General features: G+C 39.0%; 12 protein-coding genes and 1 long non-coding RNA gene across 20 annotated transcripts; 4 read left to right on the top strand and 9 right to left on the bottom strand.

Annotated features, from left to right (window-relative positions):
• Nucleotides 1–408: 408 nt before the first annotated feature.
• On the bottom strand, nt 409–3,624 carry LOC116615683. The gene is made up of 2 exons (XM_032377525.2): nt 3,287–3,624; nt 409–2,911 (listed from the first exon to the last, which is right to left on the bottom strand). Exons 1-2 carry the CDS (start codon nt 3,350–3,352, stop codon nt 503–505), a joined length of 2,475 nt encoding a protein of 824 aa, XP_032233416.2. The 5' UTR covers nt 3,353–3,624; the 3' UTR covers nt 409–502.
• Nucleotides 3,625–3,933: 309 nt separating this feature from the next.
• On the bottom strand, nt 3,934–5,890 carry LOC5516907 (androgen-induced gene 1 protein). Its single transcript, XM_001636861.3, has one exon. The coding sequence runs from the start codon at nt 5,010–5,012 to the stop codon at nt 4,308–4,310; it is 705 nt and encodes a 234-aa protein (XP_001636911.3). The 5' UTR covers nt 5,013–5,890; the 3' UTR covers nt 3,934–4,307.
• Nucleotides 5,891–9,211: 3,321 nt separating this feature from the next.
• LOC5516869 (matrilysin) lies at nt 9,212–14,365 on the bottom strand. The gene is made up of 6 exons (XM_001636860.3): nt 14,180–14,365; nt 13,903–14,096; nt 13,017–13,196; nt 10,236–10,531; nt 9,919–9,939; nt 9,212–9,373 (listed from the first exon to the last, which is right to left on the bottom strand). The coding sequence occupies exons 1-6, from the start codon at nt 14,276–14,278 to the stop codon at nt 9,270–9,272; spliced, it is 894 nt and encodes a 297-aa protein (XP_001636910.3). The 5' UTR covers nt 14,279–14,365; the 3' UTR covers nt 9,212–9,269.
• Nucleotides 14,366–32,903: 18,538 nt separating this feature from the next.
• LOC5516868 (ALX homeobox protein 1) lies at nt 32,904–38,247 on the bottom strand. Its single transcript, XM_001636859.3, has 3 exons — nt 37,889–38,247; nt 35,652–35,830; nt 32,904–33,612 (listed from the first exon to the last, which is right to left on the bottom strand). Exons 1-3 carry the CDS (start codon nt 38,121–38,123, stop codon nt 33,199–33,201), a joined length of 828 nt encoding a protein of 275 aa, XP_001636909.3. The 5' UTR covers nt 38,124–38,247; the 3' UTR covers nt 32,904–33,198.
• An 11,695-nt stretch (nt 38,248–49,942) lies between these two features.
• LOC116620874 lies at nt 49,943–51,147 on the bottom strand. The gene is made up of 2 exons (XR_007305283.1): nt 51,032–51,147; nt 49,943–50,021 (listed from the first exon to the last, which is right to left on the bottom strand). It is a non-coding gene; the product is annotated as an uncharacterized LOC116620874 (long non-coding RNA).
• Nucleotides 51,148–51,362: 215 nt separating this feature from the next.
• Nucleotides 51,363–62,769, top strand: LOC5516867 (adenylosuccinate lyase). Its single transcript, XM_048719733.1, has 10 exons — nt 51,363–51,542; nt 55,738–55,941; nt 56,353–56,397; nt 57,206–57,285; nt 57,656–57,827; nt 58,443–58,580; nt 59,438–59,507; nt 61,141–61,379; nt 61,945–62,211; nt 62,569–62,769. Exons 1-10 carry the CDS (start codon nt 51,393–51,395, stop codon nt 62,653–62,655), a joined length of 1,452 nt encoding a protein of 483 aa, XP_048575690.1. The 5' UTR covers nt 51,363–51,392; the 3' UTR covers nt 62,656–62,769.
• Nucleotides 62,770–63,003: 234 nt separating this feature from the next.
• LOC5516866 (calmodulin-A-like) lies at nt 63,004–86,175 on the bottom strand. 4 transcript variants are annotated; one of them, XM_048719735.1, is made up of 7 exons: nt 85,865–86,174; nt 84,915–85,025; nt 82,790–82,859; nt 82,441–82,573; nt 81,707–81,815; nt 81,049–81,189; nt 63,920–64,042 (listed from the first exon to the last, which is right to left on the bottom strand). In XM_048719735.1, the coding sequence occupies exons 1-6, from the start codon at nt 86,000–86,002 to the stop codon at nt 81,067–81,069; spliced, it is 684 nt and encodes a 227-aa protein (XP_048575692.1). In that variant the 5' UTR covers nt 86,003–86,174; the 3' UTR covers nt 63,920–64,042; nt 81,049–81,066. The 4 variants fall into 4 exon arrangements, with proteins under 4 accessions (XP_001636908.3, XP_048575692.1, XP_048575693.1 ...); XM_048719736.1 differs by lacking the exon at nt 63,920–64,042 and adding an exon at nt 64,867–64,951 and having other exon boundaries at nt 85,865–86,175; XM_032386791.2 differs by lacking the exon at nt 63,920–64,042 and adding an exon at nt 73,634–78,094 and having other exon boundaries at nt 85,865–86,175.
• Nucleotides 72,885–80,478, top strand: LOC5516905 (neo-calmodulin). Its single transcript, XM_001636904.3, has 2 exons — nt 72,885–73,492; nt 77,899–80,478. Exons 1-2 carry the CDS (start codon nt 73,200–73,202, stop codon nt 78,140–78,142), a joined length of 537 nt encoding a protein of 178 aa, XP_001636954.2. The 5' UTR covers nt 72,885–73,199; the 3' UTR covers nt 78,143–80,478.
• A 136-nt stretch (nt 86,176–86,311) lies between the features above and the next one.
• Nucleotides 86,312–88,449, top strand: LOC116620873. Its single transcript, XM_032386785.2, has one exon. It carries the CDS (start codon nt 86,608–86,610, stop codon nt 88,294–88,296), a length of 1,689 nt encoding a protein of 562 aa, XP_032242676.2. The 5' UTR covers nt 86,312–86,607; the 3' UTR covers nt 88,297–88,449.
• A 296-nt stretch (nt 88,450–88,745) lies between these two features.
• Nucleotides 88,746–96,323, bottom strand: LOC5516904 (hemicentin-2). 3 transcript variants are annotated; one of them, XM_032386790.2, is made up of 4 exons: nt 95,912–96,194; nt 95,006–95,230; nt 90,072–90,368; nt 88,746–89,603 (listed from the first exon to the last, which is right to left on the bottom strand). In XM_032386790.2, exons 1-4 carry the CDS (start codon nt 95,967–95,969, stop codon nt 89,197–89,199), a joined length of 987 nt encoding a protein of 328 aa, XP_032242681.2. In that variant the 5' UTR covers nt 95,970–96,194; the 3' UTR covers nt 88,746–89,196. The 3 variants fall into 3 exon arrangements, with proteins under 3 accessions (XP_032242681.2, XP_032242680.2, XP_048575691.1); XM_032386789.2 differs by having other exon boundaries at nt 95,006–95,233; nt 95,912–96,186; XM_048719734.1 differs by lacking the exons at nt 88,746–89,603; nt 90,072–90,368 and adding an exon at nt 91,133–94,578 and having other exon boundaries at nt 95,912–96,323.
• Nucleotides 96,324–97,006: 683 nt separating this feature from the next.
• Nucleotides 97,007–117,764, bottom strand: LOC5516903 (glutamate receptor ionotropic, NMDA 1). 3 transcript variants are annotated; one of them, XM_032386884.2, is made up of 14 exons: nt 117,362–117,764; nt 114,672–115,191; nt 109,136–109,565; nt 108,533–108,731; nt 107,585–107,922; nt 106,093–106,227; nt 103,008–103,186; nt 102,354–102,683; nt 101,498–101,652; nt 100,606–100,823; nt 100,039–100,244; nt 99,493–99,585; nt 97,493–97,563; nt 97,007–97,269 (listed from the first exon to the last, which is right to left on the bottom strand). In XM_032386884.2, the coding sequence occupies exons 2-14, from the start codon at nt 115,176–115,178 to the stop codon at nt 97,062–97,064; spliced, it is 3,069 nt and encodes a 1,022-aa protein (XP_032242775.2). In that variant the 5' UTR covers nt 115,179–115,191; nt 117,362–117,764; the 3' UTR covers nt 97,007–97,061. The 3 variants fall into 3 exon arrangements, with proteins under 3 accessions (XP_032242775.2, XP_032242774.2, XP_032242776.2); XM_032386883.2 differs by lacking the exon at nt 117,362–117,764 and adding an exon at nt 117,069–117,327; XM_032386885.2 differs by lacking the exon at nt 117,362–117,764 and adding an exon at nt 115,900–116,366.
• A 1,414-nt stretch (nt 117,765–119,178) lies between these two features.
• Nucleotides 119,179–120,943, top strand: LOC116620912. The gene has a single exon (XM_032386886.2). It carries the CDS (start codon nt 119,368–119,370, stop codon nt 120,301–120,303), a length of 936 nt encoding a protein of 311 aa, XP_032242777.2. The 5' UTR covers nt 119,179–119,367; the 3' UTR covers nt 120,304–120,943.
• Nucleotides 120,944–130,220: 9,277 nt separating this feature from the next.
• On the bottom strand, nt 130,221–132,058 carry LOC5516865 (post-GPI attachment to proteins factor 4). The gene has a single exon (XM_001636854.3). The coding sequence runs from the start codon at nt 131,732–131,734 to the stop codon at nt 130,496–130,498; it is 1,239 nt and encodes a 412-aa protein (XP_001636904.3). The 5' UTR covers nt 131,735–132,058; the 3' UTR covers nt 130,221–130,495.
• Nucleotides 132,059–135,451: the final 3,393 nt, after the last annotated feature.

Genomic DNA, 135,451 nt, shown 5'->3' with positions numbered 1-135,451 from the left:
TTTCTCGTTAGAAGTACGGATACCCTCCCTTTGCCCCTCTCTCTTTCTCGTAGAAGTACGGATACCCTACCTTTGTCCCCTCTCTCTTTCTCGTAGAACTACGGATACCCTACCTTTGTCCCCTCTCTCTTTCTCGTAGAAGTACGGATACCCTACCTTTGTCCCCTCTCTCTTTCTCGTAAAAGTACGGATACCCTCCCTTTGTCCCCTCTCTTTCTCGTAGAAGTACGGATACCCTCCCTTTGTCCCCTCTCTTTCTCGTAGAAGTACGGATACCCTCCCTTTGCCCCTCTCTTTCTCGTAGAAGTACGGATACAGGGTTCCCACTAATCTGAAAAAGTAAAATTCCCTGACTTTTCCCTGACTTTTCCCTGACCATAACCCATTTTTCAATGACCATGCAGCATGTCTTATGAATACTTTTAATGAATAATCTATAATTTCAATAACAGCAACAAAGCAATAGTGTCTCAAGATTGTGAGATTTTGACTTAACGTCTTTTCAAAAGGATTTCAGCTTCTTCTGTAGAAGATCAATATTTTGTTCTTCCTTCTCTATTTCCTTCCTCTTTTCTTTTGATTTTACCCGCAAGGCGTTCGACTTTGCAAGAATGCTAAAGTCTCCCTTCATTTCTGCATTAGTAGCAAGGTCATCGGCTTCTTTCAGAAGAGCAGTAGCTGTAGTTTCAAGCTTTTGTTTTTTCTTTTTTGCTTGCTTGATGTCTTCTTCGACTTTTCTTTTCAATCTTTCTTTATGGGTTTTTGCCTCAATTGATTTCTTCTCTGCTAAAGATTGTCTGTATCTGTTACTAGCATATTTACAAGATGTAAGCAGCTCAGTTGTGATAGAATCTTCAATTGGACATTCCAGACTTTTGACACCACTGTGAGCTCTGCGAAATCCAACAAGCGTGTCTTGGTGCATATTGTTGCTCACGATATCCTTGTTATCAGAGAATCCTCTTTCAACACAGGATTGACCATGGGACAAGATAAGCAGCATCTTTACTGTTTGCCAAAGGTCTGCATACTGTGGTTTCTGGTGAAAGTACTCTGCTAGGAAGACATCAAGTGCTTTGTCTGATGACTGGTAGGACTTGAAGTCCTCCTTACTGTATCTCTCCACATCAGCAAGGAATGCCTTGTACTGCTGTAGAGCAATATCACAACAATGGGTAGATTTCATTTTATGCGATATCAGTTGCTGAAGGACATTGGAGAATCTGGTTGTTGCTGCTTCAGGGTTTGATGCCATGTAAATAGGATTTAAAGACACCAGATTCCTAGCCATCTTGTACTTTAGAGGAGATCTGTCCATTACCTTGCTAGATAATTGTTTCAGAAATTCAAGGCAATTATTCTGGAATTCCAGGATTTGTAGAGGTGTGGCTTGCTTAGTACTTTCCATCTTATGCACTGACATCTTCGCAGCAAAACCTACATCTACCTTCCTTGGTGGTAGAAGATTGTCAGACTTGCTAACATCAATGTTAGCAAGCTTAGCACATGTTGTTGCCTCTTGAAGCACAGACTTCTTAACAAACTTGGAAAGGATTGCTTCAAGTATGGTTTGTACATCTTGTGTAAGAAAGGGGACCATGGGCTGATCGGTTTGGAATTTCTTCAAAAAAGGCCCAAGAATGCGTGCGATACTAATAAAGAACTCAAGTTTGGCAACAATGAGTGGATCTTGTACAAATGCCTGTAGATTTTTGAAAGATTGGCTTGTAGGAATTTTGCTCTTTGGTAGCTTTGACACCTCGTCAACATATTTCTTGATATTTGGCCAGATAGCCACTGCTCGTTCTGCCACTGGCAAATCTTCCAGCCACCTTGTTCCACAAAATCGTAGTGGCCACATGGAACTTCCAGAAATGGCTTCATAATCTTCTCTTTTTGCTGGTGAGTCTGAAAAAGTGTACCAGAGAGACCTCAGAAGTTTATCAAGACGCCAGCCTGTGGCTGTAGCTCCATATTTAAAAGCCCCATGTACCACATGTAACCCACAGGCACCAATATTAATGAGCTTTGGAAGATCTGGATCAGTTTGTTCTCTATCTTCTAATAGGTCTTCAAGAAATTTCCAGTTAACATTAGGACCATCCATCGATACCTGCACAAGGTTTGCAGGATTCAGCTTTTGTAGACCTAGCTTGTAACTTTGAAGTAAATCTGCAGCTCTTGTGTGACCAAGAAACTGGGAATCAATGTATCTTGATACAACTTTATTCTTCTGAACATCCCAAAAGCGCACAATCAAATCCATCTGTTCTTTCTGGATCACTTTATTCAGCGATTCATCAAATGAGATAACATACATTGTTCCTTGCTCTTGAAGTCTTTTCATTAATTCATCATGAAAAAATGGGGCAATGCCAAAACAAATCAAGTATGAACACTTTGTTGCTCCACATTGGAACTGTTTGGCAATTACACTGTCTGGAAACATATTGGAAAATAGCTTGTCAGTGCCTGCACTACTATTACAGGAATAGTGAGACATGAGGACTTTTATAGCCCACAGCACCTCTGCTTTTAGAGTTTCATCTTTGGTAACATACTTTTTAATTGTGCCTTTAGATGAATCAGATGAACTGGCAACTTGAGAAAGATCGACGGGAGGAGGTGGTACAGTCATTGTCCTTTCTGCTGCTGAAGAATTTTGTTCGGATTCTTGCTTTTGCACAGTGACAAAAGAGTTCAAAGAAACTTGTTGTGTCGATGGAGCAACTCTCCTAAGATGTTTTTTGCCTTTAGCATGACTTATCAGTGCTTGTTTTCCCATATTTCCAAGCTCAAATGTAACAGAGCACATTTTACACCTTGCTTTAGTTGATTCCTGAGCTTGTGCAACCCAAGGAAATAGTGGGTCTTGAAGCCATAGATTATTAAATACAGTTCGCTTACTCATCTACAAACCAATACAAAAGTTATAAAAAATAAGTGTTACGACTGTAAATAATTTTGTATAAAGTCATGCTGCAATTAAATGCAATGAGAATGGACAAAAAAAATGTATATCTAACTAAGTTCAGGCGTGGTTTCCTCTTTTTCAAAATGCAAATCAGGATAAACAAAAATAATTTTTAAAGCTTAAGACTAAGACTGAACAGTTACGAAAAAATTCGCTGCATACAAAAATATCTTGAATTAAATGTCGTTAGTTTACCGATTTTGTCATTAAATGATCAATAAATTGTTACATTATGCATCCCCCCACTCTATCACTGCTAAGGTTATGAAATAATGCCCTTAAAATAGCTAAAATACTTAATTCCAGCCCTACCTCCACGTGCTTTCCAATACTGCAACAAGATGGCCGACATAATTCAGACCCAGTCCTCCACTTCATTTTCCTCCACAGGAAAACCACATAGGATAATTCGTTTATACTGATGTATTGCGATTTTTGAAACTTTTAATTAACAGTGAGGTTGCTTGATTATCGCCAACACAATTCATAATAATGATTTTTGAAAAATAAGAATTATTCCCTGACTTTTCCCTGACTTTTTGAGAATTATCAAATTTCCCTGACTTAAATCATAATTCCCTGACCATTCCCTGACCTTGAAAAAAAATCGAATTTCACTGACTTTTCCCTGACTGTGGGAACCCTGGGATACCCTCCCTTTGCCCTCTCTTTCTCGTAGAAGTACGGATACAACCCCCCCCCACCCCCCCTTGTCATTAATAACACTTCTTCCACTTCTTCAAGAAAGAGCTCTTATTAAAGGCAAAAATTTGGTCGACTACCTACCCGGTTTTGGTGAACCATATTTAGTTATATTTGTACTCTGGTTAAAAATAAAGCGCCAGATATAAATGCAATGCATTTGAGAAAAAGTGAGAAAATTTTATCGGCCTGTTTAATCTCAGAAGATGGCTTTGAGATGTTTTAGGGAAACCAGAAAGCTAGACATACAAAATTAATTGAAGTATTTTACGAAATTTTATTTTCTATAAGTAATTCGATCCTCCCTTACTTTTAAATACCCGCAACCCTTATTTTATTTTATTATTTAGTGACCCAAACAAATAACAGCGAATAAATTATTAAAGACCCCCTAGCCCAAAAATTCTCGCATATTTATAAGTACAGCAAATTGTTACAAAAATAACCATGGCAAATTGGAAAGTACATGAATGTTCAACAACACACCAGTAAACTAACGTTTTCGGATAAATAATTAAACAGTGTCGAGTAATCACTAAGGGACTTTATAGATGCAGTTCTAAGTAGAAATTCCAATATTTTGCAAATATGCTTTCTAACAACCACCTCTATTTTCTCGCCGTTTACGCGTTTATTTTGTCTTTGACTCTGGTAATTCTTTTCTTTCCATGAAGTAACAATTATTTGCCATAATCTCTCCGATAACATAATTAACCACCAGCAGAGCACCGGAAGCGGCGAAGAAAACTCCAATCGTCATAATATCCATTCTCTCCAAGAACGGATAAACCCAAAAATGGTGGAAGTAAGCAATGTAAAAAACCCAGGCCATGTAAGCCGTTCCAAATCCTAGTATTGTTACCATTCCTATTATCTTTCGCGGGTAAATATGCTTGAATAAGATCACTTCAGCGAAAACCTCCAGTGCCGGAAGTGTATGCATATAATGATTCAACCATTTCGGTATCAGACCAGAGGCCTCCGGACTTTGACAAGATAAGGGATCAATCAGATATAGTCCCCAGAAAAGCACGGATACGGTGAGTCCAATAGGAAACGCTAGACTGGCGAAGAGGAACTCACATGAATGGGAAGACTTCGTGTTTCTTCTTTTTCCGTCGATCATCGCTTGTATCTCTAAGGCTGCGACCCAAATGAAATAGGTTCCCTGTAAAATCATATTGATGAAGGTTAAGAACTTGAAACGCCCGCCGAAGATTTGGTAGGATTTCAGGTCCATTTTTAAAGTATGGTACAGAAAGCAGGTGATGTTGATCATACAGAAAGCATTGCGGAACACGAAACGGAATTTAGAAGCGTCCGCCATGTTTGCCATTCTCTAGTGACATAATCTCGGATGTGTTACCTGTGGTGCGACTGAGCGTCAGGTACTGGTGCGAATTCGCTTGTCTGGCGCAAGTATAATAATTTTCGCGCGCAAATATTTTCGCTCATTGCCCTTTTTTGCGTGAATTCACGGTGAACAGGTCACGGGGAACAGCAAAGGCCCATTTTAGCCGTCTTAGAATGCTATTTCTGGAAAAATTTTTTTGCAAATTTAAGTTTTTAAACTTAATACAGGTTTTGCAAAACCACAAAACAAACAGTGGTGTTAACATTTACCTTTACCAAGACCTTTAAAATCTGTCAAACAAGAATATTGCAGAAACAAGCAGATGCGGAATCACGTTCAGAGATAGCTAAAAGGGAGCTATAGACAACCGAACACAAAAACGACGATTCCCGAAAGTCTTACAGCATCTCCACGTCGGATCATTTCTCGTTCTAGAGAGAGTAACTGGACCAGAAATAAATTAAACGTACAGATTGACAGAAGGTTATCCCCCGAGTTCGACAGTGAAAACTACCCCGAGTGCTACACAGACAGCGTCATCGCTGAATCAAACAAGCACACAGCGAAAAGCCCCTGTCCAAGGCAATATAACAGAAGAGACCATTCACAGATCCAATCAAGCAAATGCCCGGGGAAATACAAGCTCCAAGAATAAATAACACAAGATTTCAGGCCAAAGCGCCAACACTGATGCTGGGCGCGACTCCATGTTCAATGGGATCAAGGAACGGAAATTTACTTCGGATAGATTTGTAAACAAGACATCAGAGGCGAGTCCGCGGAGCTAGTACAGGACAGTATCATAAGAATGGATGGAGTCTGGATGGAGGAATAACTATCAATCAATCAATCTTTTATTGAATATTTTAAATGTATTTACAATAAGGGAAAAGCCGAAGCCAGGGGCTTATTAGGCTTGGTCAGCAAAGTATGTAGAACATGATAGGTCTTTACAATTTTAGCAAACTTAAACACACAAATATAAACACTTTGAACAAGTTATACTCCATACGTGAACAAACGACATCACGAACATCGACGCGGGAGAGATTATCCGCAATATGGAATTATTTGTAGAGTCAGCGTCGCAAAAATGGCAAAAAAGTAAAATTACAATTTCTGGTATTTTACATGTTTCAGATGACCACGAGAAGAGTGAGATGATCGACGCCGTTAACAATGGGTACATACACCTATGCAGAAGGCGTGGCATAACATACGTGGACAACTAGAGCGTGACCACAGACAGGTATGGAAATATCAACAGAGGAGTTTTCTTTGATCGTGTACATTTGAACAATAACACAGGTACAAAGAGACTAGTAAGTAACCTCAAAATAGCTTTAGGGCTACTAAAGCCGTTTAATGAACAAACTCAATATAACAGTAGTACATAGAAATAGTATTATCTATATTTAATAAGCAGGTATAGTTGAAACTCATGCAAATCAAGAATCAGACCTAGATGTAGAACACTTTGTACATTATTACTGAATGTATAACAGAAAGAAAAGGAAGGGTTAACACATAAGAGATAAATATACAAAAAGGGGTACAGTACATAACTAGCCAAAATAAAAATGTAATTTGGTGCAAACTAGATCAGGCTTTCTTCAATTTAAATCGTGATTTATATTTAGATTGGGTGAGGTAGGGGGGGGGGGGGGCTTGGGGTGCGCAGGCACGATCATATGGCTCTAGTCTCAATCAGGGTCACGTTAAAATCATGTCACGCGTAGGAGCACGATATAACAATGTATTTATATAGACTTTGTATATTTGAATATTCTTATTAAGTATAATTCTAGACTAAGAAGAAAAATAAAGACTATAACATGAAAATAAATTAATTTAACGATACCGTAGACCCAAATGGCTTCATTTCGGGTGAAATTTTTTTATTATGCCATTCGATGACAATAGGCACACTCTAGATGTTAGCAAAAGAAATACCACCAAAATCTTAAATACTCCGCCAGATATTCAAGAAAAACCGAATTCGAACGAGTGTAGCGTTATTCTCGAAGGCGTCAGTAATCCTAAATCCTGTTTACTTAGCTCAAAGTCCCGCGATCAACATCCGGGGAACTTAGTTTTACGGCTTTTCCCCCAAACCGCATACAAGCGCATCAGTATCATTATCGACGTTTTATCCGAGATTTATCCGTATTTATATTAACTTTATAAGTGTTTACTCTAAATTTTGCATAGTTGTAAACTACGCCAAGATTAAGTAAGAATGCTTGGCTTCCTTTGAAGAAGGCTAAGCGAGGAAGAAAGCCCAAAACAGAGTTGTCTCCGTTCGCGGTCTTTATAAGTTTTCCGTGCTCTTCTTTTCTTCGGTGCAAGCTCGCTTTGGTCTAGGCATCTTCCTTCACTTGCACGACTAGCGCTATGACATTTGAGCGCCTAAGAGTTTTCCCGCTGCGTGTAGAGCGTGCGATGTGATTGGTTGCCATACGCGGCTCTATTTGCTCTTCGTCTGTCATTACTGTCACGCTGCCTCTAATGTTTAGACAACTTCAATCCCCTATATATCTCGCAATCAAATTTCACCCCATCTTGCTCTAAATATGTGAATTAAAGGTACACTTCTAACCGCCCGATTCCTGCGCAACTTGGCAAGCGTCTAGTATAGATATTGTTCTGTCACACCGTGCCGCGGATAATCAATAGCTTTTTTTGCTACGGACTTGATTAGCGCGTTGTAGCCAAAGAAGCAAAATTATTCCACGCCTAACTTTGACCCTTGATTATTAATCAACGAGGCTGTGTGACGTAAAATGTAGACACGGTTTGTCAGTTCAGTACATGACGAAAGATATTAAGCAGACCCCGTGAGGTTACGCGCTTTTGGTGTGTACAAATAATTCGCATGTTTAAAAGTGGTCGATTTCGCACTTCGGACCAGGCAAAAGCACTGAAAATTAAGCGCGTATAAAAAATGATTATCTTAGGAGGAAAGTACAATCATTAAGTTTTAAATTGATATATAGTTTGTTGGCATTTGCTTTAATCCGACGCGAGCGCGAGCGAATTTGCCGGGACGATCGGGGTAATTACCGCTTGGGTCTACGGTATCCTTAACACACACACTCGCCGGCAGTCAATCAACAAATCTTGCAACACATCTTGAGTCACTTAACGCGATCTGGGTTACACAATTCAAGTTTGTCTTACTTCAACAGTTCCATGATATTGGCTTCTACCCTCTTCCTCCTTCGGAACTCCATTCGTATTTCGGTAACTCCCTTCCCGTTCTTCACTTTCAGCGACCCATGTGTACCATACTAGCACTCTGCACACACCGACTGACTTAATAAATTAATTAAATCAGAGTCAATTAATTAATTAAATCAGAGTGAAGTATTTATGAAAAGTAAATAAAAGAGTTCACAAGTCCGATTGCATAACTGTTGTTGTTATCTAAAATTCTAAATTGTTCTTGAAAAATGCGCACAACTATTAACCTATATAACCATCACCTTGCATAATCTCAACTATTTAAACTATCTAGACAATGCATCGGGTAACTATCTAAACTGAAATCTAAAGAATGAAGACAATGAAAACATAGGGACAATCAATCCCGTGACAATTAAAGCCTGCGTAGCAAGCATTTCTCGACATTAAGCAAGTCTTCTCACCCTGTATAGTACAAGCCAAAGATTAATTGAATTTGATTTATATTACCGAAATTCCTATGTCGTTTGGTTTTTAAGCTTGGAGGGAGGGTAAGGGGGCGTTAGATAGAAGGGGCGTTCATTACAAACTTGTAAGTGGGCGTTCATTAGATAGGAGGCGTTTTTATAGGAGCGTTTATTAGATCATTTACGTCATTTGAAGATCCCTTTTAAAGAAATGATCCACTTTTTGGCAGCCACTGGCGGGCAACCCCCCCCCCCCCCCCCTAGGCGCCCCTCCCCCCCTAGGCACCCCCCCGTGTGTACTTAGGATTTTGTATTTTGCCAATAGGTGTATTTGGAAAATGTGACAATGACTGACGTTGAGATTAGCAAAACTCTGTTATATAGTAGCCCGAGAAACGCACGTATTAGTACGTCTGGGTCGTTAATTTGGTGGCACAGTTGAGGGTAATGTGAGATTTGACGGCAACACATGCACCTTGGATACCGGAAAATAAATGATGTTTTGGTACTATAGGCGGTGATTAAAAACGCTCAGGTTTCAGATAGCTTTATTTATTCACCAAACATTACAATAAAGTGACGTCATCACTCAGCATTTGCCACAGGTCTTCTTGCATCTGGCGTTGACGTAATCATTTTGCCCGCAATAGCTTTTCCATTGCGGGCAGTTAGAATCATAGTCACGACAGTTTTCTGTATAAAGTATTTAGAATAGATATCGAAATCGGTTAAATATATTACATTATCGTTTTCTGAAGACATTTATTCATGATCGGAAGGCATAGTACATAGGATCCCACTAAAGACAACAATCTTCCCAGGGGGAGAGGGGTGGGGGAAATCATAAAGGGAGATTAATCGCCATTTTACGACGCTCCAGCGAAAACTCGCCCCACTTTAAGAATCCATTTCAAACGACAAATTCAAGGAAATGACTGAGATGCTTACAATAAAATATCTTTAATAAGGTATTAAACTTCGATTATGGGTGGTTAGTTTGAATGTTTCTTGAAAACAAACCGACGTATTTTCAATTGTAAACAATAATTAAGAAGTGGTTGATCGATACATCTTCGCGCTCCGGGGTATGGGAGGGGCTGACTCTGGGGCGCGAGCAATTATCAATAAAGCTTAACATTGATTGATTAACTATAAAAACATGTATTATAGAACAAGTCCGTGTTTTGGCTTATTTCAAACCAAATAAATTTACAGTAATAAAAAAATGTAGTACTTACGAGAGCCAGAGTTTTCACTTCCTGAGGAAATAAATACAACATGTGAATAAGATACGGTTAATGGATAATGCAATGTTTAAACTTAGTCAAAGAGAAAACATAAGATGATTACAAAATATAAGATAAGATTCTGAGATGAGTTTGCAGAACGTGTCAACCCTCATAGGGCCCATCATCAGGTGCGGCACTGGGATTATGTGCCCCCAATATTTTCAAACATTTTAAGGAATTGACCAATATGGGTATGGCTGGGCCCCCACGATTCTGTGTATCGTGCCTCCCCTGATATTTGTATGCCTGCTACAGCGCTGCCTCACCGTAAAGAGATCTTATTCCTTGAATATCGTCTTCATGCAAGTCGAGGTCTGGCCTGTAGCCCCCGTAGTACGGGAACATGATCGCACTTTGCACATTACTATGATCCAGGCCCAGGGAGTGGCCAAACTCGTGCGTCGCCACCCAGAGTAGGTTCGTGCCTTGGGAGGTCCCGTCCGTGAAATTCTCGTCCTCGTCAAAGTGGGCGCGGCCGTCATTGGGGAAGAAAGCGTGGGCCAGTACACCCCCAGGTCCATCAAATGGGGAGGCACATCCACTGTGAGACTTGTATCCAAAACTGATGAGCGAAATAAATAATCTGTTGTTAAGTATGACTTAAAATATTTATTTGTAATGGGTAGGCCCCAACGTGTGCATATAAACAAAAATCAATAGAGATTTGTCAAAGTACTTTGCAAGTATTTTGCTATCAAAATGACTCGGCAATTTTTTCACTTAATATTTATATCATCTAGTTTGTATCGGGCTACCATAGGGAATTCTAAACACCAAAATAACTTGTGAGTCCGATTCCCGAACTCAACAACCAACCAATCGGAATAGTAGATTTAACTTTTAAGTTAAAAACCAAAACTTCATATGGAATTAAAGTCCGCAAAAATTCAGTTCAATTACTGAACGGTTTTTTATCTTGCTGAACTATTCATAACTATTCATAATTGTTTATCATACAGTACGATAATCAGTTCCGTAGCAGTCATAGTTCCGTTTCATCACTCAGCATTTGTTTTTATCTCAAATATTGTAGATTTGAACAATCCAAAACTACCTAAATGATACAAAATTAACCTTTCCTAAGATATATATCCAGCTTATTTTATCCAATGTTTTTTTCAGTAAGTAACGTTATTTCGAAGCGATTTTCAAAATTGTTGCTATAAAAAACAGCGTTTACTTCTTAGTGGGCTGACCCGCGTCACGAAAGTCAGATAAAAACAGTACCTCCTTTAACAAAAATGTTCGATAAAAATTTTCAATACGAATGCTTAGAAAGAAGAAAGTCTGTTATGTGTATGTTTTTTTCTGGCTTGATTGGAACTGGATTCATTGCCTAAAGGCGGAGCTCCAAACGACTAAATCTTTGCTTATTTTCGCTTAATAATTTAATAAATATTTAATATTATTATATTTCTGTTTTTGACAACGTCAACGATTTCACGCGACCAACTTGCTATACCCATATCAATATTTGGGTGACCTTAAAACTCGCTCGGCCAATCTCTTAGAGGCCTGGGTCTAAGGGCTTTTCAAGGCTTGTGTGATAAAGATTTGACCAAGCGATAAAGTTTTTTTTTTACACATTTTTGCCTCGAGTCTCAAATTGACAGGAATCAGCATTTTTCACCATGTTTTCTGGAGATCAGGGAGCGGGAAAACTTTAGCTCTTCTAAATATGGGTATCAATTCCCATATAAGGCAATGCATACGAAGGACACTATGCGTGGGGAATATGTTTTATATGTCTTTCCCCCTCACCCTTGACATCTACATGACACATAACAAGTTTATCACGTAACACTATTTTCGTACCCCTCTTGACAGAAACATGACACCTGCCAAGTTTGGTTGTGAAACAATGTTTCTTTTAATAGATATGGATGTTTTTATGGATGTTTTTTTAATCAATTTTTTTTGCTTTAAGTGAGGTCATCGATGACATCACACAACATGTGACTATATTGCTGCATCACCCTTGACACCTACATGACAACTACTGAGTTGCCATACGATGTTTTCTTCGTGAAATATAAATATTTCTTTATTTTGATGACGTCAGCATATTTTCGCATCTAGTGACATCATTGATGACGTAACAATCACGTGACTATATTTATGCATCCCCCTTGACACATAAATAACACATACCAAGTTTGGTTTTCATATAATGTTTCGTTTAGGAGATATACATATAGATACGACATCGGGATAGTTTTTCTCAAAGTGACGTTATCGATGACGTCACGCCTCACTTGACCATATCTTTGCACCGCCCTTGACACATACATGACACCTACCAAGTTTGGTTGTTATACAATGTTTCTTTCACGAGATATGAATGTTTTTCATTTTTATGACTTAAGCATATTTTGCGTATTGTGACGTCATTGATGACGTCACAAATCACGTGACCACAGTTTTGCACCTCCCTTGACACATACAAAGCTTGCAACCTGCAAAGCTTGGTTGTCATACGATGTTCTTAAGGGACGGACGGAAGGATATGTTATTCAGGATATGTTATTCAGACGCACGGATTTGTTATTCAGTAAATATGTTTATTATTAATTCTCAAAAAAAAAAAAAAAAAACTCGTACCGTACGACATGATTTTTGAGAGATTCGGAACTATAACCGCTGCTACGGAACTACTACCACTATGTGCAATCAGAAAAAAAACATATAAATCAATAAAATTTGAAAATGTGTAGTCTTTTTTGTGCATATTATATAAGTAAATTTGTAGAGAAAAAAAATCATGAGCATTGGGCCCTCCGTAAAAAAAGATAGAGCAATTTTAATATGAAGTGATACAAAACTAGTTATCGTACTGTAGGACTTTCATCGCTACCATTAATAAAAACATTAATAGATACCATTAATAAAACAGTTTTTACAGAAAGGCTTTCCCTTTTAAGTATTTCCAGTCGCCCAAATAGAAGACTTCCCAGTCATCCAAATAGAAGACTTCCCAGTGCAGACTTTGAATAGTGACAAACTATGGTAATTCTACGAAAATCTAGGCGGGCGCTATTTAGCCTTACCTGATTCTAAGGTCAGCGTTCTGAAAGTCCATTGTCCTGGAAAAGCTCATTCCGGATACGCGGGCCCAGTAATCGAGAGCTTTAGCGAAGACCCCATCCTGTACTTTTTCCGGAAGATCGCTGCCGTATGAGATGTGGTATGTAAGATGCTTCTTCATCCAATTGGGTCCGCTTTTATACCTGAAACAAATGTCATATCATTATCAATCATCATCAGTTAATGCGAAATATTATAGGCTGTTTTAAGACATTGAGTTGCAATCTTGACAATTCATATCAGTCAATCTTGTTTTAAAAACTGTCGTTTGTCTATGTCGCTCGGTCATTTCCTTATTAAGCATTACATACCATATTTGGGAGTCCGCTTCAATCATTTTTTCGCTATTTTATCACTTTAGACATTTGCAGGTCGAAAATTTCAACGTTAATTTGCAGGAATTCATGTTTACTACGATTTTGCTGGCAGCCTTCTTGAAAATGGAGCCTAGTCCCTAACGTTTTAGAATATCACAGGTTTCCCGCGCACTCGCCCCGGGCTCTTTTAGACCATTTAGAAAAACGACAGCCATTGATTGATATGTTATTTCTAGTTTTCAGGGTGGGAGGGAGGGGGCACTATGCATAAGCCTCGTTTTGGGGCAAAGCATTGTGCGTCTCGTTTTGGAAACTAAGATAAATAAAAATATTATGAGTATATAAGCGGGAGATATTGATTTATCTTATGTCAAACCCGAAACAGTTGCACAAAACGGTTTACAAAGAAAATGGAATTTGTAAAATACCTAAGCTAGAAGACTTCTGATTAAACAATTTCATAACAGTAGAAGAGCATCGTGATATAAATCAGAGGAACGAAGTAGAAACGAACTTCATGTAAGCTTTTTACCTTCGAATTCTGAGTCCGTTGTCATCCACATCAGGCATGCCACATCTCGGCATCTTCATCTGGGCGATGGTGGAAGCGTCAATCTCCCCCGTCACAGGGAGCCCAGCAAATGACTGGAATTTCTCCAGAGCCGTCTTCACGTCGTGGTTTCCAGATCTTGCCGGTGAGATGTAGTGGAACTGGTTCAAGTATTTCTGTTGAAAAACAAAAGTAAGTTATTGCTAAGAAAGCATGACCAGGAATTAATATCAGGGCCTTTATATCTGAAACACTATACCAATGCCATTGTCTGGTCGTCATCTTTGGCCACTGCAAAGGCACAGCAAAGGAAAGGCACAGCAAAGGAAAGCAATCCGGCTAATAGTAACGTCTTCATCTTCGTCTTTGTTCAAGACAATCGTCTTCGAATGAAGATCTTGTTCTTGCAATAACCTTTTATATAGTTTTTGGATCGTTGAGCTTATCGGCTTCTCGTTGATTCTGGCAAGCGCTGAGCAAACCCAGCTTGTGCAGAGGCAAAGCTTTACGTTTAAAGGATTAGAGCAGGGGGATTTATGTTCAATTACAAAGTTTTAGCCTTACAAAAGAAAATAAGTTTTAATTATTTTTTTAATTATTTAGGGCTTTCCGGACAAACACAGCTTTTCAGAGTATCGTGAAACGAGATTTGGCTATTTATAACTGTCGAGAAACGTGAAGTCGTCCATTTCGACGTCCGTGAAACGTGATTTAACGATTTAAAAGGCCGTTTTTCGGTCCGTGAGACGTGAAAAAGCCATTTTGCACGGTCCGTGAAACGTGGTCCATACCCCCCGCTTTTTGTCAAATAAAAGGACTAAATGCCCGACAGTTTCAATTTATTCAAGTAACCTAGTAAATTGTCGACCTAATAATGAGTTAAAACTGTTCTATGTTAAGAGAGGGCAAACAAATCTGAGTTGGGATTTATTTAACGTTTTCTGTTGTCCTTGTACACTATAAAATCGTAATTTTACTGGTTCTTGGAATTTATTTCTACAATTAATAGCTCCTACTAGCAGCATTTAGTAAATGTCGACAGTTCTCAATTTGCTAACACATATTAAATTCTTAAGTGGGCGTGTCTGGTTATATTTTAACTCTAAAAGATACTAAAGTGGGCGTGGTTAGGCATGAAGTTACCCACTAAAAGATGCCTCAAACAAACGTTAAAAATTTGAAATAAAAACGTGTAGCAACGTTTAGCAAGCGAATCTAAACTGAGCTTTGTTGTCGGAATTGAATGTTTTTTTCTTGCTTGTATACAATATCAACACCTTTCCCGACTGTGTATAGTGTATAGACTAAGAAAGGAAACACATTAAATCCCGATAGCGAAGAGCAATTCTTTCCCAACAAATATGGGATACTTTGAGCAATTTAGGCTGACAATTTACTGGGGTATTTGAATAAATTGTGAATTGCCAAGGAGCACGTGCCACAAAAATGGATTTCATAGTGTATACAGACGACGCAAAACATTCAATACCGACAACAAAGCTCAATTCCGATTTTGTTTTTCTTTAAACAAATATAGGATACTTTGAACTCACTAGGTCGACAATTTACTGGGTTATTTAAATAAATTGAAAACTGTCGGGCAATTAGTCCATTTAGGACCTTTCCCGACTGTCGGGCATTTAGCCACTGCGATTTTTGTCAAACACAACTTAACGTTAACTTTCAAGAATTGCTTTATTCAAAATTTGTATTCTCTGAAAGTCCGATGCTTACACGTTATCCATCTAAGGATATGTCCCGCTATGTTCACCATTTACCTAACAACACGATGATTGTTTTGCCTGATCAAGAACTGCGTCAAAACGAGCCTATTGCTATGTTAACGGGAAACGCAGACCCGTAGCCATGGGGGTTTTGGAAAAACCACTCGACTGGAAGGTCCTGTCTTATGAAGGAAAATTTAGTACCACAGCGGGCTAGGGCGAGCTTTAAGAGAAAAGGTCCGCTAAATGGGTAAACGAACCCCCCCCCCCCCCCCCCCCACCAGCTCAAAATCCTAGCTACGGGCCTGAGACATCTCCCCAACAATCCATGGTCAGGTCCCAGTAATTAGGGTAACCTCTTTGGTAACATATTGAAAATCCCTTTGGAGGAACACATCTCAAAGTAGCAATACGCAAGCTCTCCATTGACGCAGACTCGGCAACAATCTCTGTAGAGTTATTGTTTAAATTTATGTGTTGCATCTCATTTTCGTAAAGTAAGGTCTTCGTGTGTAAACCAATAGTCGACATGTTTTGCTCCAAGACATACATAATATTTTCGCGCGACTCCATTATCTTGTAAAAAAAGAAGAAAAATGGATTAAAACGTCCAGAAGAAAAAATCTACCATTTGGTTTCTGTGGCTTCATGCGAGTAAATTAATTTTTTTCGTGTTGTAAAAAGAGTGACTTTTGTAAACTTAAATGTATTGACACAACGTTCAAGCGTGTTCGTTTGTATATCTCTAGTGTGTATTACTCTAAAGCTCGGGTCTGGCCATGAATAACATAGAACCAAAAAAGTTGGCTTGCTAAAAAAAGTCTTTTTTCAGAATTGTAAGGTTATTTTCTTCTTGTTTTGAATTGTAAGACTATTTTCTGATTGTTTTGAATTGTAAGACTATTTTCTTCTTGTTTTGAATTGTAAGACTATTGTAACAGCTATATTTCATTTTTCATGTTTTTATTTCTTCCCAATTTTACATAAATAGTTACTCAACCCACAAATAGCGAGCTAATCGAGGTGGGTTGAGTTTTAAATATATTGGAATAATTGTTTATTATTTTATATTGAAAGAAAAAGAAAAACTAAAAAGTACTAACACACACACAGAAAAGACTAGACTAAAACAAGAAAAACCAATACAAACACAGAAGGACAAAACGGAGAAGTTTGATAATTCAACAAAAGAAAAGCATAGTATTGGGATAAGAAATTAGTAATGCTGTTTTGCAAGAACACAGTGTTTTGCAGAATGTGGTATTACGAGTTATTTATTTTGGTTGATGATGTTTCTTACTGCTTTGCCTATTTCGGTTCTATCAGACCAGATGTAACCGTTTATTATTATTTTTTTTTGGGGGGGGGGAGGGGGATGTGGGGTTGAGACCAACTATGACCGCCATTACCACTTGGCCGGGTTTTTACTTGTTTGCTGTTACAATCTGAAGGTTTACAAGATCTTTACGAGATGTGTATAAGATGTTTCTCTGTCTGTTTCTCATTCTATGGGTGTCACTGTGTTTCTCCTTATCTTTGTGTTCACATACATTTGTTCTTCATTCTGCAAGTGTGTTCTACAAGATCTGTTTGTGTGAGAGTCGTGCAAGTGAAAGGGGGCACCGATCCACACCCCCTTTAATATGCTCCTTAGACGGCATCCCTTAGGTAATCCGACACTGACACCCATGGAAAGCTTTTAGCTCTGTTTAGATAAGGCTTCAGCCAATAGGCGTCCGAGGGACGAACTACCCCCCCCCCCCCCCATGGGTTTGTCGGTTTGTTACCCTTGGGCTTGTACAGGACCCGAAATAATCCCTGGACTCGAAACGATCCCAGGACCCGAAATGATCCCCAAAAGTCCCCCGACTGATCTCGGGACCCGAAACGATCCCCAGGAGTCCCCGAAATGAACCCTAAGGAATTGCAGTAATGGTCAAACAAAAGGAATATGGAAGGATTGGCTTTCAGTTTTAAAAAACATATGAGACATTTTAGCGTCATTTTTGTTACTATGCAGAAATTTGAATTAACTAAAACCATAGTATTAAGATTTTTATATACGACTGCGCGGGAAATACAGCTTTCGACAGCTTTGAGTCAGCAGTTGGGGTCAAATAACAATTCCCGTGATGGTAATTTGAAGAACCAGGCGTGAATAAATCATTTATACATAACAAACGCCACATCTCTTCTTATTTTTGCAACGGTGTAAAAGGTATGTTCGAGTGCATTACTCAGTGTGCTTTTGTCCATCTTCCATCTTCTCGGCCAAATCGGCTGTCGGTAAATATTCACTCGTGTGAACATGGATTTCGTGGTGAAATACACGTTTGGTCGTCAAATGAATATAGATTTTTAGGGGTGATGTTTACCAGAAACGAGATTTATAGTGTCAGAGTCATGTGTTTGAACTGTAAATGTTTCCCCCTTCGAAGGTTAAAAGTTTGGTTGTTCTGAGCAAGGCTGTGCTTGGCTGTGCTATGTTTATGTTGTACTCCTTTCAGTAGCAATTGTTTTGTATTTGTTTTGGACTCATATGGGTTTACCGCCGTGTCAATGTAATAAATACAAGTATTTATTGGGGCTAAACTGCAGAATACCCGTCCACTTATTTGCATTTTTCTTGTATTTACTGCCTCGTTCTATAGAAATCGAGGTGTGAAGTCTCATTGTTAACTCTTTGTGGACGGGTATTCTGCAGTTGCTTCTTTATTGGAATTTAAGTTTTTAAGGCATGTTATTTAGAAATAGATTCGCTATCAACCCTTAATTTGAAAGTGCTTTCTTCTGCTTTCCCTTTGTCCATTACCGCAATTCCGTGGGGTTGATTTCGGGGACTCCTCGTTATCGTTTCGGGTCCCGGGATCAGTTAGGGTACTTTTGGGGATCATTTCGGGTCCTGGGATCGTTTCGGGTCCTGGGAACATTTCGGGTCCTGTACAGGCTAACGTGACTTACCAAATGTTTACAATGTTGCTACGACTTCCAATGACACACACTAACTTGTTACACTGCTAGTGCGCATGGCAAGCTACACACGTGATTTTAATGATTGACAACACTCCAATAGCACTCAGAATCTTGTAATGTACTAAAACCTAATTCTACCGACGGATAGGTCTGAAGCTTACTTAGGGTAAACCTTGTGCGAACTCAGACTTAACTTTACTTCCTTCGTTAAGTCTCATTACTATTACGCCCTGAGACGCCTGTAAAATATAGGCCCAACTCAAAAACGTCAGAAATGCAAACTAAACATCACCAGACCCGGATACTCATGGATTCCTCCAAGGCATAGACGACCTTTAAAAGCGCTTCGAAGCAATGTAATAGAATTGACTCTATTGTCAAAATATCAACCTTGATTTCTGACCAGTTCCTAAACAAATGCTTAAACTCAGAAACATTTCTTACCAAAAAAGACACAAAATTCCGAACTACAAATAGAGACTAGCAAACACAGATCAAGTCACAAATAGATACCTTTATTGTGCTCCGTCAGGTCCCATTTTACAGCAATCAATCACAATAATCAATGCTAGAACCTCCATTTGAAGCGAGAATATTTAGCCTATTTTGCATGCCTGCACTGCATCATGGGAGTCCTGGAAACACCTTGACAGACAGGCGGGCAATCTCCTTCCCCATAATCATAACAGTTTTTTTTGCCCCGAAGCCAAACAAAACATTTCCAGGTCCAAGGAACCCAGAATAAGCCTGAAAACAATTTTTGACTAAGGTTGGGTAGCAAAGATGGCCCACATTGGAGAGTATGAGGCCATTCACTAGAAAATTCCTTTCTCACTTGGTGAAGCCCAGACAAGGAAATATCCCATTGAATCAACCTCAGCGTGCAAACATCCATAAGCACAGCATTAATTATGCCCAAAAAGGCTTAATGATGTCCTAAGGCACTCTCCAGATGTGAAAAAGCTGTAATTTTTAAGCAAATTACAAGCAAAACTGTTATAAGCAACAGGCTGTAGCAGTGCCTTCGCCAGAAAGAAAAGGCACCGCAGTGCATTGTTGGAAACTTCAAGGCATACCGTCTTTGCTCAGCGGTAGCTTAACTTAACTGGTAGTGTTGGACTTGAAATAGAGGGGGGGGGGGGGGAGGTTTCTGTTTTCAGTCGGTTTTTTTTTACAATTTTGCTCAAAAGTACCCAAAGTACCCAGGAGTGAAAGGGTTAAGAAGTACGAAACGAGAATTGGTGGCCAAATCCCGATTGTCAAATACCACTCGAAAAGGGACGCGGCACGCCTATAAGTTTCCTGACTAAAAAGGTCAATCAGCTGAAAATATGAACTGCTTGGCTAAGCAATTTCTATGCGCGCGTTTTAGATTTTCCTGTCAAACGTGATAGGTTCACTAAACAAAAGGCTTTTAGTTGTTCCGTGGACTTCAATATGCTGACAGCCAATCAGTATATAATATCTAGATGCTGAGTATGTTTTTACTACATGTGTGACTTATTCCTACGTGACACTATTTTCTTGTTTTTGAAAGGGCCGGATCTTTGTTTGTGATCAGAATACCCTACAAATATCTTCGTTTGATTTAAAGCCAACAAATGTCATGTAGGTTATTCGTAATACGATGGACACATATCTTCTTAATGGTATATTAGTGAGTTGTTTTGGATAGAGGATTTGGAAAGCGATCTAAAATCAACGTGTAAAATTTTTAAAGAGAAGATTTTAAATGCTTCGTTTTTTTTTATTGAAAAATGTATAGAAAATCCTTGATTACGTTCATCTTGTTTTTACGAGTTTACGAGTAACTCAAAAGAGTTATGCCCGTAGAAAATCAACGCTTAAGAATATCAATATCTTGAGCTACGAGAGTTGTGGCACGACCTAACTTATACCGCATTCACATCAGCACTTAAACCAGTTTAAAGGTGGTTAAATTAAACTGGTTTAAATTTCAATCTCCCAAAAGTGGACAGAACCAAGAACAAAACTGAATTCAACACAATGAGAAACTTGGCAAGCTATCAGGCAAAGAAAAACCTTGTTTAAAACATGGTTTTGGCTGAATTCAACACAATGAGAAACTTGGCAAGTTATCAGGCAAAGAAAAACCTTGTTTAACTAAACATGGTTTTGGTGTGAATGCAGCTTTAGGCCAAGTTGTCTTAAGGTCAAGGGGGTCCAACAAAATGGACACGTGACATGACGTCATTAATTACGTATCATAATTAGGAAAAATACTATATTGAGCTATGAGAGTTGTAACACCACCAAACTTAGGCCAAGTTGTCAAGGGGGTCCAACAGTTCTGAGGTCTTGATATTCAATAATTGTTGGGGGGTCCAACAAAATGGACAAGGGACATGACGTCATTTTAGACGTCATCATAACTAGTAAAATATCATATTTTGAGATACAAGAGTTATGACAGGTGGTTGTCTTGAGTTCAAATTCTGCCGAAAATCTGTCGTCCCTTAGGGCCCTTAAGAAAATCTGTTGACCGGTAAACTTCCTGTTTAACCTTGCAAGATTTCCTCTTAAATTGAGATTAAGGCGTCTTAGAAGGCCTTTCCTTTTGATTGTCTCTTAAAATAACACTGAACAGACGGGGTTTAACATTCTAAGAGCACTTTGGGGTTTTGTCTTATGCGAGCCTAGTATTTTAAAGGAACACTTGACGATTAATGAGCAGGGGCTCGTTTCTCAAAACACCCGAGAATTTTCGGGCCCGAAAACGATTAAATTTGAAAAGCTGGCTAATTTCTATAAAATTTATGGTATCTAAATGTCTTGAAGTATCGTCAAACATCGTATTTTACCACAAAGATTCATGTAAAGGATGATTCTCTTATAGATTTATAGATTTTGATCTTTCCCGAACTGCTCGGGCCCGAAATTCACATGGCTTAAATACACATGGCTTTCTGGCCTTTCTGGCTTCAGCAAAACTTCGAAAATAGCCCTATAGAGCGTAATCATTTGAAATATGAACCAAGAGGAAGTTTAAACTGTTCTAAAGCATGAAAGCGGTTCTCAAAAAGGAAAACATGCGAAATTTGGGGCAAAAATGCAAAATAAAGTTCTCGGGCCCGAGAATTCTCGGGTGTTTTGAGAAACGGGGGCCAGGAAGTAAAGCTACACCTACATGACATCCACAAACTTTGGTTGTCCGACTGAAATATTGATATCTTAAATATATATGGAATTTTGTAATTAAAGACTTGAACCGAGACCTTGTTCATGATATACAAGCCTACCTAATTAACTAATTAACGGGCGTACATAAACTCACGATATAAAACAAAATGCGAAAATTAAGACTACAACTTTAATCTCGCGAAATTTAATGGATTTAGGAAAGTAATATATTTGTGTTTTCAAAGGCCCTGTAACAAGTTTGTAGCAACGTACTATTTTCATGATGTACAAGCCTTCGTACAAGAAGGCATCATCTTTCAATTTAATGTAATTAGTAAGATTCCCCTTAGGTCCTTCTTCGGCATCATCTGAATAGACATATTCGATAAAATTTCCTTCGATGTCCTTTGTACAGTCCCTGCTCCGTGTAGGATGCAGACGCGTTCCCAGGATTGGCTATGCCTTTTCCACGCAAAGGGGGTGAGTGGAAAAGCATAGTATTTGAAGATTCCTTTAATTCCTTTATAAGAAATTGACTATTTTTGGGCCGCCAGAGGTAGGGGAGAGGGGGGGGGGGGGGGGGGGAGGAAGCTCTTTCCCCTTTCCTACCCTCAGCCCTCACCTAGCTTTTGCCTTTTTGTAATCATATTCAGTTACGTTCGCTGAAAAACACAAGACTAGTCCCAGTTAAACTGTACAGTATGGTTTTAATGCTGTACAGTTAGTCAAAACAGCCTTTCGTACCTTTACTCGGACGATTCAACACTACGATTGTGTTTGTTTTCACCAGAGCTAGCGCATACGTTATTCAGCACAGCACTGCCGCTCGCGCGCGGTCTTTATTCAAAATGGCGGCCATCCTAAGCGAAATCCGGGTTTTCTTCGCGGAAACACCAAAAAACGCCTATCGCCTATGAGATGCAACAACAACAAAATAATAAAAAAAAACGATTGGGCTATCAAATTGACCAAAAGTGGTTTCGGGATGATTTCCCCAATTCGTGCCCAAGCGACGAGACCGCCATTTCCTTTCGTTATACTTTGTGAGCAACCCCGTTCCCAGGATCTTCTGGGTAATTTTCAATATGGCGTCTGGCTATTAATTACCCAGAAATCCCTGGGGACGAGATTGCTTTGTGAGTAGAAATGTGTCCGCGTGACACTGGAGATAGTAAGTACTCGTCTCTGATCGATTGATCAGATTGTTTGCAAAATATAACACGGTACGGTAACGTACCGTACTGAAACAAAGATTACCTCATTGTACATTTCCTGCCACTTGAATTTCGCGATTAATTAGGAAATTAATATATTCCTTATTTGGAAAACCTGCACGATTCTTGTCACTTTTAAGGCTGCCGTACCGCAGGTGCTTCGCAAACTATATGAATTGATTCAGAAGAGAAAAACAGTGACCGTGACCATTTTTAGTGAATGGAGAAAGCCTCTGAAAAGAAACTAAAATTCAAATCTCGCGAAATATGCCTACCCCCTTTTCGCGAAATTAATTGCTTGCCTACTATAGTACCATTAGGTATTCCTTTCCATCAGGTGATCCTCGTTTTTCTCATCCTATTTCTGTCTACATCCCTTTCTTATTTTTTTCTGTAATTTTGTTGGTTAACTTCTCTTCTCCGACTCACATGTTAAATGCATCATATATTACAAGAGAATAGAAAATCTTTTGTTACGGGTTAAAATTGAATTGTGTCCGTTGAAAGTGATAAATTTTAGATACTTTTTCAACATAAATATTGAGTTGGCTTACTCTCGTTTCTTATCCAACTTTTTGCACTGGCGTTACACATAAAAGTTGCACTGCTCTCAGCCAATCAGAATCAAGAAATTTGTGCATGTATATTAGCTAGATTATCATCAATGAAGAAAATAACAAAAAGGGGTTTAATTATCGGTCAAGTTGATCGAAAGACAAATGTTCAAAAACTTCACTAATAGTCAACACAATAGGTTTTAAACAGTGGATTAAGACTGGACATTTAAGAATTTAATCTCACAAACGATATGTTTGCACAAAATATTGAAATTCACCCCCTCAAATCTAACTGAAAACATAACCAACAGGCTGTTCATACATCTCCACGATTTGATTAAAACTACAAAAGGGAGGAAATTTAATAGCTAATCACAATGCAAACAGTGAGTGTCAAAAAAATTCATCGGTGTTGACTTGTCTATGCGTTATGGGTAACTAAACATCGATTAGCAAATCTCCCCCAATTATACTTTTGCCTTCAATAAATAAATTGACATTTTTGCTTAGAGTTTTGTGATAACAGGTGAACAACGCGTTTTGAGATTACCGCTGTTATTAAAAGCAGATTTTGAATTCTATGGACTGGAAAATTATGAGCTTAAAGCGATGACTCCTTCTGAAAGAAAAGAAAATAATAGCGTAGCTAATGCCGTATGCAACAAAGTATCCCTTTTGGCGGAAAATGAGCAATGGAAATTTTGAGTCAAAATAATACAAAGTGCTACACTCTAATTACTTTTTTGTAGACTTTTAAGTAAACATAATAGATAAAGCATACATTAGCGAAAGAAAAGAATTAAAAACAATCTATGATTTTTTGGATATTTGAAAATATTTCGGGGTGCTTTCGTTTTTCTGCAGAAGTACAAATTATGTGAATTGAATGATCGTTTGTACCTTTTATTAAGAAATACAGCTTTCGACAGCTTTGAGTCAGCAGTTGGGGTCAAATAACAATTCCCGTGATGGTATTTGAAGAACCAGGCGTGAATAAATCATTTATACATAACAAGCCATAAAAGAAAGTCTCCACAGATTAGACATGCCTCTGCTTTCCCCTAGGGAAATGTTTGTTTTTGTTCGGTGAATAAAAGACCTATCATAAAGAGAGATAGAGAGAGATCATGCAGTGGTGTAAACGCACTACTACATGAGGAAACTCACATATTGCTTTCAACAAAAGCCACATCTCTTAATATTTTGCAACGGTGTAAAAGGGTTGTTCGAGTGCATTACTCAGTGTGCTTTTGTCATTCCATCTTCTCGGCCAAATCGGCTGTCGGTAAATATTCGCTCGTGTGAACATGGATTTCGTGGTGAAATACACGTTTGGTCGTCAAATGAATATAGATTTTTAGGGGTGATGTTAACCGGAAACGAGATTTATAGTGTCAGAGTCATGTGTTGGAACTGCAAATGTTTCCCCCTTCGAAGGTTAAAAGTTTGGTTGTTCTGAGCAAGGCTGTGCTTGGCTGTGCTATGTTTATGTTCTACTCCTTTCAGTAGCAATTGTTGTGTATTTGTTTTGGACTCATATGGGTTTACCGCCGTGTCAATGTAATAAATACAAGTATTTATTGGGGCTAAACTGCAGAATACCCGTCCACTTATTTGCATTTTCCTTGTATTTACTGCCTCGTTCTATAGAAATCGAGGTGTGAAGTCTCATTGTTAACTCTTTGTGGACGGGTATTCTGCAGTTGCTTCTTTATTGGAATTTAAGTTTTTAAGGCATGTTATTTAGAAATAGATTCGCTGTCAACCCTTAATTTGGAAGTGCTTTCTTCTGCTTTCCCTTTGTCCATTACCACAATTCCGTGGGGTTGATTTCTGGGACTCCTCGTTATCGTTTCGGGTCCCGGGATCAGTTAGGGTACTTTTGGGGATCATTTCGGGTCCTGGGATCGTTTCGGGTCCTGGGATCATTTCGGGTCCTGGGATCATTTCGGGTCCTGGGATCATTTCGGGTCCTGGGATCGTTTTGTCCTGGGATCATTTCGGGTCCTGTACAGGCTAACGTGACCAAATGTTTACAATGTTGCTACGACTTCCAATGACACACACTAACTTGTTACACTGCTAGTGCGCATGACAAGATACACACGTGATTTTAATGATTGACAACACTCCAATAGCACTCAGAATCTTGTAATGTACTAAAACCTAATTCTACCGACGGATAGGTCTGAAGCTTACTTAGGGTAAACCTTGTGCGAACTCAGACTTAACTTTACTTCCTTCGTTAAGTCTCATTACTATTACGCCCTGAGACGCCTGTAAAATATAGGCCCAACTCAAAAACGTCAGAAATGCAAACTAAACATCACCAGACCCGGATACTCATGGATTCCTCCAAGGCATAGACGACCTTTAAAAGCGCTTCGAAGCAATGTAATAGAATTGACTCTATTGTCAAAATATCAACCTTGATTTCTGACCAGTTCGTAAACAAATGCTTAAACTCAGAAACATTTCTTACCAAAAAAGACACAAAATTCCGAACTACAAATAGAGACTAGCAAACACAGATCAAGTCACAAATAGATACCTTTATTGTGCTCCGTCAGGTCCCATTTTACAGCAATCAATCATAATAATCAATGCTAGAACCTCCATTTGAAGCGAGAATATTTAGCCTATTTTGCATGCCTGCACTGCATCATGGAAGTCTTGGAAACACCTTGACAGACAGGCGGGCAATCTCCTTCCTCATAATCATAACAGTTTTTTTGCCCCGAAGCCAAACAAAACATTTTCAGGTCCAAGGAACCCAGAATAAGCCTGAAAACAATTTTTGACTAAGGTTGGGTAGCAAAGATGGCCCACATTGGAGAGTATGAGGCCATTCACTAGAAAATTCCTTTCTCACTTGGTGAAGCCCAGACAAGGAAATATCCCATTGAATCAACCTCAGCGTGCAAACATCCATAAGCACAGCATTAATTATGCCCAAAAAGGCTTAATGATGTCCTAAGGCACTCTCCAGATGTGAAAAAGCTGTAATTTTAAAGCAAATTACAAGCAAAACTGTCGTAAGCAACAGGCCGTAGCAGTGCCCTCGCCAGAAAGAAAAGGCACCGCAGTGCATTGTTGGAAACTTCAAGGCATACCGTCTTTGCTCAGCGGTAGCTTAACTTAACTGGTAGTGTTGGACTTGAAATAGAGGGGGGGGGGGGGGGGAGGTTTCTGTTTTCAGTCGGTTTTTCTTACAATTTTGCTCAAAAGTACCCAAAGTACCCAGGAGTGAAAGGGTTAAGAAGTACGAAACGAGAATTGGTGGCCAAATCCCGATTGTCAAATACCACTCGAAAAGGGACGCGGCACGCCTATAAGTTTCCTGACTAAAAAGGTCAATCAGCTGAAAATATGAACTGCTTGGCTAAGCAATTTCTATGCGCGCGTTTTAGATTTTCCTGTCAAACGTGATAGGTTCACTAAACAAAAGGCTTTTAGTTGTTCCGTGGACTTCAATATGCTGACAGCCAATCAGTATATAATATCTAGATGCTGAGTATGTTTTTACTACATGTGTGACTTATTCCTACGTGACACTATTTTCTTGTTTTTGAAAGGGCCGGATCTTTGTTTGTGATCAGAATACCCTACAAATATCTTCGTTTGATTTAAAGCCAACAAATGTCATGTAGGTTATTCGTAATACGATGGACACATATCTTCTTAATGGTATATTAGTGAGTTGTTTTGGATAGAGGATTTGGAAAGCGATCTAAAATCAACGTGTAAAATTTTTAAAGAGAAGATTTTAAATGCTTCGTTTTTTTTTATTGAAAAATGTATAGAAAATCCTTGATTACGTTCATCTTGTTTTTACGAGTTTACGAGTAACTCAAAAGAGTTATGCCCGTAGAAAATCAACGCTTAAGAATATCAATATCTTGAGCTACGAGAGTTGTGGCACGACCTAACTTATACCGCATTCACATCAGCACTTAAACCAGTTTAAAGGTGGTTAAATTAAACTGGTTTAAATTTCAATCTCCCAAAAGTGGACAGAACCAAGAACAAAACTGAATTCAACACAATGAGAAACTTGGCAAGCTATCAGGCAAAGAAAAACCTTGTTTAAAACATGGTTTTGGCTGAATTCAACACAATGAGAAACTTGGCAAGTTATCAGGCAAAGAAAAACCTTGTTTAACTAAACATGGTTTTGGTGTGAATGCAGCTTTAGGCCAAGTTGTCTTAAGGTCAAGGGGGTCCAACAAAATGGACACGTGACATGACGTCATTAATTACGTATCATAATTAGGAAAAATACTATATTGAGCTATGAGAGTTGTAACACCACCAAACTTAGGCCAAGTTGTCAAGGGGGTCCAACAGTTCTGAGGTCTTGATATTCAATAATTGTTGGGGGGTCCAACAAAATGGACAAGGGACATGACGTCATTTTAGACGTCATCATAACTAGTAAAATATCATATTTTGAGATACAAGAGTTATGACAGGTGGTTGTCTTGAGTTCAAATTCTGCCGAAAATCTGTCGTCCCTTAGGGCCCTTAAGAAAATCTGTTGACCGGTAAACTTCCTGTTTAACCTTGCAAGATTTCCTCTTAAATTGAGATTAAGGCGTCTTAGAAGGCCTTTCCTTTTGATTGTCTCTTAAAATAACACTGAACAGACGGGGTTTAACATTCTAAGAGCACTTTGGGGTTTTGTCTTATGCGAGCCTAGTATTTTAAAGGAACACTTGACGATTAATGAGCAGGGGCTCGTTTCTCAAAACACCCGAGAATTTTCGGGCCCGAAAACGATTAAATTTGAAAAGCTGGCTAATTTCTATAAAATTTATGGTATCTAAATGTCTTGAAGTATCGTCAAACATCGTATTTTACCACAAAGATTCATGTAAAGGATGATTCTCTTATAGATTTATAGATTTTGATCTTTCCCGAACTGCTCGGGCCCGAAATTCACATGGATTAAATACACATGGCTTTCTGGCCTTTCTGGCTTCAGCAAAACTTCGAAAATAGCCCTATAGAGCGTAATCATTTGAAATATGAACCAAGAGGAAGTTTAAACTGTTCTAAAGCATGAAAGCGGTTCTCAAAAAGGAAAACATGCGAAATTTGGGGTAAAAATGCAAAATAAAGTTCTCGGGCCCGAGAATTCTCGGGTGTTTTGAGAAACGGGGGCCAGGAAGTAAAGCTACACCTACATGACATCCTCAAACTTTGGTTGTCCGACTGAAATATTGATATCTTAAATATATATGGAATTTTGTAATTAAAGACTTGAACCGAGACCTTGTTCATGATATACAAGCCTACCTAATTAACTAATTAACGGGCGTACATAAACTCACGATATAAAACAAAATGCGAAAATTAAGACTACAACTTTAATCTCGCGAAATTTAATGGATTTAGTAAGTAAATTAATAAGTAATATATTTGTGTTTTCAAAGGCCCTGTAACAAGTTTGAAGCAACGTAATATTTTCATGATGTACAAGCCTTCGTACAAGAAGGCAACATCTTTCAATTTAATGTAATTAGTAAGATTCCCCTTAGGTCCTTCTTCGGCATCATCTGAATAGACATATTCGATAAAATTTCCTTCGATATGTCCTTTGTACAGTCCCTGCTCCGTGTAGGATGCAGACGCGTTCCCAGGATTGGCTATGCCTTTTCCACGCAAAGGGGGTGAGTGGAAAAGCATAGTATTTGAAGATTCCTTTAATTCCTTTATAAGAAATTGACTATTTTTGGGCCGCCAGAGGTAGGGGAGAGGGGGGGGGGAGGAAGCTCTTTCCCCTTTCCTACCCTCAGCCCTCACCTAGCTTTTGCCTTTTTGTAATCATATTCAGTTACGTTCGCTGAAAAACACAAGACTAGTCCCAGTTATACTGTACAGTATGGTTTTAATGCTGTACAGTTAGTCAAAACAGCCTTTCGTACCTTTAATCGGACGATTCAACACTACGATTGTGTTTGTTTTCACCAGAGCTAGCGCATACGTTATTCAGCACAGCACTGCCGCTCGCGCGCGGTCTTTATTCAAAATGGCGGCCATCCTAAGCGAAATCCGGGTTTTCTTCGCGGAAACACCAAAAAACGCCTATCGCCTATGAGATGCAACAACAACAAAATAATAAAAAAAAACGATTGGGCTATCAAATTGACCAAAAGTGGTTTCGGGATGATTTCCCCAATTCGTGCCCAAGCGACGAGACCGCCATTTCCTTTCGTTATACTTTGTGAGCAACCCCGTTCCCAGGGTCTTCTGGGTAATTTTCAATATGGCGTCTGGCTATTAATTACCCAGAAATCCCTGGGGACGAGATTGCTTTGTGAGTAGAAATGTGTCCGCGTGACACTGGAGATAGTAAGTACTCGTCTCTGATTGATTGATCAGATTGTTTGCAAAATATAACACGGTGAGATTACCTCATTGTACATTTCCGGCCACTTGAATTTCGCGATTTTCACGATTTTTTTTCATATCAAGATAAATTAGCCACAAATTGTCGTTTTTCCCAGACGCGGTCAATTCCATTTAAGGAAATTAATATATTCCTTATTTGGAAAACCTGCACGATTCTTGTCACTTTTAAGGCTGCCGTACCGCAGGTGCTTCGCAAACTATATCAATTGATTCAGAAGAGAAAAACAGTGACCGTGACCATTTTTAGTGAATGGAGAAAGCCTCTGAAAAGAAACTAAAACTCCTCCGTGCCAGACCCCTAAAACGACAACGGTTTCTTCATATGTAAAATTTCGCAAAAATAAATTGCCTCTTTTTTTCAAGTTTTTGAAAAACTGATGACACGATCACGAACTTGCAATTTTTCATTTTTGTTGTAAGTATAAAGTTTGATGTAAATATACTTGAAAATATAGTCAATCACAGAATGGTGCGTTCTCTACAGTCTCATTTGATTGTGTTCAATAAGATTCTCGAGAAAAAAAAAGCAAATCGCAAAATCAAATCTCGCGAAATATGCCTACCCCTTTTCGCGAAATTAGTTGCTTGCCTACTATAGTACCATTAGGTATTCCTTTCCATAAGGTGATCCTCGTTTTTCTCATCCTATTTTTGTCTACATCCCTTTCTTATTTTTTTCTGTAATTTTGTTGGTTAACTTCTCTTCTCCGACTCACATGTTAAATGCATCAGATATTACAAGAGAATAGAAAATCTTTTGTTACGGGTTAAAATTGAATTGTGTCCGTTGAAAGTGATAAATTTTAGATACTTTTTCAACATAAATATTGAGTTGGCTTACTCTCGTTTCTTATCCAACCTTTTGCGCTGGCGTTACACATAAAAGTTGCACTGCTCTCAGCCAATCAGAATCAAGAAATTTGTGCATGTATATTAGCTAGATTATCATCAATGAAGAAAATAACAAAAAGGGGTTTAATTATCGGTCAAGTTGATCGAAAGACAAAGATACAAAAACTTCACTAATAGTCAACACAATAGGTTTTAAACAGTGGATTAAAATTGGACATTCAAGACTTTAATCTCACAAACGATATGTTTGCACAAAATATTGAAATTCACCCCCTCAAAACTAACTGAAAACATAGCCAACAGGCTGTTCATACATCTCCACGATTTGATTAAAACTACAAAAGGGAGGAAATTTAATAGCTAATCACAATGCAAACAGTGAGTGTCAAAAAAATTCATCGGTGTTGACTTGTCTATGCGTTATGGGTAACTAAATATCGATTAGCAAATCTCCCCCAATTATACTCTTGCCTTCAATAAAAAAATTGACATTTTTGCTTAGAGTTTTGTGATAACAGGTGAACAACGCGTTTTGAGATTACCGCTGTTATTAAAAGCAGATTTTGAATTCTATGGGCTGGAAAATTATGAGCTTAAAGCGATGACTCCTTCTGAAAGAAAAGAAAATAATAGCGTAGCTAATGCCGTATGCAACAAAGTATCCCTTTTGGCGGGAAATGAGCAATGGAAATTTTGAGTCAAAATAATACAAAGTGCTACACTCTAATTACGTTTTTGTAGACTTTTAAGTAAACATAATAGATAAAGCATACATTAGCGAAAGAAAAGAATTTGGATATTTTGAAGGATATTTGAAAATATTTCGAGGTGCTTTCGTTTTTCTGCAGAAGTACAAATTATGTGAATTGAATGATCGTTTGTACCTTTTATTAAGAAAGTGGTAATTCTATTTAATGTGATATAGAGTTTAGTTATTGATAACAGCTTGCCCCGTATGAGAACCGTTTAGTTGCGGTAGCTAGCACTAGAGTGAAAAGGCGACAAAAATAGGAGTAAAATTGAGGAGGCATATGCACTATTCTCATACCTATTAAAACAAATTATTGGCATTTACTAACGAATTAGATTAATTTATCCTTCGCCAACATAAAATAGGAATGCCTTAGAAATTTTACGGCGGAAATAAGGTTTATATTTCGATAAACAACTTGGAACGCAAAAACATTTTTATTCAGCATCTTGTTTTATAAAGTGTTATCATATTAACTATGTTGTAGTAATCGGCAATTAACATTATAAATTTGGTGAAATTTGATCAAATTGTGGCATCCAATATTTGCAAACGCCCTGAAGATTTCTCCAGAACGTTATTACAAATCATAAAGTGCCAAAAATGTTCAGTTTTGTAGCATTTTTGTTATTTTTCATTTTATACTTAAAACGCATAAGCTTAAAAAAATTAGAATTTTATCAAGCGAATTGCTACGAAAAAAAAAAACACTTGATAATCCTATTCATTAGACATTCGTTCTATCTTAGCGTTAAATGGAGGGAGAGGTGAGCGGGGGTGAATTTCGTCTACGAAATTCTTCCGCTCAGATCTCCTACAAAATCCCGTAATAGTTTAGTGTGAACTGTCCACATCATAAAGGAAGAAAAATCGTCCCCCTGATATCTTCTCTTATGATGTTTGCATTTATATTTTGATGAAACGGCCCAGGCGAGCCCAATGACTTCCCAAATTGATCCATTTTAAAAAGAGGAATATGGGAGAGGAGTTTACTGATAAGGGGAGTGTAGTTTTGCACTGATGCCTCGCAGTGAGCTTGTAGAGCTCATGGAAAAAAACTACAGAAAACTTAGAATATCTAGTTGGTCTGTGTAGGCGTGGAGGGATCACGGAAAATATATCGACGCAAGGTTGAAATGATAAGCTTCAGTGTATTTCTTGAAAAAGAAATAGATTTATTCTTATAGACGAAAAGTATGTCAAGACTGATTTAAAGCGTTTTGTATAAGTAAGAAAGTCATGCGATTTCTTTAGTGTCTCTTCCTCATAATATGAGTGAAAGATCTTTAAAGGATTCTGAGATTATTATTATTATAAGAGGTTGTGGTTCAGATTCAGAAGGTAAGAAGAATTGACACGCATTAAAACAACGTTTAATTCCATCAACGCTTCTTTTATGCTAGTTGTATAAGTCAAGATAAAATTCCGATTGCCTCAATCCAGATTTCAAAGGCTGGATTTATTTACATTTATACCTTGTTTATATGTACAAATTTGAAGTATATTTCTAGGAAAATGAAAAATCGAACTATTTCTAAAAACGGTTGACATTAGCAGCCAACCTATTTTTATCTACATAAAGAACCAAAAGTTTGTTCAATGGAGCCTCGCAATTTTTTTAACAAAAGAAACAATAAAAAATAAATGTCTTTTTAGAGGATTTTGCTACTTAGGATACATTCCTCGTGCTCCTTTGCTTTTTGTCTAAGTACGGCTATACTTGATGTGCGTCGAGTCTCAAGAAACTCTGAATGTTTGTACTTCGACTCCAACGAGTACGCGGTTCTTCCCAATTGCGCATAACTAGGGATTCCAAACTCGTTGCTTTCCTTAGGAGAACCTAGATGTCCTCTTGAAGAATCATCGGATCTTTCTTCCACTGTGATTCTTTGTTCAGAACTGGGGATATCAACTTTGTAATAAGATTTTTCGTCGTTGTCTTTGAGAGTCGGGGTTTGGTTTGCTGTTTCCTCATCTTTTGGTTCGTTCTCGTCCACGTTTTCGTCGTCGTCGCCTTTGCTTTTCTCCCGTTTGCGCCACTTTGCTCGCCGGTTTTGGAACCAAACCTGAAAAGAAATATAAATTTTAATCCAAATGTCTAAAATAAAACGAAACAAAATAAATTTGAAAAATAAAATAAAATAAACAATACAATGCAATACCTAACCTTGCTATTGCAATTTTTTGCAGACATTTTTTGTGTATTTTAGTATTTAAATGATTTATAATATTTTTTAAATACTACGTTAAATTCAAAATTCAAGGGCACGTCTATCGATTTAAAAAAGTAAATTTGTAGGGAAGCAATGATACAAACACAAAACAAAATTGTTTGTAAATTCGTCAGTTGCGAACATGATGAGCATTAAGCTCTCATGAGCTCGATAGCTGTTCTTTTATTTGTTATCACTAAAATTTTGTTATGGGTCTACAATAATTTCGCATCAAGTATTGATAAGGAAATCAATTGTCACAAAACTAAATAGCGCGTGGCAAAAACAAAGGAAATAATAAAGAAAAAATATCAGGAAAATGAACCAGATACATAATAAATGCATATGTAACGACAGCATTCTTAATTCATTTTCATTTCAGTTTAAAAGAATTGAACTAGTAAAGTCTTTTAACACTCAGATAGTATTCTGATCAGTATTCTGATATACTGTATCAAAAGCTAAGTATAAATCGTCCAATGACCATCAACTAGAAAGATACTCGAAGGCTTTTCGCACATCTGAAAGTCAGACAAAAAAAAAACATATCATCTATAGAAAAAAAATATGAAACATTTCAAATAAAAATAATTTAAAAGTAACAATGAAAATGCCCTAGATGATATTGTAAACGACCTTTTATAGGTCCGAGACTGAAAGTTTACAGTGCGTGTTCACTCTCACGATTCCTGAGGGAAACGCAAGCCTGTTTCTATTTTTTTAAGTAAAGCACTCATTAAGGCTTCGGTGAGTCCCTATATCCTTAATTCCGCTCTCCGCAGCGATCACTAATTAAGTTTTACTTGCGTTCTATTTCATATTGTTAATTTTAACTGGGAGTTTAAAAGCAATTTGGGAGAGAGACAGTTAAAATAGAAGATGACAAATGAGTTGGTGTAGGAAGCAGTGTTAACAAAAAAAAAACACAGAGAACTAACACTCGCACGGAAACGTGGTCGAAGAAAGACCAAAGATCTAAAACATTAAATTGTATAGGTTATGACGGATATGTGGAAGAAACTAGAGAAACCATAACATTATCATGACTGTAGTTTTGGTGTACAAAAAAACCTTTATTCTCCCCACACACACAAATTAAAAATAAATAAAAATAACAAACCAAAAGAAAGAGTCCAATTAAAAAAAAGGAATATCTTAGTATGTAAGTACTGTCATTGCGAATGGTATCACAGGTCCTAGGAATAGAACAGTGTTCCTATGTGTGGTTTTGTGTAAGTTGTGATACCAGGAATGATATCACAAGACCAGCGTTCTCAGAAGTTCTACGAGCCTTTTTTGTAAGTATTAACAATATATTGCTTTCCAGTTTCCATTTCCTCAGTTGTTATATCTGTTTTAGTTTTGTAAGTTCTTCCAATAAAGATTGATACCAGAGAGGAAACATTTGATTGGTTGTTAGCTAGTAATATTGTTATACTGAAGATGGTACCACAGGACTAACGTTCTTACTAGCTCTACAATATTCTCAGTTGTTCTCTTCTGATATTTTGGTTCTCTTGTGATAGTTTGCAAGTGTTGGCCACAGTAGTCGTAGGACCAAGAGTCCTTAAATAAAATAAAACTCACACCAATACCCACCCTGTCTTATACCCCAATAATACGGGAGTTCGAACCCGTGTCACGTCAACTAATAAATTTTCATGTTTAAAACCTGGTTTTCTACATTAGGGACTGTGTCTACGACGTAACGTTGTAGGTTAAACACACTTAACTAACTTTTATATATGGTCAGACTTAAAGGTACCACCGGGGACGTTGACCCGTGGTACCATCTTAGCGCCAACTAACTGCGTGAAGCAGTCTGTACTATATATACTGGCGAGAAAAATGTCCGACGAACGTCAGACTTTACAAAATGCACCATTTCTTACCTGTACTCTGGCCTCTGTGAGATCCAAGCGCATAGCAAGCGCCTCCCTCATGAACACATCAGGGTAATGCGTAGTCTCGAAGGCGCGCTCGAGTTCCTCCAGTTGCCAGGGACTGAAGTTCGTCCTCACTCTCATACGACGGGGCTTGCGTGAGGGCAAGTTGTCAAGGAATCTCTGGCCTTGAAGGAAAAAAGACATACGTGTGAAATAAGGGTTGTTATGAGGAACTCTGGCCTTGAAGAAAAAGGACAAATACGTGTGAATAAAAGGGTTTTATGAGGAACTCTGGCCTTGAAGAAAAAGGACAAATACGTGTGAATAAAAGGGTTGTTATAAGGAACTTTGGCCTTGAAAGAAAAGGACATAAATGTGTAAATAAAGGGGAGGTTTTTTCAGGTGATAGTCAAGGCCAATCTTTTGTCGGATAAAATGACAGAGATGAGTGAACATAACTAAGATAACGGAAGGGGTTAAAAAAATAATCGAGAGCAATGACCAGGAAAATGAAGGCGTTGAGAAGATACAGACACGATTTTACCAAAAAGTTCTAGCATTGAAGTGAGGGCAACGAATGGGACGATTTTAATCTGAAGCCCAGAGTGTATCATTTCTTGTAGAAAATAGAACGATAATAGAATAAAAGCGGGGGTGAATGGTCAAGGAACCTTCAGTCTTCATTGAAGAGAGGTTCGAGAAACTACAAATGTGATATGAAAAGAAAGAGGCGATGTACACAGATTATCAGTTAAGCCCTTGAATAAGAAAAAGCGATAAAGGAAAAAGAAATGAGAAAAAGGATAGCCCCTTCGAATGGAATTAACTAAAATCACATTTAAAGAAATGTTCCTGCAATAAAATAATAGAATGAGGAATATATTTTGCATGTTTACTGCTTAATCTGGCCTTAAAAGGTACTTTAACGGTAACAGAATTATCGCGCTATATTTGATGAAATAATTTTCCGTTTCCGGCTATAAAAAAATCGTTTCAAACTGGCGTTTTACACTTAAAAAACTTATCGTTTTTGATATAGAAAATTAGGTATCAAATATAGCACACATGCTAGTAACACGTATCTCGTATTATATAAATATATGCTGGTAGAAAATTAATACATGTAATCTCAATTGTAATCTCATTTGCCTGAATGTCTCAACAATTATTAGCTGTAACTGCCCGACTTGTGAATTCCTCACCCCAAGTAACGAGATAAACAACTAAATTGAAAGGACATGTCAGGAGGATAGACCCTCTTAAAATAAAAACTAAAGGAACACCGAAATAAAAAAATGGTTATCGAAGGAAAAAAGAATGAACAATAGTCTTTAATGGCACGCAAAATTGATTCAAACTATACACAAAATTTCTAATAAAACTAACAACTTTGCAGACCTAGAAAATTTTGAAGCAGCTATCACACCCAAAGAAAATGACTTAATTAGTGGGGTGAAAACCGCGGTTTTTTTATTTTATCATTTAAACTAAACATTAACATTAGTAAGTTGTAGTGTATTGATCGCAGAGAGGATGAAAAGAACATTCCGAATTCTTTAATGATACCCCCGTAACTAAGTTAAAGTAATCGACCATTTGAAGTCGTTCTCTTATTAATGTTTATGAGTTTTAAATCCAAAGGGAAATAAAACTACATAGGGATAGTCTTGCTAGAATACTAAAAAAATTAAATCGGTATTGAAATCGTGAGAAAGCAAGTGATGATGCTGATAAGTCAAACCATTAGAAGTATTATCCGAAATGTTTATGATTTCAAAAGTGTTTACAATAATAAAACGGTTAGCCATGAAAAAAAAAAAAATGACTTCACCACTTTTGCGCAAATTCTCATATCGAGAATTAAACGATGTGTAGAAAATATTTACCAATTTTAGACTGGGAAATGGTTTAACAATATACGAAGTGATAATCTTCATTTTTTGACGGACATTTTTATGCCACGAATTAAAGTTATCAGTGTGAATACAAAACGTCTTGGCACGCGGTGCAAAAAAAAAAAAAAAAAACTTGTTTAATCGGTAAATCGATCATTAAACAACGGCTAGTTTTAGACTAAGAGATAATTAATCAGTAAGAGATGTGATTATTTTCTGCGGAAATTTCCATTCCGAGGAAATTTATCCGATCTTATCACCCGATCCCTTACACACGCGTTATAACACGCGGTGCGGGAAAAAATGTTTTATCGGTAAATCGGTTAAATCAAGTGTACTCATTCTTACCTTGATAAGAAGGAAAGGCGCTAGAGTTGATGTAGGGGTGGAGGGAATGGCGGTACATGTAGGGCATCTCTAGGGAGCGCGAGGCGTAGGGGTGGTACGACAGAAAACTCGGGACGCAACACGGATCGTATTGCGAACCAGACGCCGCTTGTAGGGCCTGCGCCCTCTGGGCCACAACGCTGTACAGGGGACTTTGATAAAAAGACGGAATACCGGGAGTTCGCGTAGCATCCATGAGAAATATCGCTAGTGGTGTGTTGTCGCCGCGCAAGTGAAGACGCTTTGAGTTGCATAGCAAATAAAAGTCGTATTTAAGCGCAAGTGATTATGCAGAGTAATGGGATTAAACAATGCATTTTAATGTGTGTCCTTTGCTTATTCTGAAGTAAGAAAATCAAATATCCATTCAATAAACTTTGCTAATATGATACAATGGCCCTTAAAAGTGCTTCCATTTTAGTATTCCGCCTTCTGATTGGCTGGTGCTGCCGGGACAATAGCGCAATGTATACATATGATACTTACGGGATATCCAATTAGATGGCACAGGGCGACAAGATTTCCCCATTTAGAGTCGCACCAACTGTGGGGAATTCTGTGCTTTCCCAGCCCTAGAGGCGAGATCGCGCAATTTCCTCGAACGCCTAACGCGATCCCCACGGCTCCAAGGGGAAAGGAAGCAGTGATCGCCTAAAGTTGTTTATGCCTTGTTTCTATCCCCTTTTGGTAAACATTTAGTGGTTGCTATTTGAGATCGGAGCGGCTCTAAAACTTCACCTGTGGGACGTGTGAACAGCTGTCTTCACGGCAGACTTAATATAATCATCAACACGATTTTAAAATGAATTTTTCGTCATCTGATGAAAATGGTATAACTTGTGTAGGCGATGATAACGAAGTACTCTACGCAGTATTGATAATTGCCCTTTTCGTCTAACGTCCTCATGGCTCGGTATTCAGTGTTCTGCTAATGAGCTTTTAATTTCTAAACAAAGTAAGCTGTGTATCATTTAAGCCCTGTGTTCTTAGCCAAACACGGTTGAACATTCGACGAAGCGTTCTCTTTTAAACGCCCCCAAAACGCTATCAATTGAAGTGTGTTATCGAACTGCTAAAAAAAGGCACGAGACCAAACTAAGGGGGTCCAAAACGTGTAGTTTTATGGAAGTTAAATAAATTAAGGCCGAGGCCGGATGAAACCTCGTATTGTGCTTAATTGAAAGACGTATTAAGTGCCAAATCTTCCGTGGACCAATTGTTTGTTCGTCTTTAAGGAAACCAAATTTAAAAGCTCATGATAAACTTGGAAGGAGGTTACTTGGGACGTTGAATCGCGACGAAAAAATATCAGGTCCAATCAAAAAAGGCACTTTCTTTACGAACGATTAGCTCGGTTTAGGTCTCTCGAATTGGCGAACTTATTAAATAAAATAAAAAGGTTATTATATTGAAATGTAAAACGCCAACAGTGAAGTGTGGATGAGTTTTAGCATTAAGATGTTCTGAGATAATGGTGGATGGTTCAAAAGTATTCAAAGGAGGACGGACCGTAGTGACCATGTTATGAATGATCCGAGATGTGTAATCCGCGCTGTCATAACAGGGCCAGGTTTACAGCAAGATAAGCCGACGTACCACAGGTGAATAAATGTGAAGATTAGTCCCGACGAGGTATATGGAAAATATTCAATAAACCATCCCGCATGACTTATCGATTATTTAAACAAAGATAAAAAAATCAAGAAATGTGGATGTCGTTTTAATGATAGGTCGTATTAAACACTGATTATTATAAAATGTGTCGTGTAAAAAGGGCCAGATGGGAAATTACTTGGTAAAAGATGCATGCAAAATAATATCTGTTTGATTACTTTTTGAAAAAAATAAAAAAAATAAATTTCTATTGATACGCGTAGCAAATTTTCCTCACAAACATCGGTTGAACCATCAATTAAAATAAAACACCTTTTAAGCAAAAAGCATTTTTTTTTTTCAAATAAACCCCACTATGGGCAACAACATACAAAATGCTATTGACTATTAGGAATCAACTCGCGGGTTTAAAAGCATACCAACATATTAGGAGCGCGTGGTTGAAACCCTAGAAACGGTAGAATCAGGCTAGGATTTCTGTGTTTTGCTACCTGTATCAACTATGATTTTGTAAAGCGAGAAGCTTGATCCGGCTATCAATCTACCACCTGCTAGCAGTGGTGGGAAAAAACGGCTCCCTGTGTTAAGAACTGTGTCACTTCTTTGATGTAAAAGAACCTTTTGTGTAAACGACTCGACAGTTTTACTGACCGCGTTAACAATGTACCTGTTACTTCTTATTATAGGCGGCTATTCGTTAGGTAGTGTCTTCAAATGATCGCTAAAAGCACGGGATATCTACCGCTGCCACCATAAAGAAGATCATAACTATTTCCTTAAATAAGGCCTACTTAGTTTTTGTTTCAAATCATTTGAAGTCTGGAGTAAAACTATCCACAATAACGGATTGACGTGAAACTGTAACAACAAGGGAACGAAAGGCACACGAGAAAGTCGGTCGCCGTCACCTTAAGACATGCTGTCTTTTTTCAGAACAATTAGGACAATTTTTCAAAAGCGTCGTTCAATTAAAACAAAACAAAAAGCAAGGTTTTTACCTATTTTTTTTTTTTCATTTTGTAGTCCGCGACCTTTGCAAAAAATAAAATAAAATGACCTTGCCACCTTTACAAAAACTAAAAACAAAATCAAATCATTTCAAAGTTCTTTGTAAAATAAGACCATTTACCAGAATAATAAATAGGGTAAATATCTCAAAGACTTGTTTCGCACAGAACGAACGACGAAAGCAAGTTTAGCATAGGATAAAACTGTCCGAATATTTAACAGAGGTTTTTAAAGTCATCAAAACAAAAAGAAGAAAAACCCGACAGAGTCAAATACTTGTGTTTGGTTAATCATATGTCCAGTTTTCCAAACCATTTCATCAAATAAAAAGAAAAAAATTTTTTTTACCTAAATGACATGAATTATACAGTACGTACCTGTACGTTTGTGTTACGAACTTCTCTCGGGCCGAGGGTGCGACGCCTTTTAAACCACGTGACGTAAACCGGCGCCTTCCGCTAAAACCAACAATTTCTTTATTCTGCAAAGAAAAAAGGCAAAAAATCCCAAACTACCGTCAAATTACACAGTGGTGTTCCGCCTAAAGTCTGTTTTCAAAAACACTATTTTCTTCTTTCACTTCTTTTACGCTTCGCAACTTTGAAGAGTAATCTCCATCCGAGTAATTGGGGACTTGCGCTAAGATCACGTGACTGTTTGGCTGGCAAACTCGCGCTAGAAAGATGTGTGAGACGAAGTTTAATTTCTCCTAAAGAGAACTGATACTCCCAAAAAAAGCCATATTTATCTTTTTATTATTTTTTATTAATTTTGGAAATTCCTTTCGTTCTTAATTTCTTCGTTTCTCGACACGTTGAAGAAAGCTACTGACAATCGAGAATTTATGATTAGAAAAGGCGTGTATGAAAATGTTCTTGACTTGAGTTATATTTTGTTGTAAGTTCCAGGTGACACACGTGCATGTGTGTCTCTTCTTAAAACCTGCTGTCTTAGAAACAATGTTGAACTTCAACAGTTGAGCTGTGAGCTTTTTCTCCACGTGAGACACAAACACTGATCAACAAAAAGGCGTGCCTCTTTGCACTGTTTCAATAGGTGAAAATACTGAACATTGTTGTCCATCCACATACAATCATTTTATAAATGAAAAGGCCAACCACGCCGCCATTTGACGCTCCCGCACAATACCGACTCACTCCAGGAATCCTTTCCCATCGGCTATTTCAAGCACATATCTGAGATACTTTCGATAACATATTGTTAATAAGGTATATAGCTTCAATCGTGGGTGGTTATTTTGAGCTTTTCTTCAAATAAACCGATGTATTTTCAAGTGTGAACAATAATAAAGGAGTGGTTGATCGACATTCTTTAATAAACCTGCTTTATAGGGGCAAATAGTAAAATTGCCCTCACCGTCAAACACTTGAGATAGGCTTTGTTTTCTTTCCCATGTGACATACAAAAATTTGATCCATGAAAAAGGCGTGACTTTTTAATTTGCCACCTTACTGTCTGACCTTCAAAATATCAGAACACTCGAGTAACTAGCGCTCCGTGTGAAGAGGCTCTGGTACCCGCGTTTCATACGTACATCACGGATGGGAACATTCCAACTGAGCTTTCCCACCATGATCTTGTTATAAAAGTGCTTTACAAGAGTTACGCCAACAGGTACCATGAAGAGAGAATTCATTAGAACTTCGAGTAGTCCATACTACCCAAAACCGTGTTAGGAAGATAATTTCCATGATTTTACATAGTTTTAGGGCATAGTTTAAATATATGCTAAAATTAAATACATACTGTTTGCACCGCCGTGAAAAAAAACATTTTTGAACTTAAAATGAATGTCTATAGAGTTGAAATTTACATAGAAAGTTATTTAGAAAAATAATGTCTTTTTGAGAATGCAAACTCGATTTGAACAGCTTTCAAAGATATATCATTTGAAACCCTACTCATGATACTTTTGGGCGATGGAGCTTTTTGGTCGCCATTTTGGAAAATACATACGCAGCGGAGTGGGGCTAGTAAATGGCGGCAAAATACCGTTTAATTAGATTAATTCTTGCATCATTTTTTACCGAGGTTGAGTAAAGGTTATCGAAAATGGACCATTCTCATTCAGCGATTGTTTTAAGACCGAGTTAGGATGCGTCAATCCTGCTAATAAGAACAAATTTTTGAGAGACTTTTCGGACGTCAATTATTCGATATGCATGTCTTTTTCCTATATGATTTGATTATATTTCCTCGTTTGATTTACTAATCACATTCACTGCGCAACTATGCAAATTGCGTCACGAAATCTTCGTCAAACCTTAGCTCTGTTTTTAAGAAGGGCTTCTTTCCAAACAGTTTATACAATTTTTGTGCATAATTATTTGTTTTAACTTTAAGGATTGTATGATAAACCACCAACGCTGGCTTCGGTTGTCACTTTCTATTTGTTCGCTAAAAGATACACTTATTTATTTCCCACCCATAGTCTAACGGGCCGTTTATAGAGCTTTACGGTCTTCAGCTTTAATCTGATTTTAACAAATAAGAGATGTGAAGCGATTTGAAATATTATTTACAATACATTTGAAAAGAGAACTTGCGGGCGCTGAGGGCGGCAGGCCGCGTGATGATCTGACCAGTTTCAAGTGTTTATTTGATTTTTGCTGAAACGCGTGCAATGTTGAGAAAGTCTATTAAAAAAAAAAGAAGGCGATACGCACGTGGACCTATGCCAGTCCGAGCTTTGGTTTTTTTTTCCATTTTGATCCAAGTTTCAAGTGCCTTGCACCTGCAATTGCGTCACAGAAAAATAAAAAATACCTGCTGCAGAAATTCTAGTTGTTTCTTTGGAGATCTGATATCATTACGTGGTGCTAAGATAACAAGGGGCTGATGCAGCTTATACTTAAAGCCGCATTGTCACCAGTTTACTTCCGGTCGATTACGACACAATCTCCGATGATTTTTAACGGAAAACGCGAACAATATTTCAAAATATTGAAAGCAGTGTGTCTATTGGAAGTTTCTTTGAGGATGTGATTGATAATTTAGAGCAAATGGCCTGTTAAATATCTCGGATTCTAATAGATTCTTTTGTCTTTTAACGGTCGAGGTTTCCGTCGGACCACCGGAAGTGAACTGGTGATAATGCGGCTTTAACATACTGAATCTAAACAACTTTAAACCTGTTTGCATCTGCGCAGGACAACACCATTTCGCTTGAAAAAGCTACAGTTTAGGGAAGAGCGTAAAAATGTTGCAATTCCAGCGCTCTGCTTTTTTTTAAACGGGCAAATCTTGTGGTTTCAGAAAGATAGAGATAAAGCGGGTACAGTGTTCTTATTTTGTGAAGAGGAAGAGGGTAATTATTGTGCTAATAAACAGTCTTTATGCTCCTAACTTTTGCTTCGAAACCTTCTCTTTCATTTTTGTATTTACGGTACTGAGATGACGGAAAAGGGACATGTTTTCGCTCTAAACAAAAATTATTTTTCCGGTTTTGTATAGATCATTGTTAATGCTCATGTAACTTTTGTTTCAAACTTTTATTTTGTTTTTACTGTACTGGGATAAATCTTGCTTTATTGAAAAAGATAATGGCAGATATCTATAAATGAAAATAACATCAATAAACAAGTAAAACCCAAAAGTAATAAAAATGATTATTAGTTTCCATCAAAGGCATTAAAAATGTTAAACATAGTACACACTAGACAACACAACTTTTTTAATAGAACAAAATAAGACATTAATTTTCGATCAAGTAAAATACGAAACATTTTATAACTTGATTCATTCTACTTTTTCTGCGTGCCAACACAAAAATTAACGACAGCAACTCAATAAAACAGAGCGTATCATGGCGCGAAGCGCAAGGGGAAGGAAATGTTTCAACGCTATTAATTATCACTTGTTTTAGAAGCCTCAGTTTCTAGCTGCGGTGGTTTCGGTTCTCCCGTGGGGATGAACCCTGCTCGGCATAACCACGGCTGGGAACCGAGCATATAGTTTCGGTGTGCTAAAAAAAAATAGTCAATGCTAGTAAAGATGTATTTCTAATTATTGAAAATTAAACTACAAAACAGCCGTAATTTGTGGCGAGTTTATCGCCTTAATAGCTATAAATGTCAACAAATTGGTTTCTATTTGGCGAAATGGGTATTGAATTGGACATGGTTGAGTGTGTACGTCGAATCAAATTGAGGCAATGTTAACTCATTTACGGTTTAAAGACTTTGATCCTACAGCTTTTATTGATTCAGACGCCTCCGCTTAGCCATTAAGCACACAAACGTGTTATATATAGTCTATCAAGTTTATAAACCACGCAATCCAGTGGCCAGCAGATTCTTAAACCATTTGCAAAAAACTAATTCCGTGTAATAGCGATGCTTACATGTTACACAGAAAAAGAGATACAAAAACAAACAAACACATTTTAAAAACTATTTAAGAAAATTATTATGATGCTAAAAAGTTTTGTATTTAAATAACTAAACAAACTCATCCAAAAAAGTCAATCTTAGGCCAAATGAATCTGGTCGCGATCTCTACTTCGGGAGCGTGCGGGCGGCCATTTGTTTATTTTAATTTTCTTCCAATTTCAAAATTAGGCTTTGAAGCTTAATTATAGAGTAAAGACACGAAACCAAGAATTCATCATCGTGCTTGTTTTTTTTTTTTTTTTTTTTTTTTTAGAAATAATGTGAAATATGTCGCGACACTTTTCGCGTGGGGAAAAGGGATTCCTCCAATCACAGGCACTATTGCGACTTTTCACAGTTTAGTCCATTTTCAATGCAGATCCCCGAACAAATCTTTCGAAGAGCGCAAAACTAAAACCCCAATTGATTCTAGGTTTTACAGAGAAAGACTTAAAATAGAAAATAAATAAATTTTCAGGCGGCACAAATGCTGGACACTGGCGGTGACCTGAAAAGACAATATTTATATGTGGGGCTTTATCGGCTGTCTTTTTCCCCAAAAATTAATTACCAGATTAGCACCAACGTCGATATAGGATCAAAATATACAACATAAATGTTTAACTTTTGCAAATGAGTAATCTTTAATAACTTAAGTCGCCTTTAAAATGTTGGTAAACATCCTAGCAGAGTCCAAGGACAGCAAAAGCATGATATAAAAACATTCCCTTTTTTTCATTCACTCACCTAAAAGCAAACACTGACTCAATCTGTTAAAACGTCACTCTTTTAGTAATTATTACCAATGGTAGTGCAGCCTGCACAAACAAGCTGTAAGCGCGGCTTTTAGAGGTAATATTCCGCGCATTTAGTCGTAATGAATGCTGACATGAGCGCAGAGTAAAACAGTAAAAGCGTGTTAAGTGCTGGCGGTGTTAAGCGAGTGTTTTGCAGGTTTGGATTTAAGGCTTGATCAGCTGTTCGGTGTTAATGAGGCCGAGTGTATTACTAAATGCCGGAGTTGCTCATTCGTTTCCATGGTGTTAATACTATTGAGGTGTTTCTATCGCAATTCTGGACGGAGGCGTTCCAATCGCAAACTGGGGCACATCTCGGTTTATAGATTAAGAATGACGCCTGAATTTATGACCCCCCCATCCTCAACCCCCCAAAACACACTATCCTCAACACCCCGCCTTTCCTGAGGAAATTGGAATTTCCCAGTGGTGTGTGTCGCTGAGCACCATTTTAATGTTCAATAAATCACTCTCAACAACACCGGAGCACCTCTATCCTTTCCGACACTACTCTTGGATTCTGGTTCAATATGATTTGCTTTTAAAACCATATTAAAGCCGCATTGTCACCATTTTACTTCCGGTTGATTACGTAACAATATCCGATGATTTTTAACGGAAAACGCGAAAAATATTTCAAAATATTGAAAGCAGTGTGTCTATTGGAAGGTTCTTTGAGGATCTGATTGATAATTTAGAGCGGATGGCCTGTTAAATATCTCGGATTTTAATAGATTCTTTTGTCTTTTAACAGTTGAGGTTTCCGTCGGAAAGGCCAATCATGCCGCCATTTTATGCTCCCGTACAATACCGGGTGTCTCAAAGAATCAATTTCCATCGTCTCAAACCAGTAACAGAGAAACGTACTATCAAATATAATAAACTTTTAAACTTCAATCACGGATGGTTATTTTGAAATTTTATTGCAGATAAACCCTCGTATTTCAATTGTAAACAATAACAAAGGAGTGGTTGAGAGACATTCTTTAAGAAATTACCGAGTCGTTATTTTGTTTCGTGACAAAATGCACGACCTTATGAGCAATCCTTGTTAAACGTTCGCTTTGATTGGTTGTGAGTGGCAGAGTTTACATGTGAATGCAGTACACAAGTCACTTCGGTCCCTAACAAAAAGTCCTTTCAACGCTACGCATATATCACAACATTAAAATGTATAAAAGTAAGTCTAGTAAACCAGACAGCGTCCATTATAGCGAGGGTACAAATGTACAACAAATGGCTACTAGTAACATCCTAAATAAACATGAGACCCCTTTTAGCAGAATCGAGAGAATCTTTGAAGCGAGGGAAAACACGTTTCCACAATTTGGAAAACAATGCAACATGAGACCCCTTAAGGGATAGCAGAATCGAAAGAATCTTTAAAGCGAGGGCAAACACGTTACCGCATTTTGGAAACAATTAACCTGAGACCCCTTAAGGAAGCTGCCTGCAGTTTTCTAGTAGATAACCGCTCATGTTTAAAGGGCTACAGTTTCTGTTTGCGCAAGATTAAGTCCATTTATCAAGTAAGGATTGAATTTTTGGAAAATATATGAGCTGTTGTTATTTGAGTTACCATAGCGACGAAACAATGGAAAATGTGCTTTTAGATTTTTGCAAATACACACTATACGCGGAAAATTATTTTTAAACCATACCCCTTAGACAAAACTTACTACGTTTGCCTCCACATATTTGAAGTTTTAAAAAAATCTGAAAGTCAGATTTTAAGATATTTGCGGTTTTATTTTTTTGTTGCCTTTTTGTTTATCTTCTACTTTCACGGACATGTTTCTTCAAAGAAAAACTCTATTTAAAATCCGAATCTTTTGAATTGTAGCATATCTATTGGACTTCTTTCGTGCTAATTTATAATTTGTTGCGAGCTTCTGATCTCATTTTATGTATAGTTAAACATCCGGCATATTTTAGGTGCGACACTTTCAAAAGCATAATTTTTGCATTCGAGGCTGTAAAAATAAAACTGGTCGATAGAATTTTTTCTTACTTTCACTGATTAAACTTGATTATAATAACATCTCCCTAGCAAAGCACCGTGTAGGTTGATATCTTTGAAGCCATCTAGAATTTACTTCAAACTTGGGTTATTTGCCAGATCCCGCAAACACACTTTCTTTGTTTTGTACTGAGATTAAACAAAGACTGAGTTCATGCTTCGTCGTCGTCGTCTTCTGTCAATACTAGTCTTTTTGCAGTTTGACAACATCTGATTAAGGTAGGATCCTTTTTGTTGTTGGTTCTTTCCGTGGTCCACTTGGCTCTACAGAAGGTCTTCTTTGGGTGGCACACTTATTACACCGACTTGAAAGGGCTGGCTTTGGGTCAAATTGTTGTATTGCACTTCCCTCCTCGGTGATTCTGAGCAGATTTTCAACTCTCCTCTCCCCTAAACAATTTCTCCAGTCAGTGTGAACACGATTCATGGCTGAGAACATTCGTTCAAGAGTGGCATTGCTAATAGGAACAACTAACAGAATCTCAACAAGATGTAGGATATTGCTGCGCGAGTCTTTCTTTGAAGAAGTGAGGAGTTTTGCCCATGCATCTTTAAGCTCTGTTGTTGCAACTAATTCCTTTACATCATCCCATTTACTTTCGATCTTCATTACATTACATCCATTTGCTGTCAGGATTTCCTGGAACCAAGTGCTAAATTTGGCCTGCCATGTGGCAAGCCGCTATTTCGAGCCCTGCAAAGAGAACTAGTTAAACTTACCTCCAATTGTGCACAAAGAGTAACTAGTTAAACTCACCTCTAATTGTGCACAAAGAGTAACTAGTTAAACCCTCCTCTAATTGGGCACAAACAGTAACTAGTAAAACTCACCTCTAATTGGGCACAAATAGTAACTGGTAAAACTCACCTCTAATTGTGCACAAAGAGTAACTGGTAAAACTCACCTCTAATTGTGCACAAAGAGTAACTGCTAAAACTCACCTCTAATTGTGCACAAAGAGTAACTGGTAAAACTCACCTCTAGTTGTGCACAAAGAGACTGGTACAAACTCACCTCTAATTGTGCACAAAGAGTAACTGGTAAAACTCACCTCTAGTTGTGCACAAAGAGTAACTGGTAAAACTCACCTATAATTGTGCATAAAGAGTAACTAGTTAAACTCACCTCTAATTGTGCACAAAGAGTAACAGGTAAAACTCACCTATTGTGCACAAAAAGTAACTAAGTTAAACTTACCTCTAATTGTGCACAAATAGTAACTGATTAAACTCACCTCTAATTGTGCACAAATAGTAACTGATTAAACTTACCTCTAATTGTGCACAAATAGTAACTGATTAAACTCACCTCTAATTGGGCACAAAGAGTAACTGGTTAAACTAACCTCTAATTGTGCATAAAGAGTAACTAGTTAAACTCACCTCTAATTGTGCACAAAGAATTTGAGTCCCATCCAGTTGAAGTACATAAAAATGACGAAGACAGGGATGGAGATGGGTAACACCAGACCCAGGTAGCACGGCGAATACTGCTCAAGACACACGGCTGGGAAATCCTGCACAAAAAATTATTTGAGATATTGAAAAAAAACCCCAAGGGGCAGTCTCGTACCCAGACGCTGCGCATGACGGTCAGGATGCGGTTTCGGGGTTTTTCAAATATCTTGGAAGCAGCGTTTTTATGACAGTTTTTTTTTTACTTTTTTTGTGCACAAGTCCAAGTGCCTAGCTACACACACTCGTTGTAAACCATTTAGTTTTATTTTCGGTTGTTCCCAGTTTAATTAGACAATATTTTCGTTTCGTAAAACCCAAGACGGCGGACGACACTGGTGAGCTAGATACATTATTTCATGAAATGAATTTGGATGGTCTGAATGTTCTGGCACTCATTTGAACTCATACTGCCTTGGTTGGATTGTATTAATCACAAATATATACTTTCAGAGATATAATTCGAACACATACTGTCTTGTACTGTCTTCATGTTCCCTAGAAGAAGCTCTAGAGTGAGGAAGTCATTATTTGCACATGATCTTACGCCGAATTTCAAATTCCAGGAAAGTATTTAGGCTATTTCTGCAGTTGTCATGTGCACATGGAATTTTACAGGCAAGAAATGCAGTATGGATAGGTCCTTCTTCGTCTGTGAAAATTCGTAACATTTTTGCTCGCCAATTTCGCCGCCATCTTGGATCTGTAATCTGCCAGTCGTTATTTTTTCCCCCGTCTTTGCTTTAGGATTCCTGTGGATGTACGCGCAACAGCAAATAACGACTGGGTACAAGTCTGCCCAAGGGGGACTACGATAAAAAAACAGATGGGGGGTGATTGTTAGCAAAATCAATTTTTAAGGGATAGCACTTTGGGTGAGGTCAACAGCATGTATGGAGTGGATTCTTCTTCTCAAGCAAGAGGAAAGCTTGCATTAATCCAGAAGTTCTAATAAGGTGAGGTCGATTTCAGGGATTTCAAGAGACAGGGGTGAGGGGTGGATCTGGCTTTTTGCTGAAGGTGCAGTTTGCCTCGGTGACAAATAGAAAAAAGAAAAAAAACCTTTTTCATTTTATATGCTGGTACTCTAACTTCTTTATTTTCTGTGCAAAAAAAGATGGGTAGGGGAATGTAACTTATAGTTAGGGGTTGAATAGGCTTTCAGATCAGCACATCTAGGCCCCAAATGGTACGCCACGGCAGCCCAGAGGGGTTCAAACCATCTTATCTCTTCCCCTAGATATGCTACTGACTAACAGGGGAAGGCCGGACTTAATTTACTTTTAGAATCTGTACTGAGGATGCTTATAGTTTTTCATATTTTTAAGAAAAATATCTTAAAATAGTGGGGAAGGCCCTTAGCCCACCCTAGAACTGCCTATGAAAACCAGGTTTTTCAATACGCACGGATGGCATATTATTCAGTCTCCAAATCAGCTTATGGAAATGAATTCTTTCTCACACTTGTTACTTTGCCAGGATGACAAAATGGCAGTTGACCGGCGATATTTAAGTCTGCACTTTTGTTTCTCGTTGTATTGACACGTAATTTGGGGCCCTAAAAACGCTGGGGACGGGATGACCAGTGACAGTTATCTCACACCAAATAAAACTATGTATACAATTACGTGGAAAGTATGTATTTCTATTGACGATCCATCAGTCGCGTTCAAGCATTTCTCACGATGTAAATTTGTGATGTAGATAGAAGACCAACATGCATAAGCGCGCGAATCAACGACAAAAAAAATATAAAGGCCGAAGTGGCCTGAAGTATATGTAATCAAGAAAATATGACAAATTTCATATGTTCACTGACCTTACTAGTCAAGTATGAGTAAAATATCCCAAGTAAACACAAGAACGAGAGGACAGGAGACAAAATTAGAAGCCCGTATAGATAGTTCTTCCCTTCGCCGGCTTCCGCCATCTTGAACACGGAATCCGCTGACCATTTTCGCAGACCCATAAATCCTCAACTTTTATTTTCCGGAAGTATTATACTTTCTTTTTTTCTTGAGATGCGGAATATTTTGAAATTACTATTTTGAAGTTTTGAGTGTGTGTGCGTAGATCAAGTATTTATTTTAGCATTTTAATTGTGTTTTTTTTTCATTTGTTTTTGCGCGCTGTGGCGGTAAGCCACTGACCAAGTAGCGTCGGCTCGTGTTCGATCCAGCATGGCGGACGGAAAGGAATCCGTTTACTCGAAATACCGGAGTCCACTGACAAGCCGGTATGCTAGCAAGGAAATGGCTTATTGCTTCTCTGAAGACAAGAAATTCTCAACATGGAGGCGACTATGGCTCTATCTTGCTAAAGCGGAGAAGGTATTTTTTATTCCACCGTCAATCCACATGATCAAATGATGATGTATTCGCATGGGTGCACAAAAGGTTCGGGAGGTTTCCCCTTTAGTCGTGGTGTCCTTAGACAGTGTTGTCTTCGATGGAGAATCTAGTCCACTTGCCATATCTAGAATAAGCGATAGACCTACCTATAAATGGACCGAATATATCTCTCTTGACATTTTTAAAATATAAGCCAGGGGGTGGTCTAGCCCCCCCCCCCCCCCCCCCCTCTTAGCAGCCAAAAATAAGTAAATGTATGAGACATTATCTAAAATACAGGAGAAAATGCCTCGAAAGTCCTTTTTGGCCCCCCTCCTGTTAAAAATCCTGGCTACACTGCTGCTATAATATATGTGAAGGGATTTTAGTAGGAAAGGGAGAGACTGTATTAACGCATTGACCCCTCAACCGGCCTGTACCGGCTTTGAGAAGTACCCACAACCCAAAAAATTCATAAATGCAAAATAAACACAACAAGATGAAGATACTCAGGCATCAGTCTAAGGGATAAATGGTCTTGAAGATATGCATCCAACCAAGGTGTTGGCAACTACTCTTAAGCCAAATAATAGCACAGGTTCTTTGACAAATTTCTAATTGAACAAGGAAAGAAAAGCAGAATCACCCCTCTCAATGAAACGCTCAAAATAGCACACAAGGGAGAGAGATAAGCAAACACAGCTCAAGACACAAATAGATACCTTTATTCTGATCCTCCAGGTTCATTTCCATGGTCTCAAAACACAATGTCCACTCCTTAAAGGCTTGTAAAACCACTTGGATGCCATCATGGATTGCAAAGCATTCTGGGAGATCCAGGGAAAAATTTTTAAGGGGAGGGCCAGTCAACACTCCTCTCCCCAAAGTCAGATGGTTTTTTATAAGTCTTTTCACCCCAAAGCCAAACAAATCAATTCCAGGTCATACAGACCCAGAATAGCAGTGTAAACAATTTTGGAATCAATTTGGTTTCAGAAAAGACAGCATTTAGGAGAGCTGTGGTGATTCATTAGAAAATTATTTTCTCATCCAGGCAAAGCCAAACAAGGAAGAAATAACCATGAATCCACCTTTGCTCGCAAATATCCATAAGCAAAGCACTCAATTAAGCCCCAATAGACTTCATGATGTCCTGAGACACTCTCCTAATATGCTCATAGCTGTATTTTTGGTGAAAAATACAAGCAACCATCAACTTGTGCTCGCTTCAGCACAAGGGCAAGGGATTAAAAGTGGGGACTGCAAAGCACTGACTAGGTGCAGCTGTGTTTGACTTTGACGGGCTGTATAAAACTACGAATAGGGGGGAGGTGTCAGTTTTTTTGTTAATTCAGCTCAAAAATAGCCAGGAGTCAATGGGTTAAATCTTCTATATAGCACTATCAGCATTGGTGCAGTCTGGGTTGGGGGGGGGGGGGGCAGGGGGTCTGTTGCTTCTCAATGATTTGTGTGTATATGGTGGTGGTGGTGGGGGGGGGGGGCAGGGGGTCTGTTGCTTCTCAATGATTTGTGTGTATATGGTGGTGGTGGGGGGGGGGGCAGGAGGTCTGTTGCTTCTCAATGATTTGTGTGTATATGGTGGTGGTGGGGGGGGGCAGGGGGTCTGTTGCTTCTCAATGATTTGTGTGTATATGGTGGTGATGGTGGGGGGGGGCAGGGGGTCTGTTGCTTCTCAATGATTTGTGTGTATATGGTGGTGATGGTGGGGGGGGGCAGGGGGTCTGTTGCTTCTCAATGATTTGTGTGTATATGGTGGTGGTGGTGGGGGGGGGGCAGGAGGTCTGTTGCTTCTCAATGATTTATTTGTGTGTATATGGTGGTGGTGGGGGGGGCAGGGGGTCTGTTGCTTCTCAATGATTTATTTGTGTGTATATGGTGGTGGTGGTGGTGGTGGGGGGGCAGGGGGTCTGTTGCTTTTCAATGATTTGTGTGTATATGGTGATGGTGGGGGGGGGGGGGCAGCGGGTCTGTTGCTTCTCAATGATTTATTTGTGTGTATATGGTGGTGGTGGGGGGGGGGGCAGGGGGTCTGTTGCTTCTCAATGATTTATTTGTGTGTATATGGTGGTGGTGGGGGGGCAGGGGGTCTGTTGCTTCTCAATGATTTGTGTGTATATGGTGGTGGTGGTGGGGGGGCAGGGGGTCTGTTGCTTTTCAATGATTTATTTGTGTGTATATGGTGGTGGTGGGGGGGGGCAGGGGGTCTGTTGCTTCTCAATGATTTATTTGTGTGTATATGGTGGTGGTGGGGGGGGGGGCAGGGGGTCTGTTGCTTCTCAATGATTTGTGTGTAAATGGTGGTGGTGGGGGGGGCAGGGGGTCTGTTGCTTCTCAATGATTTGTGTGTATATGGTGGTGGTGGGGGGGGGGGGCAGGGGGTCTGTTGCTTCTCAATGATTTATTTGTGTGTATATGGTGGTGGTGGGGGGGCAGGGGGTCTGTTGCTTCTCAATGATTTGTGTGTATATGGTGGTGGTGGTGGGGGGGCAGGGGGTCTGTTGCTTTTCAATGATTTATTTGTGTGTATATGGTGGTGGTGGGGGGGGCAGGGGGTCTGTTGCTTCTCAATGATTTATTTGTGTGTATATGGTGGTGGTGGGGGGGGGGCAGGGGGTCTGTTGCTTCTCAATGATTTATTTGTGTGTATATGGTGGTGGTGGGGGGGCAGGGGGTCTGTTGCTTCTCAATGATTTGTGTGTATATGGTGGTGGTGGTGGGGGGGGGGGCAGGGGGTCTGTTGCTTCTCAATGATTTGTGTGTATATGGTGGTGGTGGGGGGGGCAGGGGGTCTGTTGCTTCTCAATGATTTGTGTGTATATGGTGGTGGTGGTGGGGGGCAGGGGGTCTGTTGCTTCTCAATGATTTGTGTGTATATGGTGGTGGTGGTGGGGGGGCAGGGGGTCTGTTGCTTCTCAATGATTTGTGTGTATATGCTGGTGGTAGGGGGGGGCAGGGGGTCTGCTGCTTCTCAATGATTTATGTGTGTATATGGTGGTGAGGGGGGGGGGCAGGGGGTCTGTTGCTTCTCAATGATTTATTTGTGTGTATATGGTGGTGGTGGGGGGGCAGGGGGTCTGTTGCTTCTCAATGATTTATTTGTGTGTATATGGTGGTGGTGGGGGGGGGGCAGGGGGTCTGTTGCTTCTCAATGATTTATTTGTGTGTATATGGTGGTGGTGGTGGGGGGGCAGGGGGTCTGTTGCTTCTCAATGATTTATTTGTGTGTATATGGTGGTGGTGGGGGGGGGGGCAGGGGGTCTGTTGCTTCTCAATGATTTATTTGTGTGTATATGGTGGTGGTGGTGGGGGGGGGGCAGGGGGTCTGTTGCTTCTCAATGATTTGTGTGTATATGCTGGTGGTAGGGGGGGGGCAGGGGGTCTGTTGCTTCTCAATGATTTATGTGTGTATATGGTGGTGATGGTGGGGGGGGGGGCAGGGGGTCTGTTGCTTCTCAATGATTTATTTGTGTGTATATGGTGGTGATGGTGGGGGGGGCAGGGGGTCTGTTGCTTCTCAATGATTTATTTGTGTGTATATGGTGGTGGTGGGGGGGGGGGGGGCAGGGGGTCTGTTGCTTCTCAATGATTTATTTGTGTGTATATGGTGGTGGTGGGGGGGGGCAGGGGGTATGTTGCTTCTCAATGATTTGTGTGTATATGGTGGTGGTGGTGGGGGGGCAGGGGGTCTGTTGCTTCTCAATGATTTGTGTGTATATGGTGGTGGTGGTGGTGGGGGGGAGGGGGTCTGTTGCTTCTCAATGATTTATTTGTGTGTATATGGTGGTGGTGGTGGGGGGGGGGGGCAGGGGGTCTGTTGCTTCTCAATGATTTGTGTGTAAATGGTGGTGATATAACGAAATGTCTGCATCTGTCTACTCTGCACTTTTACAGTATATCTAGCAACTGGGGGAAGAAAGCAAATGATGATGTCAAAATGAGGTTTATAGTCATAACCTATGGCAAATTGTGAAAATAATAAGAATATTATATAAATAGTATAAAGCAATATGTGATGTTAAGCACTTCCTGCTCCCAAGAGTTTAGACTTTCTAGATTAACTTTAATTTAAATGGACCTCCTAGTGTATTTCTGGTGTATTTTTAGAACATTCATACCTTATCTGGCTACAGTCCTTAATATTATTTTCCCTTTGACTTTCCTTTTAACTTTTAAGGAACTGGGACAAAACATATCAGCAGAACAAATAGCTGAGATGGAAGCAAACCTGGAAAACATCGACTATGACCTTGCTGCTGAAGAAGAGAGGAAGCGTAGACATGATGTCATGGCACACGTGCATACGTTTGGCGTGTGCTGTCCGAAGGCTGCACCCATTATTCATTTGGGAGCCACATCTTGTTATGTTGGAGATAACACAGTGAGTCTCACACACTAATGCTTATACAGCATAAACCTCACACACTAATTCATGTGTTTTAGGAGGGCACACACTTAGCGCCAGCATGCACGTGTGTGCTATTTTAAAATTAGATTGTAACAGAAGAAACATTTTTTAAATCGATTAATCTCATCTGGCCTCTAATAGATGCACAGAAGACACCACTGCCTGTCATAAACAACAGTCATGCAACTTGACTGCAAACCATTGCATACTTTTTTGTTCATGACACTTACTTCAGCTGTGTATTTATTAGAAGACAGAAACACACATAAGATCTATTTGTTAAAAATTGAATTATGCTATTTCAGTTTTTTTAATCATATTTGTTCCAAGCGTTGGAATGCTGATCTCAGAGCTGATAGAGTATTTTGATGTGTTTTTATCCAGGATTTAATTGTGATGAGAGATGCATTTGACATCATTTTGCCAAAGGTAAATTATTTAGAAAAAGAATGCTCATGTCCTCTTAATAAGATAAACAACGAGAAGACTTATTGTAATATTGGACTGCACCTTGATTTTCAACACCAAAGTGAGGTTTGTAAGTGCACTTAACCATTTCCTAGGCTAGCCAGGATTCTATTGATGGGTGTGGTGGGTGTGTTTTACCAGGTGTGTAACTAGGGGGTGCGTAGTCTCATTTTTTGGCAGCCAAGTAGGAGTGTGTTTTTTCCCTGTGCCCACCATTGTAGCTATATATGTTTCTAATGGTCTTGACAGCTATTAAATGTGCATGTATCGACATGACGGAAAAACATGACGTGACGCTTCCAATAAGCCCATTTCACATCGAATAAGGCGAATAATTTCTCTAAGTACTTAGTAACTTATAGCAAACAAAATATCAAGTGCAACTTTTTTTAAATTGATGTGACTTTTTGTAAAGTGATATTCGAGCTTTTCGTCCCTGAGCTGATACACAGGGCAATGATGATCAAGGAAAAATTATCTTAAAAAGCCAAAATCTGGTTATGTGCACCTCGGCCTCACATTATTTTTGGTTTTAAAAATCAGTCTGTAATACGAGGAACCTATAGCCACTGAAAAAATTGTGTCTTCTTTCTCTATCTGAAATTTTGCGTTTTCCAGGTTTTTCCGTCATGTCGCATGAAGCTTGTTACAAGATTCCTCTCTGATACAGTGACTACAAAAATTAACAGTCTTAGTCCTAGAGATTAATTTTCTCTTGAGTAAGAAAACATTATTAAGTGTTAGTGTTTTTTTCTATTATTCCTTTAAGCTTGCAAGATGTATTCAAAGGCTAGCCAACTTTGCAGATGAATACAAATCCCTTCCAACACTTGGATTTACCCATTATCAGTAAGTATTGAGTTCTCTGCTAACAGGAGCAACGCCAGCCCAGCAAAATACAGAGAAAAGAGGCCTCTGCTAGCAGGAAAAGGATTGAGATTAAAATATTTTTTTAAACAATATTTTAAAGTAGTTTGTATGTTGTTTCTGTGGTTCATTACATAGGTGCATGGTTCTTTCATGATTAGGTAGAAAATCCACATACTAGAATACTATAATATAAGTCCCATTTTCAATTAAAATCTGATTCTCTCAGTCTCCAATACAAGATATGAGAATACATCTTTTTCTTTGCTGATTAGGAATGCTACTTCAATACAGTTGATTAATAAACATTATTCACTGTGGCACATTTTAACACATTGTTATATTTCTACAGACCTGCACAACTGACAACAGTGGGTAAGCGAGCGTGTCTATGGATCTCTGATCTCCTTATGGATTTGAGAAACGTAACCAGGGCAAGAGATGATCTCAGGTTTAGAGGGGTAAAGGGGACCACAGGGACACAAGCCAGCTTTCTCAGTCTGTTTGATGGAGACCATGGGAAGGTAGACAATATTCAATTTGTGGTTTGCATTTTATAATGTGCTTTCTAGGGTGATTGTGCACCTGTAATGGAACCAGGTGTGTGTACCCAGGAAATGCTGAGAAGGGAGTGGGTACTCCTAGGTATCCTATGGAAAAAGGATCCATGTTGTTGTGGCCAAGGTATGCACACACTCCTGTGTGCATACCTTGGAGCAAAAGGTGATACGTTGGAAGCCAGATAACGAAAAACATGGACAACTCAAGCATCCTTTGGGCTCTAAAGAAACCTGGAATCCCTAAAAAAAGTTTATTTTCTACTGAAATCCCTGCTGACTTGAACTGTTTTTCATTTTTCTTGAGAGTTCAGGTGAACAGAGTTTCACTGTATTACAGAGGTTGAGGATGTATGTATTTGTTGTGTGTAGCTGTTGTCAGAGCATGTATTCTTTTGATTTCTTAGGGGGGGGGTGCCAACCTGAACCTATTAAAAGACTGTTCTGGTGCAGTTGATTTTCTTTGGTTTTAGGAATCCCTGATGGTGGATCTAGAACTTTTTTTTTTTGATCAATTATAAAATGTCATAGAAACAAAAAATGTCCTCCTGGATGATGTTTCTTCCTTTTTCCTTTGTGTAGGTTGAGAAACTTGACGAGTTAGTTACTGACATGGCAGGATTCAAGTCGACTTATATTGTGACAGGTCAGACATACAGCCGTAAGGTTGACCTGGATTGCCTGGCTGCGCTGAGCAGCCTGGGAGCATCTGTCCACAAGGTATACTATACAGAAAACAGGAAAAAGCCAAGTAATAACATATTGACTGACTTCCTGTTGTAACAGGGTCCAGGAACTTCAAAAGGGGGGTTGGGGTGTTGTGTTATGGTAGGTTTTGCTCTTGATATTTATAGACAAATCTATAAAGCATAAGCAGGGGCTCATAAGTAGGGGCAATCAACTTCCCCATATTCCGGTACTATATAGGTGTAATGGCATTTCCAAGGACCAGGCTATTTTTAGACGTGTGGATGAGCCAATCAGATTCGGCTTTTGTGTTGGCGTTTTGGCTGAGCTCAACTCTACGTGCAGTCTCAAGACAAAAAGCTAGAATACTTACTTTGATACTTTTGTTGCTCCTTTCTTTAATATGAATCCAATCATACTTACGACTTTGAATCCTAGCTTGCAATTATTTTGGCAAACAACCAATTCTTCCTAAAAATTGCCTGATCCTGGAAAAAGCTGTGACACTTATATAATACATATGATTGCACCTACTTATGAGCCCCTGGCATAAGTTAGTATGTCATCAATCCATAAGTCTGTAAAGTCCTGTAAAGAATCATCATTAAAAAGACTGGTTCTATGAAGAGCAAGGAACCACCCCTGGGTCAGCACAGGGGGGAAACACGTATTGTAATGTAGGGCCCAAAAATTGCAAATGATATCCTTTAGTTGATCCACGGTAAATGTATGAGAAACCCACATGGTAAGGTTAGTTAAATCCTGGATCAATTCAAAGGTTCCAAAACTGTATTGTTCTTGTCACATGGTTTTGAGACACTATAGACTCTTAGATGCAATACTGTCAATTAACCTCAAGATCTCCATGGTTTTTGTTCCATGTGTTTCAGATTTGTACTGATATTAGACTGCTGGCAAACAGAAAGGAAATTGAGGAACCTTTTGAAAAAGATCAAATAGGTATGTGTGTCTGTTACAGTTTGTCCAATGTTTCCCTCAGTCTGTTGGTATGTCTTTTTTTTTCAGTGTCTGTTTATCCTTTTTTGTCAGTTAATGTATCATTTCAATTTGCTGCTGTCTGTCACTTTGCCCATCTGTCTGTCCATTTCTGTGTTTTACTGTGCTTGTCTGTCTGTCTGTTTTGCGTCCTTGTAAAGTATCTGTCTGCCACTCTGTTCAACTATATGTCCATCTATGCATCTGTCCGTTTCGTGTGTCTGTCTGTCACTTTATCCATCAATCGGTCTGTTGCCTGTCTGTGGTTTCATTTACTACCTGTGTCTGTCTTCTAAGGGAAAGTTCGTTTATACCAAGGGGGAGGGGGGCGTGAGAATTTTGATAAAAGTAATTGCTAAAATTAGTTGCCCCCCCCCTTTCAAGAGGAACAAAATTTTCCATGCCTCCTTTATGCTTCCCCCATATTTTCGGTGCCCGAACCCCCCCCCCCCCCCTTTCCCCGGCCACTCGACCCTCCAGAAAACTGAAGACAGAAGGAGTAAAGAAATGAAAGCAAACAACAATGTCAAAGAACGCGAGATTAGCTGCAAGCTGGTTTAGTGGAAAGAATTCGCTAAAGACATTAATTCAGAAAAAGTAAAGGCACTCAATTTCTCAAAGGTGGGACCGGTTGTCAAGCTGATAATGGTTGATGATATATATGATGCAAAAAGGCTTTTCGTTCTTCTCTGCTTGCGAGAAAAGCGAAGCACGAGAAAGATAAGAGAGAGAGGAAACAGCAAATCAGATATGATCGAGGATGTTGGTGACGAAAAATGAGCGCTTATAGCATTAGAACGTTTTGTTAATAATTTTAAATATGGAACATAAGCACATTATAAATATCATATAGCGGAAACCATGAAAAAATATATATAGGGTGTATATAGGTTTACATTGCATAGATAAAACGTGGCTTAATACCTATCCTGGACTCCTGGATTGTGCATGCCAAATAACTGCCCCCATACCGAGACTCCTAGAACCAAGAAGTCTGATTTGACACTTGGTTAAATTATATAGAAGAGACAACACCCAAAGACATCAGTGACCCCCTTTTTAAAATTCATACACTTTCGACGACCCCCCCTTTAGACCTCGGAAATTTCTCGAGCCCCCCCTCCCCCCACAGTATCCTCAAACCCCTCCCCCCTCGGGATGATAAATAAAATTTCCCTAAGGGAAAGTAAATGAACACAAAGTTGAAATGGTATGCTTCTAAAAAATCAGAGTTGTTTCCCTGACGTTTCAAGCTACCACGCCTACGCAAACCACCTAGTTACTCTTCAGCTTGTCTGTAGCGTTTCTAGTCATACTGTAGTCTGTCTGTGTGTCCAATCCGTCTGTTCCCCCACCAGTCCATGGGATATGATACAAAGGGTGCCATACTTAGTACACAATTTCACAGAGCCCCTCGAATGTGAAGGGTTGCCTCAAGGGCTCCGTTGTGAAGGAAATGCATTCTGGATGGAGTGCAAACGAAAATGTTATATCGATGCTTTTTAAAAAGAAATCGCTTCTGTGTTCGTCGATCCCTTTACGTTTGTGGTCCCAGTATTTTACCCTTTATTTATACCGCCTATCATTATATCTTCAGGTTCCAGTGCTATGCCGTATAAGAGAAACCCCATGCGGAGCGAACGCTGCTGCAGCCTCGCCCGCCATCTCATGACGCTGGTCAGCGGTGCACAGCAGACAGCCTCGGTTCAGTGGCTTGAGCGAACGCTGGATGACAGTGCGAACAGACGGATTATTCTGGCAGAGGGCTTCCTTACCGCGGATATAGTGCTGAGCACGTTACAGAACGTCTTTGAGGGGCTTGTCGTCTACCCGAAGGTAAGAAGTGCAGGCCGTAGGGGCGTAGCCTGCTCAAAAGGCGCTAGTTTCGTAAAAGACGGAACAGCCGGGCTGTTCCGTCTTTTACGAAACTAGCTTAGTCTTAGATCTTAGTTAGCCGAGCTGGAATAGCCGAGCTTAGTTGCGCTACGCCCGAGATAGAACGGGTTTTCCGGTAGCTTTTCTGGGGCGCTTTTCAAGAGCCTGTTTCGCAGGCTAATAGGGTTTTTTTAGTAAGATTTCAGCTGAACTACCCAAAATGCCCATAGTTTTGGGTAGAGAGGGGCGCATATTTGAAGCTCAGATCGGCTCTTTATGAATATAAGCAAGAGAGCTCAAGTTCTCAAGTAAGACGACAAGTGTTCTAGAAACTTGGTTTCACATTGGTGGCTGTGGATCCTTCATCTTTTCGAAAAAAAGACTTTAGAAAGAGGAAGCTGAAAGAAACCCTAGAAGTAGCCGAATTTCACTATCATCCATCCCGTCTCTCCCTGTCTTTATTTCGCCATCCCTTCCTCTAGAGAGAGCCTGGTGATTGTAACAGTTCCCTGTGTCCACTCCAAAGGTAATAAACCGGCACATCATGCAAGAGTTGCCCTTCATGGCCACAGAAAACGTCATCATGGCCATGGTGAAGGCAGGGGAAAGCCGGCAAGAATGCCACGAGAAGATGCGTGTGCTGTCTCATGAGGCAGGTGCACAAGTCAAGGAGCATGGAAGGGATAACGACCTCGTGGCGCGCATCAAGGCGTGTGGTTACTTTGCTCCCATACACGACCATCTGGGGGATCTGCTTGATGCAAAGACGTTTATAGGCCGAGCACCGGAGCAGGTAAAAAAATGTAATGGGGATATTGGTGGTGGACTGACGATGGTGGTGGATGATGGTAAGGATATTAGTCATAAGACTGATGATGATGGTGGTGGTAGTGATGACAATAGCGATACTGATGGTAATCAAGTCCCTTCTTCGCTATGGCTAACTTAATCGACCTCCTCTTCTATCAGATAGCCACCCCCCCCCCCCTCCTTTGGGTAGCTGAAACTGCCCTTATCAGATATCATGTCCCCCTCCCGTTTAGATAACTTGCTCAACCTGAGTCTACCCCCTCTCCCTCTTCTCTTCTCCCTCTTCACTTCTCCTTCCCCGCCCTCGTATAACTAAACTGCCCAGCCGTTCTCTTTTCAGGTGACCAAATTCTTGGAAATAGAGGCAAGACCAGCACTGCAGCCATTCCACGCGCAGCTTCACGGGAAGTCTGAAATCGACGTCTGAGTTTTCACTGACCGTTACTAAGGAAACAGATGACTGCTCTGCTCTATTGTGACCTATTAGCGCGTGAGACTGGTGACGAGGTTTAAATAATGTGGTTATAGAGGGCAGGAATAATATCTGTTTATTTTTTTTTCTTCCGATTTGCTTTGAATGCATTTTTTCTCAGGCGCGTAGTTTAAAGATGGCGTCCCCTTCTACTTCACCAAGTATTGTCTATAACTGAGTAATATCTGACCCCCAAGAAAAAAAAACATGCCTACTACTTCTACAAGTACCGACTGCCTCGACTCATAAAATAGTATTCATCCAATACCCACGGACAAATGCAGTTATCACATGAACTGAGTATATGTGGTTATATTTATTTTAATCGACATTGTACGGTGTCTACAGCAAGGAAGCTAACAATAAATATACTGATGACCTTCAATCGTTATAAGCAAAAAAAATCTTTCGAAAATGCATTGCTTTGTTGTTTTTCGCAAGTTTTTTTTAAATTAATTTTCACTGATTTATTAATGAAAATGGTGTTAAGGCTTCATCTAAATTCAGTATTCACAGTGTAACTATTTACAGACTTTTTGTGCGCTCTTATGCGATCTATTATGAAGCAATTACCTTGATTTCTCGAATAAGCGCCCAGGCGATTGTTTTATTTTCCCAGGCGAGGAGCTTATTCGAGAAGGCGCTTGCCGTAATGATTGGAATAAGCGCCTTCCTTTAAATAAGCGTCCGCTTTCAAATAAGCGCCACCCTTCGACCGAATTTTGAATAAGAATTTTGGAATAAGCCCCCCCCCCCCCAAATAAAAAATTAAATAAGCGGCCCTGGCAAGATTACAGTAGCACTTTAGACAGCAAAAGCAAATTAAACCATGAAGTTTAATTGGAATATAGACTCCAGAGCGAACTAGATCCGCTTGAATCAGTCTGGATTCCAATGGTTTGATTCTAACACTAAAGCATAATACACGAATGATCTTTTTTTCTCCAAATGACAAGTTTGAATCAGAATTCTTACTCTGATAACTCGCTTCCCCACCCCACCCCTCTCAATCCGGTCCCAACCCTCCCTAGTCTACACAGCATTCCCTTCAACGTTATCTAGGCTACCACCTTCCCCTTCTTGGGCTTTTTCTTGCGACACTTTCTCCCCCTGACCCTCTTCTTCCGGCAACACGACCTCCTCTCCTTTGTCGTCCTCCCCTGGCATACTCGTCTTAATAAATTCGACGAACTCCTCCCAGCTGAGCTGGCCGTCCTTGTTTTTGTCAAACATGTCGATCAGCTCTCGTGCCTCATCCTCTGACAGTTTCTCGCCTGAGTGACAAACGACGTAACGCAACTCTTCCGGTGAAATGTAGCCACTTCCGTCACGGTCGAATTTCCTGCGTGAAAAGAATAGAACAAACATACACTTCTTTTACACTTTCAAAATAAATTACATCAAATAGATTATATTATCACTAGGTAGTCCAGACACAAACTAATATATATATAACAGGAACAATTTTCAAGCACTGAAATCTTTTTTGACAAACTGTTTTCTGGGTAATTTTCAACATGCCGTCTAGCTACCCATAAGACCTTGACGCGGCTGAGTTCATTTTTTTATCGGGGGGGGGGGGGGGGGTTGGTGGAAATTAGGGGGGGGGGCACCCAAAATAATACAGGGGAAAAGAGGGGCCATCCCAAAAAATAAACGGAAATATCACAGCTACTTTTTAGGACCAAAATCAGTACTAATACATTTAGTTTCTCGACAGACTTTGCTTTTGAGGAATAACTCTTTTGTGATGGCTTGTTATATTTAGATAGAACAAAACAAAGTTTAAAACAGTCGTCAGTGTATGTGCACTGTCTCAACTCAAACAGAATACTTCTCACTGGGGTCCTCATGAACCCTCTATCGCTGCCCTCGCCATCCTTATCGCTATCCTCATTTGCCTCCCCTAGCCATCCTCATAGCCATCCTTATCGCTATCCTCATTTGCCTCCCCTAGCCATCCTCATAGCCATCTTTATCGCTATCCTCATTTGCCTCCCCTAGCCATCCTCATAGCCATCCTTATCGCTATCCTTATTTGCCTCCCCTAGCCATCCTTATCGCTATCCTCATTTGCCTCCCCTAGCCATCCTCATAGCCATCCTTATCGCTATCCTTATCGCTTTTATCCTCCCCATCCTCATCGCTATCCTCGCCATCTTTTTCCGCACTTTCGTTTGTGGTATACTCCTGCGGGTACAGGATCTGGTATACTTTCTCTTGCACTCGCGCTCTTAGATTGTTGACAATCCTGCAGGCAGATCCATCGCAAGCGCAAAATTTTGCAACAAATAAGCAACACTGGGCGAAATTTGAACAGTCAGCTGTGAAATGCCCTCAGGGGGGGACTGTGAAATGCCCTCACGGGGGGACTGTGAAATGCCCTCAGGGGGGGACTGTGAAATGCCCTCAGGGGGGGACTGTGAAATGCCCTCAATGTCTACTAGTTGTATGAATCATCGGTGGAAACAAAAGAAAATCAGGCAAGTGTTTGCCAGGGAAATGGCCTTTTACACATGTTATACAACCCTTTCTATTTGAACAGTCAGCTGTGAAATGCCCTCAATGTCTAGTTGTTTGAATCATCGGTGGAATCAGTCAGCTGTGAAATGCCCTCAATGTCTACTAGTTGTATGAATCATCGGTGGAAACAGTCAGCTGTGAAATGCCCTCAATGTCTACTAGTTGTATGAATCATCGGTGGAAACAGTCAGCTGTGAAATGCCCTCAATGTCTAGTTGTTTCGGAATTGGAATTGGTCTTCGCCAAGGAAAGGGCTTTTGACACAGATGTCATTCCCTCTCTACATTTTTTCTTAGGCGCCTTTCCTTTCTTTTATTGCTTTTACGAGTGTTTTCCTTTTTTCTCCTCTTTTTTGTATATTGTCTTGAAATCATTTGTCTGCTTCTCTAACGTTTTCAGATCCCAATCTACTTGCAAGCATTTCGCGTTGATGGTGGATAGGTGTGTCTGATTATGAACGCTGGAATTTATTTCCTTGCAATAGCTTGCGGCCATCTTTACTCCACAAACAGGCATCATGATCCTTCAGAGACAAATGGATTCTCCGAGTGCAACCTTGCACGAATTTGTGTCGTAACCCGTAGTGCTTTATGGGTATCAAATAAATAATAAAATAAGCGTAAATAAAAACAACACAGGTTTAGAAAGCCTTAGTATTCTTGTCTATGTACCTCTAAACGTTCTCATGGCCTCCAGAGAACATGATTCAGCCTTTTATACGTTACTCATGAACCACTGGGGGTTACGATACATTGATTTGCGAGTGAATTCTTAATTAGGTTACATCCGAAAGCTAGAAAGATCGCCTGACCATAGCCTAACTATAATGTTCGTAATTAGTACCCTAACTGTAGAACGTGAGCTTCACAAAGAGATAAAAAACTATTAAAAAGTACCCTAAGGTATAGAATGAAACCCCAGAGCGTCATTAACTACTTTTTGCCATTCTTGAAAAGGTAATCACGAAATGAAAGATACTTTTAAAAAACAACTATGTAAAGCTAATCTGCTTAAAATAAAGCACGATCTAAGATTTATATTAAAAGGCGTACCCTTGGGGGCTGCTTTTTTACTCATGATTCCGGAATGAGAATGATTAGAATAGAAACAATGGGCGTTCGTTTATCCCGCGTTCCCATTACGGAATGGAATAAAGGCCATTCCACCCATTCTGCTACCTGTAGCTGAATGACTCAAATGCCATTCTGAACATTCTCTACCAACCATTCCCATTCCAGAATGATAGGGAAAAAAGGCGCCCTTTATTACGTCTAAGACGGATCACTTTTTTTGATAAAGTTGTTTTCAAAGCCCGCCATTTAAGCCTCGTGCAAACTGCGCCAGCACCAGCCAGCATTAAAGGCGAATTTTCGCTTGACTGACTATAGGAAATGGGAAATGGACTTTGTGCCTTTTCTTTTGTCTTGTCAGTCGAGCAAGAATTCGCCAGCAATGCTGGCAGGTGCTGGCGCAGTTTGCATAGGGCTTTAAACAGGCGATAAAATAGGAAGTATACCAGTCTTTTCCCACTTATAAACAACTAGACGAATAAATGCAAAGTTTAGAACGGGGAAGCAACATATTGAATTTTAGCAAGATATAATTTTTGGTACCATTATTCGCCACAGGCGAAGCACATTTAAGTAATGATTTAGTTCAATGTTTTGTATTGTTTTTGTTTTTGGAAAGCTTTCAAGCTTGAAAGGGATGTTCCCGCGCCGACTGTGCATGCAAGTAGAAATACATTATTTAACGCGAAAATGTGATTAACACAGAGAACTATGCTCCTAAAGTTAAAATAAAGAAATACAGGAATAAATAATTTTAAATTTGTCCTACTTTTTGACATACGAAAAAGTAGGAAAAGCCACTAGCGACAAAGCAGAAACATGTGTGAGCTTTTTCTTCTATTTTTTTTTTTATTTCGCGCGGTTTACTATGCAGGTGTTAGGACGAACTATTTCATAGTTCATATTTTCAATCTCTAAAAAAATAACTAGCCATACAATACCGCCCTATAGTGACCTATATAAAATAAACAACACCAATCACTATAATAACATTACAAATATTGGTTTGAGGAAAAAAATTTCAGTGCGATTATGCTCATTTTGAATCGAGGAAACCTTAACCAAGGTACATTGTGAGTAACGTATGGGTTCTTTGGGTTAGCAAAGGACAATTCATTCATGATGTGAAACACAAGTGTTGAGTATGTCAAGGTAATAAAAAATGCAATACAGCATCATCTAGAAGCGAAGTCACAAATGTACAATATATACAAATGAGTAATTTTTCTGAGTTCCCTAAAAAAAATGCAGTTGTTGGAGAAAATCTAATAAACACTTGTTACTGTAAAAATGAAATTACCTAGTATAGTGTAAGAGGAAAGTTCATTATGTAAAAAATGAAAATAAGACTTTTATTTATCTTATTTACTGAGTAAAAATTACTACGCTGCTATCTAAGGCTAATAATATAAAAGATACTTTCATGGCCAATATTACTTACTACCTGAAAATGTAAGCTTATCGCATAATTAGCAAAAAAATATTCATAAAAAGTAAGGTTTTTCCTACGCAAAGCGATTTAGGAAATATGACTACAACTTTGAAACGACAGACATGAAATAGCGGCTTAACTATTTCATTAATTAACGGCCTTAACTATACCTGAACGCTTCTCTCAGATTTGCCTCGAAATCCTGACCACTGGAATCTTCGATATATTTCATCATATCCACAAATTCGCCAAAGTTTATCTCGGAATCAGTGTCTTTGTCGAATTTACTTAACACGCGCTGTAAATCTTCAGTACTTGTATCAAATCCTGCGTCTTTCGCAGCTAGACAAAACTGCTCGCCTTGAATCTTCCCACTAGCGTCAGAATCTGCCCTTTTGAACGCACGCTTCATGCTCTTTCTATCCGCTTCACCTTTCTCTGGAATCGTTGAGCATTTCCCCGATGGCGCCGCCATTTTAACAGCTCACCGCTTTCAGGTTAGCTTCCAAAAACAAATAGACTGTGCGCTCTCAAGTTTTAAAGCCACCTATTTTATAAGAGCACCTGGGTATAAATAATAAACGGGACCTTTTACTGGGGGATACTTCAGGTTCGAAAACAAGGCCGAACAGTATTTATTACCGCTATTATTCATATCTAAAAATACGAACAGAAATTCGAAGCGGATGCCCCCTTTGTTTCCTGATTGGGGGTATTGATTCGCCGATGGCAAAGTTATTTATTCACAAGTTTACTTGGTAAGATTTTAATACAAATAATTATGTTATGATGTTTCTCCATGCTTTAACCGTTGTTCTTACTTTTCTATATAGGAAAAGCATGAAGGGAGGATAATACTTTATAGAATTAACAGCGTAACATGAAATGTTTAAATGACCGATCTATTTGCATTTGAAACACTTTCAGGCAGTCTGCCAGAGAGAGTGTGTTTACCACGGCAAATTAGGAGGAAACGATCAGCTCGCATTAATACCAGCTGATAGGACCCATGAATATATGACCAAAAGACACTAGTCAAGGACTATTAATTTTTTAAATTACGAAATAATAATTACATATATTTCGCAAAAAGAGTGGTCGACATTGTTTTTGCAACGGTTTTTTCGCGTCTCATTAATTCAAACGTTGTTTGGATATTCGATTATCATATTGTTAATCAGACAAAACGATCCGGAAAGAACTTCCAAGCGTTGTACATATGCTAATTCAGGCGATTTTCGGATGAAAAAGGACCTAAATGAGGTAATGTCTTTAACGAACAAAAAAATGGGGCGGCGACATGCGACAAAAACATTCAAGGAAATCTGATCAATAATGATGCTGTTATCATTTTTGTCTATCTTTTAAAGTAGTAAAAATTTATTCCATAAGTAGGGAATCGAACGACCTGGATCTCAACTTGAAATATCGCGTGGAGGGCGTTAGTCGTTCCTGTTTTCATTACAAAACAGTCTATCAAGAGAATCTATTTTTAAACGCGGCCTGATTGGCTGGAAAAGGCCCACAAAATGCTGCGATCTGTCAACTCTGCTGATTGGTAGTCAGCTCGGATATAACTTTCTCGTAAAAACATAAGTAAGTCATATAAATCTTTTATTTGCAAAGGTCATCCTCTAGTGTTTATAACGAGTTATCATTCTGCTTTGAATTTTCTTTTTTAATTCGGAAAGGTGACGAATGTGGGCGGTCCTTGCCCTTTTATATCGCGGTTTCGTGTTTAAAGAATGTTTTCGAAATAATCTCGGGCTTTTGAGAAATCAAATTATCAAGAGTTATGAAACGAATTTATGCTACTTGATCTCTTGGGAAATGTCAAGATAAAAATAATAGGGACCTTAAGCAACCACGACATAAACAAGGACAACGATGGCAGAAAATAGAATTTGAAATCAGCACGTGGAAAAGCGTACTTTCTGATAAATTTCAGCATTTACACCAAACCACGAAGTGAAAACTCCAAATTTCACGTCAGGACGCGGGCGTGAGCAGTAAACTCCTCTAACTGCTTTTGCTTCTGTAGAAATGATGTCCTTAGTATATTTTTATCTTTGTCTGAATAATGTTTTGCTTATTCCATTGCAATTAAATTGAAATTGATCGCCAAGCGCAACGCATCTTTTTCGTTCTCGTTGCCCTAGTCGCCGTCGTCGTCCTTACTTAAGCTCCCTAATGTGAAAATGTTGTGGCCATCATGAGTTCAGTCTAGTTCTCGGCGCTTGCACGCCCGCTGGGCCTGTGTCGGTGCCGTTTGAACGACTATTGAATTGAACATTAATCATGCTTTAAGAGTGTAATTCATTTATACTAGGAGACTAAAGGGAACCCTTTTAAAGTCGGATCTAATCAGACAGACGACATTTGTCTGGCAGTACCTTTAAAACATCACTTGTGTCGAATAGGGGACTTGCGCTAAGCGATCTCATAACCTTTCTGTGTGGAAAATTCAAAACAAAATAATAAAATCAGAAATGACTGCGCCCGTCACACCAGAAAACGACGAAAAAATATAAATTTCAAATGTAACTTAAACCTTTCTGAAATTGCTTTTTATTGCTGTTATTTTGCCGCAAAAACCTTGAGCGCGCGCTAGTTTGCCACCCAAACAGTCACGTGATCTCTTAGCGCAAGTCCCCTATTCAACATTACTCTGGAGAATTTATCCCAATAAACTAAAAAAAACCAGGCCCGTTTTGTTATCATTATTGCCATTTTTAGTAATCTGCGAAGTCTCGTTAATAACGGAAGCACGTGTGGCCTAGTGGATAGCATACTGAACCTTTATCCTGCGGCCCGAGTTGGAATCCCGATTAGCTTTTCTTGGCTCAGGTCTGGGTTTGAATCTTGTTTTGTAAGTGGTTTGAATCTTGTTTTGTAAGTGGGTTTGAATCTTGTTTTGTAAGTGGTTTGAATCTTGTTTTGTAAGTGGGTTGAGCTTGTTTTGTAAGTGGGTTTGAATCTTGTTTTGTAAGTGGGTTTGAATCTTGTTTTGTAAGTGGGTTTGAATCTTGTTTTGTAAGTGGTTGGAATCCTGTTTTGTAAGTTGGTTGAGCTTGTTTTTCTGTGCTCACAGTCTTTTGGCTGAGACACATAACCAAGTTACCGTCTCCTTAATCACAACGTAATGGGGACGTCATAGAAACTCTGCTATTCGTAAGGAAAAGGGGATTGCTCCAAGTATGGAGGCCTATTTACCTCCCTCTGAATCTACCAAGTTGATGTACCTCAATCTAGTACAGTTATTATTTTAATCATTATCTTTGTTGTTATTGTTTCTATTATTGTCGTTGTTGTTGTTGTTAATTTCAAACTTCTTAAACCTTTTTCTAGCTTCTGTCATTCGAAAAAAGATTCCGAAGATGATGATGATGACAACGGTGGTGGCGATGATGATGATGACGACGACGGTGGTGGCGATGATGATGACGACGACGATGGTGGCGATGATGACGACGACGACGGTGGTGGCGATGATGATGACGACGACGGTGGTGGCGATGATGATGACGACGACGATGGTGGCGATGATTATGACGACGACGGTGGTGGCGATGATAATGACGGCGGTGGCGATGGCGGTGGCGGTCGCGATGACGATGACGATGATAATGATGATGAAGAACCGAGAAAAAACTGGACGGAGGCGACCCTCACCCACCAGCTATCAATTTATGTATTTTTAAGTGGATTTTAACAGGACACTAGCATACACACATTGGCACCAGTCGGGCCAGGACGGGACGCTAGCACAGTCTATTACCCATGCAGTTCGGCAACCATGGACAGCTGTTTCGTCCTTATTAGGACTCGTCAGCATGGCATAGCCGGTTTGCCTCAGTTAAACTTCATCGGCCATAAACTGCAGGGCGACTCGAACGAAGTGCTTTAAACCACAGCTTAGATCCATGTGGGATCTAGAGCTGCGACCGGGCTAGCGTGATGCCAGTGCGGATTAATGGATTTATATATATTTACATATATATATATATATATATATTTTTTTTTTTGGGGGGGGGGGGGGATGACCATTCATATATAGGCAGAACTCGATACGATATAATATATGATTATCGCAGTTTTATTTCTTATATTTTGGCACAATATTTACAAAAAAAATAAATACATGATCATAAATTTTTCCGTGTTGACCCTTGATGGCCCAGCCCAAGATTTCTAAGCTATGTATGAGTCTTTTAACGAGATGATTGCAAATTGACTTTAAGATACCCTATTCAGCCATCTCTTTGTTTTTTTCTTCATTAATTTTTATTCAATTTTGGAAGAAAAAAAACTGTGTGAACTCTCAAAAAATCCATCTAAATACAAAGCTTTATTATCATTATTTTTTTAATACCAAATTCAATCGAAACTATCGGCAACAGCTCTTACTAATCAGCGGATAAAAATGGATGCTTTCTCAGACTTGTTATTTTGAGAATGACAAAATCGCGGCTATTAACTGAAATACTGCTTTAGCAAGCAAGTACCCCGTATGGTAATGACCATATCTGCTGGCATGGCCCGAACAGTTATAAAAACGAGCGCAATTATTGGGACTCGCACTTTAATATTTATTCCGCTGTCTTACAAAGCTCTCCCAAGACAGGGGAATTTAATATTAAAGTAATAAGAGTGCCAGTTTTTGGTGCATTTGGTGGGATACTTCAAGTAAATATTTTTACTCTCAAATAAAAAGGGGAGGATACAGAAAGAAGATAAATTATATATTTATTCTGGATGTCAAGTAAACAGCTTGTTAGGCAAGTACCAACGATTGCTTTTCTCTTCCTCGATTGCTCTCGTGAAAAATGACTGTCAAACCAGCAGGTGCGCTACTACGATTTAACGTATTACTGTACCTCAAACAAGCCAAGATTTCAACATTACCCATTAGGTCCTATTCTACTTCTTTTATTTCCGATTTACGATTGCCACTATATTGATAATAAACTGCTTTCATTCCTTTTTTGATTTTTTTTATATCTGATCAAAATTTTTCATAAGATCTAAATTTCATGCTGTTTCTCCCGTTTTAATATCACTACAGCCATTTAGCCGTCTAAGCCCACTTGATTAGAATGTGCTCATAAATCACCAGAGTTTCCTGAAAAAACAAAACCGTGCCGCCTACCTAACTATGACGAAAAGCAAACACAGCGTCGCTATAGTAACGTATTATTTGGATGCAGGACTCAAGTAACACTAGTGTGTGCATATAACGCGTAGTTTTAAGGAAAGTGTTGAAAGGGCAGTGTTTCGATACCCAGAAAGTTGAACAGTTGATTTTAACAAGCGTTTTATAACACCTTATTCGGGTTGAAAACAAGCCGAGAGCTCTCTTATTAGTGAAAGCAATAGTGGGCTTTAAAAAGACCAGCGGAGAAGAGAAGCGGAAACGACACAGAAAATCCCCTCAACAACATCGCGAGCGCCCACGACACAGTTTCTCCACAAAAATGGACACAGCAGATTTAGAATTAACAATTACCTCGGCGGAGCTACACATTATGAGAAATGCGTTTGATATCTTTGACAGGAACAAAGATGGAACTATTGACCACACGGAATTTGGACGGGTCCTACAAGCGATCGGCTATACGCCAACCATCTCTCAGATTCTTGATATTCTCAATGCGTTTGACAAGAATGGAGATGGCGCGATCGACTTCGATGAGTTTGTCACGATGTCGCGGTACTTCAGAGGAAGAGGGGCAGAGAAACTGGAAGAAAATCTCAGACAAGCTTTCCGGTATGAAATAGCATGTTTGCGTGTATCTGTTATTCGAATACCAAAACCTTAAGAAAGCTTACCGGTAAGAAATTGATCTGTGTAATCCACCACAAGAACATTCTGGCATACCTATTTTTTTTCTAATTTATTTTTTAATTATAAATATTTTTTAAGTAAAAAGTACTCGGTTCTCGTGTAACATTGAAGTAAACTTTAAATCAAAACATGATCTTTTCTACCTGTTTCTTTAACCCAATTCACAATCTAATAGCTTGTTCATTTCTAAATCAATTTCAGAGAAGTTACCAGCAAAACAAAATCCTCTTTTTCTAATTATTCAAGTTGCTTTAAATATATATTTTTAACTAAATTTTTAAATCTCTGTTCTATTTTTCAGGGTTTTTTTTTGCTAGTAAAAAAACTTCTAACATATATTATATAGACGTTGAAGTCTTATTTCATAAACCATTCGTATAAATTTTATGCGAGTCTTATATTTCTGTCTGGAATTCAAATTTTGAATCGTCGTCGTCAGTGGTTTTGAAAATTTCACACTTTCTGGAGGTGTCAGGTTTGCTTCATTAAAACTAATAGAGATGGAAAGTGCTCCATGATTAAACCCGCTTTTTAAATTTCCATTTCTCTATCATGAGCCAAGAAGAAAGAAATATTCTTTACCTCAAATGCGCAGTTTCATTAGCCGTTCGATATCCCATTTTTCTACCTATTTGCTAAGACTTTAAACCCATCAGTGCTCATGTTAAGTACTATTACCCAATAGAAATTTAAGAGAGTTTCAAAAATACCGATTTCGCACTTCCTTTCTTACAAATTCCCATTTCGAAACCTGATTTACATATCATATAACGCTTTGGAGTAACCAAATAATATATCGCTAGCATCTAAAATGTGTAATTTAGAACATTGTTAAATATCTTAGTTGCTAATAATTCTGCTTGAGTGCATAAACCGTAAAAAATGCAGTCGGCTTAATTTAACCGCTCTTGAAATCCTAGGATATCAATAATGAAACTTCTATTTGAACTTTTCCTAAAATAAAAAATATATATTTACGATTAAAAAAAACATCGCTAAATCAAATGAGCCGTTATCTAACACCAGCTGGGATAATTGTTTTTAATGTTTCCCAACAGATATTGTTTTGCATTGTCAATAGAACAAGTGCTATAAATTGCGGTTTCTCCCAAATGTCGCTGACTGTTATCTAAATTCGACACTTTTTATACGTAGATTATTAGGAAAACCGCATTCTAAACCAGTAAGAAACGCAAATAAAATATCCGTAAGGGTTTAGAAATTCAATTATGAAATCAATTACAACATAAAAAGGAAAACCCTTTCCTAATAAACAAAAACAAGATGGATATTTTGTTGTCCACCATACCTCCTTTATACATTTGAACTTCAAAATAGACTACCACCAAACAAATACTGCAATTTCCTGCAATTAAACCTACGTCTGAAAATCTGTTTGCCTAGCCGGACACTCGAGCGCCCAGACGGTATATGTACAGTGTTAAAATATCTATAATTAAGAAGCAAAAAAGATAAATAAAAGATAAAAAAAGATACAGTATGACCACGGGTCATACTGTATGCAACGTGCAACGGTCTACTTAAAATTTACCACTTGAGAAGAAAAACAAGCTAGCCTGAATATAATATTGATATTTTGCAAAAAGGACCCCAGGTTCGAACCTAGGGCCTTCTTTGTGTTTCTTGTTTTTGTAATATTTACAACATTTTTTACGTAGAAGTATATTGAGGCAACGTACGTATTTTATGCCGGCTCTTATTCTCATAAACTGATATTTGCAAAGGATTAATTTTAATAGGGACAATTTTGGTAGTCTAATTTCAATAGGGTGTGCCTGTTTCATATTTATAACACGATACTGCAAAAACCTTTGTGTTTCAGTCCTATCAAATGTTACAAATTTAGCCCCAAAAAGAACGAAAACCCTTAGAAATTTTGTTCTCCATAGGAAATTACTTAAAAAAACACATTTCTTATTTTATTTTATTACGGAAATTGAAATAGAATGAAAACGAATGAAAGTGAAAGATCAGTTGTGAAGGTTACCTTTACGTTCTTTACACAATGTATCGCGTCATGCCTTTAAAACTAAAGAACTGGTTCCGAGAATGAAGGATTTTTTTCTCGCAAACCACAAAGACTGAGTTCAGCGGGTCAGCGAGAGAAAAATAAAAAGAGGCCTTGTATTTGAAAGGTTGCCGTTTCCGCTTCACATGCACCTGTACGGGCCCCTGTACTTTCATATAACGCGATATTCAGATATCCAGAAAAAGGCCTAGATAGACTATGAGTTAAACTTATGGTCACTCTCTGCAGGGAGCTGACTGTGGAAATTGAGCAAGCGTCGTGAACGTTTACCCGCGGGTTATTTTCCTGATTGGCAAGTGATGTTTCCGCTCGTTTCAGCGCATTGCAGTCTTTGGGTTCCACGGTGCTTTTAAATTAGCAGCTCAGATATTATCGCAACCCCGCTCGACCGGATTTTTTTAGCTACACAGAGAGTATGCCGCTCGAGAAGTTAAACAAGATAAACGATGTTAGAGCAAATTTCGGTGTTTGTCAATTTACTTTTTAATCTAACAGTGTATCGGCCGTTATGGTAACGGCAGTGACCTTCGTAACATTTTATTTACTTTTGTGTTTAAACCTTAAAGAGTTTTTCACCGTAATGATGAAAAAGTGTTTTGACACGTTCACGATGACAAACTCCATTCCTACTGCCCATGTGAAGGGATCCGTGCAAAAAAACGACTACGACGCAGTTTGTCTTGAAATCCGTTTTTTAAGGGGTTTAAAATGGTCAAACTATTCTTTCTTCTCTGTTATCCTGTTGATTCAGAAACTACACAAAGCTACGATAATAAGATAATATTTTGAAAAAAAAGATCACTTGGCAATAATATTGCGACGTTATGCAAAGAATTGACTTCCTTTTTAAGCCACCTGCGTGCTAACTTTATTACTTTCGACAGCCATGTTTTGCATGATAATCCCTGCCCTTAATATGAAGGAAGCTTCCTTCATAAATACCGGATCTCTGGCTGTGAATGATTATGAATTGTACGAAACAAAAGGATGATTAGAATATCCTTCATCTGTGAATTTTGGCTTGCGGCAGAAAGATTAAAATGTCTTCATTGTACACGACGAGGGGAAAATGAGGAAGTGTTGCTTATTTGCAAGAGCAACTACTTAAGGGGAAAGGCTAAAAGATTTGATCTCGGCATTAAATCTTTCAAAGTGTTGTATTTATTCATTCATACATTTTTACATTGGTACCTCTATTAAGCGGCCAACTCTTGGAAGAACCGCGAGATATGGCCACTTAATAGGGGTTGACCGTTTAAAGGTAGACAAATATATCGTATTCATTCTTGATTTTTTTTTCTCATAAGCTTCTGAAAATCAGGCTTAAAAACAGGCAAAATAAATATAAAAAGGGTAATTATTTACTGAGTTAAGTTCTCGTCATTTCACCCCTGGCTGGCGATCAATTATTCATAGTGCCTTCGAGACCTCCTTCAGGTTGCCATCAGTATGTGTAGAATGACCGATATTGTAACTGTGTTGCTCCACTTTTCAATATTCTTCGCGACTATTCCGAACAATCAAATCGCCTTCTGTCATTGGACATCCTTGAAGCGAATTCATTAGCTAGCACCAAAATGGTTTTCCAATCACGACAACTCTCTGCAAGCCGCTGACCAATCAAAAGGCACCAAATGTAATTCAGTCAGTTTGAATGGCAGGAGCCAGGAAGCGGGTTGGCAATTGTTCACAAGAATTCGCAGAATATTAAAAATCGCAGCAAATATGACAGGTGCATTATTTTTTAACATCACAGGGAATTTGAACGTAATGGCGACGGATGAGATCGCTTATGTGTACAATGACCGATATGGGACAAATGTTTTAATATATTTCTACCCTTAAACGTTTGCCACGCAGAGAGCATCCATTTTTTTTACTCCAAATACTTTTGCTCGTCTTCTTTGCTCGTCTTCGTAAACTAAATCAATACAAAAGCAAGCACTTTCCCCGATAAACCAGGATATCGCCGACATCTCGGCGCATATTGAGTTAAATCTGCCTGAGATGGCAGGCGCCATTGCGGCACAACCCCCACAACCGACTGACCCAACAACTGCAACTGGAAAAAGTCAAGCAAGATAGCTTAAAACTCCAGTTAGAGCTAACAAGAGCGCAACTCGAACTATCCACCATCAACTCCACATCAACTCCACGTCCTCCCCGGCCGCATCAGATTCTCCATCGACTCCTCCACCTTTGGGCAACGTGCTCGCCTCCACGCCTACTCGCCCCATCACGGATGTTTTAATTTAATATAATTTTTTTAACATCACAGGGTATTTGACCGTAATGGCGACGGGTACATTTCTGCGGAGGAGCTTCGCGTGGCCGTCACAACTCTTGGAGACGCCCTGACACAAGATGAGGCAGAGGAGCTTATAGGAATGCTCGACCAGGATGGTGACGGCAAGCTGGGATACGAGGAATTTGTCGTCATCGCAAAGAAATCGCTGAAGGAATGCATCAAGGCGCTGGAACATAGAGGCGGAGAGTCGGGACTGATACAGCTTTCTCATTAGAAAGGCAACAAAATTAACCCAAAACGCCCCTTAGCGCCCGCCATACATCAAGGGGACTAAGCAACATAAAATATAAATATTCAATATAGCATTCCCTTCCCATGAGGGTACTCGAAAACTTAAAGGAATGCGAATATTTAATTCCATCAATTTTATTTAAAGACGGTCATTTGCAGGAGTTAATTGAACCTTTAGCCGACTTGCACGACAGATCACGTGACTTTTGGGTTGGCAAACTCGCACGCGCGGTAAAACAGAAAATTTGTTTGTCGGAAAGGGCTTATTTTCATTTAAAGATTTCATGTTTTCGTCGTTCTCTGGCGTGACAGGCCCAGTCTTTTTTTTGTTTATTTTGGCTTGAATTTGACACCCAAAAGTCACGTGATAAGTAAGTGTTAGTCGCTTATTGTTGGTGAGATGGAGGCCAGTCCTCAAAGAAAATTTATTCCATGGGAAGAGTAGGGTTTTTTTTTCTGGAATAGCACAATATGGCAGAACAATAGCGAGATTTGTAGCTTATGCTTTGAATTTTAATTTACATGGTCATACGCGCATTTACGATTGAACATAATATGCGAGTAATGTCTCAGGAATGTTGCCGCATACTAAGCTCCCTGCATTTGAAATTTTGATTTTTATCATTTTCTTAGCAATTCGTAGGCAACATTTGAAACATATGAAATATCTGAAAAGTTCTTACAATGCGACGCGCGCTACCGTGGTTATCTTGACATTTTTGAGAAGTAGGCCAATAGCAATGCGAAAAACGCATGCTTCAGTGCTTCACGGTAGAAGGGTTTTCAATAGGGAATCTGAAAAGCAAGACGGCCATTGCACGAAATCGAGGCTTCTTTTAAGTATCTCTTCGCAGTGCTCATGCGCAAGTTTTTCGTCATGTCAGATAATCGGCAAAAGCAACCTGGACTTGGACCTACTTCTGGGCGAGTTTGTTTTCGCTGTTCGGCAATCTAGACAATCTACATCCTCTTTAATTGTCGGTAAAGAACATCGGCAAAAACGAAGAGGGTTGCAGCCCCCCCCCCCCCCCCCCTTGGATAACGCTTGGCCACCCTTCTAGCCAAAAGCCTGTAATCCAGCTCTAGATTTGCTGGGCTGAGAACAGTTTCTCTTGAGGTCCCAGTGAGAATTGCTTGTTGTTGCTGTTTAAGCCCACGGGCCGTTTTCTTTGCTGGATTCGTTCTTTGAATAGCTGAATTACATGAACCGGAATGGCCGTAATGAATAGACTTCTTATTTTCTTTAACAACAACAGAGAAGTGCGGAACTTTCTCATCACGTACCGAAATATCATTTCTAGAGTCACGCTTAAAATGGCGATTGTTTCTTGTTCTTTCTTTCGATTCAATTTTTCTTGGCACAAGACATTGTGATATCCCTTTTACAACAAGAGAATCAGACTCCTCTTCGCATTCTATTTCTCTAACTTCCTTTCTGGTTCCGAGAAAAAAGGAATCTTCCTGGAAACGCTTAGCCTTCCAGTCAAGTCGGCTTTCCAGACTTTTCTCAGCATCCTCGAAACCCTGTATGACATTTAGCTCCTCTCGGTCCGTGGTGGCACTACGAAGGCATGTAGTTCTTAGAATACTGCGACTTCCCTTCATTCCACTTCCAAGAAACTTGCGGTGCGGCACTGAAGCAATGTAACAAGGAACTGCCTTTTATGGCTCAAAAAGCGTTCATCAAATCTGAGCACACCTTTCCGTTTCAACGATTATCAAACATGTTGTTTGATAATCGATATTGTTTGCAATATTATAAGAAAGTTCTCCTTAATAAACGTTCAGAAAGCTTGATCCATTTTAAGTTCCCTCTTGCTTTACGACGGCAATGTCAAAAGTTTCATTACATTTTCAACTGTATAGAATTTTAGCACTGAGTCTTAAAGTAAACGGAGTCTGGGTAAATAATGCTTAGGAATGAGCCAAAATCACGCAAGTCTATTGATGGCATTAATCCGTAAATCCTCCTAAGCCTATTTCTGTCTATGATATGGCCCGGCTAAAATCAGACAGCTTTTATTGGAGTCGCAAAAATAGAAATAAATAAATAAATAAATATACAGCACAGGTAACTTAAACGCTTAGGTATAATCCAGAGAACAGTTACAAAAGCAGGACCGTAAGAAAGCGTAAGAATTTGAGCCAGGTATAATGAGCAAATCTATCACAAAAACCTGAAGCATCCAAGCCTAAGATATATATAAAGATTTGGCACTCTTCAATAAACAAGGCAAATCAGTAAAAAGTGTATAAAAATAATAAAGATAGGAATATTAAATCTACGAGGTGATGCAGTAAAGCAATAACATTCCCCCATTATAGTGTCTACATGTGAAAAATGGGTTACTCGGTAGCCAAATCTAACAGTTTTCAAAACAAAAAAATAGCCTTCTCCAATAACTGGCGGTCAATTTAGAGCCAAATAGCGAGTCAAAATCAGTTTGTACTAAATACAAGCTTTTTTTCTATGTATGAAAAGTTAATCCTCGCCTTATGAACACCCCGCTATCAAGGACATTCCGTTTAAATAGAGATAAAGATACGATCCTCGGCAAGACCGACATACAAAGAAATGACAGGTATCTCTCATTAATATGGACTATCGCTACACTCAACTCTCGCCTTATGAGCACCCCGCTATTACGCAAACCTTGTTATTATGGACAGAAACACAATCCCTGACGAGACCGACATTCATTACAGACTTTCGCTATTACGGATGACTCTTCATTAGACAGTCTTGAGGGTGTCGATATAACAGGTTGATTTACTGTAGCAGTAATAAAGTACTATCGCAATTTCAAAACTACAATAAAAAAGCTAAATGACATTTTTACCCAAATGTGTAAAATAACGCCGAAAATATACATATTTGTTTATGCTCACCATTTTAATCTTGGGCATCTAATGTTGCTTGATAGCACAGATCTCCTGCATTTGTTTCATGGCTTTTCTACTTTTCTGGGCCGCTCTAAAATGACTCTCTAAGTCTGCAAATGAGGACTCTATGGCTGCTAAGACATTATCCTACAAAACGAAAAAACCAAATGAACAGTTCAATTCAGTTCAGTTTAATTAAAGTGCGTTAGGGATGGACATTACAGTAGATAAGTTAGAGGGTGATCTTGGTTGCACGATTTTCTATAACGCTGAACAGCTGTGTTGACTTATCTTTTATGATCCATTAGCTTTTTGAGCGGGTATTTCCTTTGCTCGATTGTTTCTCTTGCTTTTGGAGCATGCATATGTCCCTACCCCCATTTTCTTAAATCATCAGGAAATTACAAGAAGGGGTGTGACTGTGCCCCCCCCCCTCTAGTTGTCTTAATGCATCTGTTTTGTGCCTTTTCCCTCTCCCCATTTCCAGGCCCGTTGCAGCAATTCGGGCTGTTTGAAACCTTTCATAACATTGCAACACAACATATCTCACAAGCAATACTATATTTGTTAGCAATGCTGGTTGATTGATGCTCTATTTGCACTAGGCATGATAACATTCGAAAAGGTGGTAAAAGAGATAACACATCTCTTGGTGGTTACCTACCAGTCTGCCATCCATGATGTTGGTGCTGTTTGACCAGTCAATGTTTTCCAGGTGTTTGGGGAAAGCTGCCAGGCATGATGCCAGTTCTGGTAATGTCATTGACGCCTCCCTAAGAATAATAGACTCTCAGAGTGTACAAGTGTGAAGTGTGACAGGAGCAATGGCAAACTTAAAATTTGGTCGTGTTAAGCTTACTTATTTTTATTTTTTGCCTAGAGGTCCCTTGCATAATATGGAACAAAATAAGCTTTAGCTTTTTGTATATGATCCGTTCTTGAGATAAGATTGAGCAAAGTTGCCATAGATCATGAAAAAAGTAGCAATTTCGACCAAATTGGGCAATTTCAGACAAATCAAGAGACACTACCTAACAATTTGAAATTTTTGCTCCTGCCGTAGAGTGTACATGTGTAAATGATGTAGAATTAACGGTAAGCCCAGTATCATTATAGTGGACGGCACGTGAAAACCTTCAACAGCGTTGTCTCTGAATTTGATTGGATGCAATGTCTGGTAAATATGTATAAAAGTACAGGGGAAAAAAAGGTCGAAATATTCAAACGTTTGGACTTTACTTTAAGCCCTTCATTAGGGCAGCTTCTAAAACAATTTTAAGGATAACATGTGTATAAATATGATGGTTAGCGTGCTCTTCAGTAAAAAAATGTGTGCGCACCAAGGAATACATAAATAGTATATAATCTTCTTTTAGTATATCATTATATTTCACATACTTGTGATATGCAGCATCAATGACCAGGTAATTGCCAACAAACGGCTCCTGTAGTCTGGTAATTAGATCATCCTTATGGGTGCTGATAGCTGAGAGGTGGGTAGAGACTTGCTGCATTTGAAAAGTCCTCTTCCCTGGGATAGAATTCAGCATGCATTAACAGGAGAAACTTGCTGTAAGTATGCAAAAAGATAAAATCACATTTCTGACTCTCCACGATAAAACATAATAATGGTATATTTTTCTGTAACATAATAAAATTAAAAGAAACTTTTTTCAGAATATTTGGCTCTCTATATCGAAATCGTAGTTAAACACATAGTAAAATACATATTAATTAAAATAGTCACCTATTTTGTCAACATCTGTGATGTCAATGGTCTCTAGGTCACGCACATGTCTCTGGATTTCCAGATTAATCTGAAAAATCAAAATTAAACTTACTTTAAAATACTGTATTGTTTATAAACATGACCTAACCCTATACTATCTATACCCTAAAAGCATGATCTACCCCTATACTGTCAGCTAAAGAAATGTTTAAGATTTTAAATTTAAAATTTTAAAGAAATGGTTAATCATAAATGATTTCTTAAATTCGACTTATATTTGAAAGTCATCAACACTTTTTTAGTTTCATCATACACAAATACTAGGATATACTTAGGAAACGTTTTATTGCTAACTATTTCTATTTCTGAAGTTTTTACAGCTTGGGTTTCAATTCAGAAGAGTCTGCTTACACTTTACAGCTGTTATCTGTGGTTGTGACTGAAGTTTAAATCATTCATTCATTGATCATTCATTGATCTATCACTATACTGTCTATAAGCTATAAGCATGAACTCCCTTTATACTGTCTATAAGCTAGAAGCATGAACTACCCCTATACTGTCTATAAGATATAAGCATGATCTCCCCTTATACTGTATATAAGCTATAAGCATGATCTTCCCTATACTGTCTAAAAGCTAGAAGTATGATCTCCACCTATACTGTCTATAAGCTATAAGCATGATCTCTCCATATACTGTCTATAAGCTATAAGCATGATCTCTCCATATACTGTCTATAAGCTATAAGCATGATCTCCTATACTGTCTATGAGCTATAAGCATGATCTCCCCCTATACTGTCTGTAACCTATAAGCATGAACTCCCCTGGTTATACTGTGTATAAGCTATAAGCATGATCTCGCCCTTACTGTCTATAAGCTATTAGCATGATCTCTCCCTATACTGTCTATAAGCTATAAGCATGATCTCTAAGCTTATAGACAGTATATATAGACAATATATATACTGCCTATAAGCTACTAGCATGATCTCCCCCTATACTGTTTATAAGCTATAAGTATGATCTCCCCCTATACTGTCTATAAGCTATAAGCATGATCTCTCCCTATACTGTCTGTAAGCTATAAGCATGAACTCCCCTTATACTGTCTATAAGCTATTAGCATGATCACCCCCTATACTGTCTATAAGCTATAAGCATGATCTCCCACTATACTGTCTATAAGCTATAAGCATGATCTCCCCTATACTGTCTATAAGCTATAAGCATGATCTCCCCTATACTGTCAGTAAGCTATAAGCATGATTTCCCCCTATACTGTCTATAAGCTACAGTATAAGCATGATCTCCCCCTATACTGTCTGTAAGGTAAAGTGTGATCTCCCCTATACTGTCTCTAAGCCATCCTAGACAGTATAGGGGAGATCATACTTCTAGCTTACAGACAGTATAGGGGAGATAACACTTATAGCTTATAGACAGTATAGGGAGAGATCATACTTCTAGCTTTTAGACAGTATAGAGGAGATCATGCTTATAGCTTATAGACAGTATAGGGGGAGATCATGCTTATAGCTTATAGACAGTATATGGAGAGATCATGCTTATAGCTTATAGACAGTATTGGGGGAGATCTTCCATATATCTTATAGACAGTATAGGGAGAGATCATACTTCTAGCTTTTAGACAGTATAGGGGAGATCATGCTTATAGCTTATAGACAGTATAGGGAGAGATCATGCTTATAGCTTATATACAGTATATGGAGAGATCATGCTTATAGCTTATAGACAGTAAAGGGGGAGATCTTCCATATATCTTATAGACATATAGGGAGAGATCATACTTTTAGCTTTTAGACAGTATAGGGGAAATCTATAAGCTATAAGCATGATCTCTCCCTATACTGTCTATAAGCTATAAGCATGATCTACCCCTATACTGTCTATAAGCTATAAGTATGATCTCTCCCTATACTGTCTATAAGCTTTAAGCATGATCTCTCCCTATACTGTCTATAAGCTATAAGCATGATCTACCGCTATACTGTCTATAAGCTATAAGCATGATCTACCCCTATACTGTCAGTAAGTTACACAGTAAGTGTTTTACTCCTACAGTATACTGTCTTTAAGCTATGTATCTATGTATCTCCCCTAAACACATAAATACGTACCTTATCTAGTGACTGGCCAAGTCTTGTGATTTCCTTCAAAATCTGAATCATGATGATAGAACGAGATTTCTCTTGAGCAAGCTTCACTACTTCATCATGAGAGTCTAAATCCTAGAAAAAAAAAAGGAAAACCTCTATAAAGCACTGTTGATCTGCCTTCCTTTATTCAATGGTTACTTACATATATTATTAACAACATGTTTTGAACCTTATTTGGGCAGTTTATACATTAATCTTTTCAAACCCCTACCCCTAAATGAGAACCTTTCACTCGATCGTCTGGCATTAAATGGATAATATTTATTTTTCTTTGTATACTGATGCTTACTGTTTTTACTTGCTGGAGTGCACTGGTAAAGCTTTAAAAGACAATTTAGGCTAATTTAGATGGCTTGTTGTTTTAAATATTATGTACAGTGGTTGTACAGTTTCACAGTTTGTTAGTGGCATGTGACTGCAATTCGTCCTTAGCGGTGGGGGCACTTTTTTCAGTTTACTGATTAAGCTCAGAGCTAAAATGAAATCCCCCTCCCTTCCATTGGAGCTTGTAGATACTGATGCTTTACTTTGTCAGCTTGTCACTCTATTGAGTGTTGACTCAGAAAAGTTTAGCCGGTTTGTAGCTTCATTTAGCCTTATTTTCTAATTAATTATGATAAGAATCTTTTAGATTGTTTGACTCAAGAAAAAAGCACACAAAAGAATTGATTCATGTTTGTTACTTTTTGTGAAAGGTCAAATGTATTTTATGATTAACGGTCAACTTTTATTAAGCGACCACTTAGCTAAGTCCTACTTCAGGGGCCGAAACTAAAGCTTGAATAAGGTTTACTTTTTTACAACTTGCGGACTGACTTTCATGTATTGCAATGGAATAGACTTTACTATCCAACGTTTATGTTCCCCTGGAATTATAAAACAATAAATAAAATAGCGTTCAACAAACATACCTTAGTAAAATGACCGGTTTGTTCAGCTAGTGAAAGAAATCTGTGAAGAGACCCCAAGTTGACAAACGTCGAGGATGGCGACCAAGGATTAACTGTCGCGCTCGTATTTAGACTATCAAGCGTAGAGTTACGAAGCATCTTCAGATTATGGGGTAGCCGTAGTCTTAATAAGGAACTTTTTTTTGCGAAGACTATAACTAAGGATTTTTGCAAGGGTACAGCGCGGGGAAAATTACGAGGTTTGAATCTGCTTTTCTTTCGTTTCGAACGATAAACAAAGTTTTAGTCTTCCCGCGTTAACGATTCAGTGGGTCTGGGTACTAGTCTTTTTGTCATTAGGGTGGACAGACTGGAATATAATTAGAATACATACTCCTTGAAAGCTATTTCTTTTGCATCTAACGAAACTATCACCTCATGAGAAAAATTTCATTACTTTTTCTCAATTATTTCTTGCAAAATTGTTGATATAAGAAAAAGTTTAAGAAAAATGTTTCTGGTAGTAATTTAGCAATATGACCCCTCCCCTATAAGAGAAAATTTGATTATATACCGCTGACCATACTTTGTAATTCAAACATTCAAGATGGCCACCAAATGTTTTTCAAACCCGGGTTTTCAAAGCGCTAGGAAATACACTCAAGAAGACTATGTATTGTAAGAAGATGTGTTAATTACTTATGTCTGACTTATGTAGATGATTCTGTTATTAATTTGCTGTGCTGAAATACGGAGGAATCCCCATGGATCCCATGAATACTTGCTTTGTTTTAATTCTACCAGACGAGTTGTGGGTGAAGATCTTCCAATGTTTCCACCCTGTGTATGAGGACCTCTTTGCCATCGCTTGTGTTTGTAAGAAGTGGAGAAACTTGATTATCACGAACCCTGATCCTCAACTATGGGATCGTGTCGAAATACGAAATATCACAAGATGTTACTTAGATTCTGCTTTCCTCAGAAGGTTTAATTGCGTATTAAGATCGATGGGAAAACATATCCGTGTTTTAAAAATGCACCATTGTAATTATTATTTCATGGATGTTCTGTTGCGAAATTGTAGGAATCTGGACTCGCTACAAGAAATTGAAGTTACTGGTATGGCATGGAATGGAAACCTCATAGAAGAACTGCGTTTTTGCAGTAAAACTTTAAGTAGTATTAATCTTGAAGCTTGCAAATTCAAAGGGGATGCGCTAGGCACCTTCACAAAAACACATCTAGACACTTTAGTGGATAATTTCAAAGAGTTAAAGAAGTTAGGTTTGAGATATACAAGGTTTGATAATCAAACATTAACGTTCTTACAAGACTTGTTACAGTCTCCACATAATGTCCGAATCACACACTTGAGTGTTGAAAGGTCACAAGTTGGACCTTTTGAATTGAATGAAATTGTCAGTGGCTTTCTATGTCTTGAGGAATTTTCATATGGAAATGATCAGATTTATGGTATACCTTCAACACAGTTACTGACTTTAAGCTCAACATCCTTGAGAGAAGTAAAACTTTATCAAGTTGGAGACTTCAAACATCTAGCTCTGAATCTACCAGGGCTTTACAAAGTAACCATTGATGCTTCAACATCTTTTCAAAGCATTGAGATCAATTCACCTTCCCTGAGAATTTTAGACATAACCAGATGTTTTGAACTCAGAAAATTCAAAGGAATTCTCCCAAGTTGTTTACGTAAATTGAGGATTCTAGACTGTCCAGCTTTTCCATTCAACAAGATTCTCTGTTTGCTGACCCAAAACCCGGATATCAAAATACTAGATATCCAACCAAAGACTCCTAGCTTTCGACTTGATCAATTTTCATGTCCATCTGTAGAGTGCCTAACTTTGCTTGATAATGGGGAAGGTTTACTGACCATGGATGTATCTTGTCCAAAACTTTCGTCTTTCACTCTCAAGTCCATAAGAAGAACTTCACAGGCAAAGTCAATCACACTGACTACAGGTTTTCTTGAAAAGTTTGTTTTGCAGGAGGTAGTGGCTTTAAGGAATGTCATTCTGAATGTCAACAGTGTGAAGTACTTTGAGATTGATTTTGCAAGGAGGATTGATCAAATGAAACCAAAATGTTATACCCAAATTTTTAACAGAAACTTGACCATCCACAGGCTTTGCGTCAAAAGATGCAACCTTGAGTCAGTCAACCTAAAAGACTGCAAAGTGAAGCAAGTTTTCCTTAAGAACTGCAACCTTGGTATATCGATGAGCCAATTTCTGGGTTCTTGCTCTGGTTTGGAAAGTCTTTCACTTTATAACTGCTATGGACCTTGTAGATTATCCTTAGCTAATGATTCTCTCAAAAGCCTAAATCTTTCCTCATCCCATACAATTATGGAAACATTGCATAAAATGCCTAAGCCTGAAAGAGCTGACAGCCAATGGCATGACTTTACTTCCCAGTCAAAAAGAGATTGAAGAAACTGTTAACAAACTCAAGCGAGTGTGCCCTTTACTCAAACATGTGAGATATTTAAACAAGATTAGGAGTGCCATGAAGCGTGTCTGTGTTTGTTTGCCTGGAAAACATAATTATAACCATGCAAAAAATAAAATGTACATTATTTAGCAGGGCAGTGTCAGGGGTGAATACAGGATTACTCAAAATGTGTGTGTGTGGTGGTGGGCATCCTTAAAGGGGTACCTATATCGCAACCTATGTTGAGGGTTGCCTATTCTTCAGGTATCACTTTTGTCCACAAATACCAGAAAAGAAGCAAGGTAGTTGCTTTTCCATTTCATCCCGGTTTTCTAAAGTTTAGAGGCACCTATTGAAGAGGATATGGTGGGTGATAAATTTTTCGGATTCTTGCTTTCGCTGAGAAATTAATCTAGCATTTTAATAAATCAAACATTTCCCATTAATAAATTTATATTCTTATTTAGTGACCAATTTTACATGCTGCCAACTAAAGTTTCTACTCTCACTGTATAACATTCCCTTTTATTTTTTCCTCCACTTTTCAAACATTTTTAATTAATCAATCATTTTTAAATCTTATTCAGTGACCAATTTTACATGCTGCCAACTGAAGTTTCTAGTCTCACTGTATAACACTCCCGTTTATTTTTTCCTCCACTTTTTTATGGAAATTCAGATAATGTACACTGCTGCAATACACTGAGATACCTACTGCCACTAAACGACTTTCCCGTTAGTTTTTTCCTCCGCTCCTCCGAACAATATACACCGCTTCCTCCAAACAATATACACCGCTGCAACAAACTAAATTTCCACTCTCACTACACGAGTTATCCCTTCGATTTTCCATCCACTCTTTCACAACAATTCGGGTAATAATATCACGAGCAAGTCTTCTAAACCAAGCTAGTGTGCCTGTACTCGGGTAATTGTGACAGATTCAGGATCCTTTCAGCACAGTCGCTATCTTCAATCTCACCAGAAGCCTTGATAGGGTAAACAGCTCCTACGTCATCGCCCATTACCAGAACTTTTCTCTCAGGTGACCTTACTTTGTGGCTCTGACCAGGAAGTGTACGGAACCCTGTAGTTTGAAAGTGGGCGGGGCTGTCAGTTTGGGCCCCATCTGCGGTGAGACCATTCTCGTCCAGACGAGTGTGTGGGTTTTTAGTAGCCTTGGAATCCTCAAGTCTTCTATGACCTCGTACGATGAAGAATGTGACGAAAAATATGAGGAGAACCGATAGCATTAGACCAACGATGAGTCCAGCGACATCAGGGCTGCCCCACCCGCCACTTTTAGCTGAAATAGAAAGCGCTTGGTTAGCTATTAGATAACAAATTTATATATAAATTATATATTTAATATATAACAAAGATAACAAACCACCGCAATACAGTTGTTGACAATAGAACACCACCAACCCCTTTTTCTCCTGAGAGTGTTCTGAGCCTTTCAATCTAATAGAGTGAGTCCCCCCCCAGTTTCTCCTACTCTTCCGTTTCTCTTGCCCCTCCATTGCACCGTCTCCTCCTTGATTGCCATGGATGTGGCATCATGGTTGAATCGACTATCCACCATGATCCACTAGTTGCAGAACGCAAATTTGCTATGCGTCTTAGAATGCATGCTTGGAGAGAAAACCTGTAGGCGCTCCCAAAAGTTCCCTACCTCGTGAAAGAATCGCCCGCTGCGCACAAAATGGTGGAGAAACTTACACATGGCAGCTGTGCGCAAAATGATTAGAAAAAATTCACAGTTCGACCGTACCTTTGTAGTTCGTAGCGATCCGAAAAGTCTTTGTGTCCATTCCGTGTGGATTTTGTGCTACGCAGGAATACACAGAGTTTTCCTCGTCTCCTGTCATTGCCACCATCAACGTGCTTGTGTTTCGGTTGCAGCTTGATGCAGGTAAGACCACCAGTCGCTTGCTAACCGACAGCAGGTAGCCGTTTTTGCGCCATGTAAAATTTGCATGAGGAAAGCTATCGACCTCGCATGGCAGCTGGACTATCTGGAGATCATAGACGGCAATCTCTATTGTCTTGTGGTCGAATGATGGTTGATCTGTAACGAAAACGGCGTATGAAGAGGTGCACACACACAAAAGAGGCAAACACCCCCACCCCCCCCACCTGTGTACCTAGATATATCGCTGCTATTTTGTCAGCCTAGAAAAATACCAAGCGTAAAAATGGTAAAAGACATTGAGATACACTGTTTTTTATAAGAACGGCTTATTTTCAGTTGATTTCAGTTGAGACTTATTTTTGTGACATTTTAAGGCTGAATGTGTTCTTAACGATGTTCTTAAAATTTAGTGTAGTAAGAATATAATACTAAACGAATGATTAGGAAGAGAATTAAACAAATGATGATAAATAGCAATATTAAGTTTGTTACTATGAGCACAATTTGATTCTACATTTTAGAACACATCAGGACAAGAAAAGAAACATTTCTCTGCTATCTGAGCCTCGGCATGTTTTAGCATGTTCTTAAAATTTTGTGAAATCTCAGCCTGGACGTTCTTATAAAAAAGGTTCTTATAAAAAAGAGGGTATTAAAGATATAAAATTAACAAAAGATCAATTTGACTAGTGCTCTTTAATTTTCTATTGTTTGCAGTGCTGAAATTGCTTATAACATTAATTCTAAATGTTGATATTCTTGCCCTTTAAGAATCAGGACACGAGTTTCATGTTACTGTTGGTTTAACTTTACTCTATGTAAATTGTGTGGCATATGACAAAGCAGAGATTTTTGTGTTTGCTAAAGCTTCCTCGTGACTTTCGGACCATGATGATGATGATGATGATGATGTTGATGATGATGATGATGATGTTTATTGGTACCATATAACTTTACATAACGTTACATAGGTTGTTTCAACCAATAAATTTCTATACTTCCTTTCCTTATTATATTTCCTTTTTTCCTTTCCTTATACACATTCACAGAAAAATGTGCTTTGCAACAGCCTTTTGTACCTTTTTGGCGGGTTTAAGAGTAGATGAAAAAGCTGTTCCTTGTTGTGGAATCTAATTTTGTCTTTTTCCAGAACATCAAGCATTTCTTTTCTAAGGTTATCATAGATGGGACACCTCAGTAGGAAGTGCCACTCATCGTCTGTTTCGTTGAGGTCGCATTGCCGGCAGAGTCTTTCCTCCGGGCTGCGGTACGGTCTGGAGTACCGTCCAGCCTCTATTTCTAACTTAAGACAACTTATTATTCTTAGGCGTGTCAACTCTTCTCTATGCTTGATGTTTTGAACATTAACTAGGTACATTTCCTTGTCATATTTTGTCTTAAACTTACAGTAAGTTCTAAGTTTGTTCTTTTGTCCGGGCTTTTTTGAATCATTAAAAATCCCAGCTTCAAAATTTTGGAATTCAATGTCTTGAAGCCTTTGCTTAAACAAATATTGCTGCGCTTTTTTCTCAATTACTTGAAAGTTTCCCCAGAGAAAACCCAGTCCCACCGAAGACACCATGGCTTTGCCTTTAACATACCAGTTGTAAGTGTAGGTTCCGGGGGTGCAGTCCAAATATGCATCATGTGATAAGAAATTCCTGTGGGCTTCGGATCGTTTGTTATGAAAACTCAATACCCTTAATTTCGCGTCTATGGACAGAGGATATCTTCCTAGTTCTGCCCGACAGCCTATATTTGGGGCATACTTGCCGACACCGAGGATAAACTTACAAAATTTGGCGTGCACCAGCTCTATTGGGTCATGTTCGTTTTTTATTTCATCGACGCCCCAGATTTCGCTGCCATATAGAAGGATTGGCTTAATGAGGCAGTCAAAAAGGCGGTTAGTCAGCAGGACATTTGTTCTGAAATTGTTGCCCATTTCTCTTTTGAGTTTAAAAAGTGCTTTAGGAGCTACTTTTTTTTTAATCGCTTTTGGCGGCATTAAAGTTTCCGATGGAACTGAATGTCAGGCCTAAGTATTTGTATGTGGTTACGTTTTCTAAATTCTGGCCTAGGTATTTAATGCAAACTTATTCAAGGACCTCCCACTATTATTGAATATTTCTACCTTTGTTTTGTCTAAATTGAGTTTCATACCGTTGGCTTGAACAAAATCCTTCATACAATTCAGGTTGGTCTGTAAGAGGCTTTCGTCTTTCGCTAAAAGAACAAGGTCATCTGCATATAGAAGGTGGTTAACCGGAATACTGTTGATAACTAAACATTCGCGCGCTGCGGCTGTAGTTCTCTTAAACTGTCCGATAGGTCGTGAAGATACAAATTAAAGAGTGTGGTTGACAGAACACATCCCTGTTTTACCCCTATGCAGCAAGGAAACGCCTCCGAAACTTGACCATTTACCTTGACCGCTGCATTATCGCTATCGTGCACAGTTTTTAAAAGTGATAAAAACTTTCCGGTAACTCCTGATTTTTGCACCTTTTTAAACAATCTCTCACGAGGGATTGTATCAAAGGCTTTCGAGAAGTCTATAAAACAGCTGAATAAGAGATTTTTCCTTTTTTTAGGCTTGCTTTTTACATATTTATCTATCAGTGTTTTCAGGACAAAAATATTGTCGGTGGTACCATTCTTTTTGCGAAAACCACCTTGTTCTTTTGGCATTACATTGTTCATCTCAAGATAAAATTACAACCTTAAGATAGAAGCAAAAATTTTGCATAAGCTTAGAAGCAGAGTTATACCTCGGTAATTATTTACCTCATTGGAGGTCCCATTTTTGTGAAGGGGTATAATAAGTCCCAGGCCCCAGGCGTTTGGCCAATATCCTCCCTTGAGGATTTCATTGAAGATTTTTGTGAGGGGAGCTATTAAATTATTTTTGCTGTAATAATAATCTCATTTAATATGTTGAAGCACCCTGGAGCTTTACCGTTTTTCAGTTTGTCAAGCGCACATTTCACCTCAAGTGTCTCAATTTCGTAGTGGAGTGGCCCAGTCTGTTGTTGTGTATGGCTTAGGGCCTTGTCTTGTATGATTGAGGAATGCTGGATACAGCGCTGGGCTTTAAAGAATCTATAAAATGCATCTAAGGATGGTTTGTTGGTTATTTTATGTGGAGTGCGGTTAAAGGTGTGTTTGATTGTCCGCCATGTTGCCTTTGGATTAGCGAAATCCAAATTATCTATTATGTTCGCTCTATGTTCACATGTCTTTTTTCTACATAATAATTTGAATTTCTTTTTCCGGCTATGAATCGTGTTTCTCAGATCAGAGTTTCCGAGGTCAAGCCGAAGTCTTTTAGCAAGGGAATTCAAAAAAGTTTTCTGTTGCTTGCATTCGTTATCAAACCACTCTTGATTAGTTTCTATAGCCTCTTTTGGGGGTTTTCCGTATTTAAGACCAGATTCCAAACTCAGCTCTAGTAATAAATTAGTAACATCGTTGATCATGTTATCCACATCGTTATATTCGCAACTGCTATTAATGCCACTGAATCTTTTTCTATATCTATCTGTCTCCAAAAGTGAATTAGCTTTCTCGCTAGCAGCTTCCTTCCATAAAAGCCGTCTAAACGGTTGTTTCGAGCATGCGGCGGGCTGCGTCCTATCAGAACGTATTAGTTTCGTTTTTATACGGATAATATATGATATAGAGCAGTGGTCAGATAGATATCGTATTAGGTCATTCACTTTGCAGTGACGGAAGCTCGTTAATAAGGACTCGTCGCTTATGACGTAATCTACCGTGCTAGCCATTGTATTTGTGACACGTTTTCTGTCCAGGGCAATCCCCGATTATTCTACCTTTGATAATCCTAAACCTTAGCGAACTGCAAATACCGATCAATGCTTTCCTCGACTATCAGATTTGTTGTCGAACGAAAATCTCGAATGTTGGACGTCGGACAAATAATGTTCGGGTAGATCTAGAAACTGATCGTTGTCATCCGCAACAAAGTCCTGCGATCCACCCGTTCTCGCGTTTAGATCACCTTGTAGGATGATCTTCCCTTTGACTGAAAAATCGAGTACTTCTCGCTCTAAACCGTCTAGTATTTCTTGTTTGTTGCCTTTGTTATTTACGGGGCTCAGGTACGCCGTTCCTCGTCGAGGGAAAAATATTCCTTGATAATTTTGCACCAAATTATATTGTTATTTTTGGATGGTATGTATTTAACGCCGTCTGCAATTGCTTTACTGATGTAAATTGAAATGTCCCCCGCATATCTACATCCCGTTTTTTCCCTGTGTTTAGAAAAGACTTTAAACCCTCGACTTCTAGATCCCTCGAGTCTGCACCAGCATGAGTCTCAACAATCCCGAGTATGTCGTGATTGCTGAAAAAAAAAATGTCTTACTTCTTGCAATTCCAACTTGTTCACGAGCTCCTTACTTTTAACCCCATGTAAGTTCCATACGCAGCAGCGTAGGGCGCAGCGCGCCTTTTTTTGCAACGATCCCGTCATTGTGTCGTGGCTAGCTTAGAGAGTTGAAATTACAAGCAGAACTACGAGCAGCAGCTAAGCAGTAGAGACCATGCAACTTTCTTTATCCCCCCCCCCACATATGATCAAAAACGTTATTAATTAATCAATTTGTTTATTTATTCGAAAAAAAAAAACGATGTAATAAAAGTATAACGCTTCTTAAATAGTACATTCATTCATTGATCCACTGATTCATTTATATACTCTTTCCAGTTTTGATACTCTTTTTTATTGCGTTTTGCACATTCAGCAGAATAGAACTAAATCGACCACTTACATTCCACAGTAAGCTGTGTAGCTCCACGCTCCAAGTTCCCTTCAAAACATTTGTAAACGCCAGCATCAGTCCTCTTCACAGCGGTTATGTTCAATTCCCGCTCTTTTGTACTTCTTGGTACACCATCTTTTGTCCAGGTGTAGGAAGAGCTGAAGCTTGATTGAAGTGTTTTGCACTTGATAGTGACGTCATCTCCCTCCCGCACAGTCTTGTTTTCAAAACTAGCTGCTTTAAATACAATATCATTCATCCATGAATTTGTAAAAGCTACAATATAGTGCTGCAAAATACTAAAATGGCTAAAGTACATTTCGCATCTTCTTAACTTTTGCGCCTTGTTAACATCCAAATACTGAACACTCCTCGACATTTATCGCATTTATGCGTAGTGGAAAGAAAACCCAAAAAAAACCTCCCGATCCAAAAAAATCATGAGTCACGATCTCGCGTGCTCAACCATGTAAATCAAATACTATACTATTTGGAATGACACCCACGTGAATTTGCTGTATGGACGAGTTCAGCTGAAGCTATTCAATTTTCCCTAGAAATGCGAGTTTTCAAACTTTATAACTAAAAACAAACTAGTATATGTCAGAACGTATAGCTCCATTAATAAGAGTATGCAAAATGAATCATGTCAACCATTAAGACAAAACCGTTAAACAGCTAAAAATTAATAGTAGAGCGGAAAGATATGAAACTACTTTCTGACGAGCATCGTCCGATGTAACATTTCAATTGCAACCTTTCTCGACATTATAACTATAATGTTACTTCCAATTCGAACATTATTGAAAGAACTGTTTAGTCACTTTTAAAAGTCATTAGATAAAGTGAACATACCAAATTGCAACAACAGATTGAACACTGTCTAGGAGAGAGTTGTACAACTTATCTACTTACCTATGAGAACAGAGGTTTGGAGAAGCATTGACAAGATTATTAAACCATTGCTTCCCATTATTGCATCATCAATCCTTGAGTAGAATTCGTCAAATTACCGCTGTAAGCGAAGTTAACAAATGCTCATATACAATTAAGCTAGACTTATTAGCATGACAATGTGGTTATCATAATTTCGCCCCCAATGGGAAAACAGTCATGCAATAGAGCCACACGTCATTTGCTATTGAGGGATTGCCAGATTTGAATGAATGTCGATCAACCACTTCTTTGTTTATAATTGAAAATATAACGGTGGCAACTTCAAAAGACCCATCTATGGATGAAGTCTGATACATTATTGGGGATATTTGATTGAAAATATCTTGGTTACTCGCTTAAATTAGCCGATGGAAATGGATTCTTTGTGTGACTCGCCATTGAGTGGGTGCATAAAATGGCGGCGTGATTGGCCTTCTTTAAACTTTTTGCATGATGACTCCTATTATTTACTAACAAAGGGGGGAAATGGTCACAACCTTGGGGGAAGGGACGGTTTGTTTGTGTGTCTGAGAGAAGGGGCACTAACAGAGGGACGGTGGGGTTGAAACTAAGAAAAGGGGTATAGCAAAGCAATGTTGTTGTAAAGATGTTATTGTAGACTATTCTCATATTTTCTTTGTCTTTTGGCAAATCAAGCGTGCGCCGCCAGCCATTCAAGCTGTTGTAACTGACAGTACTGTGTTTATGGATATATTTTGGGCATTAGAATATCTGAATAATTTGGAAAATTTGGAAAATGCAATTGTCCATCCATTATTTAATGCTTTAGGGTATAAATAAACCCATTTTTAGGATCGAACGAATTTCATTTCTTAGCGAATCAAACGGATTCATTCCCTCACTGGATCAATCAAAATACCCAAATAGTCGCTCGTTAACCAGAGTATGGTTCACAAAAAGGCTTATAAAAGACGAAAATTTGACAGGATCCACTAACAGTTTTTTGGACTCCCACACTAAAATGTGGACTTTATTTTGCACGAATCGTGCCGCACTAAAATATGTTCGAATTACATTTCAGTTTTGGTGAATAAACACAGTCTTTCAAACGAATGCGTATAGCATAGTGATTTAATTGAATATCTTCAAATCATATAATCATTTCGAGCTAAATTGACGTCTCTCGTTCAAAACAATCTAAAACCTCCAACGGATCCTCCTCGGGCTGGTGTGCGCATGACCGACGCTCCTTGAGAGAGCCAATAAGCTTTCCTGCTTCGTTTAGAGTGAGACTGGCGACGAGGTCTGCTGTGTCCTGGTCAGCTGTCGATCCACATAAGTTGGTGCTCATATAACATGTGCTCGATTGCTTGTTTCTGGGAGGCAAACAGGTAGAATAAATTACCAAGCAAAGTGTAAGGACAGCGAGATATAGAAATACAACAAATTACCAAGCAAAGTGTAATGGTAGCAAGATATAGAAATACAACAAATTACCAAGCAAAGTGTAATGATAGCAAGATATAGAAATACAACAATTACAAAACAAATTGTAATATCAGCATAATTCCGCAAGTCTTTTCCACTGTAATAACTCACGTTATTGGACGATTAGTTCCATTTCGCAGGTCTTGCAGTTCTGTTAGCAATTTTTGTAGTTCACGTTCTAGCTGTTGAACAAAATTGCAGATATCAAGGATAACATCTATAATCTAATCCAAGATTTAACAAACTCCCCATAGTTTTCCGTGGCATTTACTCTAATACACCATGCGGTATTCTCTTCACCTGATGACCAAAATGTTGTGAAGTCATGAGGCGCGCGAGGATTGCTTCAATTACGAATCCCGTGGTATGTACTTTGCCTTTCCAAAGCTATAGCTAACGGACAAATGTTGCAGAAAATTTGATGATCACACCACAGGTAACCCAAGCTGACTGTGTGTATGAAGAAATTATGGTGGTTCACGTTACGTTGTGTGTGTCATGGCTTACAGTAAACATTTGGGATTGAAATAAGCCGTTCACTTTGTATAGGTAATCATACGACTTCGAGTTAAATTTGGAATTAATTGCACGAGTGAGTTTTTCGGAATCGCTCTCCAGGATGTGATATCGTCGTTTTGGCGGGTAAACCATCGCTGGGGAGGTATTGCTGTTTAGATTGAAAGTGACCGTGCAGTTGGAAAACGAATTTTGGAAAACGGATTTTGGGCTTGAGAACTCATAATTGGCAGTGAATTTAGTGGGACACTAAATGTGTGTGGGACACTAAAAGTGGATGTAGTAGCTGGCTGCTTGACTTCCAAATTATTTCGCCTCGATATTGCCATGGATAATTCTCGCTGTTCATCTTCATATTATTAAAAATGATGCGGTTTGTATATGTAATCATACGACTTCAGGTGTGTGTCGAGGGATATTAGCATGACTTTCAAACCGTCGGGCTCATAATCTTCGCCTTTTTGATTCTTTACCTCCCCATAAAAGCGCTCAAGTAGTTTATTCAAGTCTGCCGGTCCATATTTCTCAATTTCGTCGTCAATGCCTTTCTCTGAGCACCACTTCTCCCACAAATTCATCCAAAAGGATGTACTTTTAACTGTATTTTATTTTTTTCAGCTATCTTTTAACTGTTGAATTGAATTTTCGCTTGCCAAAGAGAATCTACTCATGACGCCGGCCATTGTTTTTTCTCTCCGCTGTCCGTTTTATTCTAAATATCCGCTCTTTCCTAAATCGTGTTTTGATTGGCTCTCTAATATTACCATTGTTTATCAGCCAATCACATTGTTAATAGCTCAAAAGTGTTTTCTTTTTTCTGCACTGAATTTCCTATTTTTGGCACTGTATTTCCTATTTTTTTCACTGTATTTCCTATAAATTGCACTGCTTTTAGCCAATCAGAATAGACAATTTTTTTCATGTATATTATTAACTACGAAATAAAATCGTAAAACTCTCTAAAACCTTCTGATCTGACAGTGGAGTCTTAAATGTGGTCTGGGTGAAATATCAAGCCATTTGGGCTGGCATTCCGAGAGTTACGTTGTTCTGTTTTCCCTTGTACATAAGAGAGGAAACAGAACAACGTATTAACTAAGTTTTTTGACAACATGTCGGCGGAATTCCTTTAAAATTTTGTTCTGATTTAAGCACTTGTACCCGATTATAGAAAGCGCAAAATGAAAGATTTTGCAAAATGTGCTGGGTCGTATGATAGGATACGCAATAGTGTCGATCGACAGGATGGAGGTCTGTAGGGGTTTTATGGCAGCTCAATCATGGCGGATGGCATCATATTCTTATAAGTATTCCTCCAGATACTAAGACGAGCTGTTATGCTTTTGGTTTTCTGTAATTTAAAACTTTAATAAGTAACGCGATTTTCACAAACAGGGACATTAAATTTTCTAGAAGAATTTGTAACATGAAATATATATTCCTTAAAATCTGGAAGAAAAAATCGCGACAAACTTTTAAAAAGGTCACCACCCTTTCTAAATCCTAGATCCGCCACTGCTCTGCAAACAGACTCCGAGCAACGTTGATTTACACTTATTTCAAGAAAGTTTACAGTATGAAAAATGTTATTCTACCGTTGTCATCGTCGACTTCTGTGTTTTCTCGATTACACTGTGATCGAAGGCTGCGTTTCGTTTCACCAATGTGTCGAACTCGTCACTCTTCCCCTAAGTGACAAAATACATTAGTAGAACCTCCATATAATGAACAAACTCGATATTGAAATATCAGTCTGTCTTTCTTTCGCAAAGGGAGTTCCTAAGTTCTCTAAGCCATGATGATAAAGGTGTAAATTTCATTTATTTTGTTCTTTTTGGCCCATTTATGTTTGCTTCGTCTTTTATAAAAGGAAGCTTTTATCCAAATTATTATTATTATCCGAAGGCCGCTAAGAAGTGATTAACCCCTAACCCCAGTCCCTATGAAGCGGTCAATTTTTCCCCAGGGTGACTGCATTAAATATCTTCCTTCATTGAGCGATCAACTTCTATAAAATGGTCACTTGGCAAAGTACTAGGGATGACCGCTTGATGTTTCATTGTGCATGGAGCTGTCAGCCTCAATTAAGCGGCCATTTGGTCCCGTGATGGACAGCACAAAATATGTACCACTGTATGTACCTTGAAGCTTCCCGATGCCTGATCAGGTTCACGCCCCATCGCTCTTTTTCTGGAGACGACAAAGTAGAGTGTCTCCCCTGCTAGCACAAGCAGTGATAAAATGACGCCTGTGCCAAGCATGTAAAACACACCAGCGATGTTCGCGGGCGCAAGTGATCCCATAGACGTCTCCTCACGAAAACCCTGAGTACTTTGAGGACAGGAACCTGATTTTAGGGTAAAGGTTAATAAATACGTTAAAAGCCTGGCGGTAAAGTCTAAGGAAAGATGGGTATGGTTTAACAAATAAGGTGTGAGGGTAGGTAAGCCCATGGTAAGAGTAAAATATAATATAAGGTAAAGTTAAGACGAGAGGTGAGGTGAGGTGAGGTGATGTAAGGTGAGGTGATAAAATAGTAAGATACGGTGAGGTAGTTGATGGTTGCTTTGAGGAATAGGTAGGTGGTATATGTTAAGGTACGGCGGGTCAAAGAAAATCGTATCGAGTTGAGGTGCATCAAGACAAGGAATAAATGAGCATTCGAAAACAAAGTAAAAAATACGTAACATACACCAACAAAATTTTACCTTTTTGCCATTTGTCTCGCAGTTCACCTTGAACATCTGTCTGTTGATATTTCAGAATAAAATCTGAAATGTTTCGGGTCCAGGGTGAACCCTTGGGAAATGCCGCAGCGAAACCACTTGTATCGAAAAGCTTGCCAACCGTCAGAAGACTGCAGCGCGTATCATTTGCAACATACCTTTCCATTGTAGCAGATTCCCAGATAAACGCATCAATCACTCTAGAGAAGTAAATACAACAACTCCTTATCTCTCTCTCCCGTAGAAAAAAAATAGAGAAACATCTCCCCCTTGTCGTCCCCTACCCGCCATCTGCCACCAGAACCCCCTTAAAAGAATGATATTAGAAATTCCTCAGCCTAGTACCAGGTGTCTGATCGGGTTCCCTGTGGAAAGCTATCGATAATGTAACGTCACCGGAAATCGGAGGCGTTACTGAAATAGCTAATCCCAAACCCACCCCTACCTTAAAGAAGGACCTGCAGTATAAAAGGACCGTGCCCGTGGGCAAAATGGCTTTAGTTGTCAGTAGACCTCCGAGCTGTGCGGATCCTCTAACATAACACAACTATTTTTTTCGGTTTTCTATTTCAAAATAAATGAAAAAAACCATAAAAAAGACTTCGTATTATCAAAGATAATAATCATCAGCCCCAAATAACATCAAAATGCTTTGGGTTGAAATGACAAAGTCGCATCAAATTAAAGGTAACGTTGCATTTAATCTAATTTAATCTTTTTTGATTACTCAGAGAGATTCTCTGCCTTCTCTGATGTACTGCCTAATTATCTCTAATAAGCATCACCCATTTGGAAGAATGATTCTCATAATAGAAAATAGTTCGAAGTATCTCTAGGTTTGTGTTAAAAAAAATTCCAAATACCTATTACGTACCCCTCTTTGACTGCTCTCACTCCCTCCGAGGAGTGGTTGAATCGGTAGTTTCTCATGAAGGAGTATACGTGTGGAAAGTTGATCTTAAAGTACTTCTCCACACTAGTGTCTCGGATCGTGGTAAATTTCAGCACGGAAGCTAAAGGGTTCTGGATCTATTTGGAAAACAATTGCCAGAGGATACAATTGGCGTAACAATCAAGGGAATACAAATGGCAAAGTTGATGCAATTTTCAATACGATCAATCTCGGGCTATAGGATAATTTTACTCCTAAATGATGTCTAATGTCTTGTCAGTGTTGAATAAAGCCCCGGTGTTGAATAAATCAGGGGTAAGAAAACGAGCAGACGAGAGGACAATGGAAAGCGCGTTTGTTTCCTACCCTACCGGGGATGGAAAAACCGCGCCGCTGGGGGTTACTCATTTACCAGGCGCTTGCGGTTACAAAGCGCGCCGTTTGAAAGTGGTACGAGGGAACGCGTAAGGAATACTGCCAGTTTAGGTAGGAATACGTGCTTTATTCAACACTAACAAGACATTATTTCGGAGTAAAATTATCCTATAGCCCGTTGATTAAGGGAATGTAATTGGCAATGCGAACAAGGGAATACAATTGGCAATACGGTCAGGGAATATGAGGCAAAGTATTTGAAGAGGGATTTAAAAGGGCTTTTAATACAATTTGCTCGGCAATGAATTTTCTTGTTTTTACAGTTCCATCTTAAAATTATTCAAACAGTGTTCGCTGATCCTGCGAAATAGGGGCAAAGTCTGGTCTTCCCCTCTGGGTCTTCCCATCTACATGAAGGCCTGACTATTTGGTCTTACATGGAGTACTGACTGAGTAAGCTTACCCTTGAATCATTGATCCCATCAATATAGTGGGCTTGGTCCTGGAGGACCATGAATGCCGCGAGGTTCGCTGTATAGAGGGCACCAATCATGAGGGTCGCAAATGACCAGGAGCTGAGAACCACCCTACTACTAACGAACCTCGGGATAGGGGCGTTAAGAATACCGCTGAAAAATCGCGAAAACATGAGCCAGACAGACTGGTGGATGTCGAACTCGCCGCGGTAATTGCGGTGTTTTTGGCGCTGTAGCCCAGGGTTGTGTGACTCGAAGAGAAAGACGACCACAGCCACCAGGTAGAGTACGGCGAATATTAGTAACCACGCGCTCACCTGAGATACAAGAGGATAAGAAAGGGGTAAGATATGGATAGTTATCCACCAGATAAAATAACGTTGCACGAAGCGTGAGTACAAATGGGAGGGGGAAAACAAGGTATGGGTGAGGAGGAAGAGTGAATACAGGGGGGAATGGGCAAAAATATAAAAGAGGAGAAGGATAGAAAGCGACCGGACGATAAAAAGAAGAATTCAAATGGAAGGTAAAATCACCTGAGATATCAAACAACTAGGGGTTTGAGATATAATGTAACACTAAAGAAAGGGGGGAAAGGGTACAGAAATGAATTGGAATTGTAAGTATCGTGAGCATCGCACCTTAAATGGTTTAAGAAATCCATCTCCCTTGAAGCTGCCATGTCGCTTGGCAACCAAAATCGTAGACCCCGTGTGAATAAAAGGTTCCGAAAAATCGACAAACTTGCTTCGCTGGGAAGTGATACTTATTGAAGACATCGCCATGTCGGCATTACCTGCTACTACCTCTCCAATGAGACCTGTTGAGACAGAAGAAAGTGGCGATTTGGGCGATTATGCCAGAAATTATGCTAGCGTAATCGACTTCCCTAGATGCCAAATTAGTCGTAAACTCCAAACAAGTAACTGAAGGTACCTTTAAAATCCGATATTTCGCGATATCACCAATTTCTTTTATAAACAAGGTTATTTATTTTCGCGATTCTGGAACAATAAAGCCAAGCGAACAAAGTAAAAAGTTATGTCAAGCGTTTCTTTTTTTTTTCCTCTCAGATTTGATGTTTGTAAAATAAGTCACCTATCTGTTTCTAATAAATAACCCTTTTTTTATATTTTCAGACACTAGGAAAGAAAAAAATTCGGTCACCTTGAAAACGTGAGTCCCAAAAGATACATGCAACATGTCATGCACATTCTTCATACACAATCGTAACGTGTCTGGGTTAATACCTGGCGTTGATTTGTACCCCCAAAATGCCGATGAGAGGCTTTGTAGCGGCAAGTGCATGGACAGATGAGCCACCCCCCGCACCCACCCCCACCACACCCACTACCACACCCACCAAGGGCAACCCTTCACGCAGTACCAGCCACTATGCCTGGCCAGCATTCCTGGCTACCATGATCATGGTCTTCATATCATTGCTGTCATGTTCTAAGAAATGTGTGGATCCAGGGTTTTTATAAAACAGCAGGCCACATGCTAAAGGGTGGGTGCACCAATATGTAATGCATGACTGTAATATCCTTGGTGATGGAGTATTACCATTATGTGATAGACAAAACTTCCATATGGCACCTGAAATGTATAACTGTATCATTATATCTTTGGAATGCTGTTTCATTCATTATTTGTTTCTTTGCAAGGGCAAAGCTGGTCAGAATGTAGCTTTGATACAAGTTCTATACTTCTATAAAGGGAAGAGGTTTTTATTAGATCAAAGTACTTAAATTATATAAAGATAACAACAAACTTGTGCTTTTTCAATAATAAATTTGTAAAGAAAACAGTTCTATATCAATCCTAAAGGTAACAGGGAAAGGGAAAAATACTAGGAAAGTGTTCAGTCAAGTTATTATTGCATTATTGTTATAAATGTTTTAGAATAGAGTAACATTTTTTTCAAATAGAGTCACATTTCTCCCTTTTCTCCGCTCCTCATTGACTTTTTGTTTATTTGTATATTTATTCCTCTCTGCCCCCAACATAGATCAATGAACATGATTTGGTTTGGAATTAGAAACTTTCAGTAATTTAGGATTTGCCTCCATTGCATTCATTTTTGAGTAGCCTGTATGGGTGGATCAAAAGTTTCTAAAAATAAGGCCAAAGGGTGGGTGCACTAATATGTAATGCATGTCAAGAGGTATATTCGTGGAGTTTAAATTCAACACATTCTTCTGAATAATCAGTTGCAGTACGTGAAAACTACAGTATGGCATCTAATTCTTTGGAATACTGTTACATCCTTGATATATTCTTCATAAGGTCAAAGCTTGTTAGAATGCTATTTTGATAAAAAACAAAATATAGATAGTGGAGTTAAATAAGAGGGAAAAAAAGAATTGACCATTAGACTCTTGAAAATCATTCTCGTCAACTAAGACACCTAAACTTCGACAGCCTTTTTCACACCAAGGTTTAGTATTTGTTAACTTTCATACTGCATATTAAATATTATTAAATGAGTGCTTGCTTGATATATTTGGAGGGGCCAATGCAACAGACCCATACCGAGGATTTTTCTTGGGGGGGGGGGGGGGGTGAGAAAGTGGACCTTATATTTACGCGGTGGGGGAGTTCTCTGATAAAAATCTGACCGCGCCTTTGCAGTATCTCCAGGGGAGGTTTAATGTCGGATTTGGCTACATACCAGAGTGAGTTTTGTCTACAAATAATAGCACGCCTACTGCGAACCGAAAGTGTTCCTTTGGCCGTTGTGTGTGTGTGTGTGTGGAGGGGGGGGGGGGGGGGGCAGCTCCTAGGTACGGGCCTGTACAATTCCTAATGACATGGCAGTAAAAAAATGACTTTTTTAATCTCATTAAAAAAAACATTTTAAAGACACCAAGAACCCCCCAAATTACCCCTACAAAAAGGTATCAAATGCTAGCTCCGCCTTTAGGTAGTGCCTAAATCTATATATTAGTCTTTATTTTAATTGATCAACCATTCGTTGCTTAAAAATTGCTGATCGAAAGTACCCTATCCTGTTTCGCTAAGTCATCTTTGGGGACCCAGGACGTCGCGGAGGTCTCTCCACCTCTGACGTCCGCGACGCCCTGGGTCCCCGAGGGTGCCGTTAAGTGACAGCTTGTTCCGTTTCGTTTCGATATATTGGCCCTGTTTTAGTTGTAAATTAACATCAATTTTTGTAAAAACTAGAAAATAAAGTCAATTGGACTTCGTATGCTCGAAGTTGAATCCCCCGCAAAAACATTTTTCTCCGCGATCAGCACGAAATTAAAGACTAGCGAAATGTGCTGAAAATTTTCTAAAAACTTTTGACACGGGAAAATAAAGAAGGACAAGGCACCCAGCCACCCTCATGGCTAGGGTTTAAGAAGACTTCCTTAAAAGACTCTAATGATACAGCATATGAATCTATAAAGAATGTCGATCAACCACTCCATTGTTAGTGTTTCTAATTGAAAAGAAAACTTCAAAATAACAATCTACGGATGAATTCTGATACGTTATTGACGATATTTGATTGAAAATATATTGGTTACTTGCCTAAATTAACCTATGGAAATGGATGCTTTTTGTGACTCGGTATTGAGCGGGAGCATAATGGCGGCAAGATTGGCCTTCTCTAAGGTGGCGCCCTTCCTTTCATCCTTAGACAAACGTTTCCTGGATTGTTCGGGCTCCCTGTGTTGGCAAGATAAACGCTCCCGGACTGTTATGCTAATCTGTTCTTACCTGTCCATTTCCCGTTTTTAAAAGAGCCCGCTCGTCCGCCTTGTATTGTCTCTATAACCGGGATAAACCCAATATCTCGGCTCAACAGTTTGATGAGATCGATGCACAAACCGTAACAACATTTGGTTTTTCTTTCTATGAAAACAGAAAGAAGTGATGATCAATACATGAGAAATTCCGTAAACGCCTACTGCATTCCCCGCCCATATTGTGAAAATAAACAATCCGAATACCCCCCCCCCCCAAGAAGAACTCTAGCAAAAGTGTCGTCCATTCATTGGATAGATTATCGACCCTCTCATAAGCGACCACTAAAAGTTGGGTTAAAATAATATCACTTTAAACCCTATTAACTTCCTCTCTCTCAAGAAAGAATTCAAAAAAGATCTCTAGGAATAATTTTCGGTAGTGGCCTTAGCTACGAGGACGCCCTCGAACGCGCATGCTTGTCTTCTTTAGAGGCGCGGCGTCACAATGTGTGCAGAAAATTCATAAGCAATATCAAACAGGGGAGCGTCTTATACCCCCTAGTGTCAAGCAGACTTATATCCTCCAATTCGCCATACTCCCTAAGATCTAAGCGCGCACATAGTGTGGTTCCGGGTCGCACGGACCGTTTTTCCAAATTCGTCTCAGCGCAATATGCTGGGGATTTAATGTTATTATGAATTATGTATGGTGTAATGTATTTTGTAGTTAGCTGACCCCACCGGTAATTCAGTTGTAAAAGAACTGCAAACGGTTGAAATAAACGAGCATTATTATTATTATTATTATTACTCTCTTGAGAGCGATCGGCTCCTTAAGCGGTCCTGTTTAGAGACCCTCAGTTAGCGACTCTTAAAGTTTTGATAAAAAAAGACCACCATATTGACAATCATATCCCATACAACTTTGTCATTATACAACCAAAATGCAATTCCATAAAGCAGAATAGGTGACGTGCATTAGTTGGTCACGTGACTTTTTAAGGGGCGAATCCAAACCAAACTAAACACAGAAATAACTGCGCCCGTCACACCAGAGAACGACGAAAAAGTATATATAATATCTCAACGAAAATAAGCATTTTTTGACAAGACGCTTTCTGGCTGATTCGTAAGCGCTGAATAGGTTGCTTTTTGTTGTTGTTTTTTTTGCCGCTAAAAGCCTGAGCGCGCGCTAGTTTGCCACCCAAAAAGGCACGTGACTGACATCTGATACTTGACGGAAAGGTGATAGCTTGCTTTTGTTTCGAAGAATTGCTCAAAAGTAGACACAAAAAGAAGTGCAATCAAGTATTAAAATATACCTTATTTCTTCGCAAAAGAAACTTTGAAGCTCGGAATGAGCTTAAATTATGCAGTAGCGTCTTTCTTATCTATTTGGAAAAGTTTTCTTTTTCTTCAAACCAAACCAGTGCTTCTCGTCTTTGCACTCCACAGGATTCCCAATGGTAGGAGAGTAAACATTTTCATGATAGCCCAAACGAGAGCTAGCAGGCTGAACAAACCTTCAAGTGCCACGGACACAAGTGTACACTGCAGGCCTTGAGGACACTCTGAGTAGATTGGGTCCAAGTCCCTCACGTACAACAAAGGAGCCACTTCGTACATCACAATGCGCAGGCGTGTTCGCGGAAGGCCGCTGGGCGTATGTACCACACCACCAGGCCATATGATCTGTTGTAAAGTCACGTGACCACTTTCCACGTGACCAACGTTTTCCCAGTATCGTCTCCCATTGATTTGTCGAAGATTTAGGAATGTGTAGCGTGCTCCAGTTCGCTCGCCGGAGTTTGTGAAAGAGACACCACCTGTGAGACCCTCGAATTTCACTTGTTTCAAAGCACTGTAAATAGCGTAAGGTATTTGTTACCTTAAGATATATGCTAAGATTTTTGCCAAAGGATTTGTTTCGGATATGCTCGAAGAATGATCCCTAGATTGTGGGCATTGCGAGAGTTTTGTTGGTATTGTTGTCTTGGTATTGTTGATGGCACTATTACAAAGCTGAATCTGTTGCGAAGTGCGTGTATCCCCACCCACGCGGCATTTCAAGGCGCTCCCTTTCTTGATACCAGAAATGGGTTTCCTAACCAACTAATCCCCCTTTCCCTGCGTCTTTGCCTAAGAAGCCCTTATTTTTTGTCTCTGTTTTACCGATTTATTGACCTCTGCTGTCTCTGATAAAATCGTTATCCCATTTTCTTGCTTTCAATGTTTCCTGGTTCGTTTTATCGGCCTCATTATAATTACACTGCGTAACAAGCACAAAGGGCAAGGGAAAAGATGAGGCATAGAGCTGGGGAGAAGGATGGGCGAGTGTAGGGAAAGGAAGCGCCTGGAGCCGACCCCTCACATTTCCTTCTCCTGGCACGCGCCTCGTCTCCTTCTCTCTTCTTTCCCAACCCTTTCGACTAAGCAATAAAGATGACTCAGCAGATCTGTTTATCACCGACCTGTAAAGCCGCTCACTGAACCCACCAATCCCATGAGATTCCGTTTCACAGTTCACTTCCGGTACGCTAGGATTGGATGACTCCTTAAGCACGTGACCTATTCCATAAGTCATTAGTGTCAGGGCGTCAACGATGTCATTCGTTCTTGATTCCGCTTGCTGGTGGTACTTAATACCAAGGAGCCCGATGGGGAAACTCTCTAGCAGACAAAAAATAACAAATAAAGAGGGGATATCATAATATCTATGAAAAAGAGAGTCTCAATGAGGTTAACCGTATAATAACAAAAAATAATCGCTAACCGTGATTAAGATGCCGAAGAGGTTAAACCGTAGGCGCAAAAACGCCTATTTTCAACCGTTAACCGTAAATTTGGTACCCCTATAGAGAAATTCTTAAAAGCAGTTCGTCTTCTTGTTGTCATAACCTCTACTTGACCACCCGTAAAAAAAATGCGGCTTCTCTGATCAAATATCCGAAAATTTCTTTAAATCCGATGGCCCGTTAAAGGTTTTTCACTCGTTTAGAGCCAAAAAGATCAAACATGCGTTGAAAATTTTTCGCCTACTTACATGATATATTTTTTCAAGGGATATCACCTACCTGGTATGTCAACCGCTTGACCGTCAAATACCATCTCTCCCATAATCCATGCATGCTCTTTATCAGTCAACCGCAGCCTGCTCGCGTGCTCAAGCACAACTCTTGCCTTGGCTTCTGTGCAATACAAGACGAAGACTCTGGCGGTCTGCCAAATGCTCTTTAACTTATGCAAAAGCTTGTCATCATCATCATAATCACTAGCATTACGATGGTTATCATTATCATCAGTGATTGCAATCCTCGATATGATTACGAACCCATGGTGGTCCATTCTCCTGGTGAGGTCATCGACCATGTGTAGGGAGCGATGATTTTTGTCGTGAATAAGGCAAATGGTTTTCCACTGGAATTTCGCCAGTAGCTGAATCAGAGCCGTGTTCTGATAATGAGTTTGTGGTGTAAGGTCCAGGAATTGGGTTGGTTTATCCGTCTGGAAATTGGAAAATATACTCTGTAATAAGACGCCAAGACATGCCAATGATGGTGACGATGGCAAGTATTGTTATAATGATGATGATGGATAAGGAGGTTGTTATAATGATAATAATGATGATGATGATGATGACCATGCTTAAACTGACATTGGTACCTTTCTTTTTGCTGATATTGGTACCACAGGCTGACAATGGTACCTTTTCATGCTGGCATCGGGACCGTTCAATAGCTGACATGTATACGCTGGTACGTTTGTCAAATATACTTATGAAATCTCTTAATTTAATTTTATAGCCTTCTTGCTGGTTCTACGGAAATATCTCAGGTTTTAAAGAGTAAAAATGTGTTTCCGATGTATCACGTGATCACAGAAGAAATTCTAACATTTTTAGTTCGACAGATTTGTCTTGTAATTTAACAAGCATGTGTTTCTTTTCTTCATGGCACAATTTTCATGCCCATGACGGAGGAGGATTTGAGGTACCAAAATGCTGACAAGGTTTTTTTTAGTAATTTGCCGCCATTGGTAACAGAACATGGAATTTAGGATTTCTGTCTCATCTATCATGTAATTTATGCTATTTTGGTTATTATATTGCTTGATCAACACGGTAGCCTATCAAAATCCATATATATGATGCGAGTTTGAAAGTTACCCAAATTCAGCTGACGTTGGCACACAACTCCGAAAAACCGCACCAAATTTTCCCATACAAGGCTTGTACGAAAAACTACAGGAATCCCAAATCATGAAAATCACGAAAAATACACATACTCCGCAAACCTGGTTTTAGTTATAATTATTAAGTGTGATTTTAAATGCAGGACCCCGGTGATATCGGAAACAGTCTGAAGGGGCTTATCCTGTCAATACATTGGTGAAAAAATATAAATTTTGTCACCAGCACGATGCTTGTAGCCATTCAGCCCTTTTAGACAGTTCCGAAAGTTCTTGCGGAAAGATGCGCCCCTTTTTGCAAGACCTCACACTAAAAAACACCTGCACGGGTGTCCATGCCGACAGCGCAGATATTGTTGATACCGCTAAAGTGACCGAAGAAGAGATCTGCTAAGCAGATAGCACAACCCGCAATCGGCAGTGCCCATTGACAATGATGTCGTACATGTTACAGCTGTCGTTTCATAGCGCTCAATTCTAGCTCCCCAGAAGGCCTTGAACAACATTTCTCCTTTGAGCTCTGAACTTTTCCCCCAGCATTGTTAGACTCTATAATGAGTGTGGCAGGATTTTATTTATGTTGAGCAAGTACCCGAGGGAAAGCGGTTGTGGCACTAATGTTATTTCTAGTTCTCATTTATTTTTTTGCTTTTTATCCCTGCGCTTCTTGGTTGTGATACCACTTTCCATGAATACGGGTAGGAAAGGGGGCGTCGTTCAGGAAGCTTGTCTCCTCACCCTACATCCGCGCACAGGCAGCTGTTAACAGGACAGAGCTAAGAGAGTAACAAAATCTATCCCTAACTTCAGCAGCAGCCATGTTCCACAGTTCCAAGTTTCAGTATTCTAAAAAGTCAACCAATAGAAAGGCAATAGAAAGGTCTGCAGTCTGAGCCAAAATGTTGGTCAACGGCGGGGTGAACCCTTAACAGATCTTGAGAGAACTCCAGGACTGCAGCACGTTTAGTGCTCCTGCCGAATGAACATTTAGTGTTCGCCCTACGGCCAATGCATCAGGTCATCGTGTACTAATTCCCGCTCAATCGGGTCTTAATTTTAAAGAAATTATAAAAACTTCCAACATTAAAGAATCTATGTTTACAGAAACATAATACTATATTATAGGTATAATGTGTCCATATACTTTCTTGTTTTATTGTTTTACATTATTATTGAGAGTCACTAAAGCACTATTTGTATGAGAACCTGTTTGCAGCACGTATAGTCAGTCATTCATGAAAACTTAATGTCTGCAAGATCAAAGTTATGGTGACGAGGATAGCTAAAAAATCTGTGTATTTTACCCCAAATAACTACTTCAAACGACGATAATTTTAATCCAAATTGTGTAGAATTATATATCTCTAGTAATCTTTTGTGGTATAAATTATTTCTAGTAATCTATTGTGGTATAAATTCCTTTTATCTTAATGATTTGGGATCCCTGTGGTTTTCCAAACAAGCCTTGTATCTTAAAATTCGATCCCTATTTTCGGGGTGTTTGGTTGCTCCGATTTTTTAGACTTTTAGTATGTTATAGAGGCATACTTTCTGTGCAAGAGACCGTTTAAAAAACCTTGTGTTACAATTAGTCCAATGTTGGCCCCTTTTTTACGTAGATTGATTGACTGGACTACATTTCTTAAGTATCAACTAATGTAGTGTTTTAAGAAAGTTTTAAATATCCAAAGCAAAATAAACAAGAACAAAAAAAAGCAGCATTGTCACACAAGTCGGAAGAGCTGCCTTTAAAATAACGGTCTGTACTCCTATGTGCTGCTAAGAGCTTTTAAGGTAAACAGATGCTATGTTCTCACTGTAGAGATAATTAACGCCAAACATTGGTTGTATTGACAAAGCTGCTAAGTTACAATGTCGGCCTATATGGAATTTGTATGGTAGAAATACGTGAATGGTTTCATAGCCTTTTGTCTCAAACTTTAGGAGTACTTAATGAACAAAGATGGATGACAATAGCTTATTCGGAGACAAAAAAGTTAAGCATCTCCAGTTAAGCAAACTATTGCTTTGTGTGATGCGTTCTTTTAAAATCAAATTGTGCTTATAATCACAAACTTTAATATTATGTTTTTTATTTGTATCATTTGTTCAATTCTCTTCATAATACTTCATTTAGACAGTATCCTTTAGAATATTTACAGCCTAAAATGCTCCAAAAATAGGAACTGTAAAGCCTCATATGTCAACAAAATCTCTTATAAAAATATAGTGTATTAGTGTATAATCTCCTATTATTCTCTCTGTCTCCATATCATATCTAGGTCTTTCTATCATGACCTATCTCAGCCCATCCCTACCTTATGCCGCTTTTTCTCATATTACGATATTATATTATATTATATTACATTACATTACATTACATTACATTACATTACATTACATTACATTACATTACATTACATTACATTACATTACATTACATTACATTACATTACATTACATTACATTACATTACATTACATTACATTACATTACATTACATTACATTACATTACATTACATTACATTACATTACATTACATTACATTACATTACATTACATTACATTACATTACATTACATTACATTACATTACATTACATTACATTACATTACATTACATTACATTACATTACATTACATTACATTACATTACATTACATTACATTACATTACATTACATTACATTACATTACATTACATTACATTACATTACATTACATTACATTACATTACATTACATTACATTACATTACATTACATTACATTACATTACATTACATTACATTATATTATATTATATTATATTATCTGACTTCTTCTCTCTATATTTCTCCTCTCGTTTCTCCCTTTCATTACATTGTTGTTGCCTCCTTACATGCTATCGTGACTCTTTTAAATCACATAAAAAGGCTGCTTTACTTCACTAGGTGTTAACAAGCTGGTATGAGAAAGAGCACGAGGCTTTTCAATGATTAATTAGAATTTACATACAATTTCATACAATACATTTGTGTTGGATAGTTAACAGTATTTTTTTTATGCTGTAGAAGCACTACAGTAGATGTAAATTCTTGCCCCAATAGATACAAGTCGAATGACAGTTACTTGATGTGTTAATGATTGTTACTTGTGTGTTGACAACTCATGGACAACTCATATAAGAATGTCTAATTTTCAGTACAGACTCTAAGGACACACAACCAACCCCCCCCCCCCCCCCCTCCAAAAACACGTTAAATTGATGTGTTAATGATTGTTACTTGTGTGTTGACAACTCATGGACAACTCATATAAGAATGTCTAATTTTCAGTTCAGACTCGAAGGGCACACAACCAACCCCCCCCCCCCCCCCCCCTCCAAAAACACGTTAAAATGGCACATTTCTTCGTTTGAAGATGTTCTGATGCCGAAATAATCTATTTTGAAATGCTGGGGAAAATATATGTTCCTACAAGCCAGCAGTGGTTAGATATTTTTCTTCCAAGCCTTCAAAAGATTAGGCATTTTTTCCCAGCCAGCAAAAGATTAGGCATTTCTTCCAAGCCTGCAAAAGATTAGGCATTTTTTCCCAGCCTGCAAAAGATTAGGCATTTCTTCCAAGCCTGCAAAAGATTAGGCATTTTTTCCCAGCCTGCAAAAGATTAGGCATTTTTATTCCCAGCCAGCAGTGATTAGATATTTTTCTTCCCAGCCTGCAAAAGATTAGGCATTTTTTCCCAGCCAGCAAAAGATTAGGCTTTTTTTTCCAGCCTGCAAAAGATTAGGCTTTTTTTTCCAGCCTGCAAAAGATTAGGCATTTTTTCCCAGCCAGCAAAAGATGAGGGATTTTTACTCCCAGCCAGCAGTGGTTAGGCTTTTTAGCACATGAATAATTTCTCGTATAACCGATTTTTTTTTAATATTCCTAGCACAACTAGTTCGACTCCACAAATTTGCCAGCAGAACCATTCGGGACGATTTTACCCCAGCAAGCTAACCGGCCTAACTTCTTCCCAGCCAGCAAAAAATCGGACTGCGGAACAGATCCGTTTTGTGATTCTCGGGCTCTGGACCTTTTTTATGTTTGGGGAAATTTAAGGCTGAAAATGTTCTTAAAAGGATGTTTTTAAATTTCATTGTATTAGAAATATGATACCCAATATACAAAAAAATACACAAATGATAATATTCTAAGTTGTTATCACGAACACAATTTGATTCTGCATTTTTATCCCGCATCACACTATCTGAACCTCGGCATGTTTTTATCATGTTCAAATTTGGTGAAATCCCAGGCTGGACGTTCCTATATATAACGTCATGCCGAGTCCCGTGCGACATTTCTGTCCCGAACTTCTCTTGTCTTACAGGAAACGCTTACCCGCACCCGAAAAAGCTATCTAGGACCCTCGAAAATATTCAGGGTTGTTCATACTTACATGTTCGCATTGCGCTCTTTGCTGTTCTGGTCTGTTAACACGGGCTCCGACCCAACCGATGTTCCTCCCCAACTTGGTATAGCTTGTAACTCCCGCACATGGTCCTCGACAAATAAATACCATTCCATGGGGGGAATTCTCCTTTGTAAATGATTCACAAATACTCTTCAGTGTTACATACGGCGTATTGCGAGTTATTGTCGTGTTTAAAATCCTTGGCGAAAGACTTTTATCATTTCGTATTTTACTATGAAAGATTTGCAAGGCAGTGCTGAAATCTAACCGAGTTGTTTCATCTATAATGACCCCGATCCGAACTTCCGTGAAATTTGGAAGATTGGTGTTGCTGACTTGGATCTTGGTTGAAATATATGGAAGGCTCCCAGTTGAGTTTTGTGTGGATACTACTCTGGTGATTTCCAGTATGAAGAGAAATAACATGATTTCTCTGAACTCCGGCATTGTGTAATTGAGGCTTGTGTCAACTCGCGTCTTGTTTAAAACCATAGTACAAAAGAATCTGGAAAATTGTCAAGATTTAAATTAATACAAAATCCGTTGCATCGTCCTCTTGCAAATGAAGTTTGTGAAGTTTTAATAGCAACCATAAATATCATTGTTATTTTATCGTGTGTTTAATTTTCCTTTTAACACTTCATGATAGTATATTATATAGTATAGTATTTTAATACACTGAAATTTAAGAACAACCATAAGAATGTTTTTAGCCTTCAAATGCTCCAAAAATAAGAACGGCCCAGCCTCAAGTGAAAATTAGACGATGTTATAAAAAAAAGAGTGTACATTATAATAAGATAACAATAAAATATAATCAATACAGTTTGATTTAAACTCTACATAAACGGCTAACTAAGAGTATTGTGTTCGATGGATTTTTGTGGGTTGTAATTAAATATTCCTGCTTTTAAATGGGATTTGTTCGTTTTAGATAAAATTTCCAAAAAGGCCAGCACGATGGAAGAAGCTCGAGCATTATTATGTACTGAATTTGAAACTTCAATTCCTGGCAACTGCGAAACTCTAGCCAAGACATTGGCTAGCTTGTTCTGCTTTCAGTAGGCTTTCATTATCATCTTTGCCTTTTTGGACTCAATGTATTTCTAAAACATTCGTCTAGTAAATTTGACTTAAAGGCAGTGGCGAACACCCCAATCCTTTTTCACTTAGAGAATCCGATAAAAACGAAAAATTATTAAGAATTACTTACACTTCAGCATTGTGGGGATTGACTCCTCAAAATGGACTCCCAGGAGCTCTTAATCCCCAAATCCATGTTCTATAAGGCTAAAAATCATCCAATTCTCATAAATCCTTTAAACCATCCTCTTCTCGTGGCAATCAATAACTAAACGGAAGGCATTTTCTTTGGTAAATAAAGCATAAACACGGACACATGGTGTTTTGTCATAATATACTCAAAACTGCTATTATAGAGGTACCTAAATGAACCGACCACCTACTATCTTTTACCATATTACCATATCACCATCTTTTAAGATGTCTTTATGAGGGTATTTGGCATGACTTTTTAAAGATTATGACATACTTTGTAAGCTTAGCTGAACATTGCTTACCAAGAATTTCAGTAAAACTCATAAAACAATCAGAGGACCCCCTTAGAGGGCCCATTTTTTTCCGGGGCCCCATATGGGTGGCTTCAAATATTCGGACCCATGCCCCTCCCCCTCTCCAGTATCTTTCTCCACACCCTCCCCTCCCTTGGGGTATTAAATGAAAATTTCCTTCTGTTTTTTTTTTTTTTTTTTTTTTTTTTTAAAGCTCGCGGATCCACATTAGATGGATGGACTTTTATTTGCAAACTAAATTACGTGGTTTTAAAACATGGCTCATTCTATTAGTGAACTGCAAAATATGGCATCAAAAATAATTAAAAAAAAAATATCCGATATGAAAAGTGAACTGTCAAGCAAGCTGGCTCCAGTGGTTTAATTTTTTTTTTTCTGAAACCACTTCTTATTCTATTTAAAAATTAATTTATTTATCTATTTATACATCGGAAAGCTACATGCATTTCATTTCAAATGGCTAACATTCTAAAAGCCTAAATGGCATAAGCTGAACTACAGGTTATAAGCTTTTTAAAAATATACATTATGGCTTTACTAACAAAAGTCTGATAACTTTTGAATATAAAAACATTTATAACTTTAAATTATTTACATTTTTAAAAAGTGCAATCTTATAAGTGAGAAATGGCACAAATTACAAGTTAGAGTAATTAAAAGGTGATTTAAACAACAGCTCAAAATTTGCAAAAGTGCGAATAAATCCATACAAGCAAAACGAATTTTAAGGCAGAAACGAACGGCAAATTAATTACGAGTTAAAATCGTTTCAGTGTGAGCATATACTTACGAAATCGATTGCTTTTTCAATAAAGAGCAATACTTTTCCTGATGAGCTTACAGGCCAAACTCGAGGGGACCCGATGATCCGTTTATTAATTCATAAAACAGCCTCTGTATTAGGCCAGTAGAAATAGGTAATGTTATACTGTTAAAAGTACGAACTGCTCTTAGATTAAGTTATGTTATATTATGTTATGTTATAATGTTTGTTTTATGTTTGAAAACGGTTCTCGATTTTACCCTAAAAACCACCACCTGTTTCCAACCATATAGACGCAGTAATTAAGATAAAAAACGTACCTGTTTAGTCGCGAATGAGTGTATTATCATCTGAATAGCAATCCTGTCTCATTACGAAAGTATGAATAGCTGACGAAATTCAACCTGTCAACTTATTGCTTCTAAAAACAGGTTAATATATTTAAATCCAATTATGGGAAATACACCAGCTGGGGCTAAAAGACTTCAAAGTTGAACCGATAAGGGTTACTTCGTACACAAACGAAGGAGTTTGCTATAAGATAAGAGTAAGACCTGACTCCATACCAGGATATTGAAGCTATTCTAGTAGTTATGACTAATCGCTCCCGAAAGCAAAATATTTCCTCAAGGTTTTGGCGAGAAGGTTAAAAGAGCGCGTGTAGCCATTCCTTCTTAGAGGGGGCTACCAGCGTGTATATATTTCCGAGAGGGTGCTACCTGTGGTGCGCGTGACCATTTCCGAGAGGATGGCTTTCTGTGGTGCGCGTGACCATCTTCGAGAGGGTGCTACCTGCGGTGCGCGTGACCATTTCCGAGGGGGGGCTTCCTGTGGTGCGCGTGACCATTTTAGAGAAGAAGCTACCTGTGGTGCGCGTGACCATTTCAGAGAGGAAGCTACCTGTGGTGCGCGTGACCATTTCCGAGAGGGACTTCCTGTGGTGCGCGTGACCATTTCCGAGGGGGGGGGCATCCTGTGGTGCGCGTGACCATTTTCGAGAGGGACTTCCTGTGGTGCGCGTGACCATTTCCGAGAGGGACTTCCTGTGGTGCGCGTGACCATTTTCGAGGGGGGGGGCATCCTGTGGTGCGCGTGACCATTTCAGAGAGGGACTTCCTGTTGTGCGCGTGACCATTTGCGAGAGAGACTTCCTGTGGTGCGCGTGACCATTTCCGAGAGGGACTTCCTGTGGTACGCGTGACCATTTTTGGGGGGGGGCATCCTGTGGTGCGCGTGACCATTTCCGAGAGGGACTTCTTGTGGTGCGCGTGACCATTACCGAGAGAGACTTCCTGGGGTGCGCGTGACCATTTTCGAGGGGGGCATCCTGTGGTGCGCGTGACCATTTTCGAGGGGGGGGCATCCTGTGGTGCGCGAGACCATTTCCGAGAGGGACTTCCTGTGGTGCGCGTGACCATTTCCGAGAGAGACTTCCTGTGGTGCGCGTGACCATTTCCGAGAGGGACTTCCTGTGGTGCGCGTGACCATTTCCGAGAGGAACTTCCTGTGGTGCGCGTGACCATTTCCGAGAGGGACTTCCTGTGGTGCGCGTGACCATTTCCGGGGGGGGGCTTCCTGTGGTGCGCGTGACCATCCCCGAGAGGGGCTACCTGTGATGCGCGTAACCATTTCCGAGGGGGACTTTCTGTGGTGCGCAGTATCATGGGGGCTAACTGCCAATCATTTTTTCAAATGATTGTTTTTTTTTTGAAAACAAAAAAAAGATTTCCTGGATATAGCTGGGCTATATAGTTAGGCTAAGGCCATTCGAAGCATCTGAGTACAACATAACAAAACAAGTTTAAGGCGGTATGATACCCTAAAATTTACCAAATTTGAATTAATTGTGAAAACAATTATTTTCGTCTCAAAGTTACCGTTATTTATCCTTGTAATGTAATTTAAATGAAAATATATTTTTTCCTATAGTATTAAGCTTTTAAAAAATGTTGGCGAGCCGTTGCTAGGGGCAACCGGTCTGTTTGCAGTTTGTTTTGATCTAGAAGTCGGATTTGAAAGGGCCGATTTCGATGGGGTTTTCGATTTTCTCTTGTTGGGGTTCCCTGTGTTTTATCCACGTGACTGAATATATCACTAACAAGAGAGTTTACATGCAGAACCTTCCTAAATATCGATCTTCACATTTCAACATCAAGTCAAAATACAACCTTCCATTTTACTCTTCAAATATGCCTAAATTTGCTAACCAGAGACGCAAAAAGCGGCGTTTTTGTGGGAACCGCTTTACAGGAAGTCTCAATTTAGAGGAAAGAGAGTTAAAAACAGTCCTAATGAGTCGGAAAACGAACCGAGTTGTTCGACTGGCATGGAGCCTGTTCAAGAAGGCAATCCTGCAAAATCTGCTTCTTTTCGAAAGCTTTCGAAAACCGCTGTCGAGGCAGATACAGTGCCTAAACCTTCCCAATCCACTGCAAAGGTATCTGATGCTAAGGTGACCGGGTATCGTTTCGTGGATATGGACATTCTTAGCAATATTTTCGCTTTGCTACGATGTGGTGACTGTGGCGAGTTCTGCCTCGTGCTCGGAGAAGACGAGCACAACCGGAAGGGTTGTGCCTCGAAGCTACGTCTAACCTGCCAGAACTGTGACTGGGAGCATATCACTTATACTTCGAAAGTTCAAGGGCAAAGTTATGGAGTGAATCGCAGACTGGTTTACAGCATGAGAACACTCGGAAAGGGACATACTGGAGCCAGAAAGTTATGTTTACTTATGAACATGCCGCCACCACCTACTGCGAGGGCATTCACTAAAAACTCGCGCACACTGCTGAAGCATGTAAAGGAAATTGCAACCAAAAGTATGGGTGATTCTGCAAAAGAGCTTAAAGCAGATACATCGGATGGGCCAACCAATTGCGGTGCTTCATTCGATGGCACCTGGCAGAGAAGGGGCTTTTCATCTCTGAATGGCTGTGTCACCGGCATCTCTATTGACACAGGGAAAGTTCTCGATGTAGAGGCCCTTACGGTGTCCTGCAAACAATGCAAGCTGCATGATCATCTAGATAAGGATAGCGAGGAATACCGTTTGTGGAAGGCAGATCACAACGACTGCAAGGCCAACTTCAGGGGTTCCGCACCTGCTATGGAGCCTGAGGGTGTACAGCGAATCTTCAATCGTTCTGTAGAAACCCACAATATCCGTTACACTGAATATTATGGTGATGGCGATTGCAAAAGTTTTAATAGAGTTGAGAAAGTCTATGAGGCTGACAATATTATAGTTAAGAAAAAGTAGTGTATTGGGCACGTACAGAAGAGAGTTGGTAACTCCCTTCGAAAACTGAAACGTGACACCCCAGGTCTAGGCGGCAAAGGCAAGCTAACCGATGCACTCATTGACAAACTACAGAATTATTATGGCATTGCCATACGTTCAAATGTTGGAAACTTGGAGCAGATGCGATTCATGCTAGTCTTATGCATTGTGCTTCTAATGAAGCCAGAGTGCTGCATGACCACTGCCCGACTTGAAGCACAAGCTGGTGTAAATATCAGAAAGACAAAGCAGACCACACCAATACATTTAAGCAAAGTGCTGGTCTGTCATTGGAGATACTGGCCAAGGTAAAGCCAGTATATGTTAGGCTAAGTGAAGCCAGTCTGCTGGAGAAATGCCTACATGGCAAAACACAGAACCAGAATGAGCGTTTGAATGCAATGATTTGGCAGCGAGTGCCCAAGGAGGTGTATGTCGGCAGTGATATTCTTGAATTGGGCTTGTATGATGCTGTATGTCATTTTAACTTGGGGTACAGCTCTGTACTAAGATTGTTGGAAGACCTAAAAATCCCTGCCGGCAAATATACGGAAGCAGGCTGTGGCCTTGAGGATACTTCTAGAGTTCGGCTTGCAGAGTATAAAAGTAAGGAGGCATCTAAAACAAGGAGAAAGGTCCTGAGAGGCAAAAGAAAAAAGAAAGAGGACAAGAAGAAGCAAGCTGAGGGCTCTTTATATTATCCTGGTGGATTTTAGAAAGTATGATCTGAAAACTGCCCTTATATTATGAATTTACACATTTACGTTATCTTTAACTTGAGATTTCTCAAATTGTGAGATTTTCGTATATTAGTAATACTCTAACAGTGATATCTTCCAGAGAATTTGTTGGAATTGGCTATTTTTTTCAGGGGATGTGCAGTATATGTATTCTTATACAAAGACCTAAAGGATAAACATTTGCTTTAAATCTTAAATTAAAAATAATTTTCAAACCTGACAAACAAATATCCAAATATTAGTTTCTGACAAAATATTCCTCTAATTTGAAAAATATCACCAGGGTAATTTCTATACTTCATTGTATGCATATGTTGTAGTAGAAGATTTCCTGAAAGTTTGGTGGCTATTGATAAAAAAATAAAGGAGTTATCACTGTAAGACTGGATACCATGATTTCGGGGTAATTAAGCCCCCCTGGTTGCCATAGCAACGCAATGTTTTGTCAAGTATGTCAATAAATTTATCTGACATTACTGTCACGCTGCCTCTAATGTTTACACAACTCCAATCCCCGATATCTCGCAATCAAATTTCACCCCATCTTGCTCTAAATATGTGAATTAAGGGTACACTTCTAACCGCCCGACTCCTGCGCAACTTGGCAAGCGTCTAGTATAGATATTGTTCTGTCACACCGTGCCGCGGATAATCAAAACCTTTTTTTGCTACGGACTTAATTAGCGCGTTGTAGCCAAGGAAGCAAAATTATTCCACGCCTAAATTTGACCCTCGATTATTAAATCAACGAGGTTGTGTGACGTCAAATGTAGACACGGTTTGTCAGTTCAGTACATGACAAAAGATATTAAGCAGATCCCGGGAGGTTACGCGCTTTTGGTCTGTATAAATAATTCGCATGTTTAAAAGTGGTCGATTTCGCACTTCGGACCAAGCAAAAGCACTTAAAATTAAGCGCGTATAAAAAATAATTATCTTAGGAGGAAAGTACAATCATTAAGCTTTAAATTTATATATAGTTTGTTGGCATTTGCTTTAATCCGACGAGCGCGTACCTCGGTATCCTCAAGTCAACGGATGACTCTAGTTACTGGGGGTAAATTTATGAAGCAAATTCATAAGTCTATTTTCGGTGGACCCCCTGGATCAGCCACAGGTCAGCCTCGTTTTCGTGTGGTATGCCCAAAACAATGGAGGTAATGAATACTCTGACAAAAGTAAAGCGATGAACAGTTTTACAGTTTTACATTTCTTGGAAATGAACAAAATGCTAATAACGCGAGTGTTATAGGTGATCTTCAAAGCAATACAGGGTTCATTGACTTGCTGCTTCCAGCAAGAAAATCTTAAATCTTTTTGAATCTGTGTCAGGCGATTCAAATTTCATTATCGCGCTGCTTCCTTTAAAAAATTATCTGAGATAAATTTTTTTTAAATCTGTGTCAGGTGATTCAGGGTATCTATAGGGTATTTATAATTTCCAATTGCGGTGTTACGATCTATATCTGATATGAATGAAGCTGGAAAGTGTACTTGTTTATTGAGACCATACAATACACCAAAAACTGGAATTTGTCTATGCCAAATTTTCGTCTTTAATAAGACCTCTTCGTCAAATCCAGTTTTTGGTGTATTGTATACATTTTTTTGGTTCACGAACACGACTATTTGGGCTTTTTGTATTTGATTATTAAGACCGTCATACTAATCCTTCAAACCTTATGTGCAAGCACAAATTCCAAAGAAACATTGTCCTCTCGTCTTGCATATCGCCTCGCAGTGGGGATCAGTGTAACCCGCTGACCTCCCGAACGCGTTGACAGTGCAGACAGCAGATGATCTGGACAGCGGCATTACCCTATCGGGCACAAAACAAGAGCACGACTCAAAAAAGCATCTTCTCACTGTTACATCCTTGCCGCACTCTTTCTGACAAAACTGGTCTTCTACCCCTTTCCCGGGTTTAGCTTTGCAGATGATTGACATGCTTGACGTCACTGGTGACATGGCTGATGTTCTTGAAGGGTGAATTGACGATATAAGTGGTAAGCCAGACGATGTCGAAATCGGAAGAGAAGGCAGTGTAGATGTCGTCGATGAAGTAGCCACATCCGATTCCCTTGTACAAGGTGACGTTTTAGTGTCGGTGGCAGCGGATGGTTCGACTGACAATGAGCCTGATAAGATTTCGTACGATGTAGAAGTTGAGAAGTCTGATGGTGTGGAGACTAAATGAGAAAGCAAGAAAGTCGTCGACAAAACGACATTGGATTCCATTGTAGAGTGTGACTTTTGAGGTTTGTTGGCGGCCGTGAAGGATTCAAAAGACGATTGAAAGACGATTTCGTTTGATGAAGAAATCAGGAAATCAGGGGGTACATTATAAGTCGAATCTTCAACCTTTTCTGCCGCGGTAGACGACCTTATAGACGGGCTGGAGGTGACGCAAGGTTGACCAGACGAGCATGCTAGTATGACGTCGTATCTTGTCGATGACTGGCTAGACGTGATGGATGGCTGAACACACGGCAATACTGATGGGACGTCGTTTCTTGTCGAAATCGGTTGAAACTTGGAAGTCGTCGATTCTACACCTGACAGAACACTCATCGAACTAGAACTCTTCTCTATCTCTTCCCAACCAGCAAAACTAAACTCGTTTTCTCCGCTGTAGTGTTCGATTCCCGGGAAGTCATTATCGGTGCAGAAGCAGTACCGGGAGATGGAGTCGCTGTTGACCCTCTTCTCGATATACGGACAGTAGAAAGTCTGACATAAGCCACTGCACAGTATTCGCAGAGATCCTGACCCTGTGTTTTCGCATCGTATAAAACGCTCATTATTTCCGGCAGCACAATAAAGCACGAGAACATCCAGAAGAACGCACCAAGACAGAATTACTGCCTGTACCATCCTGATGGTTCTCATTGAAGAGAGAAAAAGAGACACATGTTTTATACTTTTATCGGAAGCGCAATTTGCATTACGTGCGTTGGCTATTCATTGGTGTTTAACAAAACTTGATATGACGTGGTGATTTGCACGATTGCTAAAGATAAGCTTGTTCATCTATTTACTTTTCAACGCGAATTTAAGACAGTTAAACACTAAGACAAGGTATTCTATTTACTTTAAAATGTGAAAAAGAAGTTTCTTGAATTGTTCGCAAACAACAGCACGTCATGAAGTATAAAAGGTGAGTTAAACTTCTATTTCCCAACGATCGATGCTTGACTGGAAATGTCTTCATGCGTCAAAAAAAAACCGGGGAGGGCCGTACATAAGAGAAGTAGTGGCGGATCAAAGGGAAGGCTCCGCGGTTTGCATAATATCGGGCAAAACATTTTTTTACAAAACGACTCACGCTACCGTGGTCACTTTGTCAGTTTCATGTGAAGTAAACCAATCAGGATGCTAGAAACGTACCAACTGGCTGGCATCAAAAAGGCATCACTCAAGCATGGCATGTTGTGTGCATCAGAAGACGATAAAATCTCCCTAGTTATGAATTTTTGTCAATCAAAAAAATATCTCTGTTAGTTAGCCAACTTTCTCGCCTTATAAGCAGAACGTTCATTTTTCTTAGGGGTAGGAAATAGGCGACGTCAAAGTCACCTTATCTGTTAGTGCAAGTCTCCTATTGAAGGTTGACAGGCTTGGTATAGTTTAACCACCCACTGCAATCTTTGAATCCGTCATTGAGAAGTTTATTTAACTAGCTAATCACCAGTAAAAGGTACACATTCAGCAGTGGCAATGTGACCGTGAAGTTTATCGAGGGGATAATATGTGATAATATAATATTGGATTTTAGGATTTTATTTCTTGAGATTATCAATCAATAGAGACATGACGGAAAAACCTGAAAAACGCGCAATTCCAGATAGAGAGAGAAGACACAATTTCTTACAATGGCTATAGGTTTCTTGTATTACGGACTTTCAAAACACAAATAACGCGAGGCCGAAGTGCACATAACCAGATTTTGGCTTTTTAAGATAATTTTTCCTTTATCATCATTGCCCTGTGTATCAGGGACAAAAAGCTCAAATTTCAATGACACTTTACAAAAAGTCGCATCAATTTTAAAAAAAGTCGCACTTGATATTTTGTTTGCTATAAGTTACTAAGTACTCAGAGAAATTATCCTCCTTTATTCGATGTGAAATGGGCTTATTTTATTGGAAGCGTCACGTCGTGTTTTTCCGTCATGTACTCAATAGATAGATATTTTAGTTCATTTTGTCAATCTGTTCCATTTAGAACTACATTGTCTTTATAGTCTTTCTGGAACTTCTAGCCGTATTAATCTTGACGTTTTTTTTAGATAAATTTGAATGAACGCAAAATGAAATTACTACAAATATTGAAAACTTATTGAAATTCAAGCAAGTTTTAATTGAAAAACGCTCACCCCCTTATCGCAAACAAAGCTTACAAGCGCGCGACAAAACCTAATAATGTATGATGATGCGCCTCACAAATTCCGCATTAATATTATCGATCCACGAGCAAAAGCATTATTAATTCAAGACGCCACATAATTTCAAAAAGAATTTAAAATTTGTAAAAAAAAATAAAGATTTAGATTAACAGTTAAAAGTTGATCCCTTTAAAATTGTCTATCAAACACTACTTTGTTTGTTTATACATGAAAATACAACGGGTATTTGCAAGAAACTTCCAAATAACCATCTACGAATGAAGTCTCCATAAGTTTTTTTACGGTTATTTGATTGAAATCCTTTTTACTCGCTTGAATTAGCCGGTGGAAATGGACGCGTTGTGCGACTCGGGAAGACCCCAACACTCATGCACAATTGCAAAAGCCAAAATAGCACTGTACAACATCACATGACTCTTGGCAGAAAGGGTTACGGTAACCACGCGACCTTCCATGTGCATTGGCAGTGACGATAGCAGAGAACCTGGACGTAAGCATCGCTTTACCTGGCACAGGTACACGACTCGACTCGAGAACCTGGACGTAGGCATCGCTTTACCGGGAATGGCACAGGCGACTCGGAGAAACAATTCTTCGATGTCACCTCATAGTCACACTGTTGCTGGCAGCATAACTTCATGACATCGATGACGATATCTGTGCTTTGATTTGGATAGAATCAAAAAGCCCAAACTGTCGCGATCTCGTACCAGAACAATGAATACAATACTCCAAAAACTGGAAATCGACTCTGCCAAATTTTCGTCTTTAATAAGACTTCTTCAGGGCAGACTGAAGAAGGTGAATCGTTACAAGCTTATTTACATCAGAAAGTCTTATTAAAGTCTTATTATCAGAAGTCTTATTAAAGACGAAAATTTGGCAGAGTCGATTTCCAGTTTTTGGAGTATTGTAGTGCTTTGATTTGGGATGTCCTGGATTGCGCGATTGGCGATATTCTCGATGAGATGTTGGGAGATAAATTAAAATTAATTATAATCAAAACGAATCTCAACTTTGTTGGTACAATGGGTTACAAACATCAACTTTGTTGTTCTGTAGTGCCTGTGCTGCTTCTAATTATATCTGAATCCTATGAGCCCTGTGTTGATGGCTTTTGTGGAAGGTGTTGGCTACAAATGTATTGAAGATGTCTCATTGTCAGTTTTGTCCCTAGATCCTTCCTACCTTCTTTTTTTCCTTAAAACGGCATTCTGAGTTCTTAGGTCATCAATATCGCAGAAAACGTGCAATGTCACGCACAGGCCTACTATGCGAATTGTGTGATGACTTTCCAATTGTTGCTGGTGGCTGGTGACATCCATCCTCGCCCCGGCCCTGTTCTTGCAACAAACCACACTCAAACAAACCTAAACTGGCAGTTACCCCAAAATGCCCACATTGTGAAAAAAACGGTAAAGCGAAACAATAAGAGACTAGAATGTGAAATTTGTCATGACCTATTTCATGCGCGATGTGCGTCAATGTGCTTTTAAAACATCAAAGCCTCACAACCGGCATCCTTAATCTGCGCTAAATGCTCCCTTTCTCAGCTTCCCTTTTCTGGTATCAGAGACCTAAATGCTCCTCAGCTTCCCTTTTCTGGTATCAGAGACCTAAATGTTCCCTTTCTCAGCTTCCCTTTTCTGGTATCAGAGACCTAAATGTTCCCTTTCTCAGCTTCCCTTTTCTGGTATCAGAGACCTAAATGTTCCCTTTCTCAGCTTCCCTTTTCTGGTATCAGAGACCTGTAAATGTTCCCTTTCTCAGCTTCCCTTTTCTGGTATCAGAAACCTAAATGTTCCCTTTCTCAGCTTCCCTTTTCTGGTATCAGAGACCTAAATGTTCCCTTTCTCAGCTTCCCTTTTCTGGTATCAGAGACCTAAATGTTCCCTTTCTCAGCTTCCCTTTTCTGGTATCAGAGACCTAAATGTTCCCTTTCTCAGCTTCCCTTTTCTGGTATCAGAGACCTAAATGTTTCCTTTCTCAGCTTCCCTTTTCTGGTATCAGAGACCTAAATTCTCTAGATGAGCTTGCTGAGAATTTTGAGAACTCATCCTCAACCTTGGATTCCTGTCCTCATGCAACGGCATTGAAAGCTAATCTTTCACATTTTTTGGATTGTGTAAAGTATAAAAGATGGTCTGATATTGAACTGGAACTGGAATTTGAGCATTTGTGGCTAGAATTTCCAGGCAAAAACAAAAACAGTAAGCTTTTACTTGACATCCGGGTGTGGCTGGATAAGTTTGATGATCTCTTGTCTTCTGTTCGATCATCGTTGGATGGGCTACTTTTTGTAACAGGTGATTTTAATTTTTGCTTACTAAACAAAGTTCCCAAATGCAACTTAAACAAGCGATCTGGGACATACTTGAGTCCTTAAATCTGACACAGCACATTACAAAACCCACAACACCAACCACAAAATATCTACTTGATCACATTATTTCTAATGATCCATCGAGAGTAGTCCACTCGGATGTAATCCCCACCCCTTCCATCAGTGATCACGATGCTGTATATGCGATTTTAAATGTGCGCGTGATCAGGTACGAGCCTCGTTACAAATGTATCCGCAATGAGAAGCTTTTTAACCTTCAATCGTTCAAAGAGGATTCCTCTTCCCTCCCACTGGATGTCATATATGGATTTCAATCTCCATGGTAGATGCACTAAACTCTCTGGTGACTGAGTGCCTGGATCGACACGCTCCACGTAGCAAGATCATCGATGCCATCGATGACGTCACTAGAAGCAAAAATATACTGACGTCATCAAAAATATTCTTTTTTTAAATCCCACGAAAGAAACATCGTATGGTAACCAAACTAAGTAGGTGTCATGTAGGTGTCAAGGGGGATGCAACAATATGTATGACGTCACTTAAATATCTCTTGAAAGAAACATTGTTTCACAACCAAACTCGCTAGGTGTCATGTTGGTGTCAAGATGGATGCTCCAATATGGTCACGTGATTGTGACGTCATCAATGATGTCACTAGAAGCAAAATATGCTGACGTCATCAAAATAAATACATTCATATCATTGTATAAAAACAAACTTGGTAGGTGTCATGTATGTGTCAAAGGCGGTGCCAAGATATGGTCACGTGATGCGTGACGTCATCGTTGACGTCATCAAAATAAAAAATATCCATATCATGAACAAAACATCATATAACAACCAATCTTGGTATGTGTCATTAAGGTGTCAAGGGGTGCACCAATATGGTCACGTGATTGTGACGTCATCAATGACGTCACTAGAAGCAAAAATAGGCTGACGTTATCAAATAAAAAATATTTATATTTCATTAGAGAAACATCGTGTGACAACAAAACTCGGTCGATGTGATGTATGTTTCAAGTGGGGCGCAGTGAGATGGGATTTCACGTGACTTCATTCACGTGAAATCATCGCCGAAACATCGTATGACAACTAAACTTGTTATGTGTCATGTAGATATGGGGGGAAGGGTATAACAAGTGGGGGAAGGGTATAACAAGTTGGTCGCGTGATCTGTGAAATCGTTGACGTCGTCAAAAACAGAAATAATAATAATATTTAATATTTTTTAAATTATTAAGCGAAATATGCAAAGATTTGGTCGTTTGGAGCTCTGCTTTTAGGAAACGCCTAAATCTATATATTAGAGTTTTAAACCCATTGTCAATCACAACTCGTATCTTCTGCTACAGGGATCGGATTATCAAACTATTTGGCCATGCCATGTAGCTAGGGATGAACTTTATAAAAATGTAACATGTGTTTACATTGCTGTTTCTATGGCAACGGAACAGCGAACCCGTTAAATTCACTATTCGCGAAGTGCTGTTTGCTACAGGGAAATTCTTAATAAATAAGCTATCGGATATTGAACATCAGACCTTGGTGGACACTTAGAGGAAGTTTTATTAAAATCTATAAGAGGAATTCCGATAAATTGGCGTATTTTTATTTTCAGTCACTCTGTTATTTACCTACTTTGAATTTCGCCTCTGAAAAAAATCCATACGCGGGCAAGGATTTTTTTACCATTGTTATTTTACTTTTATTTTACTACTATTATTATTATCATCATCATCATCATCATCATCATCATCATCATCATCATCATCATCATCATCATCATCATCATCATCATCAACGTCATCGTCATCGTCATCGTCATCATCATCATCATCATCATCATCATTATTATTATTATGATTATTATTATTATTATTATTATTATTATTATTATTATTATTATTATTATTATTATATAGGCCGCCATATATATATTTTTTGTTTTATTGTTCTTTTCTATTTTTCTCTTTCGCATAATTTTTTACAATTTTTTATTCTTATTGTTATCATTTAATAAACAAATTTTTGGAAATCATATTTTAGATTATAATGTTATATAGTGAATTTTAATATAATTTTATTATTATTATTATATTATATAATATTATAGATTTGACATACCAGAGTCATCTAGAAAGCCTTATTTTTCTAATTAGCTTATGCTTTATTATTTTTGTCTACAAATAGCTCGTCTATTGTGTGGACTCCCCCCCCCCCCCCCCACTGGGTACGGGCCTGGTTTTTCAAGCAATAATGGAGTAATTTCTCGTTTTTACGCCATCACCAGAAGTCATTATGCCATTTTTTAGAGGCCTTTTTCCTCACCGTTCCCGTATTTCAATAACGGAAGTAAAATCCTTCGGATTCCAGAGTGTACCAGAGCATCACTCAACCAGTATGGCTATCTAACTTCATTTAATCGACATTTTATATACATATTCTTAAATTGCATATAGATATAGATATTATAACTTAGAACTTACTATATTAGATTTTTTTTTTATCAGTAGTGTATATTGTAGTGTATATTGTTAATTGTAAGTATCTTACAGAAGAAGAGCCTCTTAATTGTTGGAATCTGTAATAAACCATTATTATTATTAGAGGAATACCTGATAAAATAAGTTTTTATCTACTCTTCTAATGAAAGAATTACAGAAAGCTTTAGAATTTTTAAGGATCTAACAACAAACTAAACTCTCTAAGATCTTTATTTGCCTTGTTAAGACTGGAATGGAATCCTATATGTGTAAACAAATTAGGCGTCACTAAATACTTCTGAAGCCTCAGCTTTTCTGCATACTCATCAATGGCAAAGTCCAAAGGATAAGTCTTTGAACACGTCTTTGTTGTTAGAAATCCAGCAAGATTTTTCAAATGTTCTTTGGGATAAAGAACGGCCGGAGTACAACAATTTGGAGCTTTTGAAACAGTGTAAAATGGGAACACAAGTTTCCGTAGCTCAATCCAGTGTGCTCGACCAACTCCATAAGCAACAGCAACAAAAAAAATTCCAAGTGCAAAGAAGAGAAAGACTTGGATTTGTAAGTTTCTGGATTTCAGTATCTGTACATGAATTAAAACTGCAATGACTCCACCAAAAATGAAAATGCATATAAGTTCATGTATTTCTGTATTTCCAAATCCTTGCCATTTCTCAGGGTAATACAATTTAATAAAAGACCAATCATTGTGAGGTTTAAACCAGGGTTTGGGTAACCTGTGTTTTAGTACTAGTTGTAATTTCTTAATAAGCTGTGTATCAGGGAGGGCGTCATCTTCTATAATGACAGTATACTTGGCGCCAAGTCGAACTCCTACTTCTAGTGCAAATGCATAATCTTGTTTTTCTTTCTCATAAACACTATCATATAAAAACGTCTGGTTGGCTTTTCTCAGAATTTCTTTTTGGTTTAGAACAGTCATGTATTTTGATAGTGCATTAGCATCTTCATTGAGGTCTGGCTCTGCATCTACATTTACAACAACTGCAGCTGTTGGTGTCTCTTTTTCTCTAAGTGTTTGATCTATCAACCTTGCTGCAACTTGAAGCAAGTAGTTTGAATTTTCCTGCCTTCTCACAGACACAACAATAAAAGCAAATTCCAGATCTTCTCTCTTCTCTCCATTGAAAAAATCCCATATTGATAGCTTTGATGTTGATGACAAGAAATCCCGCGCTTTGAGCGTCCTGGCACGATTAACTTCCCTGAGTTGATCAATTGTATGATCTGACTTAGTGTAGTACATTGAAAAACCCAAATCACGGCAGAACCATGGAAGGAAAAACATGAAAGTTGCGATATACAAGTAAACCATTATTAAAAGCCATCGAAATAACGGAAGATTGTGAATATTTGCGACCCTTTCGACTCGGGAGCGCATGGTTAGTGTTCTAATTTTCCTAAACATCTGTGTGTTTTTTCAGTACCGGCTTTCTTCGGGTTTTAAAAATTCATTATTTTTCCAACCTTTCCAGCAGAGAAGCAATCAAATCTCGTGGTGACCTCCAATGGAATGGCTTCCTTACTTCAAAGCTTGCTCAATCCTTGATTAAAGAAATACTTCATGAACGCATATTTAATTGGAATATTATTTCATGCATCCATATACTATCCAATCGACTAGATAAACGAATTCGCTTCATATAGAGGATAACCAAAATCGGAATGGAAACAAAAATTGTTCCAAATTGGTTTCAATGAGTGCGCTGTCCTAGATCAGCGGTTAATGTTGCAACCGAGGTACTTTATGCAAGATACTGTTATACCTGCACGAACACACACAATATTTGATATTGATATTTCTTTGGCATGTTTTTAGCATAAAATTGAGTAAAACTCGGGTAAATGTCTACTAATTCTGTCCCTTAGGAAGATGTACAAAGATGCTCCCAATTCTTATTCTTTAGGGCCTCTCACACTATTGTATCATCCTATCGAATAACAAAAAGACTCAAAAGCCGTCACAAGGTAGAGCTCGATGAACAAAATCCTCGAGGTATTTCCAAGAGAAATTACTTCAATCACGCTCCAGTGTGCTATCTTTTAGTTGCAAGAATTGCTGTTGGCCACACTCAAAGTGCTATCCCTTAGGATTAAAAATGATTTTGCTGACGATCATCCCCGTCTGTTTTTATAGGAGTTACCCCCCGAAACAGAAGCGTTCATTTCTAAAAAGTAAAAAAAAAAAAAAAAAGAAAAAGGAGAAAAACTGGGCTAAGTGACCCCTTGTGAAAACAAGGGATTGCATAAAAACATTAGAAATAGTTTCTAACTTATGGCTCTAAATTTCTCTACTGCTACAAAAAGTGGGCCTAATATTTCCGGGGGGGGGGGGGGGGGGAGGGAGTTCTCTGATAAAAATTTCACCATGCCTTTGCAGTATCTCCACCGGACGTTTATTGTCGGATTTGGCTACATACCAGAGTGATATAGCTGATGATTTAGAGTTTTGTAGAACCGAATGTGGACCTTTGGCCGTTGTGGGGGGGAGGGGGGGGTGTGTTCGCACCCTCTGGGTACGGGCCTGTTTTCGCTTAATTGAAACAAAAAAGTGAAGGTGGCCACGTGATCGCCAAAATTCGGATGGCTTCAAAGAACGCTCGCTTCCCATTTGCTCAGTACTTAAAGAATACCCATCAGCCACTTCTTTGCTATTGTTTGCAATACATATAACAATCTATTTTTCAGACCATCTATTTTTCTACAGCTTGTCTGTAGTCTTTCTATCATATTTGCATGAAAAATTCGAAATAATTATCCTCAATTACTGTCATACTTCATCGGAATTATTTGGTTAAAATTATTTCAATTTAATTGATGTGCATATGTTATAATAAAGTGGCTTTCTTATGCGACTCGTTTTTGGTGCGGAACGTAAAATGGCGTAATGATATGAGGTATGTCGCGTACCAAGGATTTGCATGGGGGGGGGGGGGGGGGGACGCAGTCATGGCTACCATATGAAGAAAGAAAAGTATTTGATGATCTACGCGAGCCATTTTTAAAAGCAGAAAAAAAAAACCCAAAGCGTTTCATTTAAGAATCTGAGAATTTTTTTTCTGGAAAGGGTCCAAAGCAGAGTTTGAATTTTCTTCTTTCTGTCTAATAAATAAAATGAATTGAGTAATTATAAATAGTTTAACACAGGACCATTTGATTGACCTGAGATTGTTGTACGCGGCGTTTTCATTTATTTATTTTTTTATCTAAAGAGATACCTCCCCTTAATGCTTGACAAATCTTACCTTAGTCGTCTTATGGTGGCCGCTAGAATATGTGTGCTTACGGGAGTCCGCTTTCTGAGTTTAAGCTCAGGCGACATCCAGACAAACAACGAGCTATTTTTGTTGCTATGGGTTGAGAGATATACAGAGATTTATAGGACAGAGCGGTCTTTAGTAAGACTACTGTAAAGAAGTCCTTAGTTTGCATCGATTTCGTGTTTAAAGGAAGAGATGACATTTTTAACCATTTGCGCGTGAGGCGCACCAAAATTTTGATCTGTTTGATTACATTTAAAGTATGCCCCCCCCTGTAATGATATCAGTTAAAATAATCTGTTAGATATTAATCACGCCCAGGTTAACATGTAATCCGAACCATAATCTCTCTCTCTCTCTCTCGCCAACACAAGCGCTCAGCGAGCACGATAATACAGCATCTTGTATACTTGATTAAATACTGAAAAGAAATCATTACATGGTGCCAAGAAGTGGGATACAATCAAAACTAGAGCGCTCGATGGACCGCCGGTAAGTCATCCGAACAAGAAAGACATTTCACAAAAAAAGTTGTCCCTTATCAGAGTTGTGTAAGGTTGTGTAATCACTGCACAATGGCCGCTGGGTTTACACCCCCAAGCATGAACTGGGATGCAAAAGACACCCCTGATGAATTTAAACGATTCAAACAATATTGTAACCTCGTGTTTGACGGGCCATTCACGAAAAAGAACGACACAGAGAGAGCATCATATATTCTTTGTCTGGGAATTAGACGACGACAAAACAAAATCTGGGAGAAATTTGATACACATTTAGCTCCCAGATTGGCGCGAGACCAACTCCAGCAATTCAAGCAACTAGCTAGCGAGACCACCGATGATTTCATGGCAAGGTGAAGAAGTCAGGCGTCTAAGTGTACATTTCGGGACCAACAAGAAATTAATGAGCGTCTAATCGAGCAATTGATCATCGGTATAAAACACAAAAGAGCGCAGGAACACATCTTAGAAAAAGATGAAAACCCTTGACCAGTAGATTGCGCGAGAACTTACGAAGCAACACAAGTTCAGGTTGCGCAAGTACACAGCGGCTATGGAGATATACAAAACGTGCACGCAATCGAAATATTTGGAACCCGAAAAAAACATTGTGGAAACTGTGGATCGGAACACGATGCTAAAAGATGCCCCGCATACGGTGCCCTCTGTAACTACTGCTAAACCAAACCATTGGAGCAAAGTATGCCGACTTAAAGAAAAAGATAGCCAAAGTCGTCCAACTGGAAACGCTAATGCGCGCAATCAGCAACAAAATCGCTCTCAGTATCCAAACCGCACACAACCACAGGGCCCCCGCGGGAGGCGCGTCCACGCGCTATACACAAACGACGACAACCTTAATGAGCAATTCGACGAGCTCGCGTTTGAATCTATCAGCGGCATATCATAGACCCCCACAAGTCGAGTGAGGCATTAGTCACGCTAAGCGTTGTGTTACCAGAAAACAGGCACAGTGACACATTCCTTAAAGCGAAACTCGACAAGGGAGCGCAAGCGAATATCTTACCGATAAGGCTATATCAAGGCATGTATCCCCAGAACGTAGGGGATGACGGGAAACCCAAACCAGGCGTGCTAAACAAATCTAAAACGACTCTGACTGCTTATGACGGAACTACAATACCGCATTTTGGCGCTTGCAAGATAAAATGCGCGCAAGGAGAGAAAGCAACAACGGCTACATTTTATATCACGGACGTGCAAAGTTAATCAATTATCGGCCTACCAACGTCACTCGAATTGGCACTGCCATCGCTGAACTGTTCTATCATGAACTCCACGGAAGAAAAAAACAAAACAGCCCCTCAACCAGAAAATACACAGGCGCATCCTACAGCGCCG

Source organism: Nematostella vectensis, chromosome 12 (assembly GCF_932526225.1).
Source record: "Nematostella vectensis chromosome 12, jaNemVect1.1, whole genome shotgun sequence".
In the NCBI taxonomy this organism is placed as follows: domain Eukaryota; kingdom Metazoa; phylum Cnidaria; class Anthozoa; order Actiniaria; family Edwardsiidae; genus Nematostella; species Nematostella vectensis.
The sequence above is the reverse complement of the archived record's forward strand: the minus strand, read 5'-3'. Positions and strand labels throughout refer to the sequence as shown.

Bases quoted from the DNA above. Each gene is read 5' to 3' on its own strand.
- LOC5516869 (XM_001636860.3), bottom strand. From the start codon at position 14,278: ATGAAGACGTTACTATTAGCCGGATTGCTTTCCTTTGCTGTGCCTTTC. The intron at 13,197-13,902 runs GTAAAAAGCTTA...CATTTGTTTCAG, and splicing joins AACGGACTCAGAATTCGAAG to GTATAAAAGCGGACCCAATT. The intron at 10,532-13,016 runs GTAAGGCTAAAT...TTCGCTCATCAG, and splicing joins AACGCTGACCTTAGAATCAG to TTTTGGATACAAGTCTCACA.
- LOC5516866 (XM_048719736.1), bottom strand. From the start codon at position 86,002: ATGCTTCGTAACTCTACGCTTGATAGTCTAAATACGAGCGCGACAGTT. The intron at 85,026-85,864 runs GTATGTTTGTTG...TTTTTTTTCTAG, and splicing joins AAACCGGTCATTTTACTAAG to GATTTAGACTCTCATGATGA. The intron at 81,816-82,440 runs GTATGTGAAATA...TATTATTCTTAG, and splicing joins ATTGATGCTGCATATCACAA to GGAGGCGTCAATGACATTAC.
- LOC5516905 (XM_001636904.3), top strand. From the start codon at position 73,200: ATGGACACAGCAGATTTAGAATTAACAATTACCTCGGCGGAGCTACAC. The intron at 73,493-77,898 runs GTATGAAATAGC...TTAACATCACAG, and splicing joins AATCTCAGACAAGCTTTCCG to GGTATTTGACCGTAATGGCG.
- LOC5516867 (XM_048719733.1), top strand. From the start codon at position 51,393: ATGGCGGACGGAAAGGAATCCGTTTACTCGAAATACCGGAGTCCACTG. The intron at 51,543-55,737 runs GTATTTTTTATT...TTAACTTTTAAG, and splicing joins ATCTTGCTAAAGCGGAGAAG to GAACTGGGACAAAACATATC. The intron at 59,508-61,140 runs GTATGTGTGTCT...TTATATCTTCAG, and splicing joins TTTTGAAAAAGATCAAATAG to GTTCCAGTGCTATGCCGTAT.
- LOC116620873 (XM_032386785.2), top strand. From the start codon at position 86,608: ATGGATCCCATGAATACTTGCTTTGTTTTAATTCTACCAGACGAGTTG.
- LOC116620912 (XM_032386886.2), top strand. From the start codon at position 119,368: ATGGAGCCTGTTCAAGAAGGCAATCCTGCAAAATCTGCTTCTTTTCGA.
- LOC5516904 (XM_032386789.2), bottom strand. From the start codon at position 95,969: ATGGGAAGCAATGGTTTAATAATCTTGTCAATGCTTCTCCAAACCTCT. The intron at 95,234-95,911 runs GTAAGTAGATAA...TTGTATTTAAAG, and splicing joins CCAAACCTCTGTTCTCATAG to CAGCTAGTTTTGAAAACAAG. The intron at 89,604-90,071 runs GTACGGTCGAAC...TTTCTATTTCAG, and splicing joins GATCGCTACGAACTACAAAG to CTAAAAGTGGCGGGTGGGGC.
- LOC116615683 (XM_032377525.2), bottom strand. From the start codon at position 3,352: ATGAAGTGGAGGACTGGGTCTGAATTATGTCGGCCATCTTGTTGCAGT. The intron at 2,912-3,286 runs GTAGGGCTGGAA...ATTGGTTTGTAG, and splicing joins GTATTGGAAAGCACGTGGAG to ATGAGTAAGCGAACTGTATT.
- LOC5516903 (XM_032386884.2), bottom strand. From the start codon at position 115,178: ATGGTTTTAAACAAGACGCGAGTTGACACAAGCCTCAATTACACAATG. The intron at 108,732-109,135 runs GTAGGTGATATC...TTTGTCTGCTAG, and splicing joins TCAAGCGGTTGACATACCAG to AGAGTTTCCCCATCGGGCTC. The intron at 97,270-97,492 runs GTGAGTTATTAC...TTTGCCTCCCAG, and splicing joins GGAACTAATCGTCCAATAAC to AAACAAGCAATCGAGCACAT.
- LOC5516868 (XM_001636859.3), bottom strand. From the start codon at position 38,123: ATGGATGCTACGCGAACTCCCGGTATTCCGTCTTTTTATCAAAGTCCC. The intron at 35,831-37,888 runs GTAAGAATGAGT...TTTTCCTTCAAG, and splicing joins CGCCTTTCCTTCTTATCAAG to GCCAGAGATTCCTTGACAAC. The intron at 33,613-35,651 runs GTAAGAAATGGT...ATTTCTTTTCAG, and splicing joins TCACAGAGGCCAGAGTACAG to GTTTGGTTCCAAAACCGGCG.
- LOC5516907 (XM_001636861.3), bottom strand. From the start codon at position 5,012: ATGGCAAACATGGCGGACGCTTCTAAATTCCGTTTCGTGTTCCGCAAT.
- LOC5516865 (XM_001636854.3), bottom strand. From the start codon at position 131,734: ATGTTTAGGAAAATTAGAACACTAACCATGCGCTCCCGAGTCGAAAGG.